This window comes from Oncorhynchus kisutch, linkage group LG26 (assembly GCF_002021735.2).
Source record: "Oncorhynchus kisutch isolate 150728-3 linkage group LG26, Okis_V2, whole genome shotgun sequence".
NCBI classification, from domain to species: domain Eukaryota; kingdom Metazoa; phylum Chordata; class Actinopteri; order Salmoniformes; family Salmonidae; genus Oncorhynchus; species Oncorhynchus kisutch.
The window spans coordinates 24,473,749-24,617,927 of record NC_034199.2 but is presented as its reverse complement, the minus strand read 5'-3'; the positions used below and the strand labels follow the sequence as shown (position 1 = coordinate 24,617,927).

General features: G+C 41.7%; 4 protein-coding genes and 1 long non-coding RNA gene across 8 annotated transcripts; 3 read left to right on the top strand and 2 right to left on the bottom strand.

The window, feature by feature from the left end:
* Positions 1–6,119: 6,119 nt before the first annotated feature.
* LOC109870705 (uncharacterized) lies at positions 6,120–12,087 on the top strand. The gene is made up of 3 exons (XR_002252204.2): positions 6,120–8,172; positions 10,770–10,813; positions 11,071–12,087. It is a non-coding gene; the product is annotated as an uncharacterized LOC109870705 (long non-coding RNA).
* A 9,945-nt stretch (positions 12,088–22,032) lies between these two features.
* Positions 22,033–52,426, bottom strand: LOC109871103 (OX-2 membrane glycoprotein). Of its 4 annotated transcripts, none has more exons than XM_020461934.2 (8): positions 52,014–52,426; positions 50,616–50,670; positions 50,401–50,476; positions 49,889–50,209; positions 47,744–48,097; positions 35,872–36,156; positions 32,202–32,306; positions 22,033–23,580 (listed from the first exon to the last, which is right to left on the bottom strand). In XM_020461934.2, the coding sequence occupies exons 3-8, from the start codon at positions 50,471–50,473 to the stop codon at positions 23,570–23,572; spliced, it is 1,149 nt and encodes a 382-aa protein (XP_020317523.1). In that variant the 5' UTR covers positions 50,474–50,476; positions 50,616–50,670; positions 52,014–52,426; the 3' UTR covers positions 22,033–23,569. The 4 variants fall into 4 exon arrangements, with proteins under 4 accessions (XP_020317523.1, XP_020317525.1, XP_031661869.1 ...); XM_020461936.2 differs by having other exon boundaries at positions 47,744–48,073; XM_031806009.1 differs by having other exon boundaries at positions 47,744–48,073; positions 50,401–50,479; positions 52,014–52,256.
* A 20,308-nt stretch (positions 52,427–72,734) lies between these two features.
* LOC109871202 (Golgi pH regulator-like) lies at positions 72,735–79,083 on the top strand. Its single transcript, XM_020462021.2, has 7 exons — positions 72,735–73,001; positions 73,140–73,199; positions 76,947–77,039; positions 77,367–77,462; positions 77,643–77,732; positions 77,815–77,880; positions 78,046–79,083. The coding sequence occupies exons 1-7, from the start codon at positions 72,960–72,962 to the stop codon at positions 78,250–78,252; spliced, it is 654 nt and encodes a 217-aa protein (XP_020317610.1). The 5' UTR covers positions 72,735–72,959; the 3' UTR covers positions 78,253–79,083.
* A 173-nt stretch (positions 79,084–79,256) lies between these two features.
* On the bottom strand, positions 79,257–87,151 carry LOC109870985 (Na(+)/H(+) exchange regulatory cofactor NHE-RF3-like). The gene is made up of 9 exons (XM_020461718.2): positions 87,022–87,151; positions 85,407–85,616; positions 84,869–85,091; positions 84,107–84,243; positions 82,829–83,024; positions 82,389–82,585; positions 81,548–81,751; positions 79,672–80,193; positions 79,257–79,495 (listed from the first exon to the last, which is right to left on the bottom strand). The coding sequence occupies exons 2-9, from the start codon at positions 85,611–85,613 to the stop codon at positions 79,439–79,441; spliced, it is 1,743 nt and encodes a 580-aa protein (XP_020317307.2). The 5' UTR covers positions 85,614–85,616; positions 87,022–87,151; the 3' UTR covers positions 79,257–79,438.
* A 5,419-nt stretch (positions 87,152–92,570) lies between these two features.
* LOC109871201 (cholecystokinin receptor) lies at positions 92,571–135,165 on the top strand. Its single transcript, XM_031805944.1, has 5 exons — positions 92,571–93,056; positions 121,157–121,405; positions 124,507–124,771; positions 131,104–131,231; positions 133,741–135,165. The coding sequence occupies exons 1-5, from the start codon at positions 92,894–92,896 to the stop codon at positions 134,295–134,297; spliced, it is 1,362 nt and encodes a 453-aa protein (XP_031661804.1). The 5' UTR covers positions 92,571–92,893; the 3' UTR covers positions 134,298–135,165.
* Positions 135,166–144,179: the final 9,014 nt, after the last annotated feature.

Here is a 144,179-nt window from a genome sequence, read left to right as displayed (position 1 = left end):
CAAACACCACATCTTCAAACACAAAACAAATAATAATCCAAAACTGATTTGACACGGACTTTAATTGAACGATGTGTGTGTACTATGTGCATGCACGTGTGTGCGTATGTGTGCATGGTTCTCTTGCTTTTTACAGTAAGTCAGGGAAAGAATCCACCTGGAAGTAATTCTACCTGAACCTCGTCTCTGAAGAGCCCTTTCCAGCAACATTCATTAATTAAATGAGAGAGTCGAAACAGCAGGTTCGGGACAAGGTAGCACGTCCTGTAAACAGGTCAGGGTTCCATAGCCACATGCAGAAAAGTTGAAACTGGAGCAGGAGCATGACCAGGTGGCCTGGGGGCAGCAAGGGATCATCAGGCCAGGCTGTCCTGAGGCATAGAGGGAGCATACTTAAATTCACAGAGGACACTGGATAAGACAGGAGAATTACACCAGATTTAACAGACTGATCCTAGCCCCCCAACACATAAACTATTGCAGCATAGAGGAGGCTGAGACAGAGGAGGGGTCGGGAGACACTGTGGGCCCGTCCGACAATAACCCCGGACAGGGCCAACCAGGCAGGTTATGACCCAACCCACTTTGCCAAAACACAGCCCTCACACCACTAGAGGGATATCCGCAAACCACCAACTTACTACCTTGAGACAAGGATGAGTATAGCCCACGAAGATCTCCCCCATGGCACGAACAAGAGGGGGCGCCAACCCGGACAGGAAGATCACGTCAGTGACTCAACCCACTCAAGTGACGCACCCGTCCTAGGGATGGCATGGAAGAGCACTAAGTAAGCCAGTGACTCAGCCCCCGTAATAGAGGCAGAGGCAGAGAATCCCAGTGGAGAGAGGGGAACCGGACAGGCAGAGACAGCAAGGGCGGTTCGTCGCTCCAGTGCCTTTTCATTCATCTTCGCACCACTGGGCCAGACTACACTCAATCATAGCACCTACTGAAAAGATGAGTCTTCAAAAAAGACTTAAAGGTCGAGAACATGTCTGCGTCTCTCACATGGATAGGCAGACCATTCCATAAGAATGGAGCTCTATAGAAGAAAGCCCTGCCTCCAGCTTTTTGTTTAGAAATTCTAGGGACAATAAGGAGGCCTGCATCTTGTGACTGCAGCATACGTGTAGGTATGTACGCCGTGGACCAAATCGGAGAGATAGGTAGGAGCAAGCCCATGTAATGTTTTGTAGGTTATTAGTAAAACCTTGAAACCAGCCCTAGCCTTAACAGAGAGAGGAGAGAGGCTAGCACTGGAGTAATATGATCAATTGTTTTGGTTCTAGTCAAGATTCTAGCAGAAGTGTTTAGCACTTTATTCAGTGCTTTATCCGGGTAGCCGGGAAAGTAGAGCATTGCAGTAGTCTAATCTAGAAGTGACTAAAGCATGGATTAGCTTTTATGCATAATGTTTGGACAAAAATTGTATTGATATGTTCGTCAAAAGAGAGATCAGGGTCCAGAGTAATGCAGAGGTCCTTCACAGTTTTATTTGAGACATTTTGGCAGTCTTGACACATAATTTTTAACAGAAATGCAATGGTTCATTGGATCAGTCTAAAACTTTGCATATACACTGCTGCCATCTAGTGGCCAAAATCAAAAATGTATCTGGGCTGGAATAATACATTATGGCCTTTCTCTTGCATTTCAAAGATGATGTTACAAAAAATACAAAATAACGTTTATTTTTATTTTTATATTATCTTTTACCAGATCTATTGTGTTATATTCTCCTACATTCCTTTCACATTTCCACACACCTTCAAAGTGTTTCCTTTCAAATAGTACCAAGATTATGCATATCCTTGCTTCAAGGCCTGAGTTACAGGCAGTTAGTTTTGGGTATTTCATTTTAGGCGAAAATGGAAAAAAAGGGTAGGATCCTTATTAAGAAACGTTTTGCAACAGAATCGGTGTAATGAATAGCCTACGACCCAGTGGACAGCCAGTGAAAAATGTGCTCTTGGAACAGCTGCATATTATGGATCCCAGCCTATGGAATAAAAGTTGGAATTCCTGCCTTCTAAACTCCATCGTGCTATTGTCCTCCATACTGTCAAAAACAAGTTTCATTTAACTAGGCAAGTCAGTTCAGAACAAATTCTTAAATACAATGACTGCTAAACCTGGACAGCACTGGGCCCATTGTGCACTGCCCTAAGGGACTCCCAATCATGGCCGGATGTGAAACAGCCTGGATTCAAACCAGGGACTGTAGTGACACCTCTTGCACCGAATTCCAGTGTCTTAGACCGTTGCGCCACTCAGGAGGAACTGTAATCCATGGTTCAGTTTTCTTTAAACAGTCATTACAAACTTGAATAGTGAACTACTCCTTTAACCTTTTAAGAACCAAATCGAAGAAAACAGAGCAAAACGAGAGTTTCTATTGGACACATTCAGGTAGGTCCCTCCACATTTAGTTGATTTGCTTCCCTTTAATTGTCATATCCAACAGACGATCTCTTTGTTTCTTGGGACCTAGAGCTAGCATCTCTGTTTTGTCCGATTTGAAAAGTAAAAATGTGCCGCCATCTACTTCCTAAAGTCTGAAAAACAGGCTTCCAGGGAGGGCAATTTTGGGGCTTCACCATGTGTCATCATAATGTACAGCTGTGTATCGTCCGCATAGCAGTGAAAGTTAACATTATGTTTCCAAATGATATCACCAAGAGGTAAAATATAAAGTGAAAACAATAGTGGTCCTAAAATGGAACTTTGAGGAACACTGAAACTTACAATTTATTCGTCAGAGAACAAACCATCCACAGAGACAAACTGATATCTTTCAGACAGATAAGATCTAAACCAGGCCAGAACTTGTCCGTGTAGACCAATTGTGTCAAAAGCAGCCCTAAGGTCTAGGAGCACGAGGACAGATGCAGAGCCTTGGTCTGACACCACTTAAAGGTAATTTACCATCTTCACAAGTGCAGTCTCAGTGCTAGGATGGGGTCTAAAACCAGACTGATGTGTTTCGTATACATTGTGTGTCTTCAGGAAGGCAGTGAGTTGCTGTGCAACAGCTTTTTCAAAAACGTTTGAGAGGAATGGGAGATTCGATATAGGCCGATAGATTTTTACATTTTCTGGGTCAAGGTTTGGCGTTTTCAAGAGAGGCTTTATTACTGCCACTTTTAATGAGTTTGTTACACATCCGGTGGATAGAGAGCCATTTATTATGTTCAACATAGGAGGGCCAAGCACAGGAAGCAGCTCTTTCAGTAGTTTAGTTGGAATAGGGTCCAACTGCAGCTTGAAGGTTTAGAGGCCATTACTATTTTCATGAATGTGTCAAGAGATATACTGTAGGATTAAAAAAGTTGAATGTCTCCATTGATCATAGGTCCTGGCAGGGTTGTGCAGACTCAGGACAACTGAGCTTTGGAGAAGGAGGGGGAGTCCATCATTTGCTTTCTAATGATCATGATCTTTTCATCAAAGAAATTCATGAATTAAATCACTGCTGAAGCGAAAGCCACCTTCTCTTGGGGAATGCTTCTTTTTAATTAGCTTTGCAACAGTATCAAAAATTAATTTGGGATTGTTCTTATTCTCCTCAATTAAGTTGGAAAAATAGGACGATCGAGCAACAGTGAGGGCTCTTCGGTATTGCACGGTACTGTCTTTCCAAGCTAGTCAGAAGACTTCCAGTTTGGTGGAGCGCCATTTCCGTTCCAATTTTCTGGAAGCTTGCTTCAAGGCTCTGGTATTTTCTGTATACCAGGGATCTAGTTTCTTGTGACAAATGTTTTTGTTTTTAGGGGTGCGACTGCATCCAGGGTTTTGTACTCTGACATCCTTGCGTGGGTGCAGGGAGTCTGGAAGGGTATCTAGGAATCTTTGGTTGTCCGAGAATGCATAGCACGGCTTTGATGCTCCTTGGTTGGTGTCAAAGCAGATTATTTGTTGTGATTGCAAACGTAATAAAATGATGGTCCGATAGTACAGGATTATGGAGGAAAACATTAAGATCCACAATATTTATTACACAGGATAAAACTAGGTCCAGAGCATGACTGTGGCAGTGAATAGGTCCAGAGACATGTTGGACAAATCCCACTGAGTCCATGATGGCTGCGAAAGCCTTTTTGAGTGGGTCTGTGGACTTTTTCATGTGAATATTAAAGTCACCAAAAATGTGAACATTATCTGCCATGACTACAAGGTCCGATAGAAATTCAGGGAACTTAGTGAGCAACGCTGTATACGGCACAGGAGGCCTATAAACCGTAGCTATAAAAAGTGTTTGAGTAGGCTGTATATATTTCATTATTAGAAGCTCAAAATCAAAATACAAAAATGCAGTAATTTTTTTGGTAGATTGAAATTTGCTATCATAAATGCTAGCAACACTTCCGCCTTTGCGGGATGCGCGGTGTTAACTGGTGTAACCAGGAGGAGAGGCCTCATTTAACACAGTAAATTCATCAGGCTTAAGCCATGTCAGGCCAATCACATCAAGATTATGATCAGTGATTAGTGCATTGACAATAACTATCTTGTAAGTGATGGATCTAACATTAGGTAGCCCTATTTTGAGATGTGAGATATCACAATCTCTTTCAATAATGACAGGAATGGAGGAGGTCTTTTTTCCCTGTGAGATTGCTAATTAGCTTTGCCAAACCTACATTTAGGCACAGATATGGTCTCAATGGGGTTAGCTGAGCTGACTACACTGACTATGCTAGTGGCAGACTCCACTAAAATGGCAGGCTGTATGACAATGTAATGAGACAGATACTCTTTACATCATGCAGGTTTCTCCGATCAAATAGCCTAACCTAAATGGTGTTCAGTCAAATAAAAAATGAGCTGTCATTTTAACAGACAACATGTCCTAAAAACAGGACAGGTCAAAGTAAAATGGACAATTTGGAATGGACAATCACAACTTGTCCAGGAGCTTCACCCCATTGTCACGATCAGTAGTTTCAAGTTTATGTCCATCAATTTTTGACTTGATGATCACAGTGAAAACTAGAATACTTCTGCATTTCCCGCTGTGTAAAAATATTGTAAATAGGATCAGAATAACTCCTGATGAAGTTGGGTAGCTGATATTCAGAGCTTAAATAGACACATTGATTACTCACAGGAATCAGGACTAATAAAAAATAATGCAACAGCCTGTTTTACAAACGGTGGGCCTAACACATAGATGGGCATTCATAAAATTAAATTGTGGGCTGAGATGGTAGTCTACACCCCAGTAAGCAGAGCCGACAGCTATTGGGTGTATTTTTTTTATTATTTTTTTTTACAAATGGTTGGCTTACGACACAGATGGGCATTCATAAAATTACATTTCAGACAACACTGTAGGCTACACCTCAGTAAGCACCGACCGACGCCAATGCCTTTTGGGCAACTTTTTTAGTGGCCTTTTGTCCCAGTCTGGACCAAATCTGCACAATCATAGATTTCTATAAATGACTTATTTTCAACTTTCATTCAGAACCAAAAACGAGCCTGATTTCAACATTCGGAAAATACATATTTTCAACATCAGGAAAATAAGCATTTTCAACTTTAATTCAGATCCAAAAATGAACCTTATTTCAAGGTCCGGAAAATACATATTTTTCAAGGTCTGGAAAATATGCTTTTTCAATGTCATGGAAAGTATTTATTTTAAACATACGGAAAATACCTTTCACCTTTCATTTTTTATTTTTATTTTTATTTTACCTTTATTTAACCAGGCAAGTCAGTTAAGAACAAATTCTTATTTTCAATGACGGCCTGGGAACAATTCAAAACCTACATTAAACCTAACTTCAACGTCTGGAAGTTTATGCGTCTTATCAACAAACTTTTGTTTACTGGGACTATTGTAGTTTTGTGGGGGGCAGCCATTTTTGGTCTTGCCTAAGGCGGCAGAAAGGCAAAGGCCGGCCCTGGTCTTCGTCATCCCCTTTTTTAAGCTTTAGTGTATTTTTTAGCTTCATTCTGTTTGTGCCTATGCTTATATCTTTTCTGTGACATATTCCTTCATAATTCAATTGTAATATTCAGTGGCCCTGATTCGTACTTCCCCCAAGTGTGCACCCCCACCCAGTGTGTCTGTCTGGCTGCAGTTGGAGGGGAGTAGGAGGGTGGCTGTGTGTTTAGCTGAAGGGGGGAAACCATCTGCCTCCATCTCCTGAAAGAACACATTAAACTCTGCTTCACCCCTGGTCAGCATCATAGAGACAGTACAGAACCATGATAGCTCCTACCAAGAAGCAGTCTGGTAATTTGGGGATGAACATCGCTCATATCCTGACGATTGCAGGCATCTGTACCATTCCTATCCTCCTGACCATCACATGTGTAGTGAGGGGAGTGTAGTGAGAGGAGGAATCAGGGCCACAGAATATTACAATTGCATTGAGAAGGAATATGTCTTGGGGGATGTTCCTGTTCTCGATCCTAACAACCAGTCATGGAGATAGGGGCCTCCTTGGCAAAGGTAAGCCCGGACCAGACACAGACGAGAAACAGCTTCACTGCCTTGAATACAGAGGTTCTGGCATCTTCTTCCCCGGGGGCTTCCAATTCGAGATCTGATCCAGAGGTACCTGAGCCTACGTCCTCTGTTCTGTCTCCTTTTCCGGTGGCTTCTACCTCAGGTTCAGATCCTCAGAGCTCCCCCTCATCGGACAGTGAGGCTGTCTAAGACTCTGGCCCATTCATCATCCACGATGGATACTACAGCTGGCTCCGGTCCATCGGACACCACCACCCTTTGTTCCTCGAGGGGTCTGTGAAACCACTCAAGGCTAAAGAACGGCCAGACTACCTCAGCCATTGCACCAGCTTTTATCATTGGCAGCTCTATGGTAAGAAACATCTTGGTCCCGTGGCAAGAACCCTGTGCTATCCTGGAGCACGAGTACAGGTCATTACAAGGCTGCTTCCGACCATTCTACGACAGCTGACGGGAGCTGACGCTGTCATAGTCCATGTGGGGTCAAACGACATTAGGAGGGCTAGCTTGGAACTGCTAAAAATGGATTTGATTCTAGCTTGTTGGGCCGAGGGTATAAAAGATTCAGCAGGCTAATGGCGTTACACACCTGGCTAAACGTTTACTGTAGCTCTGTTGGAATAACCTTTATATTTAACTTTGACACTTTATGGAAACAGAAGATGCTCTACGGTGTCATGACTGTCCTGTGAGGATCAGAATGGGTCAGATCAGACTGCTGGGGGAGGGGACAGTAACCAGTCCTTTCTCTCTCCCACAAAGGGGAGAGGGGGAGCTGCTGAATGGTCGACCGTTCACTCTCAGTCATTAATTAAGCAGAAGAGAACTCTCTCTTTACTCTTTAGTTAAAGGGATGTCTTTGTTTACAGACACTTTTGCCCGCCCAAAACTCTTGATGTCCAAAAGTGGAAAATGGAACAATAATTCTAACATGGGGATTGTGGGAAATGGTCAGGGGGGAGATGTAGAGAACTAACGTCATATTGTTTTTCATTTTGGGATGATATTAAAAACTGTATGGACCAAATACTGTAACTTGGAAAGGATAACCTGTTAATCTGTTAAGTTTCCATCCAATACATTGTGCACATAATAATAAAAATGTATTTTTTGTTATGATAGGAATGTGATTTAGGAGTCATAAGAGATAACTTCTAATCATATCCTTTGCACATTAAGTAGCCACGCCTCGAGTGAGGTCAGAGAGCTTGTCAGCATGACGGAACGCTCCTTTTGGCCAGAGTGCATAAAAAGCCTTGGTAACAAAATTAACATTAGACCAGGAAATGTGAGGCGAGAGCCACATATTTTAAATTGTTGAAACTCTGAACCTCAACACAAATAAAATAAACTCACTTTATTTTAGACCAGAGAGACAAAGAGCTGCAGCTCATGTCCATCGTGGTCTGAATCCTGAATACCAACGCGAGGAGGAAGAGGCGAGAAGCTCACCTCAGACAATATCTGATACAGCTGATTAGCTGTCTTAAATCAGATATTGAGAAAGCGAATCTAAGTCAGACTATCCTACTACGCTCATCACAAATGGGAACCGTCGACATGGCTGGTTATCTTCCAGAGTGAACAAAAGTAGAAGACGGGAAAGGGGAAACTCCTATTTCAGACAATCAGAGCCATACACCTGGAAGGCCCACAACCTTCCGAAGGAGGGCTGTTCACAACAACACGTAAATACATTCACGATTTCTTACTCCAAATGGGTGGCGGTTTGTGAGCCAACTATATGATTAACGCTACTGTGAGAATCATTCTGAAATGTCTTGACGATAAGTGTGCCTTCCCCCCCCCCTATCTATGTTGTAACAAGCTGTCATATCTTGTCAGTCCACTGGGGACCATTGTCTCATGTAAGGGAATACCCCCCTGAAATGGACAAAAATGAATGGGAACTTTTTGGCACCGTACGAAACATACACGATGTACAATACCACTCAAATGGAAGCCTTTTCACTCAAAACTTATTGCAAATGTCATATGGCAAATGCCAAGTGTCAAACGGCAAAAATCCAATAGATGACGAGCGCGGTCCACAGTACATTTTCATATTGCAAATGCACATCAAGTCAAGTACCCAAGGGTCAAATTTTGAAAATGTGCATTTTCTTTCAAAAACTTACCACCCCCTTAAAAGATTGTGGGAGCTGTTTTGTTAATGTTTTGACATTATTGATCATAGTCTGCTGCTGTAAATATGTATGTGTTATGGCTTCACACCCCCTGCTATGTGTTTTCAGGAAACTAGGAATATGTCGCGGGCCACAAAGGAGAGCCATTTGAACGTAAACTTTTTTTCCAATTAAACTGTGTTTTTTTTTTTTGGCAGACATGCCTTCTGGAACATGTGAACTTTCATGTGCCTTAATAACAAATTGTATGCCATCTAAATATAAATAAAATGGTTAAATTACAAGCTTAGTTGTTTTAGCCACAGAAAAAGACAGCTAGCCTTGATTGGCTGAGATAATGAGTGGGCTAGACATGCTGAGAGATGAGTTCGGATTGGTCTGCCATATAGCACGCTTCTGTCTATTTGATCTGGTCAGTATCTGTAGGTAATCCTGTCTAACAGGGCTTGTTTTGAAATATATCACGTAATACAACTGCATACGTGTTGCTCTAGACTTTCTGGAGGACCGAGTTTTGAAATCAGTGGAATAAGAGTATGAGAGCTAAGGAGATGGAGAAAACAACTCCAGATTACATCTTCAAACTAAGGGCAACCATGGCATCTGTGACAGGGAGAAGCATCCATCCATGATGTATACGGGTAAGATAGTCTAGCTACATTTTCAGATATTATACATTTCTAATTCTGACAGAAAGTTTGACAGAATAACTGACAGATCAACCCTTAAAGAGATGGGTGGGGCTTAAGAGGGTGTGAACGATGCTGAATGGGTGTAGACAAAGATGGGCTCTCCAGTAGGTACCAAACATATTAAATGGCCATTTTCTCAAAAGTGAGGTTACAAGTTTATCAACCTTTTAAAGCAGAATGACTTTCCCATTGTTCCTCAAATGCAGTGTATAATATATCATTATGTAGCTCTGTGTCTCTGCTTTCATCCAATGTTAAAAAAAACACACAATTAAAAATGTTGCTACTTAAGACCGAATCAAGGCGGTCGGTCACATATTGTGGATAAAGAGTTACCAGTCTAACACAGAGGGTGTTCTTTAATTGAAGCCTCTTAACCAAAATACAGGTAGAATCAGGAATTCCCCAGGCAGCTGTCTAGGACCCTTGCTTTTTTCATTCTTTACTAATGACATGCAACTTGCTTTGAGTAAAGCCAGTGAGTCTATGTTTGCGGATGACTCAATGCTATATGTGTCAGCTGCTACAGCGAGTGAAATTACTGCAACAGTTAACAAAGAGCTGCAGTCAGTTTCAGAATGGGTGGCAAGGAATAAGTTAGTCCTAAATATTTCAAAAACTGAAATCATTGTATTTGGGACAAATCATTCACTAATCCCTAAACCTCAACTAAATCTTGTAATGAATAATGTAGAAATTGAGCAAGTTGAGATGACTAAACTGCTTGGAGTAACACTGGATTGTAAAGTGTCATGGTCAAAACATGTTAATGCAACAGTAATTAAGATGGTGAGAAGTCTATCCATAATAAAGTGTTGCTATGGTTTCTTAAAAACACTACAAAAAAGCAAGTCCTATAGGCCCTATTTTTGTCGCACCTGGACTACTTCCTAATCATGTGTTCAGGTGTCACAAAGAGGGATATAGGACAATTACAATTGGCTCAGAACAGTCAGAACGGCTGGCCTTAAAATGTACAGGGATAGCTAACATTAATAATATGCATGTCATTCTCTCATGGCTCAAAGTAGCAGAGATATTGACTTCATCACTAGTTGATTTTGTAGAGATGATTATGCTATTATGCTGAATGAACCGAGCTGTCTGTTTAAACTACAAGCAAGTCCAGAAATGACTCTGGGAGGTACACAGTACTACATAGAGCCATGGATACATGGAACTCTATTCACAATCAGGTAACTGATACAAGCAGTAGAATCAGATTTAAGAAACCGATAAAAATACACATAATGGAACAGTTGGGACTGTAAAGAGACACACACATACACTCTACACACACATATATTTTGAATAGTAGATATGTGGTAGTAGAGTAGTGGCCTGAGGGCACCAACTTAATGTGTTGTGAAAAGTGTTATGAAATATAATGTCATGTAATATTTTTAATTTTATATAACTGCCTTAATGTTGTTTTACCCCATGAAGAAAGGTAGCAGCTTATGGGGATCCTTAACAAATACAAATACAAGGTGAGTTACAGTAATACGCACGCATGCACACACACACACACACACACACACACACACACACACACACACACACACACACACACACACACACACACACACACACACACACACACACACACACACACACACACACACGTGTTCATAGTGCAGACCTTTGTTATTTAAATTTTGGGGTAATTCTACCCCTTTTCACCCCAATTTCGTGATATTTAGAGAACCAATTACGATCTTGTCTCATCGCTGTAACTCCCCAACAGGCTCCCCAACAGGCCCCACCCGCTCGCTTAACCCAGAAGCCAGCTGCACCAATGTGTTGGACGAAACATCGTTCATCCACAACAAGCCACAAACATCGCCCGGCCAGCCACAAGGTGTCGCTAGAGCGCAATGAGCCAAGTGAAGCCCCCCAACCGCCAAACCCGCCCCTAACCCGGAAGACGCTGGGCCAATTGTGCACCACCCTATAGGACTCCCGGTCACGGCCAGTAGTGACAAAGCCTGGGTTCGAACCACAGGCTGTAGTGATACCGCAACACTGCGATGCAGTGTCTTAGACGGCTATGTCACTCGGGAGGCCCAACACAGACCTTTTTTTATTTGCCTGTGCTACAAATGCCTATATCGGTCTGCTAATAAAGGACTAGTAAAGGTCCAGTGCACTACTTTTGCGGAAAAAAATAATGTAAAAAATCTTTGTTATTATTAAGAATTTGTGATTTTTCAGGGGGTGCTGCATCACCCTCCGCACACCTACTTCCCACGGCTGTGATGTGTTGTGTCATCTGCAGGATGTTTATACTTATGACTGCCTCTGTTTGCAGAAACATCTCAGGATACAGAAGTGGAACTGAGTGAGCTGAGAATACAGGAAGCTGATGTAGATCAACAAAGCAGTATTTGTGACTCTATGACCTGATGATGTGATCAAATTGACAAAATCATATCAGCTGTGTAACATCTCTTTGTCTGCCCTTGAATAATATCTATTGAGGCAGAACGTTTAATGTGAAATGTATATCAACTGTAGCTGTTGAACACAACTTTGTTGCTTGCGTAAATGAATACAGTCAAGAATGGAGAACTGCTTCAGTAATTTATTGATCAGAAGATGGCAGTATTGTAACACACTGAAAGTGAAAGTAGCTAAAGAAAATGGTTGCAACTGTTAATGAACTCTAATAGTGAAAGACTGAAAAGCATCAGTCATCAGGTGAATGTTTCTTACCACAGGTGGTGCTGTACTAAGTTAGTCCACGTCCATGTTATATTAAAGACATCCTCCAAAGTTTTTAAAAACTTTTGCTGTTGAAAAGCAACATTCCAAGTATAAATATAGTAAAGTACACACACCAAAGGGTAAAGAAGTGTTTTTTAGACACATCTGTAAACTTCAAGAAGTAGGGATTCAAGGAGCTGTTCTGATGGTCAGGTTCCCTCTTGCTTGACGCACAAAAGAGGAGCAATAGAGAACCAAAGAGGAGACAAGATTGAAAATGTATGCACGGGATAAGAGTGTCTGCTAAATGACTAACATGTAAAAGTGTGTAAAGTTTCATTTTTAACTGAGCATAAGTTTAAAGATCATTGCCCATTAAATTACCTACAATAATATACTGTAACCCACTAAAAAGACATATACGTGTTGGCCTACGATGTGTGAGGGAGAGGAAACAGACCTCTAAAGTAGAAGCAATAGACAAGAGAGCTATGGTAGGTAGGCTCATATGTAGGAGGACAGGAAGTGGAAAAACCCTGTAGATGCAGAGGAGAGAGAGAGAGAGAAATATTCAGAACATATCGTCAGTGTCTCCACTCAACTCACAGAGAGGGTTTGCTCTAACTGAGTAACACAAGCATGACCTGTCTTGAGATCTCAAAAGACATTGCATCTTTGCCCTGATGGACCCACCGTGGTCTGACCACATCCTGCTGGTCCTCTGTCTCCTCTTCCTGGTGCATCAATGGCAATGCTCATGGCAAGATGTTTCCATCTTGTCACACATACTTTTTGTGTTACATTTGAAAGGGATTGATATTTGCTAATTTTGGCAATTTACTTAACATTTCCTTTAACAGTATGCTACGTACAGTGCATTCGGAAGTATTCAGCCCATTTGACTTTTTCCACATTTTGTTACATTACAGCCTTATTCTAAAATGGATTAGTTAAAAAATGTTCCTCATCAATCTACACACAAAATAATAAAATTTATAAAAAAATACCTTATTTAAAGATTACGATCGTTTGCTATGAGATTCAAAAATTGAGCTCAGGTGCATCCTGTTTCCATTGATCATCCTTCAGATATTTCTACAACTTGATTGGACTCCATCTGTGGTACATTAAATTGATTGGACATGATTTGGAAAGGCACACACCAGTCTATATAATGTCCCACAGTTGACAGTGCATGTCAGGAAAAAAAACAAGCCATGAGGTCGAAGGAATTGTCCGTAGAGCTCCGAGACAGGATTGTGTCGAGGCACAGATCTGGGGAAGGGTACCAAAACATGTTTTCAGCATTGAAAGTCCCCAAGAACACAATCACCTCCACTATTCTTAAATTGTCGACGTTTGGAACCAACAAGACCCTTCCTAAAGCTAGCCGCCCGAACAAACTGAGCAATCGGGGGAGAAGGGCCTTGGTCAGGGGGTGACCAAGAACCCAATGGTCACTCTGACAGAGCTCCAGAGTTCCTCTGTGGATATGGGTTTGCCAAAAGGCACCTAAAGGACTCTCAGACCATAAGAAACAAGATTCTCTGGTCTGATGAAACCAATATTGAACTCTTTGTCCTTAATGCCAAGCGTCACATCTAGAGGAACCTGGCACCATCCCTACGGTTAAGTTTGGTGGCAGCATCATGCTGTGGGGATGTTTTTCAGCGGCAGGGACTAGGAGACTAGTCAGGATTGAGGGAAAGATGAACAGAGCCAAGAACCGAGATATTTGATTAAAACCTGTTCCAAAGCACTCACGAACTCAGACGGGGGCAAAGTTTCATCTTCCAACAGGACAACGACCCTAAGCACACAGCCAAGACAAGGAAGGAGTGGCTTCAGGACAAGTCTCTGAATGTCCTTGAGTGGCCCAACCAGAGCCCGGACTTGAACCCAATCTAACATATCTGGGGAGACCTGAAAATAGCTGGCAGCGACGCTCCCCATCCACCCTGACAGAGCTTGAGAAGATCTGCAGAGAAGAATGGGAGAAACTCCACAAATACAGGTGCCAAGCTTGTAGCATCATATCCAAGAAGACACGAGGCTGTAATCGCTGCCAAAGGTGATTCAACATCGTACTGAGTAAAGGGTCTGAATACTTAAGTGAATGTGATATTTCAGTTTTTTGGGGGGGAAATCTGTTTTTGCTTTGTCATTATGGGGTATTGTGTGTAGAATTATGGGGGGGAAATAATGTAATCTATTTTAGAATGAGGCTGTACCACAACAGAATGTGGAAAAAGTCAAGGGGTCTGAATACTTTCTGAATGTACTTATTGATCAACCACAGTCAGTCAGAGATGGGTATTGGACACTGTCAAAGCGTAACTTCTCAACCGCAATTTGAATATGACAGGTCTTCATGTTCATTTGTTAATGCTGTTACCCATTTGATACTATAAAAACAAAGAGAGTCGCAGACTCCATATGTATAACCTCCCAGTAATCAGGGTGAAGAAGGCACAGTGATGAAGAAGTGGTGAAGAAGGTACAGTGAAACATTGGTGGTTTTTAACCAATACATTACTGGAAGGTTATGCATGTGGAGTGTGTGACTCTCTTTGTTTTATAACTTTATTCACCGTTAGTCAGCACCTCTACACTAAATCATATTCTCTTGGTGTGCGCCAGCTCATGTTATTTATTAGACCCATTTAATACTGAAAACTTTTATTGTGTACAAGGTTGAAATACAGCAAACATGTCACTTTAACTTTCTAAATTATACTCATTATTCAGGACCAACAAGGTCAACAAATAACGGCATAAAGGAGCAGGTAAGGAAATCTTATAGCATCTTACTATTAACCACTGGGTCATTTACTATCATGACAAAACTGGTCCTCAATACACTAAATTTGTACAAAATGGAGGCCTTGCTGTCCTGACTTTGTCTAATTGTTTTTCTCTGTGTTTAATGGAAATGTCCACACAGGCAGCACCATGTCCAGACCTCTCCTCCTGCTCTAAGGGAACCTTTGCATCATCACCATTCACACCAAACCCTGCCCACTCTGACAATCTCTACAACAATGGTCCCTATGCCAAACACATCAACAGGGCATCGGCACACAACCTCCTGATGACAAACGGAACTCTGCCTTCCTCTGACATCACAGCTGGAGGTCAAGGGTCAAACCACCTTGTGTACGCTAGCCTGAACCACCAGACCCCTAGAGGGTCCCCGAAACCCCCCCATATTCCAACCCCCCATGATGAATGCTCAGAGTATGCAGCCATCCGAGTCCACTGAGCCCATAGGCTCTGAAAGAGACCTCATCCAGACCATAACGGCAGAGTGCTGCTTACTGTTTTACTGTTTAAATTGTCTTCTTTGTTTGATCTTCTCAGTGAAAAAGAGGAAAGCTGAACATATTTTGTGGATGAAAATGTCACTCCTTGGGGAGATTCATGTTTTTTTATACATATATAAAACTAACACACACTCTTCCTGGTGTCATGGAAATGTTGAGCAGTGTGTAAACCGCAGTGCAGCAGTATTTCAGAGAATAAAATGTGATTTAAAGATGGGGGGGTAGGAGGATCGGGGTGAGACAGGTGGGCAAGGGTTAGAACTAGAGAATATGTGCTTCTGAGTGTGAACCCTCCTTCACGTCACACCTCAGAGTTAGAGGAGCAAAAATAACACCCGTTAGCAGTGTGTATCACAAAGGTTATCTCACACATAATGATGATAAACCATCATTTGTTATTGACTATCAAAATATATATTTTAATGAAGAAACCACTGAGCCACCTTGGTGATTATTAGTGATGATTTGGGGATATAACGGAAAAATAACTCATACCGAACATTTTATGTCCCTGTGTGTAACTAAGTGTGTGTGCCTGTGTCTATATGTCTGTATATGACTTACTCAGTATGAGTGAGTGAGTGAGTGAGTGAGTGAGTGAGTGAGTGTATGTATATGCACAGATACACGTGTTAGTATGCTTGTGCTGGCTACAGGTTGGGGGCTTTCCATGGTTTATGTCAAATGTTGAGCCCTATATGTTGACCATATAGCCGAAACAGTGAGTCCCTGTAAATAGATGTTCTCCCTCTTGAGACAGGATGGAAATTCAATTTGAATGTAATATGAATGTAATGTGAGTGCATATGACTGTCTCTATGGTCATAGGAAGACAGAGGTAATAGTTTGCATAACTGCAAAATGATGTGGGCGTGGCATGATTGTAATAGCGACATTTTTTTCAGTGACAAATTCCAGTCTCAGTTATTGTCAATTAATTTGAAACATGCTCGTTTAACACCTCAAAATAAACAATTCTGCAAGTTAAGGCTACATGATTACTATGCAACAACTCAATTACAATACAGTGTCCTTCAACAGAGAATGGTGCCAGAGAAATGTCCCTAATTTTATTATGAAATTGCGACATAGACCATTATTACCACTTGAAGCAAGAGTGGCTAGTTTTTGAGAATGTGAAATAAAGCTTGGGTCTAATGTCTTTGGTTCTACATTGCATCACTGCCTGGTACGGCAACTGCTCGGCCTCCAACCACAAGGCACTACAGAGGGTAGTGCGTACGGCCCAGTACATCACTGGGGCTAAGCTGCCTGCTATCCAGAACCTCTACACTAGGCGGTGTCAGATGAAGGCCCTAAAAATTGTCAAAGACCCCAGACACCCCAGTCATAGACTGTTCTCTCTACTACCGCATGGCAAGTGGTACCGGAGCGCCAAGTCTAGGACCAAAAGGCTTCTCAACAGCTTCTACCCCCAAGCCATAAGAATCCTGAACAGGTAATCAAATGGCTACCCGGACTATTTGTATTGTGTCCCCCAAACCCTCGTATACACTGCTGCTACTCTCTGTTTATCATATATGCATAGTCACTTTAACTATACATTCATGTAGATACTACCTCGTTTAGCCCGACTAACCGGTGCCTCCGCACATTGGCTACCCAGACTATCTACATTGTGTCAGCCACCCACCACCCGCCAACCCCTCTTTTACGCTACTGCTACTCTCTGTTTATCATATATGCATAGTCACTTTAACCATACCTACATGTACATACTACCTCAATTAGCCCGACTAACCAATGCCTGTATATAGCCTCGCTACTGTTGTAGCCTCGCTCGTGTATATAGCCTCGCTACTGTTATTTTTCACTGTCTTTTTACTGTTGTTTTTATTTCTTTACTTATCTATTGTAATACCAATTTTTTACTTAAAAATTGCACTTTTGGTTAGGGCCTGTAAGTAAGCATTTCACTGTAAGGTCTACCTACACCTGTTGTATTCAGCATTTCACTGTAAGGTCTACCTACACCTGTTGTATTCAGCATTTCACTGTAAGGTCTACCTACACCTGTTGTATTCAGCATTTCACTGTAAGGTCTACACCTGTTGTATTCGGCACGCGTGACAAATACACTTTGATTTGATTTATTCATGTTGTTGTTCAGCCACAACTCGGTGAGACATAAGATATTACAGTTTTTATTGTCCTGTTGGTAGGATATACGTGATCGTAGTTCGTCTATTTTATTTTCCATTGATTATACGTTGGTTAATAGGACCGATGGTACAGGTAGATTACCGGATCCTAACAAGACACCCAGATCTTCGTCCAAAATGCCACCTTCTTGTCGGGCGTCTCCTTGTCGGGCATCTCAAGTAAATCCTTACCGTCTGACTCATTGATGGAAAAGTATTCCTCCAGTGTGGGGTGAGTAATCGCTGTCCTGGAATCTAGGTCTTTACGGTCATAAGACACGGTGGCAGAAACATTATGTACAAAATAACTTACAAATAACACGAAAAAAACATACAGAATAGGTTACGGGATCGTAAAACGACAGGCTTCTCATTCGGTGTCACTGACTAAACCATTGCCTGTGCCATGTGGACGTATTGGTTATTACAGCATAAGGCTCCACAATCATAATTTATTTAGATAAAAACAAGGACATTAGGACCTGCTGAGACATAAGGACATACATTATAAATTAAGGGGGTTTATATTATAGTGTAATTAAAAAGGCCATCATCAAAGCGTTAATGAATCTCCCTTTATGTTGGGCTGAATGGAATTCATCCTCCTAATATGAGCATATGTCAGTCACTGCCTCTGACCTTCTCCCTTGGAACGAACACATACATAAAATTGGCCCATGCTCTAATATCTGCCTGTTGGTCTTATCTGCAGGCCTGGACACACTAGTGGCTGTGTGTGTTTTATTTAGTGGACAAAGCCCTCTTTCAGCCACCAGAAGGATGGAGAGAATGCACAATCGAGGGAGGGGTGGTAGATGGGGACAACTGGAGAGACATGGCAGACTGGAACCGGACTGAAGTCATTCTTTATGACAGAGCAGAAAAGGTGTGTGGGAGGCATATTACTGTGGGTTTCGTACATAATCAATCCAAGCAGCACATTAGAATAAATCTCTTAGTATAAGGGAAGCTGTTTGCGTCAATGGAGGCCAGTGCAGCATAATAGAAAACATGAGAATCTTGGCATATTCCAAACCTTATACTGGTGGAGAAATTTTCCAATCTTCTTATGTCTACAATGAGCCTGTGAAAACTGTTACAGCTGATTATTACTAGTTTGATTATTATTATTATGTTTGATTTAGTTCTGAAGACACACAATCATATCCCCAGCCTTGCTAGAGGCTCTATTACAAACATTGGAAAAAAAGGGTGCAGAACTAAAACACTCCAACCCACCTTCACTATAGAACTGGCCTTGCAGATTGATGCTGGACGATTTGCAGCTGTGAGTGTGTTCTCCAAAGCTCCGTACCCCTCTCGAACCCCTGGCTCAGGATAAAACAGACTTGGAACAAAGTGCATATGGAAGCCAGATCTGAACAAACAGCAGCCAAGAGAATACCTCCACCTTTTTCTCTTTCTCTAAGGTTAATACAGGTGTACAGAGACTGCACCCAGAATTCCATTCGAGGCACATAATCAAAAACCTCCAGAAAATATTTCAACTTGACATTTTCTGTGTAAATTGCAAATGTATTCAATAAGCAATAACACACTACGCCTATTTCTAATTTCTTTATTTTACATTTCATGACATCATACATTTTCAAGCAACAGCATCTTCCTTCATACAGGGGGAGCTGTGTTAACCTTTAATGTGGTTAGTTGCATTTCTGCATGTGAAGTGACTGACATTATGAAAAGCATGTTACCTGGTAAGACAGCCCTCCACACACATATTCAATGCTTACATCCCGGATCACAGCAGTCAATGTATGGAGTAGAAATAAACATCTGAACAAGTAGTGATGTGTATGACGATTCAGAGAAATACCAGACGATGCAATATGATAGCAAACCATGACAGTTTTCTCCTAAAAAGCAAATCAACCTTGACTGCTTCATGTCCTACGCTTATACAAGTTAATAAAATAAGGTCAGTATTTCATGAAGCTTGAATCTGCAGAGACCTAATAATACTGATGACCTGGCCACTTTAAAATGTGTTGATGCCTGGGATTCAGAAGGAAAGCCCCCCCCCTCCACACACACATTTTATTTTTAAACACCCCCTAGCAGTACTGGCAGCCAACCAGCCATAATGAATTCCTCAGAAGGCACCCACAGAATCTCACCATTGCGTATTCTACTAAAAATCACATCAAAACATCTGACCATTGAATCTGAAAACAGATTGCTGTCCCCAGGCCACCTGGCTGTGGGTGTCCCCAGGTCAACTGTTTTGCCTGCGGCTATGGAACCCTGACCTGTTCACCAGACGTGCTACCTTGTCCCTGACCTTCTGTTTTCGACTCTCTCTCTAACCCTGAATGATCGGCTATGAAAAGCCAACTGACATTAACTCCTGGAGGTGCTGACCTGTTGCTCATTCTACAACCGCTGTGATTATTATTATTTGACCCTGCTGGTCATCTATGAACATTTGAACATCTTGGCAATGTACTGTTATAATCTCCACCCGGCGCAGCCAGAAAAGGACTGGCCACCCCTCAGAGCCTGGTTCCTCTCTTGGATTCTTCCTACAGTTGAAGTCGAAAGTTTACATACACTGAGGTTGGAGTCATTAAAACTCATTTTTCAACCAGTCCACACATTTCTTGTTAACAAACTATAATTCTGGCAAGTCAGTTAGGACATCTACTTTGTGCATGACAAGTCATTTTTACAACAATTGTTTACAGATTATTTCACTTACAATTCACTGTATCACAATTCCAGTGCTTCAGGAGTTTACATACACTAAGTTGACTGTGCCTTTAAACAGCTTGGAAAATTCCAGAAAACTATGTCATGGCTTTAGAAGCTTCTGATAGGCTAATTGACATCATTTGAGTCAATTAGAGGTGTACACGTGGATGCATTTCAAGGCCTACCTTCAAACTCAGTTCCTCTTTGCTTGACATCATGGGAAAATCAAAAGAAGTCAGGCAAGACCTCAGAAAAATAACTGTAGACCTCCACAAGTCTCGTTCATTTTTGGGAGCAATTTCCAAAAGCATGTGGGCAACACGTTCATCTGTACAAACAATAGTACGCAAGTATAAACACCATGGGAACACTCAGCCGTCATACCGCACAGGAAGGAGACGCGTTCTGTCTCCTAGAGATTAATGTACTTTGGTGCGAAAAGTGCAAATCAATCCCAGAACAACAGCAAAGGACCCTGTGAAAATGCTGGAGCAAACAGGTACAAAAGTATCTATATCCACAGTAAAACGAGTCCTATAAATCGACATAACCTGAAAGGCTACTCAGCAAGGAAGAAGCCACTGCTCCAAAACCGCCATAAAAAAAACCAGACTACAGATTGCAACTGCACATGGGGAAAAATATCAAACTTTTTAGAGAAATGTCCTCTGGTCTGATGAAACAAAAATATAACTGTTAGCCATAATGACCATAGTTATGTTTGGGGGAAAAAGGGGAGGCTTGCAACCCGGAGAACACCATCCCAACCGTGAAGCATGGGGGAGGCAGCATCATGTTGTTGGGGTGCTTTGCTGCAGGAGGGTCTGGTGTACTTCACAAAATAGATGGCATCACGAGGAAAGAAAATTATGTGGATATATTGAAGCAACATCTCAAGAAATCAGTCAGGAAGTTAAAGCTTGGTCGCAAATGGGTCTTCAAAATGGACAGTGATCCCAAGCATACTTCCAAGTTGTGGCAAAATGTCTTAAGGACAACAAAGTAAAGGTATTGGAGTGGCCATCACAATGCCCTGACCTCAATCCTACAGAAAATGTGTGGGTGCAACAGTATAGACTTTACGCCCGTCCCCTCGCCCCGACCTGGGCGCGAACAAGGGACGCTCTGCACACGTCAACAGTCACCGTCGAAGCATCGTTGCCCATCGCTCAACAAAAGCTGCGGCTCTTGCAGAGCAAGGGGAACCACTACTTCAAGGTCTCAGAGCAAGTGACGTCACCGATTGAAATGCCACTAGCGCGCACCACCGCTAACTAGCTAGCAATTTCACATTGGCTACATGGGCAGAACTGAAAAAGCATGTGCGAGCAAGGAGGCCTACAAACCTGACTCAGTTACACCAGCTTGGTCATGAGGAATGGGTCAAAATTCTCCCTACTTATTGTGGGAAGCTTGTGGAAGGCTACCCTAAATGTTTGACCCAAGTTAAAGGCAATGCTACCAAATACTAATTGAATGTAAACTTCTGATCCACTGGGAATGTGATGAAACAAATTAAAAGCTGAAATAAATCTCTTTACAATTATTCTGACATTTCACATTCTTAAAATAAAAGTGGTGATCCTAACTGACCTAAAACAGGGAATTTTTACTAGGATTAAATGTCAGGAATTGTGAAAAACTGAGTTTAAATGTATTTGGCTAAGATGTCTGTAAACTTCTGACTTCAACTGTAGATTACTGCCTTTCTAGGGAGTTTTTCCAATCTACAGTACTTGTACATCGACATTGCTTGCAGTTTCGGGTTTTAGGCTGAGTTTCTGTATAGCACTTTGTGACATCGGCTGATGTGAAAAGGGCTTTATAAATACATTTGATTGATTGATCTGAAAACACACACATGCTGACATTCTTACTTATAACCACATTTAATCATCCTCAAATGGCTATAAAATAATGTTATCTGACCATAGTCTACCACACACTCTCCAACCCTGCTACAGTTCTGAGTAAGAGTTCTACAGTTGGTCTGAGATTTGGGCCCAGATTCACAAAACAATCTTTAAAAGAAATGTATTCTTAAGTGCAATTTTTTCTTCACTTTATACTGAAAAAAAATACAAAAAGTTACTATTCCTTAATAAAGTTATTGAAAATGTTCTTAAGTTTCTTCCTAAGGAAATTGTTAAGAAATGTGATTCTTGTCAGTGGATTTCTTCTTGGAAATGTTCTTAATTCCGAGATAGCTAAAGCCTGCTCTTAAATGGATGGAAATGAGAAAATAAGATAATGAAAGCAATTGAACATGTTTACTTGACTCAAACTTCATCTGAAAGTTCCAGTATTGATTGTTTTTAAATCCCCCACACCCAATTTTCTCTCCAGTTATCGCAGTAAGAAATATGCTAATAAAATTGCCCTTGCCGGCAAGATAGCGAGCTAGTTCAGTTGCTTAGCCACAATCATCTTAAAAAGATGTGAGACGTTCGTAAGAAAAGCATGAATCTTAAGAAATATTTGAGGATTTGTACTAACAAACCTGTTTTTTTTCTTAAGAAGCTTCTTAAGTTTAGCTTTTGAAGTGTTTTGTGAATCTGGGCCCTGGGGTTGAAAGATTACAGATAGCCTATGAGGCTATGATAAATTAAGAGTACAAGTAGAGTAGAATCAAGAGTAGAATCAATATAATGTATTCTGGGGGATTCAAACAGGGTAGGTCTTCCACAGGAGCTGCGTTGCAGTGGTCTAAAGTGGGACATTAAAGTGTAAAATCCAACACAATAACTATCCTCATCTGCATTCAGTGTATCGTAAGACATTAGGATCACTGAATACTAAAATGTATTTTCACTTCATTCAGCGTTTTCCCACAACCTCGGTCCATTAGGTCGTGAAAACCACATTCATCTTGGGAACATACTTTAAAATGGCACAATGAAACCAAGGCAGTTACAAGAACAAAATACTTCATGATATATATGGATAACAATTAGGGTTGCCAGAGGACACGGTTAGGTTCAGATCTGTTCTGTTAGGATCTGTGGTGATCATACTGTCCAGTATTCACAAAATAGTCTGAGTGGGTGTGCAGATCTAGAATCAGGTCTCCTCAGTCAAAATTATCTAATTCATTACGATCTAAAAGGGAAATCTGAATGCATATCAGCACTTCTATTCTGAAACACTTCAAACTCGTGTATACGAACCATTGTTACTAAACAAAAGATGTTGTGTTGATGGATTCAGTTTCTCAGTGACCCTGTGATGTTGGTCACGACAGATTGTATTCTGTGCCGCCTTGAGGTGGGCCTTGCTTCACTTCTGAAAGTGCAGTAGAATGTTGAGGAACAGTCGCTGAGTGGCTGAGTTTCACTTCCTCCTTTTAGACTCCATCTGTGCAGAGGAGAGAGCGAGGGTGAGAGAGGAAAGAGAGAGATACGATACACTAAAGGAAGTAGACCAAAATTACCACTAGGCTACCCTGGGGCGGCAGGGTAGCCTAGTGGTTACAGCGTTGGCCTAGTAACCGGAAGGTTGTGAGTCCAAACCCCCGAGCTGACATGGTACAAATCTGTCGTTCTGCCCCTGAACAGGCAGTTAACCCACTGTTCCTAGGCCGTCATTGAAAATAAGAATGTGTTCTTAACTGACTTGCCTGGTTAAATAAAAGTAAAATAAAAAATAAAATAAAAAACATTATATAATAACTGTAAATGAAATGAACAAGGTCAGATAGAAGTCAGTGCTGGGTCATTGGGTTCAGATGGTCAATGTGTGATAGAGGCGCCATAACGCAGTGAGACCAACCAAGCATTTAAATCAAGTTTGCACTTCAGGCCTATAACTGCCTCTGAAAGTGTGTTAACCAGTATCAAGGAAACACACAGACAATCAACACATAACTCAAATTCTCCCCTCTAATTTACTGACACTGTGTGAGGACTCTGGGAAGGTTCCGGAGACCTATTCTGTCTCATTTTAAAATCAGAATATTGTACTCAATTAAACGTGTTATACAGTGTTAAACCCATCTAAACCTGGCTGGCAGTCTGACCATGGATCTCCACCACAAATGTCTGTCTTATACTTGTACCCACAGTTATTTGTTATTGTCCCCATACGATCCTTTGTGTATAATATCTCCATTCTCCATAGAGCCATAAAGTGGCAATGCTAAAACCAGCGATGAAACAGAGGTTCATTTAGTTTACCCCACAGAAAGAGGCCAAAGGTAGGGCAGCAAGTACACTACAGGGACTTTATTACTTTATTTTGCAAAAGCAGCAGCTGCTCCTCCTGGGGTCCACAAAAAACATGACATAATACAGAACATTGATTAACAAGAACAGCTCAAGGACAGACCTACATGAATACAATTTTAAAAAACAGCACAGCCTACATAACAGAGACAAACTATCAAGGTGAAATAGGGGAGAGACGTTGTGCCGTGAGTTGTTGGTTCATCTTTTTTTTTAACCAGGTCTGCTGTTCATTTGAGCAATATGAGATGGGAGTTCCATGAGATAATGCCTGTACATAATAATGAATACTTTCTTGAATTTATTCTGGATTTGGGGACTGTGAAAAGACCCATGGTGGGGTAAGTGTGTGTGTCAGAAATGTGTGTAAGTTTGGAATTTTCAACACATGAATGTTTCTTATAAAAATAGGTGATGCAGTCAGTCTTTCCTCAACTCTTAGTCAAAGAGAGACTGGCATGCATAGTATTTATATTAGCCCTCTGATTACAATGAAGAGCAAGACATCTCACTCTGTTCTGGGCCAGCTGCAGCTTAACTAGGTCTTTCTTTGCAGCACTTGACCACACGACAGGACAATAATCAAGGTAAGTCAAAACTAGAGCCTGTAGGACTTGCTTTTTGAAGTGTTGTGTCAAAAAGGTAGAGTATTTCTATTATGGACATAGTGCATTTGTTAAGTATTCAGACCCCTTGACATTTTCCAAAATTTCTTACATTACAGCATTACTCTAAAATGTATAGAATTTTTACCCCCTCATCAAATCTACACACACAATAACCCATAATGACAAAGCAAAAACAGATGTTTAGAAATGTATAAAAAATCTAAAACAGAAATACCTTATATCTATAAGTATTCAGAACCTTAATATGAGACTCGATATTGAGCCCAGGTGCATCCTGTTTCCATGAATCATCCTTGAGATGTTTCCACAACTTGATTAGAGTGCACCTATGGTACATTCAATTGATTTGGATAGTAACACACCTGTCTATATAAAGGTCCCACAGTTGACAGTGCATGTAAGAGCCAAAACCAAGCCATGAGATCGAAGGAATTGTGCGTAGAGCTCCGAGACAGGATTGTGCCGGGGAAATGATCTTGGGAAGAGTACCGAAACATTTCTGCAGCACTGAAGGTCCCCAAGAACAGTCGTCTCCATCACTCTTAAATGGAAGAAGCTTGGAACCACCAAGACTTCCTAGAGCTGGCCACCCAGCCAAACTAATCACCATCCCTACGGTGAAGCATGGTGGAGGCAGCATCATGCTGTGGGGATGTTTTTCAGTGGCAGGGACTGGGAGACTAGTCAGGATTGAGGGAAAGATAAACAGAGCAAAGTAAAGAGAGATCCTTGATGAAAACCTGCTCCAGAGCGCTCAGGAACCCAGACTGGGGCGAAGGTTCACCTTCCAACAGTACAACGACCCTAAGCACACAGCCAAGACAACACAGGAGTGGCTATGGGATAAGTCTCTAAATGTCCTTGAGTGGCCCAGCCAGAGGCCGGATTTGAACCCGATCGAACATCTCTGGAGAGACCTGAAAATAGCTGTGCAGCAACGCTCCCCATCCAACCTGACAGAGCTTGAAAGGCTCTGCTGAGAAGAATGGGAAAAACTCCAAATACAGGTGTTGTGACGTGACTAAACATTAATCTGATTACTTTTATGTATCGAATCAACAATCTAAACTCAGCAAACAAAAAAACATCCTTGCACTGTCAACTGTGTAAATATTTGTATGAAAATAAGATTCAACAACAGACAAACTGAACAAGTTCCACAGACATGTGACGAACAGAAATGGAATAATGTGTCCATGAACAAAGTTGGGTTCAAAATCAAAAAGCAACAGTCAGTATCTGGTGTGGCCACCAGCTGCATTAAGTACTGGAGTGCATCTCCTCCTCATGTACTGCACAAGATTTGCCAGTTCTTGCTGTGAGATGTTACCCCACTCTTCCACCAAGGCACCTGCAAGTTGCCGGACATTTCTGGGGGGAATGGCCCTAGCCCTCCCCCTCCAATCCAACAGGTCCCAGACGTGCTCAATGGGATTGAGATCCGGGCTCTTCGCTGGCCATGGCAGACCACTGACATTCCGGTCTTTCAGGAAATCACACACAGAACGAGCAGTATGGCTGGTGGCATTGTCATGCTGGAGGGTCGTGTCAGGATGAGCCTGCAGGAAGGGTACCACATAAGGGAGGAGGATGTCTACCCTGTAACGCACAGCGTTGAGATTGCCTGCAATGACAACAAGGTCAGTCCAATGATTGCTGTGACACACTGCCCCTGACCATGACAGACCCTCCACCTCCAAATCGATCCCACTCCAGAGTACAGGCCTCGGTGTAATGCTCATTCCTTCGACGATAAACGCAAATCACCCCATGTGAGACAGTGAAGAGCACTTTTTCCCAATTCTGTCTGGTCCAGCGACAGTGGGTTTGTGCCCATAGGCGACGTTGTTACCGGTGATGTCTGGTGAGGACTTGCCTTACACAGGCCTACAAGCCCTCAGTCCAGCCTCTCTCAGCCTATTGTGGACAGTCTGAGCACTGATGGAGGGATTGTGCATTCCTGGTGTAACTTGGGCAATTATTGTTGGCATCCTGTACCTGTCCCGCAGGTGTGATGTTCGGATGTACCGATCCTGTGCAGGTGTTGTTACACGTGGTCTGCCACCGTGAAGACGATCAGCTGTCCGTCCTGTCTCCCTGTAGCACTGTCTTAGGCGTCTCACAGTACAGACATTGCAATTTATTGCCCTGGCCACATCTGCAGTCCTCATGCCTCCTTGCAGCATGCCTAAGGCACGTTCAGGCAGATCAGCAGGGACCCGTGGCATCTTTCTTTTGGTGTTTTTCAGAGTCAGGACACTAAAGAGGCCTTTCTACTAAGTGTTCATAACTGTGACCTTAATTGCCTACTGTCTCTAAGCTGTTAGTGTCTTAATGACCGTTCCACAGGTGCATGTTCATTAATTGTTTATGGTTCATTGAACAAGAATGGGAAACGGTGTCTAAACCGTTTACAATGAAGATCTGTGAAGTTATTTGTATGTTCTTTAGTTTTTTATACACTTGGAACTACACTCACAGTAATCATAATACTTTGCCCGAAACGCCGCCCATTTTGGGTAAGAAGTAATTCATGTATTTGTGTGTTTGGATGTCCTCCTTCACCGTTTATCTCTATTGAACCCAGGCCTTCGTGGAAATGGTTCCGTTGTCCTTCTCCTGAGCTCTTAAGTGTAAGGGTCTGATTGTCCACAAGAGGTCACAATGTCCTTGTCCTGACGTCTGAAGCAGACTAACAGGGTGGTGTTCACTTTCACTCCCAGGAAGAGGCGCCCTCTGAAGACAGCTAATCAGCAATGTCGATGATCCCCAGGGGACTGATGAGAGCAGTGTAGTTGACGATGATTTGAAGAGAGGAACAGGATGGTTCTACTTATTCACTTTCTTAGAAAGTAGCTGTTCTAAGTACTCAGCCGTAACATTGATTGTTAGAGATGCTACTTTGTCATCTTCACCTCGTGTTGGTTTTCAGGGTCACGACCAATGGAGACCTAACCTGCAGCTTGAGTCCTTCTGGTCCCATATGTTAATTCTCAACTAATCCTTTCTACACTCTGGTAAAAAAAGGGGAGTTTCCGTCACGCTGATACACTCTGACCTCCCTCGAGCATGGCTACTTACTGGGATGAAGTATCATGAAAATCTGATTTCATTAGAAAAACTAAAATCACATTCCTACCTTAACAAAACATTATCATAATCTTTGAAATTTCCGACACAGCGTAAAGGATGAAACCCTGACATTTACAGTGTGCATACGGTTCAAGTTACAATATTTTCGTTATAACATTTTTTATGACATTACAAAATCGACATTTGTATTCCATAGACCACCTCTCATCATTCCCCACATTCAGATGTTAGGAATATTGTTCCGGTGTCCACTTTTGGACGTTATAGTTTTTGGGCAGCAAAAAGTCTTTGTAACAAAAGGACGTTCCAATCACCAACTAACATTCCAAAACTAAAAGCTAAAAAGGGTCCTCTGCTGCATAAGTTTACGACCGGGTGTGAGGGACCTCTGCGGGTGAGAGGGATCTGGTAGAAGTTGATCCATGGTAACCTGATATTTGGATCCTCATAGGAGAGTCATGACACAGGTGTGCCAAGCTTGTAGCATCATACCCAATGAAACTCAAAACCGTAATCGCTGCCAAAGGTGCTTCAGCAAAGTACTGAGTAAAAGGTCAGAATTCTTATGTAAATGTGATTTCAGATTATTATTTTTTATAAATGAGCAAAAATGTATAAAAACCTGTTTTGCTTTGTCATGTATTTTAGAACAAGGCAGTAACCTAACAAAATGTGGAAAAAGTGAAGGGGTCTGAATACTTTCTGAATGCACTGTACCTCTCCCCATTTGTACAACCATAGAATCTATGTTTTGACCATGACAGATTATAATCTAAAGTAATACCAAGTAATTGAGTTTCCAAAACTTGTTTAACAGCTTTGGCTAAGAAAAAATCTGAAAATGCAGTCTCTACAACGCCAAACTTTTTACCAAATTAACTCCAAAATATCGACAGAAACATGGCAAACGTTGTTTAGAATCAATCCTCAAGGTGTTTTTCACATATCTATTCGATGATAAATCATTCGTGGCAGCTGTGTTTCTCGAAGCAAACGAAAAATACACGCAGCTGGAGATTATGCAATAATTGCAACGGAGGACACCAAGCGGTATTTGCCTACAAATACGTCACAATGCTGTCGACACCTTGGGGAAACGACAGAAAGTCTAAGCTCATTCGTGACCCATACACAGCCATATAAGGAGACATTGGAACACAGCGCATTCAAAATCTGGGGCACTTCCTGTATGAAATTTCATCTTGGTTTCGCCTGTAGCATTAGTTCTGGAGCACTCACAGACAATATCTTTGCAGTTTTGGAAATGTCAGAGTATTTTCTTTCCAAAGCTGTCAATTATATGCATAGTCAAGCATCTTTTCGTGACAAAATATCTTGTTTAAAATGGGAACGTTTTTTTTATCCATAAATTCAAAGAGCGCCCCCTATATCCAAGAAGTTAATTACCAGATTCAGCTGAGGTCCAGAGCTTACGGAATGATTTGTACCAAATATAATTCTTAGTTTTAGAGATGTCCAGGATAGGTTTATTACTGGCCAACCATTCCAGAATTTAATGCAACCTCTTGTTAACCTCTGTAGGGTATGTGGGATGCTAGCGTCCCATCTGGCCAACATCCCCTGAGATTGGAGAGCGCCAAATTCAAATACAAAAATGCTCATTACAAAATTTCAGAAAACAAAACATATGTTACATAGGTTTAAAGATTAATTTCTTGTTAATCCAACCACGGTGTCAGATTTATAAAATGCTTTTCGGCAAAAGCATACATACCTCGCCCAGAACATAGCCCAGTTGACAAATTATTACAAACAGTAACCAGACAAAAAGCGTTACAAAACTCAGAAATAGAGATAAAATGTATCCCTTACCTTTGATGATCTTCATATGGTGGCAATCAGAAGACATTCATTTACTCAATAAATGTTCCTTTTGTTCGATAAAAAGTATCTTTATATCCAGAAACCTCCGTTTTGTTCACGCGTTTTCTTCAGTAATCCACAGGCTCAAACGCAGTCAAAACAGGCAGACAAATAAAATCCGTATAAATTGTATCCGTAAAGTTCATAGAAACATATCAAACGATGTTTATATTCAATCCTCAGGTTGTTTATAGCCTAAATTATCTATAATATTTCAACCGGACAATAACTTTGTCAATATAAAAGGTAAACAAGAAATGCACTCTCTCGAGATTGCACATGAAAAAGCTCTGCGACATGGTATGGTCCACTCATTCAGACTGGTCTTACTCCCTCATTTATAAGAATACAAGCCTGAAACAATTTCTAAAGACTGTTGACATCTAGTTGAAGGCATAGGAACTGCAAATTGAGTCCTAAGTCAATGGATACTGTAATGGCATTGAATAGAGAAAAAAAAATTGCCTGCCAAATCAGTTCTCTTATACTCAGACACCATTTTAACAGTTTGGAAACTTTAGAGTGTTTTCTATCCAAATCTACCAGGTATATGCATATCATATATTCTGGGCCCGAGTAGAAGGCCATTTAATTTGGGCATGCTTCTCATCCAAAATTCTGAATGCTGCCCCCTACCCTAGAGAAGTTAAGGGTTTCAGTGACTTCATTAGGTGTGGTTGCTGACAGGTATATGGTTGAGTCATCAGCATACATGAACACACAGGCTTTGTTTAATGCCAGGTCATTGAAAAAAATATTAAAAAGAGTGAAGGGCCTTGAGTGCTGCCCTGCGACACCACACCTTACATGTTTGACAGAGAGTCTTGCATGAAAGAAAACCTGAGTTCTTAGATAGATTGCCATATCGTGGATTCAGAGCAGAGGTTGAAAAGCCATAAAACATGTTCTCTCAAAAACAGGTAATGGTCATTAATATCAAAGGCTGCACTGAAATCTAACAGTACAGCTCCCACAATTGTCGTAATTGTAAATGAGAACTTGTTCTCAACTTGCCTACCTGGTTAAATAAAGGTGAAATAAAAACAATCTTCTTATTATCAATTTCTTTGAACCAATCATCAGTCATTTGTGTTAGGGCAGTACATATTGAGTGCCCTTCTATATAAGCATGCCAAAAGTCTGTAGTACATTTTTTTACAGAGTAATGTCATTGTATTTGGTCAAACACCATTTTTTCCAAAAGTTTGCTAAGTGCAGGCAACGAGCTGATAGGTCTGCTGTTAGAATCAGTAAGGGCCGCTTTACACCTCTTGTGTAGCGGAATGACTTTGGCTTCCCTCAAGGCCTGAGGACAAACACCTTCCTCTAGACTCAGATTAAAGATACAGTATGGCACATAGCTGACTCTATGGACACTCCTACCATCCTCGGTAGCTTTTCAGGTTGAGTGCAGGTAACTGGCAAGCAGACTCAATTCCCCCCCATGTGGAGTTAGGATGGTAGCTTCTTGTATTGGTTCTCTGTACCATTTAGAAGAACTATAGCATCTAAAACAGCTATATCTGGCCAGCTGCAATGTTTCATATTTGTATTTACTCTAGTGACTGGAAACAGCTGTCAGCATAGGGACATGGACAGAGTTCAATTCCTCCAACTCACAAGTCATGCCTGGCAATTTTAAGAGCCAGGAATGGATACACCTTTGTCCCCGTTTCTGGTTATATTTAGCAAACAATGGTCCTCTTTACCAGGTCATTCAAGATGAACTTCCTCTGAAATGAATGTCAAGGTGGTGAGGCAGTCAGGAAAACTTCCAACACATGCAAGAACATACCAGGAAACTGAAGGACCCGGAACAATATACTGTAGTACTCACACAAGAGAAACACACAGGACAAACACACTGTAGTTACACAATTCCCACAATACGCACAGAAACACACCCTGATTGATTCCTGGAGAAAAACCATATCGCAGCTGCATGGAATCATGGTGGTGACAACTATTAGCCTGAGCGCTCAAAAATAGCCAGCAAGGTCAATGAGGTCAGAACATTTCTCATACAGAAACCGAGGAGGACCTTTCTCCCGTTTTCCTCTGGGACAGAGTTAAAAAGTATTGTTCTTGGATAAGGACTCTTATGGCTGTCCATTGAGATCGGTCGATGGAGGGGGATACACACACTCACCGTCTTCTTTCCGCAAGAAACACTTCCAGAGGCAGAAGCAGAGACTTATGACCAGCAGAGCAGCTACAGTGGTCACCGAGATCAGGATGGTCAAAGCTGTCCCAACTAGACAGGGAGGGAGGGAGAAAGAGTGAAACAAGTGAGACAGAGGATCGAGAGACAGGATCGAGAGACAGAGGATCGAGAAACAGATTCAGTGAGCGAGAGAGAATTGAGAGAGGAAAAAAATCTGGCAACAAATCAAACTTCATAAAAGTATCAAGAATGTTAATTGGTTTAAACAGCTTCAGATTAACATAGTTTTCATTTCATTATGTACAGTCTCCTCCCAAATTATTGGTACAATTGATAAAGATGGAGCAAAAAGTACAAATACTGAGCTACGGTATATTGTATGCAACAACAAAAGAATGGGAAATTATATTATTTTACATTAATACAATTACTTTGAGAGAGATTTTGTTGAACAAGTAATACAACTACTTAACAATAATAGCGGGGCTATATACAGGGGGTACTGGTACAGAGTCAATGTGGGGGCACCGGTGGAGAGGTAATTGAAGTAATTATGTACAATGTAGGTAGAATTATTAAAGTGGCTATTCATAGATAATACGAGAGTAGCAGCAGTGTAGGGGGGTGCAAATTGTCGATGTAGCCATTTGATTAGATGTTCAGGAGTCTTATGGCTTGGGGGTAGAAGCTGTTTAGAAGCCTCTTGGACCTAGATTTGGCGCTCCGGTACCGCAGAGAGAACAGTCTATGACAAATGTGGCTGGAGTCCTTGACAATTGTTAGGTCCTTCCTCTGACACCGCCTGGAATATATAGGCCCTGGATGGCAGGAAGCTTGACCCCGGTTATGTACTGGACCGTACACACTACCCTCTGTAGTGCCTTGCAGTCAGAGGCCGAGCAGTTGCCATACCAGGCAGGGATGCAACCAGTCAGGATGCTCTCGATGGTGCAGCTGTAAAACATTTTGATGATTTGAGGACCCATGCCAAATCTTTTCAGTCTTTAGGAAGAATAGGTTTAGTCATGCCCTCTTCACGACTGTCTTGGTGTGCTTGGACCATGTTAGTTTGTTGGTGATGTGGACGCCAAGGACGCCAAAGCCCCGTCGATGAGAATGGGGGCGTGCTCAGTCCTCCTTTTCCTGTAGTCCACAATCATCTCCTTATACTTGATCACATTGAGTGAGAGGTTGTGGTCCTTGCACCACACGGTCAGGTCTCTGACCTCCTCCCTATAGGCTGTCTCGTCGTTGCCGGTGATCAGGCCTACCACTGTTGTGTCATCGGCAAACTTAATGGGGGTGTTGGAGTCGTGCCTTGCCGGACAGTCATGAGTGAACAGGGAGTACAGGAGGGGACTGAGCATGCACCCCTGAGGGTCCCCCGTGTTGAGGATCAGCGTGGCAGATGTTGTTACCTACCCTTACCACCTGGGGGGCGGCCCGTCAGGAAGTCTAGGATCCAGTTGCAGAGGGAAGTGTTTAGTCCCAGGATCCTTAGCTTAGTGATGAGCTTTGAGTGCACTATGGTGTTGAATGCTAAGCTGTATTCAATGAATAGCATTCTCATATAGGTGTTCCTTTTGTCCAGGTGGGAAAGGGCAGTGTGGAGAGCAATAGGGATTGCATCATCTGTGGATCTGTTGGTGCAGTATTCAAATTGGAATGGGTCTATGCTTTCTGGGATAATGGTGTTGGTGTGAACCATAGAACTGCCTTTCAAAGCATTTCATGGCTACAGACGTGAGTGCTACGGGTTGGTAGACATTTAGGCAGATTACCTTAGTGTTCTTGGGCACAGGGACTATGGTGGTCTGCTTGAAACATGTTGGTATTACAGACAGACGAGGAGAGGCTGAAAATGTCAGTGAAGACACCTGCCAGTTGGTCAGCGCATGCACGGCGTACACGTCCTGGTAATCTATAAGGCCCAGCGGCCTTGTGAACGTTGACCTGTTTGAATGTCTTATTCACATCGGCTGCGGAGAGTGTGATCACATAGTCATGTGGAACAGCTGATGCTCTCAAGCATGTTTCAGTGTTACTTGCCTTGACGCGAGCAAAGAAGTTATTTAGCTCGTCTGGTTGGCTCGTGTCACTGGGCAGCTCTCGGCTGTGCTTCCCTTTGTAGTCTGTAATAGTTTGCAAGCCCTGCCACATCCGACGAGTGTCGGAGCCAGTGTAGTACGATTCGATCTTAGTCCTGTATTGAAGCTTGCCTGTTTGACGGTTCATCGGAGGGCATAGCGGGATTTCTTATAAGCTTCCGGGTTAGAGTCCCACTCCTTGAAAGCGGCAGCTCTGTGAGAATGTTGCCTGTAATCCATGGCTTCTGGTTGGGGTATGTATTTATAGTCACTGTGGGGACGAAGTCATCGATGAACTTCTTGATAAAGCCAGTGACTGATGTGGTGTACTCCTCAATGACATCGGAAGAATCCCGGAACATATTCCAGTCTGTGCTAGCAAAACAGTCCTGTAGTTTAGCATCTTCATCTAACCACTTTTTTATAGACTGAGTAACTGGTGCTTCCTGCTTTAATTGTAAGCAGGAATCAGGAGGAGAATTGTAGTCAGATTTGCCAAATGAAGGGAAAGCTTTGAGAACTACAGAACTTGTCGCATATTGGGGTCTCCAAATCTACAATTAGACGCAACCTGCACACCAATAGGTTTTCTGGAAGGGTTGTCAGACAAAAAAGGCTTAATTGGGAGCAACCAAGAATGTAAAATGCTTTGAGTTTGCTAAACGGCACTTGCACTAGGATGGGAACTCGGTGCACTGGTCAGATAAGTCGAAAATATAGTTTTTGGTCACGTACACCAGCAGTGGGTTTGGCATCGACAAGGATGCCTGTGCAGAAAATAACCTAATATCTACAATAAAATATGGTGATGATTTTTTTATCTTATTGGGCTGGTTGCCTCTGAAAGGAAGCTGAAACTTGCAAGACAACGACCCCAAGCACAAGTCAGAATCCCCAAATAAATTGTAATTTCACCACAAAATATAAATTTCGCAGTGGCCAAATCAGTTTCCAGACTTCAATCCCATTGAAAACATGGGGTTTGAATTGAAAAGGGCAGTCCACAAGCGCAGACCAAAGAATTTAAAGGGTTTGTAAAGATTTTGTATGGAGGAATGGTCTAAGATCCCTCCCAATGTGTTCTCCAATCTCATAAAACTGTAGAAAAAGGCTCAGTGCCGTTATCCTCACAAGGGAAGTTGCATAAAGTACTGAAACAGGGGTGCCAATCATTTTGACCCTTATCTTTTTGAGAGAAAAAAAATGACTTGTTAAACAAAATAGCAATACAGCTCAGTATTTGTATTATTTATTTCATAGTCTTTTTTGCTCATCTTTATCAAGGGAGACAATAATTTTGGAGGAGACCCTTTGGGTGTGTAAACTAAACCTGCTTGGCAATGACTTCAACAGAACAAATCTAAACTCTTACACACTGTTTACGATAAGTAATTATTGTTTGCCAGACAATGTTCATCCATCCCTCAGGGATCAGTATTCTTGGCTTTGGTCTGGTTTGGTCAGGCTACATTTTCCAAAAGTAGCTAACTTAAAAACAAGTGTAAGCTCGGAGCAAATAAAAATTGAGATATTTGCATCCTTCCAGTGTGTGTGCGTGTCTCACTCACTCTTGGTGTTCATCGAAACAGCGATGGGTGACTCCAGACCCTTATGGTGGACGAGACATTTGACGGACACATCCTTCAGCAGCCCTGATTGGACAGTGAGGGTGCTGATGACCAGGGTGGTCCCATCCCCCTGCTGGAGCTGTGATGTCACAGGGGGTCCCATAGTTCGGTTGTCCCTCTCCACGTTCCACACTATCTCCGCCGGGGGCCGGGACACAGCTGTACAGTTGGCCTCAATAACCCCTGGAGATGTGCTCTTGTAGCTCACCTGGGGTTTGGGCAGTACTGGGGAAGACACAGATGCAACCAAAAATCAATATTGGGTTTACTGGATCAATGTTTTTCAGGTGGGTGATCTACTGTTATTATGACTAGGTCCTGGATAGAGACTCTTTTTGATTACCTGGAAGAAAATCTAAAAGCTTTAGTTGGGTTACACCAAGTTAACCACTGAGATGTGTCTAGTTTTGTGATTCTGATGTCAATAACGGAGTACACTTAAGAAAGATAAAGAGGATATCCAAACTTATTTGGGCAGAGAATCAATGTCACAGATGATATCAATGTGTGAATACATTAAGCTTGTGAATACAGTGCATTCGTAAAGTATTTAGACCCCTTGACTTTTCCACATTCTGTTACATTACAGCCTCATTCTAAAACGGATAAAATTGTTTCCCCCCCCTCAATCTACACACAATACCCCATAATGACAAAAGCAAAAACAGGTTTAGACATTTTTGAAAATGTATTAAAAATAAATGGAAATATCACATTTACATAAGTATTCAGACCCTTTAGTCAGTACTTTGTTTAAGCAGCTTTGGCAGCGATTACAGCCTTGAGTCTTCTTGGGAATGACGCTACAAGCTTGGCACACCTGCATTTGGGGAGTTTCTCACATTCTCCTCTGCAATTTGGAAGGTGAACCTTTGCTACAGGCTGAGGTTCTGAGCGCTTTCATGAAGGATCTCTAGATTTTGCATTCCCTCGATCCTGTCTAGTCTCCCAGTCTCTGCCGGTGAAAAACATCCCAACAGCATGATGCTACCACCATCATGCTTCACCATCCGCCAGGTGTCCTCCAGACAAAGCTAGGCATTCAGGCCAAAGAGTTCAATCTTGTTTCTCATGGTCTGGGAGTCCTTTAGGTGCCTTTTGGCAAACTGCAAGTGGGTTGTCATGTGCCTTTTACAGAGGAGTGGCCTCCGTCTAGCCAGTCTACCATAAAGGCCTGATTGATGGAGTGCTGCAGAGATGGGAGAACCTTCCAGAAAGACAACCATCTCCACAGAGGAACTCTGGAGCTCCATCAGAGTGTCCATTGGGTTCTTGGTCACCTCCCTGATCAAGGCCCTTCTCCCCCGATTGCTCAGCTTGGCGTTCAGCTCCAGGAAGAGTCTATGTGGTTCCAAACGTCTTCCATTTAAGGAGGCGACTGTGTTCTTTGGGACCTTCAATGCTGCTTAATATACAACGTCATCTGAGCGCAACGTATGTTGTTGAACGCTGAACGAAAGCTGAACGAGAGACCTTGGTTTATTGATTTCCATTCCCATTTGAGATCGGATCTGTAGGTACCTGCGTCTTCGTCCTCTGTTCTGTCTCTTTTTCCTGTAGCTTCTACCTCGGGTTCAGATCCTCAGAGCTCCCACCCTCGTCAGACCGTGAGGCCCTTTCAACATCACCAGCAGCTCTAAGGTGAGAAACATCTCAGTTCCCAATGCAAAAACCCTGTGCTTACTCAGGAGCACAGTCCGTCTGTTCTACGACATATGCTGGGAGTGGACGCTGTCGTAGTCCATGTGGGTTCAAACAACATCAGGAGGGCTAGCATGGAACATCTGAAAATGAATTTTAAAGAACTGATTTTTGCATTAAAAGACTTAAAAAACGGCCAATAATTTCAGGTCCAGTACCGTCATTGGGCCGTTGATGTGAAAGATGCAGCAGGCTACTGGCATTACACATCTGTCTAAAAGATTACTGTAGGAAACAGAAGATACTCTACAGCAGGTATTCCCAAACTTGGGAACGAGCAATGCCGTCAGGGGTATGCCAAATAAGAATGTGATTCATAAAAAAATATATATCATCTTTTGTGCAACTGGGTCCTGGACTTCCTGACGGGCTGCCGCCAGGTGGTGAAGGTAGAAAACAACATCTCCACCCTACTGATCCGCAATACTGGGGGACCTGCAAGGGTGCGTTCTCAGCCATCTCCTGTACTCCCTGTTCACCCATGACTGTGTGGTCATGCAATCTTCCAACTCCATCATCAAGTTTGCAGACGACACTACAGTGGTAGGTCTGATTACCAACAACGACGAGATAGCCTACAGGGAAGAGGTGAGGGCCCTCGGAGTGTAGTGTCAGGAAAATAACCTCTCGCTCAATGTCAACAAAACAAAGGAGATGATCATGGACTTCAGGAAACAGTAGAGGGAGCACCCCCCCATCAACGGGACAGTAGTGGAGAAGGTGGAAAGTTTTAAGTTCCTCGGCGTATACAGTGAGGGAAAAAAGTATTTGATCCCCTGCTGATTTTGTACGTTTGCCCACGGACAGAGAAATGATCAGTCTATAATTTTAATGGTAGGTTTACTTGAACAGTGAGAGACAGAATAACAACAAAAAAATCCAGAAAAACACGTCAAAAATGTTACATTGATTTGCATTTTAATGAGGGAAATAAGTATTTGACCCCTCTGCAAAACATGACTTAGTACTTGATGGCAAAACCCTTGTTGGCAATCACAGAGGTCAGACGTTTCTTGTAGTTGGCCACCAGGTCTGCACACATCTCAGGAGGGATTTTGTCCCACTCCTCTTTGCAGATCTTCTCCAAGTCATTGAGGTTTTGAGGCTGACGTTTAGCAACCTGAACCTTCAGCTCCCTCCACAGATTTTCTATGGGATTAAGGTCTGGAGACTGGCTAGGCCACTCCAGGACCTTAATGTGCTTCTTCTTGAGCCACTCCTTTGTTGCCTTAGCCGTGTGTTTTTGGTCATTGTCATGCTGGAATACCCATCCACGACTCATTTTCAATGCCCTGGCTGAGGGAAGGAGTTTCTCACCCAAGATTTGACGATACATGGCCCCGTCCATCGTCCCTTTGATGCGGTCTAGTTGTCCTGTCCCCTTAGCAGAAAAACACCCCCAAAGCATAATGTTTCCACCTCCATTTTTGATGGTGGGGATGATGTTCTTGGGGTCATAGGCTGCATTCATCCTCTTCCAAACACGGCGAGTTGAGTTGATGCCAAAGAGCTCCATTTTGGTCTCATCTAACCACAACACTTTCACCCAGTTGTCCTCTGAATCATTCAGACGTTCATTGGCAAATGTATATGTGCTTTCTTGAGCAGGGGGACCTTGCAGGCGCTGCAGGATTTCAGTCATTCACAGAGTAGTGTGTTACCAATTGTTTTATTGGTGACTATGGTCCCAGCTGCCTTGAGATCATTGACAAGATCCTCCTGTGTAGGTCTGGGCTGATTCCTGACTGTTCTCATGATCATTGCAACTCCACGAGGTGAGACCTTGCATGGAGCCCCAGGCCGAGGGAGATTGACAGTTCTTTTGTGCGAATAATCGCACCAAATGTTGTCACCTTCTCACCAAGCTGCTTGGCGATGGTCTTGTAGCCCATTCCAGCCTTGTGTAGGTCTACAATCTTGTCCTTGACATCCTTGGAGAGCTCTTTGGCCTTGGCCATGGTGGAGAGTTTGGAATCTGATTGATTGATTGCTTCTGTGGACAGGTGTATTTTATTCAGGTAACAAACTGAGATTAGGAGCACTCCCTTTAAGAGTGTGCTCCTAATCTCAGCTCGTTACCTGTATAAAAGACACCTGGGAAACAGAAATCTTTCTGATTGAGAGGGGTCAAATACTTATTTCCCTCATTAAAATGCAAATCAATTTCTAACATTTTTGACATGTTTTTCTGAATATTTTGTTGTTGTTATTCTGTCTCTCACTGTTCAAATAAACCTACCACTAAAATTATAGACTGACCATTTCTTTGTCAGTGTGCAAACATACAAAATCAGCAGGGGATCACATACTATTTTCCCTCACTGTACATCACAGATCAACTGAAAAGGTCCACCCACACAGACACTGTGGTGAAGAAGGCGCAATAGCGCCTCTTCAACCTCAGGAGGCTGAAGAAATTTGGCTTGTCACGTAAAACTTTTACAGATGCACAATCGAGAGCAACATGTCGGGCTGTATCACCGCATGGTACGGCAATTGCACAGCCCTCAACCGCAAGGCTCTCCAGAGGGTAGTGCGGTCTGCACAACGCATCACTGGGGATAAACTACCTGCCCTCCAGGACACCTACAGCACCCGATGTCACAGGAAGGCCAAAACGATCATCAAGGACAACAACCACCTGAGCCACTGCCTGTTCACCCCACTCTCATCAAGAAGGCAAAGTCAGTACAGGTGCATCAAAGCTGGGACCGAGAGACTGACAAAAAAGCTTCTATCTCAAGGCCTTCAGACTGTTAAACAGCCATCATCAACAGAGGCTGCTGCCAACATATAGACTCCAATCTCTGGTCACATTAATAAATGGACTTAATAAAGGTATCACTAGTCAATTTAAATAACGTCACTTTAATAATGTTTACATAGAGGTATCACTAGCCACTATAAATAACGTAACTTGAATAATGTTTACATATCCTACATTACCCATATGTATATACTGTATTCTACACCATCTACTGCATCTTGCCTATGCCACACACCATCGCTCATCCATATATTTATATGTACATATTCATTCCTTTAAATTTGTGTATATAAGGTAGTTGTTGTGAATTTGTTAGTTTACTTGTTAGATTTTACACCATAGTCGGAACTAGAAGCACAAGCATTTCGCTACACTCGCATTAACATCTGCTAAACATCTGTATGTGATCAATAAAATTAGATTTGGATTTGATACCTCTGTTGATCCTACAGCTATTGTATGCAGTAATCATGAGCCTATGAACAAGAGTTACACTGATAGCACTGAGGCAGTGTGCCCTAGTAGGAAGGCGACTGTGTGCAGCTCACCTAGCACTATCAGCTCCAATATAAATAACATGAGAAAGTCTACTTCTGATAAGCTTCCCAGTAAGGCATTACAAATAATCAAGCAACCCAGAAGTGCTAAAAATAGCCCATATTAACATATGTAGCCTGAGATCAAGGTCCATGAAGTCAATAACTTGCTTGTAACAGATGACATTCATATTCTGACTCTCACTTAGATAATACCTTTGATGATACACTGGTAGCAATAAATGGTTATAACATCTACCGAAATGAGAGAAACGCCAACAGGGGCGGTGTTGCGGTCTATATTCAGAACCACATTCCTGTGAAGTTGAGAGACGATCTCATGTTAAATACTGTTGAAGTAATATGGCTACAGGTTCATCTGCCTCACTTAAAGCCCATTCTTGTGGGAAGCTGCTATAGACCTCCAAGTTCTAACAGTCAGTATCTGGATAATGTGTGTGAAATGCTTGATAATGTATGTGATACTAACAGAGAAGTATATTTGTATTTGAATAAAGCCAGTATGTCTATGTATGCGGATGACTCAACACTATACACGTCAGCTACTACAGCAACTGAAATGACTGCAAAACTTAAAAGTGCTGCAGTTAGTTTCGGAATGGGTAGCAAGGAATAAGTTAGTCCTAAATATTTCCAAAACTAAAAGCATTGTATTTGGGACAAATCATTCACTAAACCCTAAACCTCAACTACATCTCATAATGAATAATGTAGACATTTTGCAAGTTGAGGTGACTAAACTTCTTGGAGTAACCATGGATTGTAAACTATCATGGTCATAACATAGATACAACAGTAGCTAAAATGGGGAGAAGTCTGTCCATAATAAAGCGCTGCCCTGCCTTCTTAACAATACTATCAACAAGGCAAATCCTACAAGCCCTAGTTTTGTCACACCTAGACTACTGTTCAGTAGTTTGGTCAGGTGCCACAAAGTGGGACTTAGGAAAAATGCAGTTGGCTCAGAACAGTGCAGCACTGCTGGCCCTTAACCTCTTGAAACTAGGGGGCACTATTTTTATGTTTGGAAAAATAACGTTCCCAAAGTAAACAGCCTATTTCTCAGGACCAGATGCTAGAATATGCATATAATTTACATGTTAGGATAGAAAACACTCTAAAGTTTCCAAACTGTCAAAATATTGTCTGTGAGTATAATAGAACTGATATTGCAGGCGAACCCTGAGGAGAATCCAATCAGGAAGTGCCTCTTATTTTGAAACCCTTCTGTTCCTATGCATGTCTATCGTCCATTAAAGGGATATCAACCAGATTCCTTTTTCTCTGGCTTCCCTAAGGTATCAACGGTCTTTAGACATAGTTTCAGGCTTTTATTTTGTAGAATGAGCATGAAAGATCACATTGCGTAAGTGAATAGGTGGGGGCTCTCAGAGTGAGTTTTTGCACTACAGAGTAAAGCCTCCATTGTTCCTCCCGCTGTTATTGAAAAACCTACACACTCGATTGATATATTATCGAATATATATTAAAAAAACTACCTGAGAATTGATTATAAAAAACGTTTGACATGTTTCTGTGGACATTATGAAGACTATTTGGAATTTCCATCTGCGTCGTCGTGACCGCTCTTTCCTGTGGATTTCTGAACATAACGCGACAAACTAACTTCGGTACTTTGGGTATAAAAATAACCTTTATGGAACAAAAGGAACATTTGTTGTGTAACTGGGAGTCTCGTGAGTGAAAACATCCGAAGATCACAGGTAAACGGTTAATTTGATTGCTTTTCTGATTTTCGTGACCAAGCTTCCTGATGCTAAGTGTACATAATGCTATGCTAGGCTATCGATAAACTTACGCAAACGCTTGGATTGCTTTCGCTGTAAAGCATAATTTCAAAATCTGAGACGACAGGTGGATTAACAAAAGGCTAAGCTGTGTTTTGCAATATTGCACTTGTGATTTGGTGAAGCCCCAAAATTGCCCTTGCTAGAAGCATGTGTTTCAGACATACGGAAGTGGATGGCTGCAAACTTTCTACTTTTAAACTCGGACAAAACAGAGATGCTTGTTCTAGGTCCCAAGAAACAAAGAGATCTTCTGTTGAATCTGACAATTAATCTTAATGGTTGTACAGTCATCACAAATAAAACTGTGAAGGACCTCGGCGTTACTCTGGACCCTGATCTCTCTTTTGAAGAACATATCAAGACAATTTCAAGGACAGCTTTTTTCCATCTACGTAACATTGCAAAAATCAGAAACTTTCTGTCCAAAAATTATGCAGAAAAATTAATCCATGCGTTTGTCACTTCTAGGTTAGACTACTGCAATGCTCTACTTTCCGGCTACCCGGATAAAGCACTAAATAAACTTCAGTTGGTGCTAAATACGGCTGCTACAATCCTGACTAGAACCAAAAAATTTGATCATATTACTCCAGTGCTAGCCTCTCTACACTGGTTTCCTGTCAAAGCAAGGGCTGATTTCAAGGTTTTACTGCTAACCTACAAAGCATTACATGGGCTTGCTCCTACCTATCTCTCTGATTTGGTCCTGCCGTACATACCTACATGTACGCTACGGTCACAAGACGCAGGCCTCCTAATTGTCCCTAGAATTTCTAAGCAAACAGCTGGAGGCAGGGCTTTCTCCTATAGAGCTCCATTTTAATGGAACGGTCTGCCTACCCATGTCAGAGACGCAAACTCGGGCTCAACCTTTAAGTCTTTACTGAAGACTAATCTCTTCAGTGGGTCATATGATTGAGTGTAGTCTGGCCCAGGAGTGGGAAGGTGAACGGAAAGGCTCTGGAGCAACGAACCGCCCTTGCTGTCTCTGCCTGGCCGGTTCCCCTCTTTCCACTGGGATTCCTTGCCTCTAACCCTATTACAGGGGCTGAGTCACTGGCTTACTGGGGCTCTCTCATGCCGTCCCTGGAAGGGGTGCATCACCTGAGTGGGTTGATTCACTGATGTGGTCATCCTGTCTGGGTTGGCGCCCCCCCTTGGGTTGTACCATGGCGGAAATCTTTGTGGGCTATAGTCGGCCTTGTCTCAGGATGGTAAGTTGGTGGTTGAAGATATCCCTCTAGTGGTGTGGGGGCTGTGCTTTGGCAGAGTGGGTGTGGTTATATCCTTCCTGTTTGGCACTGTCCGGGGGTGTCCTCGGATGGGGCCACATGGTCTCCTGACCCCTCCTGTGTCAGCCTCCAGTCTTTATGCTGCAGTAGTTTATGTGTCGGGGAGCTAGGGTCAGTTTGTTATATCTGGAGTACCTCTCCTGTCCTATTCGGTGTCCTGTGTGAATCTAAGTGTGCGTTCTCTAATTCTCTCTTTCTCTCTCTCTCTCAGAGGACCTAAGCCCGAGGACCATGCCCCAGGACTACCTGACATGATGACTCCTTGCTGTCCCCAGTCCATCTGGCCGTGCTGCTGCTCCAGTTTCAACTGTTCTGCCTTATTATTATTCGACCATGCTGGTCATTTATGAACATTTGAACATCTTGGCCATGTTCTGTTATAATCTCCACCCGGCACAGCTAGAAGAGGACTGGCCACCCCACATATGCTCTCTCTAATTCTCTCTTTCTTTCTCTCTCTCGGATGACCTGAGCCCTAGGACCATGCCCCAGGACTACCTGACATGATGACTCCTTGCTGTCCCCAGTCCACCTGGCCGTGCTGCTGCCCCAGTTTCAATTGTTCTGCCTTATTATTATACGACCATGCCTTATTATTATACGACCACATTTGAACATCTTGGCCATGTTCTGTTATAATCTCCACCCGGCACAGCCAGAAGAGGACTGGCCACCCCACATAGCCTGGTTCCTCTTTAGGTTTCTTCCTATGTTTTGGCCTTTCTAGGGAGTTTTTCCTAGCCACCGTGCTTCTACACCTGCATTGCTTGCTGTTTGGGGTTTTAGGCTGGGTTTCTGTACAGCACTTTGAAATATCAGCTGATGTACGAAGGGCTATATAAATAAATTTGATTTGATTTGATTTCATGAATATGAATATTTTTTAGTAATATTATTTGACTGTTGCGCTATGCTATTCAGCGGTTGCTGACGAAAATGATCCCGTGACGGGGATGGGTAGCGTCAAGAAGTTAAAAGTACACAGAGAGTGAACATTAATGACATGCATGTCAATCTCTCATGGCTCAAAGTGGAAGAGAGATTGACTTCATCACTACTTGTTTTTGTAAGAGCTGTTGACAAGCTGAATGAACTCTATTCCACATCAGGTAAGTGATGCAAGCAGTAGAATCATTAAAAAAACAGGTAAAAATACACCTTGTGGATCAAAGGGGATTGTGAGGAGACACATTGTGAAATTGTTGTATGGTGGTATTAAACATTTTGTATTGTATAGATATGTAGTGGTGTAATAATGTTATAATGTACTGTTGTATCTTTTGTTTTATATGTAATGTAAGTGCTTTAATGCGTTTGGACCCCAGGAAGAGCAGTAGCTAATGGGGATCCCTAATGAATGCAAATGCTGCAGAAATGTTTTGTTACGCTTTCCCAGATCTGTGCCTCGACACATTCCTGTCTAGGAGCTCTATGGACAATTCCTTCAACCTCATGGCGTGGTTTTTGCTCTGACAAGCACGGTCAACAGTGGGACCTTTTACAGACAGGTGTGTGACTTTCCAATCAATAGAATTTACCACAGGTGGACTCCAATCAAGTTGTAGAAACATCAAGGATGATCAATGGAAACAGGATGAACCTGAGCTCAATTTCGAGTCTCATAGCAAAGGCTCTGAATACTTATGGAAACAAGGTTATTTCTGAGGGAATTTGAGGGATTTTTAAAATAAATTTTAGAATAAGGCTGTAACGTAACAAAATGTGGAAAAAGCGAGGGGGTCTAAATACTTTCCAAATGCACTGTACGTGTGTACTTGAGCTCCATAAGCAACACATCGCCTCTGTTTAAAATGTTGTGTCCTCAGAGCTGTGGAAGGAATGCTATTCAATGGAATTGGCCACAGATATTTGGCCCTGACAGCAGCAGTGTCTTCACAGGCGTTTCTACACTTAATCATATGAACCAACAACCTGGAGAAGATCTGTGGTAGAGGTGGGGCAAACCCTGGAGGAATTCAAACAACGGAACTTTGCACTGTGATATCATACAGTACATTAATATGAGAGAGAGAGAGAGAGAGAGAGAGAAAGTGAGATTAGAGAGTGTGAGAGAGAAAGTGAGATAGAAGTAGAGAGTGTGAGCGATAAAGTGAGATAGAAGTAGAGAGTGAGAGAGAGAAAGTGAGATAGAAGTAGAGAGTGAGAGAGAGAAAGTGAGATAGAAGTAGAGAGTGAGAGAGAAAGTGAGATAGAAGTAGAGAGTGTGAGAGAGAAAGTGAGATAGAAGTAGAGAGTGTGAGAGAGAAAGTGAGATAGAAGTAGAGAGTGAGAGAGAAAGTGAGATAGAAGTAGAGAGTGTGAGAAAGTGAGATAGAAGTAGAGAGTGTGAGAGAGAAAGTGAGATGGCAGTGGTGAAGAAAGTGCAAGACAATTGTTATCTCTGGCATCTCTCACGCTTTTCTGCTAGAATCGTTGGCAGTTACATTTGAGACAAAAGCCTTGCTGTTTGACTGGGCTGAAAGATGGAGAGAGTGTGAGAGAAAAAGGGAGCGATAGAAAGGTGAAAGCCACGAAAGAGGGAGAGTTGATGAGACAGTAGGGATCACTGTCTGCGTGAAACAGTAATACAGTCATGACTTTGGGTGTCACAATTTACTCCCCCCTCTCCCTTTAATAGATCCATTCTTCAGTGCTAATGTACACTCTGGCAGTGCTCCCTCAGGCAGACACACCACCAGCCTGGGTTTCTGTTTCACTTAATCACACAAACACCACTTCAAACAGACAGAAACCTAATGATAATCAAACACTGATTTGACACGGAAATGAACAATATGTGTGTGTGTGTGTGTGTGTACTGTATGTGCATGCATGCGTACGTGTGCATGGGTCTCATGCTTTTTACAGTAAATCAGGGAAATAATCCACCTGGATGTAAATCCAATCTGAACCTCATCACTGAAGAGTCATTACCAGCAACATCCATTAATTACACAGCCCTACAGACTGTACCTCTCCATCTCAGCCATAACCATGTCAGGAAAAGCAGTGTCTAGAGACACTCCTTTCTACCTCGATCCCTTCAGAGCTGACTGCAGGTGCAGTACTCCTGACCTACCCAGTCCCAGCCCACATATATAATATATGGCTGTTCAGGGAGCACCTCGGTGCTATAGCATACTGTAGCAGCAGTAATCAAACTAGGAGGAGCTGCATATTGTTATACTGCCTCTTTCACTACTATAGTTTCTATCATTTAAGACTGAATGCTGTCAGTGAACACAGAGGTCAGAGCCCATACAAGCACATACATTCACACCCACATCAAAGTATCTCCCCCTCTTCACTAGGTGAAACTATGCAAAAGCAAACAAAAACATCCCACTGCTGTAATCTAATATTTCAGAATACATTGACCACCATCAGCCAAACACAATAGCAGCATATCATATTATTCCTCACGTTAGGGTCTGTACTCTATGGAGTGAAAGAGCATTCACCAGTCTGGTTCGTTCAGCACAGTCAGGTCTGTATCATATTAACTATCATGCTGGGGATTCAAACATCATGCACTACTCAGGCTCACACTGAGTTACACCCATACAGCACAGTGTAAAACACAAGCACCTGAAGGTAGGTATGCTGGCATTATAATCTAGTATCATTACTATAGCTTAATCTCATTACTATAGACAGTGAGGAGGATGTTTAATTTAACCCTACCAAAGACAGTGAGGCAGACGGTAGCACTCTTGGTGCCCTCTGGGTAGGTGTGGTACTCGCAGGTGTAGCAGCCCTCATCCTGGATGATGACTGGTCTGATGGACAGCTGGCTGTGGGAGAGGGAGGGGGTCAGCCAGGCCCTCTCCTGGTAGGGTGGCTCGATCATGGGGTCGCTGTATTTGGCATAGGAGGCTACTCTGCTCGAGTCCCTCTGCTTTGCTGTATGTCTCCACAGCACTTGCTGTACCTTCTCTGGCAGGCCATAGGAGCAAGACAGGGCTGCCGCCTTACCACTCACCGCTGTCTTGTTACCCTCTGCAGTCACACGGGCTGGAGGAGGGGGGAAAGAACATGCTAACACAGGATTAAAAGGGCAGACACAGACAGAGAGACGGGCAGACAGACAAGTACACACACACGCACTATGGTATGCTATTGGTACCTCTAACTTTCTGTCTGGAACAGCTGTTTCTGATTGTCAGTATGTGCATCCCCTCCCCTCCTCAGTCAGTGGTCAGTAACCACACAGGACCCATCAATAACACATGAGTATGCTCCCACAGCTTCTACTTAAAATGCTGATATGGGAACATAAAACAAAACACATGGGGATGGGAGTCTTGACATCTCTATAGTATAGAATAGGGATCATAAACTACACTGAACAAAAATATAAATTCAGCATTTGAAGTGTTGATCCTATGTTTCATGAGCTGAAATAAAAGATTACAGAAATGTACCATACGCATCTAAAGCTTACTTCGCCCAAATGTTGTTGTTTTTTACACCCCTGTTAGTGAGCATTTATTATACATGTATAGTCACTTTACCCCTACCTACATGTACAAATGACCTCGACTAACCTGTACACCTGCACATTGACTCTGTACCGGTACCCCCTTTATATAGCCTCATTATTGTTATTTTATTGGTTACTTTTTATTTAGTAAATATTTTCTTAACTCTATTTCTTGAACTGCATTTTTGGTTAAGGGCTCTTAAGTAAGGATTTCACGGTAAAGTCTAAAGCTGTTTAACTCGGCGCATGTGACAAATATAATTTTATTTCTCCTTTGTCAAAATAATCCATTCACCTAACAGGTGTGGCATATCAAGATGCTGATTAAACAGCACGATCATTACACAGGTGCACCTTGTGCCAGGGACAATAAAAGGCCACTAAAATGTGCAGACTTGTCACACAACAGAATGCCACAGATGTCTCAAGTTTTGAAGGAGCGTGCAATTGGCATGCTGACTGCAGGAATGTCCACCAGAGCCTTTAAATGTTCATTTCTCTAACATAAGCTGCCTCCAACCTTGTTTTAGAGAATTTAACAGTACATACAACCGGCCTCCCAACCGCAGACCACATGTAACCAGGCCAGGACCTCCACATCCAGCTTCTACACCTGCGTGATTGTCTGAGACTAGCCACCCAGACAGCTGATGAAATGGTGGGTGTGCAACACCAAATCATTTCTGCACAAACTGTCAGAAACTGGCTCAGGGAAGCTGATCTGCGTGCTCGTCGTCCTCACAAGGGTCTTGACCTGACTGCAGTTTGGCATTGTAACAGACTTCAGTGGGAAAATGCTCACCTTCGATGGCCACTGGCACGCTGGAGAAAATGTTGCATGTTGGTGTTTTCAGTCTTTTATGTCCAACAATTAAATAAAAATCACCAGCCAGTTTGGGAACCCTGGTACAGAGGTTTATCAAAAGAGGAGTGAATAGGGAAAGACGTGTGATTTGTTTTTGTAATCTGCAGATAAGTAGCATGCACTGAGAGTTCACTGAGAACAATGTAGGGCACCAAAAAAAAAAAAAGGATGTGCAGAAAATAAAGTCTACATTTTATTCAGAAACAATAACAAGCTCCTCTTAAACTTTATCAGAGTGCCCAAGCTGCTGACCAGAACATTCAGTCCTTTCTTTCTGTTCCTCTCAGTCATATTAACTCCTCTAAGATCACCAATTCAGAAGGAGGGAGGGAAGGAGGGCAGGAAAGAGGCACACAGGAAAGGGAAAATGATGAAACAATGATTGGCACATGCTCATGTACTCAGGTGTAACCCTTAGACTACTATCAAAGAGTGACACCGCAATGGCACAGAGTCAATCTGAATGGTCTCCTCTACTTACATGTGACGGTGAGGCATATGTGTCCCTCCTGTGATCCCGCCGGGTACAGGTCAAAAATGCATGTGTAGCAGCCCTCGTCTCTGAAGCCCACCCTGCGGATGGTGATGGCTGAGGTGTCCTTGGGGGAGGGGGCCAGCTCGACATGCTGCTGGCCGCTCACGCTGTCCTTCTGGCTGGGCTCGTAGGTCAACAGAGTCTTGTTCTGGACATCCAGCCAGCGCACCTGTTTAAGGGTGTCCCCACGCCCCTTGGATACCATGCAGGACAGAGTGAAGGGGAGCTGCACTGGGGCCTCCACGCGCTCAGGAGCCGTTACCTTGCCTGGGACACGGATAGGGGTGGGGACAACAGGGTTTACAGATCAGTCAAACAACTCATGCACTTGTGGCATGTAAAATGTCTAGCACTGTATACAACATATTGGTTGGTGGAAACGTGCATTGCCACAATATATGTGAACTTCCTAATAAAAATTAAAATGTGTCAATATTTCGTGTGCTATGTCCACTCACAATGCAGTCTGACCACCATCAGTAGGGACACACACAGCTGCAGGCATCGCATCAGGGAGGACTCACACATCATAGTCTGCTTTGGGCAGAGTAGAGAGGCATTGGACTGGGGGACTGGGGTCAAAGTTCAAAGCTCCAAGACCAGGGTAAGTCACTAACTAAAATCGTTCCAAATAACCTCTGTCTGTGCCATCATCCAAAAAAATTGAACTTACGGTCTGAACACGATTCTTGAGTGGTTTATAGGAGTCTCATCTTACGCCCTGTCTCCTAGGAAAGATGACACACATGAATTTGGGTTAAGCCAGTATTGAAATCTGCCTTTGAAGTGCAGATATAGGATCAGTTAACTAAATTAGACATTTTAAGGCAAAATGCAGGGCATCATTCCATCATCAATGGATCAGCCACGCCCATTACACACAAGCCTTTCCTTTGATTCAATGGTTGCCATGCTCTACCAGACCGAGGCTACAATTGAGTCCATTGAGGACAAATGATCATGAACCCAGCATTTGCTTTTGAAATATCCAATTGAATAAAGCCCACCTCAAAAGAAAAACAAAGGCTGTTTTGAGTTTTTCCTAAAATGGAAAGGGGTGTGTTGTAAAATGCAATCACTTCACTTTCTTGAATAAGATTAGGCCACTTGCCAGCTTTGAAATAGTTATTGTGAAAAATAACCTGTTATCCTATGAACACTTAGACCAGTGCTTTCAAAACTTTGGGCTGCGCCCCCACTATCAGATTCGGCAGGAAGGGGTTCAGAGGTACAGGGAGATGACCATTAATTCATAAAAATAAGTTCCCATCTCAAGAGGTCAAATAAAGAACAACACTATGTGCCTATTAAGTGCGAGGCCAATTCCAAGGTAACAAAGTGATGCTGAGACTCAGATTTTTCACTTTTCACTTAAAATGTATGCCAAACAAACACCAATGATTCAAGTTAAACAAACCATGCAACTCTATCCACAAGGACGACTTTTAACAAATTACAGACACTTTACAAAAACTTGAAAAACAGTGCAGATGCAAAGTCTGGTTATCATGTCTAGCCTGTCTATGCATAACATCGTTGACATGTTATGCTAGAATCAATTAGTTTCCCCATCACAAAACACCAGAAAATGGCCACAAAGAGACACCAGCAAATGACCACAAAGAGTAGAACCAGCTCACCTGCTTTTACACTATGATTTGACTATTATATCTTCAATGTTTCTTTTGAAACGAATATTTAAAAAAGGAATAGTTTCACCATATTAAGATGAGTTCAGTTCACAAAACAGGGTTTACCTTAAAATGAGAGACACAAGTAAATGAATCACATTAAATCATCTTCAGAAATTAATTTGTCAAAGCAACAAAATAACTAGCTTTACAATGATGGTAACTTTGTGGTTAAAATTTTCCTAGATGTCACAGAGGGTGCACCAAGGGACATGTCAAAATGCAGAATCCTTATTCACATAAAAAAACGACTCTCCGTGTGGTCTATATTAAAGTGCACTTCATTTAATAAAAGCTTTTAAAATTCAATATTGGATTGACTGCATCATCCTGAAACGTTCTCTTATACAATACATTTAACAATAAATTTAATAGTTTACCTCTGTGTGTGGTGTAGTCTGCGGGCGTTACTTTGATAGCAAGATTGCACACTTTACTCTCACGGTCCGTGTATTTCATTGGGTGTCTATTACGGGTGTATTTAGAGCTGGTCCGGGTAAAATCCCGCCTACCTGTGAGAGTCTACTCAAATCAGGACCGAGTGAATGGACGGGTTAGTTGTTACAAAACTAAACCGACGCGTGCGCAAGCAACTATGTTTCTTCTTATGGACAGAAAAGAGCAGAGGCTCTGAGCTGTCCGATCAGGTCCATTGTCTACTTGCGCAACTATGGGGCAAAACAAATTGGTTTAAATTGTTGACAACATGTAAACTATATTTCGTCTCCAATATCTTTTTTTAAACAAACTCATTTGAACAATTACATGACATCTGTCAAAACAAGCTATAGTAGATGAAAGGAGCTACATACAATTCCCCACATGGGAGTTTTGTCAATCTTGCTTGTAATCTGGCCATCCAGAATCACAGAAACATGCTGTCCCATGGAAACGCAGACATTGTTTTCGTGACGTTGTCCGCTAACCCATCTATATGAAAGGGCATTAGGCAACAGAGGAAAAGGCCGGTTTTGTCGTAATGCATGAAATTGTAGGTTTATGTCATGGTGCCAACACTGGTCATGCTTCGGGTCAAATAATTGCATGTCCTTTTACCGCACTTGTGTGCATAAAATTGGTGCTGACAAAAAGGCACAGCTATCACTCAACAGCTTGTGGAGTGGGCAGGCTGCCCTTTAGTGCTGCGTATTGAAAGTTCAAAGGCATATACAGTAGTTTCGGTTTAATCCTAGTAGTCCAGCTGATAATTGTTCAATTTTATGACAACTATCAAACTTGTTACACTAATACTAGATACCTTACAATGAGACATTTTAAAATATTAGAGGCAGTCTGGGTAGCCTGTCAGTCAACCATTAAAATGTCTGCCATCCTGATTTCCTGTTAGTAGAAAGTAGGGTAAAATCAGTCCAAACAATATAAGGTTGATTTTGCAAATATGGACACTTTTGTACGTAAAATGTTTTTGAAAATAAAACCCATTGAAACGTATTTTCTTCACTCTGTATGGAAACAAGATCTAAGTAACTGAGACCATACTTTTAAGAATATAATGATTTTTAAAAATCGGTTTTTCAAAGGGGAAATAAAATGTGCTATTTTAGTTGAAAAGGTCATTACAGAAATTGTACCTAAGGTATTTTGTATAACATTTCACATTATATATATATAAATTTTTTTTAAACTATTTTGAAGTTTTAATTATATGTATTCATCATGTCTACATATGCCTTGATGATACTCAGAAACATATATTTACCAAATCAAAATGTTAAGATTATTCCTAAAATATAAAATATTAAGAACATGCATACAGTATAAAGGTTAACATATGGGAAAAATAATCAATATCAGTTGTAATTGACTTAGTATTGTGGTAATGACAGAGTGTGGGGGAAATTACATATCATATACAACTGATGAAAAATACCATTAAATATTTTGTCACAGTAATTTTATTGAACATATTGACCATAAAAAAACTCAAAAAACTAAAAGGCCACATGCATATTTTATAACAATTTGGGATTCAATGCATTAGGCATAAATACAAGGTTGGAAACACTGGTTGACATTAAACTAATTATTGGTCACTGGCTGCAGTCTATTGATTTAGAGACATGAGACAGGTGTGTGCTCACTTAAGATGAGGTTTTGCCCTTAACCCCCTCCGGACATAGACATAACTGATATGGGCAGAATGCTTAAATTCTTGTCAATCTAACAGCACTGTCCAATATACAGTAGCTATTACAGTGAAATACCATGCTATTGTTTGAGGAGAGTGCACAGTTATGAACTTGAAAATGTATTAATAAACCAATTAGGTACATTTGGGCAGTCTTGATACAACATTTTGAACAGAAATGCAATAGTTCATTGGATCACTCTAAAACTTTGCACATACACTGCTGCCATGTAGTGGCCAAAATCTAAATTGTGCCCAAACTTTTTCTTTGTATTATCTTTTACCAGATCTAATGTGTTATATTCTCCTACATTCATTTCACATTTCCACAAACTTCAACAAATTTTTCCTTTCAAATTCTATGCATACATCTATCCTTGCTTCAGGTCCTGAGCTACAGGCAGTTAGATTTGGGTATGTCATTTTAGGCAAAAAAATGCAAAAAGGGGTCTGATCACTCTATTGCTTAACGAGAGACCAAATTTCCTCCCAGACGTCGCCATCAAGCATCACATGCCATTTTGTCACTGGATGAGGCTCAGAGACAAGCCCAAGCGCATTTTCTGGTTGGTACTGTACCATACAATGTCCTCTCTCATTGGCCAAAATAATCGGTTGGCTCCCTCACGACTCATGGTTTTTCAATATCTTGTATAATAACAGGGTAAAGGGTCAATATCATATTTCACAACACATCACTTTCCAATCAGTCTCTCAACACACCAATTTATTTTCTCTTGAGGTATCTTTTTTTTGTTTCTTAAGATACTCTTGGTATCTTATAGGATCTTGTTTGATTTCGTTTAAATACACACTACATTACCAAAAGTATGTGGACACCTGCTCATCGAACATCTCATTCCAAAATCATGGGCATTAATATGGAGTTGGTCCCTCCTTTGCTGCTATAACAGCCTCCACTTTTCTGAGAAGACTTTCCACTAGATATTGGAACATTGCTATGGAGATTTGCTTCCATTCAGCCACAAGAGCATTTGTGAGGTCCGGCACTGATGTTGGGCAATTAGGCCTGGCTCGCAGTCAGCGTTCCAATTCATCCCAAAGGTGTTCGATGGGGTTGGGGTCAGGGCTCTGTGCAGGCCAGTCATATTCACCCACAACAATCTCAACAAACCATTTCTGTATAGACCTCGCTTTGTGCACAGGGGAATTGCAATGCTGAAAGAAATGGTCTGAAACAGGAAGGGGCCTTCCCCAAACTGTTGCCACAAAGTTGGAACCACAGAATTACCTAGAATGTCATTGTATGCTGTAGTGTTAAAATGTCCCTTCACTGGAACAAAGGGGCCTAGCCTGAACCATAAAAAACAGCTCCAGCCCATTATTCCTCCTACACCAAACTTATCAGTTGGCACAATGCATTGGGTTGGGTAGCGTTCTCATGGCATCCGCCAAACACAGATTTGTCCATTGGACTGCCAGATGGTGAAGCGTGATTCAACACTCCAGAGAACACGTTTCCACTGCTCCAGAGTCCAATGGTAGCTAGCTTTACACCACTCCAGCCGACGCTTGGCATTGAGCATGGTGATCTTATGCTTGTGTGCTTCTGCTCGGCCATGGAAACCCATTTCATGAAGCTCCCGACGAACAGTTCTTGTAATGACATAGCTTCCAGAGCCCGTTTGGAACTCGGTATTGTGTTGCAACCCGAGGACAGACCATTTTACGTACTTCAGCACTCCGTGGTCCCGTTCTGGGAGCTTGTGTGGCCTACCACTTCACAGCTGAGTCGTTGTTGCTCCTAGACGTTTCCACTTCACAATAACAGGGCAGCTCTATTAGGGCAGACATTTGCCACATTAAAAGTCACTGAGCTCTTAAGTACCAGCCATCCTACTGCCAAAGTTTGTCTATGGAGACTGCATGGCTGTTTTCTAAATTTTAAACACCTTTCAGCAACCGATGTGGCTGAAATAGCAATGTCCGTACTGTGAGACGCCTAAGACAGCGCTACAGGGAGACAGGATGGATAGCTGATCGTCCTCGCAGGATCGGAACATCAAATCAAAGTTCATTTGTAACGTGCGCCGAATACAACAGTGAAATGCTAACTTACAGGATCTAACCAAAAGTGCAAAAAAGGTGTTAGGTGAACAATACGTAACTAAAGAAATAAAACAACAGTAAAAATACAGGCTATATACCGTAGCGAAGCTATAAAAGTAGCGAGGCTACATACAGACACCGATTAGTCAGGCTGATTGAGGTAGCATGTAGATATGGTTAAAGTGACTATGCATATATGATGAACAGAGAGTAGCAGTAGTGTAAAAGAGGGGTTGGCGGTGGTGGGTGACGGGACACAATGCAGATAGCCCGGTTAGCCAATGTGCGGGACCACTGGTTGGTCGGCCCAATTGAGGTAGAATGTACATGAATGTATAGTTAAAGTGACTATGCAAATACGATAAACAGAGAATAGCAGCAGCGGAAAAAGAGACAATGCAAGTAGTCCGGGTAGCCATTTGATTACCTGTTCAGGAGTCTTATGGCTTGGGGGTAAAAACTGTTGAGAAGCCTTTTTGTCCTAGACTTGGCGCTCCGGTACCGCTTGCCATGCGATGGTAGAGAGAACAGTCTCTGACTGGGGTGGTTGGAATCTTTGACAATTTTTAAAGCCTTCCTCTGACACCGCCTGGTGTAGAAGTCCTGGATGGCAGGCAGCTTAGCCCCAGTGATGTACTGGGCCGTACGCACTACCCTCTGTAGTGCCTTGCGGTCAGAGGCCGAGCAATTGCCATACCAGGCAGTGATGCAACCAGGATGCTCTCGATGTTGCAGCTGTAGAAACTTTTGAGGATCTCAGGTCCCATGCCAAATCTTTTTAGTTTCCTGAGGGGGAATAGGCTTTGTCGTGCCCACTTCACGACTGTCTTGGTGTGTTTGGACCATTCTAGTTTGTTGTTGATGTGGACACCAAGGAACTTGAATCTCTCAACCTGCTCCACTACAGCCCCGTTGATAAGAATGGGGGCTTGCTCGGTCCTCCTTTTCCTGGCCCCACCCGGCCAGGTCTCTGATCTCCTCACTATAGGCTGTCTCATCGTTGTTGGTGATCAGGCCTACCACTGTTGTGTCGTCTGCAAACTTAATGATGGTGTTGGAGTTGTGCCTGGCCATGCAGTTGTGGGTGAACAAGGAGTACAGCAGGGGACTGAGCATGCACCCCTGTGGAGCTCCAGTGTTGACGATCGGCGTGGCAGATGTGTTGCTACCCACCCTCACCACCTGGGGGCGACCCGTCAGGAAGTCCAGGATCCAGTTGCAGAGGGAGGTGTTTAGTCCCAGGATCCTTAGCTTAGTGATGAGCTTTGTGGGTACTATGGTGTTGAACACTGAGCTGTAGTCAATGAATAGCATTCTCACATAAGTGTTCCTTTTGTCCAGGTGGGAAAGGGCAGTGTGGAGTGCAATAGAGATAGCATCGTCTGTGGTACAGTTTGGGCGGTAAGAAAATTGGAGTGGGTCTAGGGTTTCTGGGAAAATGGTGTTGATGTGAGTCCTTACCAACCTTTCAAAGCACTAAATGGCTACGGACGTGAGTGCTACGGGTCTGTAGTCATTTAGGCAGGTTGCCTTTGTGTTCTTGGGCACAGGGACTATGGTGGTCTGCTTGAAACATGTTGGTATTACAGTCTCAATCAGGGACATGTTGAATATGTCAGTGAAGACACCTGCCAGTTGGTCAGCACATGCCCGGAGCACACGTCCTGGTAATCCGTCTGGCCCCGCAGCCTTGTGTATGTTGACCTCTTAAACTTTTTTGGGATGAGTGCAGCATTTGGAATTTTGGATGAAAAGCATGCCCAAGGTAAACTGCCTGCTACTCAGGCCCAGAAGCTAGGATATGCATATAATTGGTAGATTTGGATAGAAAACACTAAAGTTTCCAAAACTGTTAAAATATTGTATGTGAGTATAACAAAACTGAAATGGTAGGCGAAAACCTGAGGGAAATCCATCCAGGAAGTGCTATTATTTAGTTTGGTGCGCAATCTTTGCAATCTTGTTTTATATTGAAGACGCTATTGTCCGGTTATTTAGGCTAAAAATCGGAGGATTGATTATAAACATCGTTTGACATGTTTCTACGAACTTTACGGATACTATTTGGAATTTTCGTCTGCCTCGTGACTGCATTTGAGCCATTGGATTACTGAACAAAACGCGCCAAACACGCGTTTTTGGATATAAAGAGGGACTTTATCAAACAAAAAAACATTTATTGTGTAACTGGGAGTCTTCTGAGTGCAACCATACGAAGATCATCAAAGGTAAGTTATTAATTTTATTGCTATTTCTGACTTTTGTGACTAATCTACTTGGCTGCTAACTGTTTGTAATGTTTTGTGTGCTGAGCGCTGTCCTCAGATAATTGCATGGTTTTCTATCGCCGCAAAGCCTTTTTGAAATCTGACACGGTGGTTGGATTAACAACAAGTTAAGCTTTATTTTGATGTATTGCACTTGTGATTTCATGAAAGTTAAATATTTATTGTAATTTAATTTGAATTTGACGCTCTGCAATTTCACCGGAAGTTGTCGAGGTGGGACACGACCATAAGAAGTTAAATGTCTTCCTCACATCGGCGTGAGAGAGCGTGATTACACTGTCGTCCGGAACAGCTGATGTTCTCATGTATGCCCCAGTGTTGCTTGCCTCGAAGCGAGCATAGAAGTGATTTAGCTTGTCTGGTAGGCTTGTGTCACTGGGCAGCTCGCGGCTGTGCTTCCCTTTGTAGTCTGCAATAGTTTGCAAGCCCTGCCACATAAGACGAGCATCAGAGCCGGTGTAGTATGATTCAATCTTAGCCCTGTATTGATGCTTTGCCTGTTTGATGGCACAGCAGGATTTCTTGTAAGCTTCTGGGTTAGAGTCCTGCACCTTGAAAGCGGCAGTCACTGTGGGGACGACGTCCTCAATGCACTTATTGATAAAGCCAGTGACTGATGTGGTGTACTCCTCAATGCCATCAGAAGAATCCCGGAACATGTTCCAGTCTGTGATAGCAAAACAGTCCTGTAATTTAGCATCTGCCTCATCTGACCACTTTTTTATTGACCGTGTCACTGGTGCTTCCTGCTTTAATTTTAGCTTGTAAGCAGGAATCAGGAGACAGGAGTTGTGGTCAGATTTACCAAACATCACACCTGCGGGACAGGTACAGGTTGGCAACAACACACTGGAGGAGGTTGTGTTTTATGGGCATATGAGAAGACAGTGGAGGAAATAGAGATAAAACTGATACAACAGCCACTATTGATATTATTACAGGTTAGATAATAGGTAGGAAAGGCTAACATAGGACACCTACACCATTATCATTACACGGCTGACTGTCAAATAAACCAAACAGATGCTCACCATGTCTGCAAAGGCCTGTAAAGTTGTTTTATTATTAGGTATTGGCCCAATGGTGGAATAAAAATTTAGGAGTAGGACAGAAGTTATTTGAATAAAATGTTTAACATATTTGTTAGTGACACTTTCCTACCATAGGATAGTTTAGGAAATGTACAACCCTTAGTATACCAGTAAACTTATTACAAGGAAGATGAGTTCTGTAGAGATTTCAATAGAAAATGACTTTGTGACGCTATCACCAGGGGACACTGGTGAATAATATATTACTGTTACTCTACACCCTTAAGATAATATTAGGAATTGAAGTCTAGCATGTAGTTGTCTATGTGAGGCTCGTGTGTGAAATATATTTGAGTTTCGTAGAACCATTTACTATAGCCTGGAGTAAGTGAGAGTAGAATTAGGATTTCAGTGTCACCCACTGTTGTTTAAACCACACTGAAAGGAGATAGAGAAGAATTTATGTAGGCATATTCATACATATTACACCCAGTTTAGGATTACCCTATAGAAATTGCTAAATACATTACACGCAGACTAAATAAAAAGCCGGAGCACCATGGCACAGTCAAACCATAATGAGGAGATAGGCACAATGAAGCCTGTCACGCCTATTGAATATATGCAAAATAAGTTTCCTGCTGTGGAATTTACATTCACTTTTAAGAAATGGCATGTCTGGACAGAGATGGCAGGAGAGAACATAGATATCCAATGGCTGGTTCGTTCAACAAGACTAGGTTGGATTTAGTCAAGGAGATAATTCAGACAGGAAGAATGGATAAGGAGATGAAGAGAAGTGCCCTTGTATGAGAAACTGTGATGGGAATGATGATGCTGGAAGAAAAAGGAGGCACAGTTCAATCCACACAAAGGAGTGGAAGACCCTAGACATATAGAAGCCTGTAGAAAACAAACTAACTACTGAAGAAGTAAAAGAAAAGTACATTGTGTCACCATCCATGGGTGACCTATTCAGAGACCAGAGAGAAAGGGAAGAAAGAAAGAGAAGAAAGAAGACTGGAAAATGATAAGTTGTATACACTATGAAAAGAGAAGAGGAAGTTGATAGAAGATCTGCAAGTGCTAATTGCTGATAAGATTTAAGAGACAATGGACACAGATGATGTGGATGAAAGTAAAAAGCTAAAAGAGGAGGTCAGACAAGCCACGGATATGGTAAAGACAATACCAGAGGGAGATTGAAGAGTGTGACATGAGGACAACTAGACACTGCACTGGAGAAGGCCCAGCTTGCACAGATCGAGAAAGGAAGTGGTGATTTTACTCCCAATATGATGGCTGCTAAAGTTGTTTCTACAGGCTCACCACAATCCCAGCCTGCAGCTCCCCCACATTCACATCAGTCACACCTGTGAACCTGGTGCCTGCAGGGTATGTGCTTTTCACCACCTCACAATATGGTGACCCACAAACATGGACTGGGAGAGGAGGTGGGCCCCCCAGAGCCCTTTGTGAATGGAACAACACTCAATGCTGGACCTGTGGGCAGTTGGGGCATGTGAGTTTGCAGTGTGGGGGAAATGGAAGAGGTTACAACAGGGGCAGAGGAGACTTTGGGTCTGGCAGAGGAAGAGGAAACTCAGCCGTAGTTCCACTCACCCGGAGCTGGAAACGCCCACAGGGGCTACCTATGGACAAGGAGGACAAGTTAATGATAGAGGACAACCATGGCCAATGGGAAATCAGAACACCAACAGTTCATATTTCCCTCAGAATCAACAATGAAGGCGCCCGACTTCCCTGCTCCAGTGTCCCCAGTATGGATTCAATGATGGAAGAGAAGAGCCAATAGTTACTCTTAATGTTAATGGATATGACCTACCATTTCTAACAGACATTAGAGCTCACTGTTCCTGTTTAGGCAAACCTGGACAAGTTGTTTGGACTTCTCTGAGCAAATCATCAGTAATAATAACAGGGACATCGGGACAGCCTAGGAATGTGTTCTGGACAAAGACTTGTATGATGAACCTTTGCTTGACTGACATGGTGCTGTTCGTTGATGGTTCTGCTTATATAGATCAAAGCACAGGGAAGAAACATGTAGGATTAGATGTTGTAGATGTGGAGGGTGATTTTGAGGTTATACGGCCCCTACCAGACCATTTTTCAGCGCAATAGGCAGATTTATTAGCTCCGACCACAGCTTGTGAATTGGGGGAAGGGAAGGCCCTTACTTTCTACCTAGATTTATCATATGCTAGTGGGATTTGGAAAGCAAGAGGGTTTACCAATACCACAGGCACACCTATTAAAAAGAGACCTTATGTTGAACAGTTGATTGAAGCTATTTGAAAATCTAACACATTGGATATTGTTAAGGTTAAGGCACACACGTGTTGGTGTGATTATGCTGGAATTGGTAACATCATAGCTGATGAGACAGCCAGATTGGCTGCTTCCTGTTGTCACACACATGCATTCTATTTATAGTCGTGTGTGTCATCTGAAACTACTGATCTTGAGAAACAGCAGCAGGCTGATATTCTCAATCACTCAAAGTGTGGAGGGAGAGAGGGTGTGCTCTCTGTCCTAGGTCTGGCTTATGGCTACATCTTTTGTCTGGCATGCCCTGTTTACCATCAACCATGATCTTTAATATTTGCCGATTGGCTCATGGATTGCTATGGATTTCATAGACATCGTAGAGCGAAAAGAAAGAAAGAGATACTGCCTGGTGATAATTGACAGGTTTACCAGGTGGGTGGAACCATCTCACTACCAACTGTTATTGCCGAACAGTTGCACAATTGCTAGTTAGGGAAATTATACTCAGGTTCGGAGTGCCTGAGGTTTGTCTGCAGACAATGGGACCCATGTCATAGGAGATGTGGTTACCCAAGTGGCCAAAATGATGGGTGTTGACCAGAAGTTTGTGTCAAGCTATCAACTGCGGCATAACGGGAGTTACTGAGAGGGCTAATCAGACCCCGAAAGGCTCCCTTGCCAAACTAAGCCATTCCACAGGAATGACATGGGTAGAGGGATTACCTCTTGTCCTTATGAAAATCTGCAGCAGCCTTAACAAAGGTATTGGGTGTACACCTTATGAAATGTTAATAAGACGACCAATGAACACCCCAGGGGTGAGACCTATGGCTGACCGACAGATAGACATAACTAAGACATAGTGTGACCATTTTGAGTAAATGAAGGAACTAGCTTCTGTTGTAAGTGTTCTCCACTCTCACACTAGGAAAGCAGCAGAACCAATCCAAGAGGTCCGGATGGCACCACCTCTCCCATTCCAGGCTTCTCCCAGGTTGGCAACCATCCTGCTTGGAGGACACAGAGGTGGAAAGAGGCTGAGATCCACTGATGAGAAGGGCCGGAGGAGAAAAAGGGGAAGACCACAACCAGAGGGCTGAGACCAAAGGCCATAAGAACCAACAGAGGGTTCAGCCACAGAACCTGAAGAGTTATGTATCTGCATCTCAGGGAATGTGGATGTAGGAAAAACCACTAATTGCCTGTCTTACACAGGCCTAAAAACAGATACCAATAATTTTGATGTACTTGTTGGGAAACAATTTATATCTAGGGTAAATATGTCAAACATAGGCAAATGTATGGGGACACCTCCGGATCATCTCTGGATCTGTGGGTGTAATGGCTACATTTCCCTCCCCATGGGATGGAAAGGATGTTATCTGGAGAAAACTGAACTGACAGCAGCATCAGTACCTGCTTCTGAGCTGCTGAACAGTTCTTTGCAGATTAGTTTCAGATCGAATGGCAGAGCTAAAAGAGCAGTGGCTCAAATTAATTAGGCTTATGGACACGTGCTGTCTCAGACAGAGATGGCAGCCCTAGTAATCTTTCCAGGTGCAGGAGTTGTAGTAAAGGGTAAGGGGATTAACAATTTGACATACTCCATACAGGCCCTTACTAATATGACTGTACAGGGTTTTACCCAGTTGTCACGAAATGTGCAGAAATAGAAGGCAGTAGTGACCAGAGACAAAATGGCACTCAAGTATATATTGGTTGCAGGGCCCTTGGAATAGACGATGAGGATTACTGTGTCATGTTGCTTACTGACTCCTCTGACAACACTATTATTGATGACCTGGCTAAATTAAGTTGTACTCTGGGAAAAGCTGACAACTGTCACGGCTGGCTGAAGGACTGGACCAAAGTGCAGCATGGTAAGCGTACATTTTCTCTTTATTAAAAAAAGCCGCAGACAAAACGAAGAACAAAAAACAAACCGTGAAGCTTTGGTCTATGTGCCCTGAACAAAGACAAAGTTAACTTCCCACAAAACAGGTGGGGGAAAAGGGTACCTAAGTATGGTTATCAATCCACTTCTGGTAGGACTACTGTGTTTTGCTGTTGCTTTCTATATAATAAAGTACTTGGCTAAAAAGACTATTGAACATTTGGGGATGTCAGAAGAAGGGAGCAAATGTACCTAATGCGGTAAAGGGAAGTAGGTAGATCGTGTATATATGGGTCAACTGAGAGAAGAGTATAGTGATAGGATAAACTATACTAAAGGGGATTTTAATGTGACTTACAGTGACAGGTGTAAACCTTTCCAGGATAGAGGAAGGCATGAGAGCACCTTTTGGATGGATGTGGGTATGCAGCGATAAGGGGTATCTCACTTTACCTCCGGGATGAGGGGGATGTTATTATTTGGGTAGAACAGAAATGTACATGTTAAGAATTCTTTCCAATGAGACAGGTAAAACCAACTCTGGGGAACTGAAGCATGCCAAATGACTCATCCCAGACAATCAGGAATCCTATGGTCATGTCCTACACCCGAGTGAGATTTCTGGTATGCTCGTCATACCCTCCTGTGGTGTGGCTGTCCAGGAAAAGTGGGTAAACAATTTTACCTACTCTCTACAGGCTCATATGAATTGAATGATCCGAGGGTTTAGCGAACTCTCATTAGATGTTCAAAATCTGAAAAATCTGTTTTTGACAAAATTGGTGACTGGTTTAATGCTACATTTGGAAATGTAATGGGGGAAGTTATGTTGACTTTTTTCATTGCTTACTCCTATACTTGTAGGAGGTTTTCATGATTTTGGCAACAGTTTATGTTTGTAAGAACATGACTGTAACTGCTCTTGAACATGCTGGAGTAATGGTGTTGGTGCATTCAACTCGTGCTGGTGCTGTTATGGTTTCTCTTAATCCCATTGTTTATTCAACTCGTGTGGTTCTTCCCAGGACTCAGGAGGAAATGGGAGTATAGACAGACACACCCCACCCCCACCAGCATTCCAGAAACCTCATGAGTTGTTTCTACCTTTAGCAGGCCATCCCTGGGATCAAATGGATCTGGAGGATTGCCAAATCTGTTTGATTTGAATAATATGATGGAAGGTGTAGGGAGAAATGGGGGAATGATGGGGTCATGATAGGGGCTGCACCAAATGTTTGATGTATTATAATAATTGATTATGCTTATGTTATATTAATAGTAGGGGAGGGGCTATCGGACCACTCCTCCACATTTATAGGGTCATTTATAGTGTTCTGCCATGGCCAGCGAAGAGCCCGGATCTCAATCCCATTGAGCATGTCTAGGACCTGTTGGATTGGAGGGGGAGGGCTAGGGCCATTCCCCCCAGAAATGTCCAGGAACTTGCAGGTGCCTTGTTGGAAGAGTGGGGTAACATCTCACAGCAAGAACTGGCAAATCTGTCCATGAGGAGGAGATGCACTGCAGTACTTAATGCAACTGGTGGCCACACCAGATACTTACTGTTACTTTTGATTTTGACCCACCTTTTGTTCAGGGACACATTATTCAATTTCTGTTAGTCACATGTCTGTGGCACTTGTTCAGTTTGTGTCTCAGTTGTTGAATCTTATGTTCATACAAATATTTACATATGTTAAGTTTGCTGAAAATAAACGCAGTTGACAGTGAGAGGACGTTTCTTTTTTTGACGAGTTTACATAGGGCAAAGCAGTCTCTAAAGTGCAGGGTAGAGTATCGGGTGGTAGCCAACTAATTACAGTGAAATAAGGTTCAAGGCAGGGTACTGGGCAAAGGCCGGTTAATGGTGAACAGGCCATAGCTTGGGTGGCTGACGTCTTGATCTCTGGGCCTTTCTGTGACACTGGGTGCTGTAGATGTCCTGGAGGGCAGGCAGTGTGCCCCCGAGGATGTGTTGGGCTGACAGCACCACACTCTGGAGAGCCCGGAGGTTGCGGATGATACAATTGCTGTACCAGGCCATAATATAGCCTGACAGCATGCTCTCAATGGTGCATCTGTAGAATTTGAGGTTCTCAGGGGCCAAGACAAATTTCTTCAACCTCCTTCGCCACACTGTCTGTGTGAAGGGACCATTTCAGGGAGTCAGTGATGTGCACACCGAGGAACTTGAAGCTTTTGACCCTCTCCACTGCGGCCCGTCAATGTAGATGGGGGCGTGCGTGGCCACGCCATCATGAGTGAACAAGGAGTACAGGAGGGGATTTAGCACACACCCCTGTTGGGCACCCATGTTGAGGATCAGCGTGGTGGAAGGGTTATTGCCGACCATCACCAGTTGGGGTGAGCCCGTAAGGAAGTCCAGGACCCAGTTGCACAGGGAGGGGTTCAAACCTGGGGCCCTGAGCTTAGTCATGAGCTAGGAGGGCTCTATGATTTTGAAGGCTGAGCTGTAGCCGATGAACAGCATTCTTACATATGCTCTTGTCCAGGTGGGATAGAGCAGTGTGCAGTGCAATCAGAATTGCGTTGTCCGTGGATCTGTTGGGGCGGTATTGTAGTGCATCTAGGTTGTCAGGTAAGGTGGAGGTGATATGGTACTATTAACTAGCCTCTCAAAGCACTTCATCGTGACAGAAGCGAGTGCTTCCGGGTTGATGGTCATGTTATGAAAAAAGTGCCTTTGTTTGTTTTGGTGTTCGCCAGCGTTCAGAGTTAGGTGGCTGAAGTCTACGCCCCTTCATTGGGGATTGGTCAACAGTAGGGATCCTTCAATGAAGTGTTTGTTGTCATTCAATAAGAGATGACCATTTTCATGCTAATTTATTTCACTTGAAATATACTACACAAAACATCTTAGATGTAAAAGGGTGTGACTAAGACCTCTGCAAACATCACAATTAATTACAGATTTATTGAGTTATCTTAGATTCATTCAGACTATTTTGAGGAATTGTACTTGCTGATTTGGCTACAGCGTCTCAAGACGGACAAACAGTAATATTAACTCTTTTCTTTCTAGTTTTTCAAGCCAAGTTATTTTAAGGGAGTATGCGAGCGCAGATGTTCACTTCACCTAGCTGCATTCTACACACTGAGGCATATTGATGAGACACTAAGAAGACGTTGCAGTTCAGTTCAATTGTTTATTGAAACTCGACATTTAATTAAGTTCCTCTCATGCATCTCCGATCTCACCCTATCACCTGGTCTTGCTCTCTACCATCAAGCTGGAATTGCATCCCTCTCTTATTTTCTCTACATCTTTTTCTCTCCTTTCCCTCTCATCCTTATCACTCAAGACATTTCTCCTATCATCCCCCTTCCTGTGCTAGAACCTGTCATTGCTCTGGTAACTCCCGGAGTGTTAACATGATTGGCAGGCGTCCCTGGCATGACTGTGCCGGTGTCTGATGTAGGCGGTGTTACTGTAGACCGGTTCATCTGTGGAAGGGATCATCTCACATCAGATCAGTTACTCTCACTCCAAATCAGTTACATTACATTAAATACTTTCAATTCTAGGGTCCAGAGTTTTTTTTTGGTCAGGTTACAAGGTCGTGTGAAGCTCTAGGACGTAATCATTATGCAACATACATGACTTAAAATAACATTGTAAATTGAGATTCAATTTTCTCCCCAAAAAGATTGTCAAAATAGTTTACCTGTGCTGTATCTTTGCCTCTTTCTCCACTGAAATGCAACCACAGCCAGCACACTAGTAAGAAACACCGCTGAGCATCCACCCGCTGTGATGACAATCCACAGTGCTACCCCTGTATCCCCACCAACTGGCACATCTGGGGTGCTAGATGAAGTGTTGGTTGCAGTCATGTTCTGTGAATCTGAAAATCTAAGAATAAATATCCAGGCCACTAAAACATGCTGGGTTAAAAACAACTAAATTTGGATTATTTGGTAACCCAGCGCTGGGTAAATATTGGACAGAACACACACTGGTAAATTTAGACCCAGACAGTTGGGTTGTTGGGATTACCCAAACATGGGTTAATTTAACAATCAATTGGGTATTTTTTAACTCTCATAGTGGGTTGGTTTAGCAGCTGGCTCTTTTTAGAGTAATCCTTAGGTTATTTTCAGGATGTGTGGCTAGTTAGGAGTTTGGCTTTTAGGTAGATCATATTGTAGATCATACTGTTCATCATGTAAAGTTTACATACAAATTTCCCCTTATTTTGTGTGCATTTTCCACATTCGTCTAGAATAGTAAGATTACCTTATTAGAATATGTAATAAACATACTACCTTATTGTATCCCAACAGTGAGATTTACATAGGCTTTTAGGGGAATTCATACACTTCTGTAAGGCTCATTGAAGCTACAAAAATGCTAATGTTAGATAACTATAGAACAGAATAGATGAACATGAATGAATGACATTTACTCTCATGGGTGAATAAAAAGCCACACCCCTACTAAACTATGCCTCCAGTCTTCTGATCTGACACACTGGGTCACATCTTTAATGCAAACTACCTAACTAAGTGACCCAATGCCTGCAACACAGCAGTTGGGTCAACCAAACCACCCAGTATTTTTTGTATAATCTCAAACACAATGAAATTAAATGTTTTACCCTAAATTGGCAATAAAGCCTTTGAACTTAAATAATTTATAAAGTGCTCAAGGGGTAGACAGCATCCAGAACACACTGAAGATTGGGGTCTGAAGGAAATTAGGACTCAGATTCTGAGCTTCTGTCTGTTCCTACAAATAACTCGAAGCTAAAAATAGCCTCAGAAAATACAAATAAACTGCTCTTACCTGAGATGACACTGACAGTTGGGTGTGATTCCCTGTCCACCCGCACATTCAATGTAACAATATATGTCTGGATGGTTCTGCCTGTGGAGACCACACTGCAGGTGTAATCCCCTGAATCTCCCTGACGGAGACCCTGGATACTCAGAGATCCATTATTCTGGATCTGCATCCGGTTGTTAAAGATGGTTGTCTTGTGGTCACCATCTTTGAAAAATTGTACTATAGACAGCAGCTTATTTTTTCCAGGTTGGCTATATCTCCATTCAACCTGACTTTGAGGTTCAATCTGCTTACTAGGTAATGTCAAAATGATGGACTGACCCTCAAAGGCTGTCCTTGTCTCAGCCACAGCCAACACCTCTGGGACCTCTGTTTGGAGGAAGGAGGAGATGTTTATGTTAGTGGAAATTTAAAGTAAATAGGTCATCGTAAGACAATCAATAAATGTTTCTTACCTATGGAGAGAAGCTGGAGAGTGAGGAAGACGATGATATGATGGGGCTTCATTTGTCCCAGAAGCTGATCCTATGAAATCTGTGTCAGGTAGGACTGTTTGACGATGCACTAACTGACTAGGTATCCCTCTTTCCGTTGTATCTCTCTTGCTCTTCTCTCACACCTCAGTGCTACCATGGGTTTTTTAAAATGACATCGCTGAACCACAAAATGGTTTCTCTAATGCCATGGCTACAGAGAGCAACACAGTCTCCAATTGCAGAGCCTCTAGAGCATAAATTGCATACTCGTGCCTCTACTTCCTGTGTACAAGGATGTGGTTACTGAAGTTAGAACCCTACACAGTATAGGGCTGAAGGCCATTGCCAGCATGGGTCAGAGGAGATGGTTAGGTTGTGGTTGGAGGTGTGTTGATCTATTGAGTAGGCTCTATGACCTGGACACAATCGTGATCCCTACAGATAAGCATCATTTATTACATCCAAGTCCATTCTGACTGACATACAGCCCCCAGTGGTTTCATGTTTTGCAAGTTCCTGCCATATGTGTCTGCTAGATTGCATTTCTCTCTCTGACATATTAAAGTGAAAAACGTATGACGCCTGTCATACATCACCGAAGCACCGACATACACAAATAATATTAATTTATGTCAGAACATGTTTGTAATAATTACCTGTATATTGTTAGCACTGCTCACATAATCCATACATTTATGGGCTTTATTCCATGATCATAGAGCCCCACAGTGGAGGTGTCATAATACCCATAAAACCTAGCAGTCAAACAGGACAACGGTTCCAATCATTTTTCCCATAGTGGATTTTTCAAAACACTTAAAATAAGGGCAGTGTTTCGTGTAGGCTTACCCTGGCATGATGTTTTGATAACCATGTAAATCTCTCAGACAAGGTGACTTGTATCAATATATTGGGCTCTGTTTACTCTCTCATACGAAAATGTTAATTAGAGGTATCAAAGTAGAGATCATGCAAAACTACAAATCCCTGCAAGCTCCTGCATATCATCTCTAGCTGTCACCTTTGCTAACAGGTATTGTGCCAATTAAAAACTTGCACAAGACAGTTCACAGAATAAACCATTTAAAGAAATTTAGCAAATGTATTCATTACTACATTTAGCTAACAGTTGATAGTAAATCCAGAGATTCTTACCTTTGCCTCGATTCGGCAGTCTCGTCCAGATCACCATGGCATTTGTAGTTCTTTATGATAGCCACATTAGCAGCTAATTAGCATTTCATTGTTGTGGGGTAAATACAGGCAAATATATTAATAGTCACCTTGTCCTAGAGAGATTTACACAGTTATCAAAACCATACCGCAGGGTAAGCCTACACAAAACATAGCCCTTATTTTAAGTCTTTCTAAAATCCCATTTGGGAAAAACGAACAGTGGAAAAACGATTGGAACCACTTCCCTATTTGACAGCTAGGTTTTGGAAGCATTTGTTTGAAGCCCAGTCAGAAGAGGCCCAACCTAGCATCTACCGCCCTCCTTGTGCATATCATTATGCATATAGTCTATCAATCTTATTGTTAGTCATTATCATTAGGCCTAACCATATTTTTTATAAACTATTGCAAATCATGTAGGCTAATCTTTACACTAAATTACAGGTGTAATTATTAGTCCAAAGAGTTGCAAGAGTTTCTATTAGACAAATTCGTGAAGAAAAGTTTTGCAACAGAATCAGCATAATGAATACACCCCTGGTGTCAAAGTCATTCCATGGAGGGCCGAGTGCCTGCGGGTTTTTGCTCCTCCCCTGTACTTGATTGATGAATTAAGGTCACAGATTAGTAAGGAACTCCCCTCACCTGGTTTTCTAGGTCCTCCATGGAATGTTTGACCCCCCTGCTCTAAATCATTGAAATAATAATTGTTTGTAGCCATTGAACACTTGTCTGTTTCCCATCACAAAAGTATAGTGGCAAACCTGGGCTATGTGCAGTACGAAAAAACATAATAGAACATTAAATTAAACAGAAATGGTACTGTACTAAACAACCAGTTGAAAAATGGGCAGGGGTTGGGTTAAATACATCACTCATTGCTTCAAGCGACACCCCATAACACCCATCAAATTGAGAACACGTACCTCAAAGTCTGTTCAAGAACGTTTTGGGAAACAAAACATTCCACAACATAGCAAACGTTCAATTGAACTGAACTCAATCCTGGTTTGGAAGATTTTAAGGTCTTTTAGTGGAGGGTAGAGCTTTAGGTAGATCCTCCCACCAAACTTCCCGGGGGGAATTTATAAAAAGTTTGGAATGTAGGTCTATGCAATTGTATGGCTACCCATGTCATGGTCATGTCCAAATCATCCGAAAGTATCTACAATTGATTGTGAAGCTGAACAGAGTCACTAATAGATGCTATGAACATGATGTGTGAAAAATGCTCATATCGGTCCTGTGACTTGAATGGGATTTGTGCCACAAATGCTAAAATGTTAGCATGTGGGAACAGTGCCAGTGAAACTAAACCAAAGCATGAATTGCTGTCAAACCTTGTCCATCAACCTGGACTCAGGGATAGACGTAACATAGTCAGGATAAATCCGGGACACTCATTTGTCTGATATGTTATGTTTCGTATGGTAGGTATTAATTTGTGGATGTCCATCATCCATTTCATATGATATGCTACGAATTACAATTTGTATGGTATGCTGCGAATTGCAATATGTACAATATGGTATGATTTGCAATTCATACGGATTTGCAAAACTTCTATGTAATGAATTACAATTTGTTGTGGCTAATGTTAGCTAGGTGGCTAACATTAGCTAGGCTAGGGTTAAGGTTAGGACTTAAGTTAAAGGGTTGGGGTTAGCTAACATGCTAAGCAGTGCACAGTAGCTAAAATGTAGTAAGTAGTTGCTAATGCTAAAGTTGTCTGTGATGAGATGTTCGAGCTACACAACCAACCTCCCTACCTTTGTTTTTGCCTTAAGTAACCTTCTGTAACCATACCAAATGTAGCATGTCGTACTAATTTGAGTGTCCTGGATTTACATTTAGCATGTTAATGTCTAGTCTGACTATGAGACCAGACTGTATCCATAGACTGCTTAAATGGTAAGGAAATCAATGGGTGGGTTTGAGCAGTAAGCCTAATGAAGCCTACTGTAGACGAAAGTTGAGTAAAGTCGGGGGAGGTGCATCTGCGATAGCTGAAAGTCGGACACTAGTGGTTTTCCAACAGCAAGGCTCAGCTCAACTTGTCAGTATCAACAAAGCTGATATTGTTGATATAAGTTTTTCTGGATAAATGTCCAAATAAACTTTTTATTTAACTAGGAAAGTCAGTTAAGAACCAATTCTTATTTAAAATGATGGTTTCGGAACAGTGGGTTATCTGCCTTGTTCAGGGGCAGAACGACAGATTTTTACCTCGATCTAGCAACCTTTCGGTTACTGTCCCAACGCTCTAACCACTAGGCTACCTGCTGCCCCTACAGTATATATACACCATACAGTGTAACACAATGAAAACACAAGGTGTATAATGAATTAATGAGAGTGATGTCTCAAATATGACTTTCATTTGTAACCCCTGTTGCTTTAGAATAAAATATAAGTTGGTTCCTGATTCAGTCACATCTTTAGCCACGTTTGTGTAGGTCAAACAAAAACACCCTCGTGTGGTTGACCAATAGTGCCACCCACAATGCAGGTGATGGCTGCATGGTGCAGTTGGCGCCTTAATCAAAAACCTCATGACCTTTGATCACATAATTTTTAATAAGTTCATGTAGTCAATATTTAGTTCCAAGTCTGATCATTTTTATAACCATATTACAACACACTTTGAAAGCCTTGACCAACGATGGTCAGCAACTTAATAAAAGTGATTCGTTCGGACACGCCCGAGATGTCATTTGGGTCAACTATCCCTTTAAACTTAATAAACCATTCAAGCAGAGATCTGTTTATAATTATGAAATGCTCATGTCTCCGCCCTAGCAATGGGAGTTGTTGTCCTAAAATAAACCCATAGAAACAAATTTGCCTTATTTTGGACAGATTTTAGCAAGAGTGAAACCTCTCGCCTGGCCTCTTCCTCTCTGTCCAAACGCATTTTGGACGTCACGTTATTGCGACGGAATGGACTTTTCCAATTTATTCTGATGACGTAGTCCTCAATTCAGCAAGGTGACAGGTGAACGACGCGTTTCCACAATGCAAATAATAACAAAATAACCACGTTGTTACGTGTTCATTGCCATTTGTATTGCAGTCAGACATGAATTTAGAAACTTTGAACTGAAAGTATTCTACAGATTTTAGGCCGTGGTTTCCTGATCAAAATGTTGTTTCTTATGGATTCAGTGATCATGTTCACCTCACAGGTAAGAACTAACGTTAGCTAGATAACGCATCACACCATTTTGGGATCTTATTGCTTAGCCAGCTAACGTTAGGATGTTTGCACATACACTGTCTGGTGCAAGTTAACTAACGTGGAAATCTTCGAACTCTCTTCCCAGCTGCTGTTCTTTGGCTTTGGGTGGCTGTTCTTCATGCGGCAGCTGTTCAAAGACTATGAGGTATGTTATATTAGTTACTAGCTACACAAGTAACGTTATTGCTACAGTGCCTTCAGAAAGTATTCATACCCCTTGACTTATTCCCCATTTTGTTTTGCATTACAGCCTGAATTTAAAATGGATTAAATATATTTTTCTCTCACCCTTCTACACATAATACCCCATATTGACAAAGTTGTGAAAATATGTTTTTAGACATTTTTGCAAATCGACAAGTAAATTATACTAATTTACATAAGTATTCACACCCCTGAGTCAATACTTTGTTGAAGCACCTTTGGCAGCGATTACAGCTGTGACTCTTTCTGTGTAAGTCTCTAAGAGCTTTCCACACCTGGATTGTGCAAAATTCTACAAACTCTGACAAATTGGTTATTGATCACTGCTAGACAACCATTTTCAGGTCTTTCCATAGATTTTCAAGTAGATTTAAGTCAAAACTGTAACTTGGCCACTCAGGAACATTCACTGTCTTCAGGGTAAGTAACTCCAGTGTAGATGTGGCCTTGTGTTTTTGGTTACTGTCCTGCTGAAAGTTGAATTAATCTCCCAGTTTCAGACAGAGACTAGTTTTGGTCTAGGGGTTAGCCTGTGCTTAGCTGTTTCTTTTTTGTCCTGAAAAACTCCCCAGTCCTTTAACTATTACAAGTATACCTACATCATGATGCAGCCACCACTATGCTTGAAAATATGGGGGGTGCTACTCAGTATTTGCCCCAAACATAACACTTTGTATTCAGGACAAAAGGGATATTCAGTGCCTGTTTTTTTTTTTTTTTTACCCATCTACCAATAGGTGCCCTTTGCGAGGCATTGGAAAACCTCCCTGTCCATGCAACGTATGTGACTTGTTAAGCTACATTTTACTCCTGAACTTATTTAGGCTTGCACAAAAATAAATAAGGTTGAATGCTTATTGATTCAAGACATTTCAGCTTTTCATTTTTTATTAATTTGTGAACATTTCAATAAATAGAATTCCACTTTGACATTATGGGGTGTGTAGGCCAGTGACAAAAACATTTGGAAATGGATATTTAGCTAGTCTACTGGCCGTGCCTTTATTTCTGTAGCTAGATGGCTTACTATAAGACCAGTTGTGAGAACCAGCATGAAACAGAAAGTGACTGATACATCAGACTGATACATCAAAATACTAATACCAAAGCAAAAACAAACAATAATGCATAATAAATTCACACAACTCAATGGTAAAATCAACTAAGTTTGATAAGGTGATGCAAGGGTAGTGTTATTGGAGATCTTCTAGAGGACAATGCCTATGCACAATAGTGAAGGTATTCAAAGTATTTGGAGCAAAAGCCAGTGGGGGAGACACAGGTATTGTTCAGCCGGAAAAATAGCTGTAATTCACAATAACTTGTCTTTCAATCCAATGGCTAAATAGAATTTGAGGATTGTCAATGCCTGCGGATGAAATGAGAGAGGTGCAGGCTACTTAACTTGGGGAAGGGTGAACACGTTTCACCCTGCCAGTACCCCAAATGGCCACCTCTCTGCTTTGATCCGGTTCACACTAGTTTGTTGCATTGAGGTCTGTGTTGTGTGCGGGGCTCATTGTCCTCCGGTCAGGTCCACGCAACTAGAAATTCAACCCACAGGTGTGCTGTACAATATTTCTTAACATTGTTGATGGAATCTGACGGTTTTGCCAGAAGATATTGATCTCCATTTGCCATAAGTGCTACGGACTGGATAGTCTTGGAAAAGCAGAAACAAGTTGCACATCTAGTCTTGGGGTTGTTGCCACCAAAACTGAGTCCCAAATCATTGAGTTCCTCTTAAGTACTTAAGTAAACAGTATTTCAGTTCAAAGCATACTCTGTTTTCTGTGTTACCATATTCTAAAAAGAATTGAGTGCCCCAAAAATGTGTGTAAATATTATTCATTCAGAGGAGTTCAAGATGCAGTACCTGAAGAATTTCCCCCCATATTATGTTCTTTGTCACACATAAAGTCATGCAGGTTTTACACACACACACACACACACACACACACACACACACACACACACACACACACACACACACACACACACACACACACACACACACACACACACACACACACACACACACATATATATATATGCATTCCAGGTGACTACCTCATGAAGCTGGTTGAGAGAATGCCAAGTGTGTGCAAAGCTGTCATCAAGGCAAAGGATGGCTATTTTGAAGAATCTAAAATATATTTTGACTTGTCTAATACTTTTTTTGATTTCATAGTTTTGATGTCTTCACTATTATTCTACAATTTAGAAAATAGTAACTATGAAATAACAGATATGGAATCATGTATTAACCGAAAAAGTGTTCATGGGGGTAGTCACCTGGAATGCATTTCAATGAACAGGTGTGCCTTGTTAAAAGTTCATTTGTGGAATTTCTTTCCTTAAATGCACTTCAGCCAATCAGTTGTGTTGTGACAAGATAGGGGTGGCATACAGAAGATAGCCCTATTTGGTAAAATACTAAGTCCATATTATGGCAAGAACAGCTCAAATAAGAAAAGAGAAACGACAGTCCATCATTACTTTAAGACATGAAGGTCAGTCAATCAGGAGAATTTCAAGAACTTTTAAAGTTTCTTGAAGTGCAGTCGCAAAAACCATCAAGCGCTATGATGAAACTGGCTCTCATGAGGACCGCCGCAGGAAAGGAAGACCCAGAGTTACCTCTGCTGCAGAGGATAAGTTCATTAAAGTTACCAGCTTCATAAATTGCAGCCCAAAACAGACACATCTCAATATCAACGGTTCAGAGGAGACTGTGTGAACCAGGCCTTCATGGTCGAATTGCTGCAAAGAAACCACTACTAAAGGAGACCAATAAGAGACTTGCTTGGGCCAAGAAACACAGGCAATGGACATAAGACCAGTGGAAGTCTGTCCTTTGGTGAGTCTAAATTTGAGATTTTTGGTTCCAACCACTTGTCTTTGTGAGATGCAGAGTGGTGGACGGATGATCTCCGCATGTGTGGTTCCCACCGTGAAGCATGGAGGAGGTGTGATGGTGTCGGGGTGCTTTGCTGGTGAAACTTAGAATTCAAGGAACACTTAACCAGGATGACTACTACAGCATTCTGCAGAGATATGCCTTCCCATCTGGTTTGGGCTTAGTGGGACTATCATTTGTTTTTCAACAGGACAATGACCCATAACATCTCCAGGCTGTCGAAGGGCTATTTGACCAAGAAGGAGAGTGATGGAGTGCTGCATCACATGACCTGGCCTCCACAATCACCCAACCACAACCCAATTGAGATGGTTTGGGATGAGTTGACCGCAGAGTGAAGGAAAAACAGCCAAGAAGTGCTCAGCATATGTGGGGACTCCTTCAAGACTTTTGGAAAAGCATTCCAGGTGAAGCTGGTTGAGAGAATGTCAAGAGTATGCAAGCTATCATCAAGGAAAAGGGTGGCTACTTTGAAGAACCTAAAATATAGATTATATTTTGATTTGTTGAACACGTTTTTTGGCTACTACATGATTCCATATATGCTATTTCATAGTGTTGATGTCTTCACTATTATTCTATAATGTAGAACATCGTAAAAATAAAGAAAAACCCTTGAATGAGTAGGTGTCCAAACTTTTGACTGGTAGTGTATGTAGTGTTGTGTTGTGTTTTGTGTTTTGTGTTAAGCCTATTGTTATGTACGTTTGGTTGATTGTAATAATGTGTCTTTGTCCCTCTCTTCACTCTTTCTTTCCTGGACTGTAGGAGCGGATTGAATACTCCAAGACATTCCAGGGGAAATACTTCAACTTCCTGGGTTATTTCTTCTCCTTCTACTGTGTGTGGAAAATCTTTATGGTAAGAGTTACAGACATAGTCTGACTGAGACCTAGATTCACCTCTGCCCGACTAGCCACTGGTTAGCTTGCTTGACAGCCTTAGAAACAGAGGAATCTGAGAAAATCAAGTTTGAGTTTGGTATCTGTCAGTTTAGAGAATATTCAGTGTCTTTTGATCTCTATTTAGTAACATGTATTGTGTCTAAGTTAAAACATTTGTTCTTCTACCCATATTGTTTTTGCTTTCAAATAGAATGACATTATACTTCACATACAGTCAGTTTATCATATCCACATCAGGCCCCAAAACTATATCTGTAGTAACCCTGTTTTTTGTCCCTCTAAGGCCACCATTAACATTGTGTTTGACTGTGTTGGGAAGACTGATCCAGTGATTAGAGGGATTGAGATCACTGTTAACTACCTAGGCATTCAGTTTGATGTGAGTTCTGCTGCTCATGCACACACACACCTCAAGTAATGTTAATGGTTGTCATTTTATTAAAATGTCCTTCTGTACTCAGTCTTCACTTTTATGGGATAATTCCAAATGGAAATAGTAAGTTGTATTGGTGTGTTCTATTGTTGCTCTAGTTTTCCTTACATATCCTCTCCTCGGCAGGTAAAGATCTGGTCTCAGCATATCTCCTTCATCCTGGTGGGCATCATCATCGTCACCTCTATTAGAGGCCTTCTCATCACACTCACCAAGGTAAGCCAACTACAGACAGGAAGTAGTCAGTCTACCGAGGCATGTTATGATGTATCCTAACACTGATCTGGTTTCTCTCTAGTTCTTCTATGCCATCTCCAGCAGCAAGTCCTCCAATGTTATAGTGCTGGTTCTAGCTCAAATCATGGTCCGTATGTGTTTTGTTATATGCAAGATTTGTCACAAAGAGCAGAGGCCATATATTTCAGTTCAAATGCTTTTTTGTGATCAGTTGTCTATTCAATCTTTAGATACTGTAAGTTAGTGCAAAAGACAACTGACATCCTGCGTGTCTCTCTCTTGTTTCTCTCAGGGGATGTACTTTGTCTCGTCCGTTCTCCTCATGAGGATGAGCATGCCTCTAGAGTATCGCTCTATCGTGACCAAGGTGCTGGGCGAGTTGCAGTTCAACTTCTACCACCGATGGTTCGACGTCATCTTCCTCGTCAGTGCCCTCTCCAGCATCCTTTTCCTCTACCTCGCCCACAAACAGGCTCCCGAGAAGCACATGACCCCCTGACCCCACTTTGAACTTGACCCTTTACCTGGAAGCTCAGCTGGCGTCCAGAACTGAACTTTGAGTCTGTGGGATTTAGATTTTCTCTTTTTTAAATCTCTGGTCCGTTTGTGTGGTGGCGAGAAGAAGACGTTTTGCCTGTGTTTCCTGAATCAGGAAGGGCCGACGCTTGGCCATGTGGACCATTGGTGTCGGGGGGATTCAATGGAGGGGAATTGGTGCCATGGAACGCTGGACTAATGTTGGGGTGAACGTGGGGGGGATGACTAAAACAATGTGGATGTGTCATCGTGCTGTTGAGCCGTTGGACAGGTTCTGTCTAGCCTTAAATGAATCTGACCACAGGAGAACTGCATAGTATACAGCACAGCCCAGCTTCACTGCAAACACTAGCTTTGTTTTATGAATGGTTTGTAAAGACCATCACTATCTGAAGTTTACACTCTATTTTTGATAAACAGAATACTCAAAATTAAAGAAGAAATGTATCCCCAATGCCCATGATGCTATTTGCTAGCATCATTCATGGTGTCCAGTCTGTACATGTACCTAGGTTTGTTTGTTGGTGAATGTGTGCAAATATCTACTGTACTCTACTGTGCTTTCACACAGGTGGGAAAGCTACAGAATAAACCAATTTATGTGGTTATTAGTTACTCCGTTCCCTTTCTTTTAAGTACTGCAATGCCACTATAAATGTACCAGTTAAGCAAAGAATAAGTGAATAGTGACTTATACACAGATCTGGGACTGGATACTTTGTCTCTATGAGAGCGGTATTTGGCATCTGCTAAAATAAATGACCATTTAAATGCTATCTAAAAGACAGCTTTATGATTAAGGTGCAGGCCGATGTCGCTATATGGTTTTTGTTATAGTATAACACATTGAACTGGTATTACTAGTGTTATTTTTCTACATTGCAGGTGTTTGTAATAAGATCATATGAATCCATACGGTTGTTGGGTAACAGTGGCATCTAACTGATCAATGCAATTATACATCAATAAATACATAACAATTTATTACTTTTTTAAACCAATTGTATTCATACCTTTAAACAGACTGTCATTGGAATGTATTTAGTTTGATCAGAGTTTTTATGCCAAGATATCCACATTATCCTGCATGGTACAAAGGTTGACGGGAGACAGAAAAAGTCAGGAAGTTGTTTCTAATTGGTGACTTCTCAGAGTCTCTCATCAACACTCGAGCAAGATGATGCTGCTGAAGACACAGATGGAGTCTAAGGGAGAGAAAGTATCAAATAATTGTCTGCAATAGAATTGTGGGCAAATACAATTGATACTAACTTGCTTCTGAATACTTTGGTTCTAGTCTATACATTCAGAGTAATGAGTAATTTGAATCTAGTTCAGAAGGTACCAAGGCACTCGAGCACATTTATGTTATGTCACTCACTCTCTCTCGTGTCTGGGGCAGTGGGATGTATGGCTTAGCTTCCTCCTCCTCCTCCTCCACCTCCTCTCGGACTTCCTCCAGAGTGGCTGGCGTGTCTATCTGGGCTGGTGTGTGTCTTTGGGCTGGGGAGGGGGGTGGGGATGGGGATGGGGACCTGGCTGTGGGGGAGGGGGGTGGGGATGGGGACCTGGCTGTGGGGGAGGGGGGTGGAGATGGGGACCTGGCTGTGGGGGAGAGGGGTGGGGATGGGGATGGGGACCTGGCTGTGGGGGAGGGGGGTGGGGATGGGGACCTGGCTGTGGGTGCGGGGGTGAGGAGCTGGGGTGTGATGGCCACCCCTTTGGCTTTGAAGTGGTCATAGGCCTGCTTCCCAGCCACTAGGAGCACCAGTGAGCTGCCGCTGTTACGGATCAACCCCACCACTTGCTGGTGACTGCTCTGCTCCACGTTTACACCGTCCACTTCCACCACAATGTCATCGTCCTCCATACCCACCCTGTCTGCAGCTCCGCCCTTCACCACCTGAGGGAGAGAACACCGCAAGGGGTGAGCTGAGTTTGGAATGGTTTGAAATGTAGACAGTTGACAGTTGCTGAATGACCGGAGTGTTTCAGAGGTACACAATATATACAAAGTATGTGGACACCCCTTCAAATTAGTGGAATTGGCTATTTCAGCCACGCCCGTTGCTGACAAGTGTATAAAATCGAGCACACAGCCATGCAATCTTCATAGACAAACATTGGCAGTAGAATGGCCTTACTGAAGAGCTCCGTGACTTTCAACGTGGTACCTTCACACGGTGCCAACTTTCCAACACGTCCGTTCGTCAAATTTCTGTAAGTGCTGTTATTGTGAAGTGGAACGACTAGGAGCAACAACGGCTTAGCCGCGAAGTGGTAGGCCACACAAGCTCACAAAACGGGACAGCCGAGTGCCTCTGGAAACAACGTCAGCACAAGAACTGTTCGTCGAGAGCTTCATGAAATTGGTTTCCATGGCTGAGCAGCCGCACACAAGCCTAAGATCACCATGCGCAATGCCAAGCGTCGGCTGGAGTGGTGTAAAGCTCGCCGCCATTGGACTCTGGAGCAGTTGAAACGCGTTCTCTGGAGTGATGTCTCATGCTTCACATTCTGGCAGTCTGACGGACCAATCTGAGTTTGGCGGATGCCAGGAGAACGCTACCTGTCCGAATGCATAGTGCCAACTGTAAAGTTTGGGAGAGGAGGAATAATGGTCTGGGCCTGTTTTTTATGGTTCGGGCTAGGCCCCATAGTTACATTGAAGGGAAACTTTAACACTACAGCATACAATGACATTCTAGACAATTCTGTGCTTCCAACTTTGTGGCAATAGTATGTTTCAGCATGACAATTTGTCTGGAATTGTTTCGCTTTGTGCACGGGGGGTCCATACAGAAATGGTTTGTCGACATCGGTGTAGAAGAACTTGACTGGCTTGCACAGCGCCCTGACCTCAACCCCATCGAACACATTCAGGATGAGTTGGAACGCAGACTGTGAACCAGGACTATTCACCCAACATCAGTGCCCGACCTCACTAATGGAAGCAAGTCCCCGCAACATTCCAACATCTAGTGGAAAGCCTTCCCAGAAGAGTAGAAGCTGTTATAGCAGCAAAAGGGGGACCAACTCCATATTAATGCCCACGATTTTGTAATGAGATGTTTCGACGAGCAGCTGTCCACATACTTTTGGTCATGTTGTGTATAAATTGAGGTTATTATGTGCTTTGTTCCACTGATCTTTCCCATATCTGATTAACAGTCTTGTTAAGTTCATGTATTTGGGATGCAGTATCTTATCCGTTCGGCTACCCATTGGGTATAGTAGGTGCTCTACATTGTACTTACCTCATTGATGTACAGGCCACAGACCCCCTGGATACTGTTGAGGTGGAAGCCGTACCCAGCGGAGGTCTTCTCCATCTTACACAGCTTGAGGAGCGCTGTGGTGGCTGGGGCAAGGGCCGGGATGCACTCTGGGTAGCTGGGTGGAGGGCTCGCTGGAAGGAGGAATCCCATCTCTTCCAAGTAGAAAAGAGGAGACACGCCTCCCTGTGGAATATCACAATTAATCTCAGACATACATCTCAATCCCCACTATAGTCTTCTTTACTGCCCTGTCTCTCTGGCCACTTCCTGAGCCTGTAATATATGCTATGATAGTTACCAGGAAATGACTGCCCCTCAGCCTTTCATTTAAAAAACAATTCTGTAGGCTTTTTGAATGGTCTTCAAAGGGCAAAAGTGTAGCACAATGGACTTGTGCAAAATGTTTATAATATGCATCTGGCAGAAGTAAATAACACATACTTTTACATATATATAAAATTATATAATTGTGAAGCCTGTTCGAAATAGCTTGATTGAAAATGAAAAGCACTCAACAAATGTAATTTAATGTTATTATCATTATTATTAAAGATTAAGTGACATGATCTGGAAGTAAAGTGGAAAAGGAGGTTACTTTCACTGAGTATTCAAAAAGTTTGAGTGCTCATCAGGATCAGCTCCCCCGTCTCATTTAATATAATCCAAAAGGAAAAACTGATGCTAGATCAGCACTCCTGCTCTGAGACACTTAAACTGCCCCAGATTTGTAGGCCTATGTGCTGTAGCCAACTCCTTTGACTGACGTTTCATTCATTTATTTCCTAAATCCAACAGGAAAGATTTCTCCCTGACTACTCACCATCTTGTAGAGCGTGTCCGTGTCTTCATCGACCACCAGGAGGCAGCACTTGTTGCCACATTGCCTGATCCTGTCCACCACCTGCTCATGGCTGCAGCTGTCCACTTCCTCTCCCTCCACGGCAACCAGCCTGTCCATCTCCTTTAGTCCCGCCCTATCAGCTGGGCTGCCCCTGTCAATGTCCTTGATGAAATGGCCTGCAGGTGGGACGATATTTACAGTGCATGTCCTTATTGTGTAAAATGACGCAGACTGATGACTGCTGTTGATGAATAGTCTAATATTAATAATCCTATGTGGCTATTAGTAGATGTGTTGTTATAAGGGATTCATACATTCTGAAAAGTCATTATAACCGCATCTTAATGCATTATACTGGTTGGCTTTAAGTAAAGTGTAACCAAGTTGTCAAAATTCACACACCACACAAGCACACATACCTGTCTTGTTAGGCTCAGCCTTTAGGAAGTATCCATAGCCGTCTGATCCTTTGAACAAGTCTACAATGCGTGGCTTCAGTGGGAGGAACTTCACTGTGGCTAGCCCCGCACCAAGCTTGATGCGTTTGTTCTTGTAGAACTTGTCTGTGTCCTCGTCCACCAATAGAAACATGATTCTGCTGCCTGATGCCTTGACCTGACAGAGAGGACACAACAGGGGCTCTTTAAGGATGGTGGAATGTCAAATAATTATCAGATTGAAATGAATTGTGAAGAATAGACTCATGTAGAATAAAGACTTATGACATATCTTTCCTTAACCTGACCAATCACATTTGTTTCTGCTCTCAAGGCAAAGCTGCTCTTAGAACAAAGATGGAATCAGGAAAACTGATTTGCCGAATTATCATTGTCCCAACTCTTGCATTCTGAGTGAGTCCACATCACTAAGGTGTTGCCATGGTCCACACACCACCAACACAGTCATGAAGAGGGCAATGCAATGCCTCTTCCCTGTCAGGAGGCTGAAAAGATTTGGTATGGGCTACAGCTAAACCACTGAGAGCATCTTGACTGGCTGCATCACTTCTTGGCATGGCAACTGCTTGGCATTCGACCGCAAGGTGCTACGGATGGTAGTGCGTATGGCATAGTACATCGCTGTGGCCGAGCTCCCTGCCATCCAAGACCAGGCGGTAACAGAAGGTCCTAAAAAGATTCCAGCCACCCAAGTCAGACTGTTCTCTCTGCTACCGCACGGCAAGCTGTACTTATACACCAAGACTGGAACCAGCAGGACCCTGAACAGCTTCTATTCCCAAGCTGCTAAATAGTTAGTCCAGGTAGCTATTGGTTAACCATTTAACTATCTGCATTGACCCTTTTGCACTAGCTCTTTTGACTCATCACATACGCTGTTGTTACTCTTTATTATATATCCTGTTGCCTAGTCACGTTGTCCCTACCTGTATGTACATATCTACCTCAATTACCCCTGCACATCGACTCGGTCCCTGTCCCCCATGTATATAGCCACGTTAATGTTACTCATTGTGTATTTTTTTCCATGTGTTATTATTTTTCTATTTCTCTTTTTTTCCCTGTGTATTGGTAAGGGCCCATAAGAATTTAACTGTTCATCTACACCTGTTGTTTACCAAGCATGTGTCAAATAAAATTTGATTTGAACATGATGTGTTGACAGACTGTAGAATAACATGACAGATATTGAACTTAAAGTTCGCCACAGAGTAGTGTAAATATGGGGTGAATCCTAACCTTCTCTACTATCTGGTCATGAGTGGCGTTCTCCATATTCTCCCCGTTGACCTCTATCAGACGATCGTTGGCCTTGACCCCTGCCCTCTCGGCCACACCCCCTGGGTTCACCTCTGCCATGAACATGCCCACCTCACCTGGATCAGGAAATGGAGGAAAGAAAATTGAGTTTAAAACAGAATCATAAAATCATTATCATTGGATATGCAAAAGACGAACAGTATAACACCCCTACTCTTACGATAAGTGCCATGGGATTTTTAGTGACCAAGGAGAGTCAGAACACCGATCCGAAAGATGGCACCCTACATAGGGCAATGTCCCCCATCACTGCTCTGGGGAATTTATTTTTTAGACCAAAGGAAATAGTACCTCCTACTGGCCCTCCAAAACAACTTCCAGCAGCATCTGGTCTCTCATCCAGGGAATGACCAGGACCAACCCTGCTTAGGTTCATAGGGAAGCTAGCAGTGGGATGGAGAGTGGTATGCTTCTGGCTATGCGAGACAATGATAATGTGTTTATTTCTTGCTCTGTTTATTTCAAGCAAAACAGAGATGACAAGACTTGCTATGTGTCCTATCAGCTGTATCACACACAATCAAAAAAATAACCAAAGAGATTACATCTGTGTGTGTGTGTGTGTGTGTGTGTGTGTGTGTGTGTGTGTGTGTGTGTGTGTGTGTGTGTGTGTGTGTGTGTGTGTGTGTGTGTGTGTGTGTGTGTGTGTGTGTGTGTGTGTGTGTGCCCCACCCCTCTCACCTTTGACAGAGCGCAAAGAGAAGCCGTAACCCCCGCTGGACTTGGCCAGGTAGCAGAGTTTAGGTTTGGGTGCCTCTCCTGCCACTCCGTTCATGGTGGGCTGGGTGGGTTTGGGGTGAGGGTCAGAAAGATCCACCCCCTCAGTCTTGGCCTGCTTGTAGGATGCCACATCCAGAACATGGAAGGTGACGGATGCACCACTCTCCTTCACCAGGTCCACCACCTAACCCAGGGCACACAGCACAAAGAGATGGGACAAAGCATGGTATGTTGCTACAGCAGTACCTATGGCTCTAGAGTTATCTAGTAATTCCACATTTACCAAACCCAAAATGGTACCTACTCAAGGCACTTTACAAGATTTGATAGGTGTGAACAATACCAGAGGATAAGGTTATAACCATACTATTATCTTACTATTACCTTACTATTACTTGCTTACACCTGAAGAATTTCAATACAATAACAGTGGGAGAAGCTAGTGGTTCATGTGTAATTGGACAACTATTAGCCCTGTCAGCTCCCCTCCCCTCCTCACCCGTGAGTGGTCCATTTCATCCACATAGGTTCCGTTGACCCGGAGAATGCGGTCTCCATCCTTCAAACCCGCCAGCTCGGACGGCCCGCCCATCTCAAGGTTCCTGATCAGGTGACCATCCTCGCCTTTCTCCACCCTCAGGAAGAAGCCAAAGCTATGACCTGGCTTCTTACTCAGAACTATCACCCTGGGCTTGTACCCAGCCATGTCCTACAACAGACACCACAGGGTAAGAACACAACACGCCACACCACATACTGATGCACACAGTGACCCTCTATTTTTACCCAGCCATATCATGCAATGCAGACAAGAGTGTGAGAATGCTAACACACACAAACTTCCCTTCTACTCCCAACAAAACATTTCCTCCCGTGTGTAGCAGTGGTAAAGCCGATTAGATCTAATCTCAATGTCCTAAACTCCCACATTGTCAGACTTGCCAAATTACCTCAATAACGCACTGTGCTGTAAAACGTAGCTATTCTGTAGCAGCTCACAGGTACATACTGTACGGTAACTACACCCTCAGATAAATGGAAGTCAATTGGGTGTGGAGTGGAACAATTGCACAACAAAAATCTGATTGGTCATATAGAAACAGAGATATGAACAGAGAGACAAAAAATTATAGATTTTACACAGAGATGTAACAGTGTGGGGTTGTGCTGAAGACCGTGGTCATTGATTACACAGATTGATACTTTACTGACAGACCTCTGGGGTGTATTCTGACAATCATTACGGGCGAGTCCCTAACTCACGCGCACACACACCAAGATCTACACTCTTGAAGACCTTTGTTTTGGATAGTTTAGCCAACTGCTGACATCTCCAGAAGAAGGTTAACCTGCTATGCCAACTTTTCCGTGGCCGCGAGCAGGGTGTTAATGGTTAACAGCAGCCAGGGCCAGCTGAAGGTGCGAAGGGCTCTTTTAACTAGAATGTGTGAACTTTGACCCCCAGATAAAGAATGTCAACGTAGGAATCCTTATAATGTATAATACACTGTTATCACAGGGAGAAAGAAAGATGTGACGGACGTGTCTGTGTTCAGGTGTAAGTGTAGTGTAAGTCTGGGTGTGGTTCTGTGCTGATATTTATCTGTCCTACAGTTTGCTCATCTATTTCCAACTGTTAGATTATGGTGAACACTGTAATATGCCAAGTCGTATCATTTAATCCATTACATAGTCACTGTAGATTGCAGTGTCTGCTGGAAGAAGATGGAGTCCTCAACTCCTTTAAGCTAGCCCAAGATGACAATTGCAAGGAAACTCCATCTACATTTGGGAAGAAACCTTGAGTGGAACCATGATGCTATTTAGAGGGATGATATCCCAGGAGTTTGAATCCTCACTTAAGTGTGGGGGTACATGTCACATATTAACCCTAAAGTCTCACCGCTAGAGCGTTATATGGAACCCCTCTATCCACTGCTCCTATATCTCTGATCTTTCTCTATGTCAATTACACTCTTACAGAAAACACCTGCCAACACCTGCCACAAATAAGATAACCAGTACATGCAATATAAAAATAATGAGCAAATTGTAGAATTGACCATGTTAATAAATACAGCATTAATTAGAGAAACAGTAGAACATTCACTCACCTCCTCCTGTCTCTACTGCCAGTCCGAAGGAGGAGCTCACCTAATGCTCAGGTGTTATCTCTATCTGAGTCTTCTCTCTCTCCCTCTTTCCCCCTCTCTCTCTCTCTCTCTCTGAAGGACTTTGACAGTCCAAAGGTTGACCTAAATGCTGAGCTATTTAACAGTGTCTCATGGCAGGAGTGGAGATGCATGTCCGACAAGGTAAAAATCTGTCGATCTGCCCCTGAACAAGGCAGTTGACCCACTGTTCCTAGGCCGTCATTGAAAATAAGAATTTGTTCTTAACTGGTTTGCCTAGTAAAATAAAGGTTAAAAAAATAAAAAATAAAATGTCTGAACAGCCCAGTCCAGGTAAACCTTTAAAAAAAACACTGTCCCAATCACAACCCAGTCATCTGTTCAGATGGTCAAAGGTGACAGAAAATGGTGGAGAAAGCTACTTTCAATGTCAAGGATCAAGGCTTGGCAACATAATGCAGGGTTAATGGGAGCTAGGACTGGCTGACAGTGGGCATATTGCCAGGATGGAAGAATTGCCTGTTTTATTATGGAAATGGACTTTATCTGTGGTATAGTCCTCCTTATAGTACGATTTCTCTCCATGGATGATGGAAGTAAATGAAGATAAGGTGTATCAGAACAAACCAAGCCACCAATATGAGGGGAGTCACACCCATCTTATGAATGGCTGAGGCCAAATGTAATATCTTTGAAAATATTTTGTGTGAATAGGAAACTTGAAAATGTAGTTTGTACTGCATATTTATACTGAATATAAATGCAACATGTAAAGTGTTGGTCCTGTGTTTCATGAGCTGAAATAAAAGATACCAGAAATGTTCCACAAAAAGCATATTTCTCTCAAATGTTGTGCCCACATTTGTTTACATTCCTGTTAGTTAGCATTTCTCTTTTGCCAAGATAATCTATCTACCTGACAGGTGTGGCATATCAAGATGATGATTAAACAGCATGATAAAAGGCCACTCTAAAATGTGCAGTTTTGTCACACAACACAATGCCACAGATGTCTCAAGTTATGAAGGAGCGTGCAATTGGCATGCTGACTGCAGGAAGGTCCCGGAGCTGTTGCCAGACAATGGAATGTTAATTTCTCCACCATAGTTCTCCTCCAACTTATTTTCTGAGAATTTGGCAGTGTCCAACCAGCCTCACAACCACAGACTACGTGTAACCATGCCAGTCCAGGACCTCCACATCCGGCTTCTTCACCTGCGGGATCATCTGAGACCAGACACCTGGACAGCTGATGAAACTGAGGAGTATTTCTGTCTGTAATAAAGCACTTTTGTGGGGAAAAATACTTTTGACTGGCTGAGCCTGGCTCCCCAGTGGGTGGGCCTTTGCCCTCCCAGGTCGAGCCACGGCTGTGCCCCTGCCCAGTCATGTGAAATCCATAGATCAAGGCCTAATGCATTTATTTCAATTGACTGACTTCCTTATATGAACTGTAACTCAGTAAAATCGTTGAAATTATTACATGTTGTGTTTACGTTTGTTCAATATATATCCGCAATTGAATAAAGAGAGGCACGTTCCTTTTCAGTTTCAATAGGCATATCATGATGCTTCTGTAGCCAATGGGTGTATCCGAATACCGTACTAGCTTACTACATTCTTAAACTGCATACTCACTTCGGTGTTTGATCTAGTACAATTCACTCATCTTTTCTGACTCGTGTCAACAGCTGATAATCAGATTATATTGACACACTACCAAAATGAATGAATGGCGGGGCTACAATAAACTTGCACTGTCTCATGTCAGAATTAGATATTCATTAAAATGTCAAATTTCAAAGTTGTCCCAAATGTCAAATTCTGAATTGTTTAAGGTTAAGATTAGGCAATAATGTTTAAGGTTAGGGTTAATTTTAGGCATTAACTCTGAAATCTTAAGATTAGGCATTAACTCCAAATGGTTAAGGTAATGGTTAGGGTTTTGGATAGGCTTTGAAACAAAAATCTCAAAAACAACTTTCAATCGATGGATTCAAACATGCAACCATTGGCACCAGAAGTTGTTCCAAAGGTCAAATTTCAAAGTGATTTCAAAGAATATGGACTTGTATCATGGGTGACTTTGCTGGGGAGTCAACGTAATCATGCATTAGATGACTCATTCGGAGTACTGTTTCCGAAATTTCACATACTTAAAATGTACGATAGTATGAGTATTCGTACAGCGCCAGTGTTCGATGTAATGGTTGATTGATCTATGAAGAATGTTTTATTGTCAGGGGAGCCAGTTTGGTACTACTACTAGGGTGTCACATAGCCTAGCCATTAAGAGCGTTGGGCCAGTAACCGAAAGGTCCCTTGGTATGAATCCCCGAGGCGACTAGGTGAGAAATCTGCTCTGGATACAAGTGTCTGCTAAAATCGAAATGGTGTGATCTGGTTGGATGAAACTCTTCCAGTTTCTGTGAACAGCTTAGAACAGTTTAAAAGTAATGAATCTACTCATATCTGTGTGTCTTTTACTCACTGATGGTCACTATAAAGCCAGACACACAGCTTGTCCAATGATATCTAGACGCATCTCAACTTAGTTATCAGTATGACAAAGTACAATCTTTGACAACTGAGTTTAGGGTTAAAGATTGAAATGTGAATTTGCTGGGACTGTTACAATCTGATCTGGACCAATACATACCTTGATGCTGGTAATCTGGGTCCATTTAACAGAGGTTTGAGAGGGTTCCCCCAGCTGATCTCTGCCTCCTGCTGTCAGGACAGAAGAGAAAATAAATAAATATTCACTCAAGGGGAAACCCATTTTGTACGACAACTGCAAGCCAGATTTATGAACTGGTTGTAGTTGTATGGGATTGAAGACAATGAGACAGTGAGATGAGAGAGGGAGAGAATCAAGAAGTGTGTGCATGTGTGTTTGTGTGTGTCATACACAGATAGGTGTGTTATTGTGTGTGTTTGTTGTCAATTAGGTCAGAGACAGAGAGTCTGATGGGCAAGGGCTGCCCGAGGTCAGCATTCACTCAACCATTAGTCAAATCTGAAGTGATTTGGTGTCTGCACACACACACACACACACACACACACACACACACACACAATGCTGGGTGAGAGATGAGGCCCCATACGCAGGTGTGTGTCCCTGGGGTAAACAGTAGAGGCAAGATGGAGCGTTGTTCAGCCAGGGAGAGAGATAGAGAGATGACCCTCGATCCAGGCAGGTACTCACCAGGGGCCTGGAGCTGTGTTTGAACAGATTGATGTGAGGGGCATCGGATAGGACAGGAGCCATGCAGGGCCATGAGACTTAGTGTGTGAGAGAGAGACAGAGATCCTCTTCAGCTTGAGAAAACACTACTGTCTGACTCATTTCTGTTTGTGCGTGTGCGTGCGCGCGTGCGTGTGCGCGTGCGTGTGCGCATGTGCTCGTAAATAGGTACGTATGTGGATTGGACCTGTATGGTTCAAATACTATTTTAAATATCTCAATTACTTTCACATTCATTTTTAAATAACTATTCAGATATGTTTTATTTGAAAAGACAAGTAATTGAATATTGGAATACATTTGGAAATATACTTTAAATGTATTGGCATGTACTGTATTTGAAAATACTCAAATACACTCCCAGGCATTTAACAAAGGTATTTGAAAATCATTGTTTTAATACGTATTTGAAAACACGTTCAAATAGTAGGCTATTTATAGGAAATAATGTGAAAATACTATCAAATACTTCCAATTAAAGTAGATTCCGGCCACATTATCTGAAAATACTCAAATATGGATGTAGGAAGAAGATCCTAGCTTTATCACCCTGTTGCAGGAGAACGTTCTTGCAATGCAGGACATTTTAAACTGTTTAAATGTTTAAAAAGACATCCAAAGTTTTTTCATAAGGCTGAAATTTGAAAGTGGAGATTACAATGTATCAACCCCTACAAAAATATCCATTAATTTACAATCCACATAATAAATCACATTTCCTGTTGCTGCAGGATTATTTCCCTGATGAACCAAACTGGATCCAATTAAGATCCTATATCTGTACACAGAAAATAAGTATTTCAATAACAAACCATTTGAACCCAGGTCTGGTGTGGATACCGACATCAGTGTTAAACCATTTGGAGTCATTACTGTTATACCGTCCGGGTGTAATCAACATGTCATCCCAGAGAGAGACCATGATGAATAACACTCCTTCCAGCGGGTAGCAGTCGTCTCTCTATCTCTCGCTCTCTCTGTCTCTCTCCCTTTCTCTCTCTCCCTCCTTTGATTGGCACTTTGATTGGCTTGTTTAGGTGGGTAATTGGATCTGCAGATTGAAGTACCAGGCTAATTCAAGCTGTGGATAGTTTGGGTTATGGGGCCTGGAGAAGTAGCGGACAGTCATCTCTATCTCTGAGTGAGAGCAGTTTGCATTCTCATCACTCAACCACGGGCCTGTGTGATAGTCCCTTCTCTTCACAGCAATACCACGCCTCAGCAGGCAGCTAGCTGCTACAGTACAACAGGTCCTTTGATTAACCAACTTCAAACATCAGCTATCTGAGCAGCTAACCGATCGCTGCAGCTGTACATAGTCTATTGGTAAATAGCCCACCCTTTTTCACCTACCTCATCCCCATACTGTTTTTATTTATTTACTTTTCTGCTCTTTTGCACACCAATATCTCTACCTGTACATGACCATCTGATCATTCATCACCCCAGTGTTAATCTGCAAAATTGTAATTATTTGCCTACCTCCTCATGCCTTCTGCACACATTGTATATAGACTCTACCTATATACTGTGTTATTGACTTGTTAATTGTTTACTCCATGTGTAACTCTTTGTTGTCTGCTCACACTGCTATGCTTTATCTTGGCCAGGTCGCAGTTGCAAATGAGAACTTGTTCTCAACTAGCCTACCTGGTTAAATAAAGGTTAAATAAAAAATAAATAATAATAAAATATAGTAAATCTGGTGTTACAGCCAATCCAGTGGCCCATTCATCTCTGCCTGCTTACTTCAATGTGGAAAATATGTAAGTGATGGAATAATATGGTTTAGCATATACAAAAATGGCTTGGTTTTGTCATTCTAATCTATGGAATAAAAAACACCTGTGCGTTTTGTTGATGTATGTATTTTCAGTAATTTATGTAATTCAGGGCTCATCTGTAAAAAATACATAAAAAAAGACATGATTAGATACGTCAATAATAATAGACTATAGATCTCCTGAAGTCATAAAGTAGAAGTCTATCGTAATAAATGAGTCCCTGCAACAATGAGCGTTCCTAACTGCTTTCTCATTTTGAAGGCCTACTCCAATTGTTATTATACTAATCTTATAAAAATCAATGTGGGTTATTTGCGCACCACTTGAGGGCGCCATTGGAGCACTCAGTTGGCCATTCATAACTTTCTACCCCAGAGGACCAGTGCCCCACACTCCCAACAGCGTACCCGCAAACAGAACCAACGACCAATCCCGCGCTCCCCCCACCCCCCATGCACTCAGCCTTTCCCCATATTACCCGCCCGCTGCACTCTGCGCTCAGTCCGAGCCGCAGTAACTCCAACGGGCGAGGCGCAGCGGCACGGCGGGGTCCCCAGCCTTCCTGCAGTGCAGAGATCCACTCAACTCAACTCATGAACCCATACTGGCAACTGACAACTTCAAGGATACCGTGAATGTGTTTATTAGGAAACCAAATAGGAAAATCTACAGACAAACATTTAATTTGGTTGGAGTATTTTTTGACAGATTTAGGCTACTTACCCATGTTTTTAGGGTTTCTATGGACAGTCATATGACCACAGCAAATGCCCACGAGCAATAATATAATGAGTACTTTTGACATTTCTCTTTAACCCTCAAGATGGATTTACAAACCCTGAACGAGACCTCTGTGTTCTTGGAGTGTGTGGAAGCGCAAGGCGCAGCGTCAAATGGAACGCCGAACTCCAGCCTGGAACTCACAAACATCACCACCTGTGGAAACGCTTACGTGGTCCTCAAACCGAAACATGTCAAACAGAAAGGTGAGGAGCCGGCCACCTATATTTATTTTTATTCAAAAACCTAAATGAAATGACCAAATACGCCAAGCCAATGCATTTTCACGAAGCTGACACAAAACTCAATTCACCATAGCCTACATTTCAACAGCAATAGGCGCTCAAACTACCGATTCGTTCATATTTCGCTCATTATCCAAATACCAGAGACAAGAAAAACTATTTTAAGCAAAGTTAATCTCAACTGGTAAATGCGAAGTGCAAATTGTCTAAACATTTTACCATGATTATATTCTATAATTTAATTGAATAACAAATCAAATGATTGATATAATAATAATTGGTTCCCAATTAATATAATTTTTAAGGGCTGGAACATCATGTTTTGATTGTAGTAATCAGTGTCCCATTTATTTCTAAGAATTGTATGACAACCGAGTCAACCCTAGCGCAGATGCGTAGGTATATCACAAATTAATTACAATAACTTGTCATACAGTGTGTGTACAAGTGGTGTGGGTGTGCCCGCGCGCGTATGTGTGTATACAGTGATGTAGATTATTAATATGGGGACAGCAGAGAAAGCAACAGCGCATTCATGTATCCAGTCTAGCTACAATCCAACCCAATGCCAGAAACCATACCAATTCACACTTATTCAGAAATTCTCGCGCTTGGGAATACACCCCCCCCCCCCTTTAAAACCATGACTACCACCCATCGTTTGACAGACATCAATACTGCATTCTCGACCATAAATGAAGCTAGTTCCCATTGATCCAGTGTAGTCAGAAGACTGAGGCTTTTATACCAAAAGGTCAGCATTGCACTTTGACTCTATGTTTCAGCTGAAGACCTATTTGTCCACTTCTAACAAAGTGTCTCCTTCCCACGCTGTTGTTCACAGCTAGATCTGTGTGTATGTGTGTGTGTGTGTGTGTGTGTGTTTGCGTTCGTGCGTGCGTGTGCGTGTGTGTGTGGTGCGTGCGTGAGTGTGCGCGCGTGTGTGTGTATGTGAGAGACCCTCTCTCAGATCAATCATGGACTGATGTGGAGAGACATTTGATATCCAGTGAAATGTGGCAAAGACAGAAAGACATTCCCTTACGTTAATTTGCTTCTGTCAGTGATTGATTTTGACATGCTCACACCATAATAAAAATCTACTCTGACTGCCAATGAGAAATGGGCTGGTGTCAGAAAATGTAATCAAATAAATTATACTAACCTGGAAATAGCGAGGGGTGATACAGAACAAGTATTATTACAAACCAATTTTCGTCATGACATGACTGAGGTTTCTTGTCATACAGGAGCGGGAGTGAATCGTGCATCGCGCCAACCCGTATGGAATAGAGTCACATCCTAAGGGGGGATGGGAGAACCATACAAAAATGCCCACGTACAAAAATATTGAGACATAACTTAGCGCACGCATGTTTCCCGTTATAAATCGGATTTGTAAAACTGTGCTCGCGTGAACGAGCCTCCATTCACCTGTATAATTTGAATTCGTGGAATTATTAGGACAGGGAATGCAAAATACGAATTGTTCTTCAATATTTAGTTTACCAATAGATTATTGGGTTTATATGACCTGCCTTGATATAGTCTATGAGATTAAATAGGCAATAGGCACGCACCGCGAAACTGTAGGCTACACATAATGTCAAATATTTGACATAAGCTACCGGTCTCTTTACTGTATTAGCAATACTTTATGCTCTATCTGGAAAATGACTGTCTCCGAACGAGTAAACAATGGCAAATTGTTGTGGACCTGTCAGCAGAACGTTTGAATTCAACAATGTTGTATATGAACTTTCCCCCCAAACTAAATATGAGGGACTGCCCGCGAATTCTGAAACATTCTAGGGGAGGCTACAAAACAAATGCAATTGCAGTATTACTGTTTTTGTTCTACTTTACTTTTTTTGAAGTATTATTGATATTCATTACTGCATTGTTGGGAAAGAGCAAGTAATAAATGCACATGGTTATTTGTTCTATGGCTCATTCGGGAATATTAACTCATCAAGGCCAAAAAATGTGAGGAACATACTGCATTCTGCAATGGTTATGGAAATAAATAGGAATAATATTTGTGTCTTATTTCTATATCGATTTATTTTGGACTTCACTTTTTTCACTAATGGCAAATGGTGGCATTCTTGTTAGTATGTTTTCCTGATTTTAGTTTTTTTTATGAATAAGCTTTTCACCATTTGCACAAAACATTTACTTGCCAGCTTTCAACACAATATTTCAACCACTAGCAGATGTGCATACACATAGTCTAAAGTTTGCCAGGAAGTGAACACATTCTCACATAAATTACTTAAAAGGAAAAAGGAATGCCAACTTTTGCGTGAAAACTGGTGGACACACATTTTGGGGTATATTTTGTACATATGCACGGTTTATAAATGACGCTCCATGACTGGTTTTGAATGGCCCTGCTTTCAGGGGTTTAGTGGTGGTTTGCAAAGAGTGTAATTCCTATTGGAATCCAGCCAGAGTGGGCATATCTGACATTTTGAATTTGATTCTGAATGACTGCTGGGGTTTGGAAGACTAAGATCTGATACTACCTTAAATATCTAAACTGGAACAACCATTTCAGTAATGGGTGCAATAAGAACCCCACACTTACCTCAACGGTTCTTTATCGGCCAAGAGTTCTCAGAGGAACCTTAAGAGCTGAGGAATTTCTCTGTCAACAACAGCATTTGGTTCAAACTGAGGCTGCAGAGGGAAAGGGGAGAGTTTTGTGCTCTTCACTGTCCTGTATGTAACAAACACTAAATTTCAACAAGCTCTCACAGTCTCACTGCAGCATCCAACGTTTGTCCATAAAAGTCAAATGTTGAAGGTTAATTATAGGCAATCATTCTGAATGGTTAAGGGTTAAGGATTGTGATAGGGTTAAAACAAAAACAACTCAACGGTTAAGTTTAGGCATGAATTCCGAATGGTGAAGTTAAGAGTTAACAAACAAGTGCTCCTTGAACACGCAACCCTCAGAGCCGGAACTCGTGGCTTACGCCCATCCGCCATCCCTATCCACTAATCTGGACCGACGTGAAATTTTGCAGTAGATCTTGAGTGACCTGGCTATATATTTAGCATACCCCTCGGGATCTGCCACAAGTTCCAATTGGACCACACAGACATTATCAGACTCGCATGCACGTATACACACGCACACGCGCACACACACACACACACACACACACACACACACACACACACACACACACACACACACGCACACACATACACATGCGATGACTGTGATCGCAGCTGCTGCCATCATCTTTAGTCACTCAGTCACCTTAACAATTTCTCAGTCTGTCCCTCTGTTTCTATCACTGTCTCTCTGTCCCTATGTGTTTTGCTCCATGCAAAGTATTTATAAAGCAGTAGACTGATGCAGACAGACATACAGTGCAGCTGGTTGAATCACATAGAGGGTTGAGTGATTTCATGGCAAGCCTCCGTGACCAGAGGACTATCGGATCAGCTCTAACGGATTCAGACTACCCACACCAGCTTCACTGTCAACGCTCTACTCATTGTAAAATAGACGGCCATTCCTGATTTAAACTATTTTTCACAGGACTGGGATCGTTTCCATTTAAATTCCATCACTTCAACATCAATTGACTTCGGATGCCAAGCAATTACATTTAAATTCATCATGTGAATCGATGGAGTTGAAATGTAGTTGACCCTGGTTTGTGTTAAGGTAAAGCCTGCCATCATGCATGACTGTAGACTGCATGGGCTATCATATCAAGAGACGTGACCCCCGACAAGTCATCTAACACGGCAATGAAACACACAGCAAATCTACATGTCTTCTGGCAATCTCTCTCACTAGCCACAGTACATCACTACATACAATATCACAGTGTTATAGCTGCTCATAATGGATATTATCTTTTATGAAAGTACTTGACAGTTGACACCTGTCGTATCATGCTTATGACATCGTAAAGTAGGTTGGTCAAAAGTAGTGTATTGTGTAAGAATAGGCTGGCATTTGAGACTCAGGCTTTGTATCTGTAAGATATTGGCACACTACCTCAAGGTTTCTTTCTCATTATTTTTCTCTTGCACATACTCCATCATTCTCTTTCATACTTTCTTGCTCTCATCCATTTTCTGTCCCATTCTCCCCTTTTCCCCCTCTCTCTCACACACTTGCACAACGATTCTCTCTCTCTCTCTCTCTCTCTCCCTCTTTAGCTCTATCTCTCTCTAGCTCTCCCTCTCTTTTTCTTTCTCTCTCTAGCTCTCTCTCTCTCACACTTGCTCAACCCCCTCTCTTTCACACACATTGCTCAAGTTCTGTTGTATTCCTCTAATGGAGGTGGTCTATCACATCACTGTGAATTTGTAGCGTTATGCTGTGAATTTGACAGTCATTTATAGGCAGCTAATTCGCAAGTAAGTTACTGTATTTCATATTACAGTATATCTACTGTAATCGTAATACAGTATCAAAGCAAGTACTGTGTAGTGACACAGAGTACAATTCCATACAATTGACTGTATTATATAATAGAGTATTTTACTGATATTACAGGGGATAGGTGCAAGCAGGTTGGCTTCTAGTTAATGTGTTTACACAGTACAGCATATCAAGGAATATTTTGTGTTTTATATCACTTGCACTTCAAGAGGCCTTAAAATAGGCCTCCAAACTAGCATAGACTACAGGGGAAAAACAGACCTAAAGGACATGGCAAAATGCTCAACCATTAAAGCTTTAAGGCTTGCTGCAACTCCTGTGTTCCCCTATACATTTTAAATCGATGGGGCACTATAACCACAAAATAGCAATTAGTTCCCCGCCCACAATATTCTCCCACAATATGCACAATAATTTACACTATCATCGCTTCACAGTATTTTACTGTTGATAAAACAAAGAATGACAGTTTTCCGTTACAGTGTACCCTGCTTATACAGTAGATATACAGTGGCAAGAAAAGTATGTGAACCTTTGGAATTACCTGGATTTCTGCATAAATTGGTCATCAAATTTGATCTGATCTTCATCTAAGTCACAACAATAGACAAACATAGTATGCTTAAACTAATAACACACGGTGTCATGTCTTTACTGAACACACCAAAGGGTTCACTCCATCTCCCTCACTGGCTGACCGGGTCTATTTAAGTAGCATTTTGGGTTAGAAGAGACAGATATGACATTTACTGTGGTAGATTAGCCATTAGCTATAACATGTACGAGAACCAACCTATCATAAGTGCTTTATATAGGCCTATTTTGCATTTTGTAGAAACAAATAGAATATTCTATAATTGTGGTACAACAAAGGTCAACTATTCTGTATTCTCAATACATTTTTCATAAAAAGAATCTGACAGGATTCAAGAGACAACAAACCCAACGGAGTAAAGAAAAAAAATTAAAATGAAGTACTCTGTATCTTACTCTCTGAGGAGAACCTTTCTTCAGCTAAGCCCAACTACGAATCTGGGTCACGGCACCACTGTTACGGATGTCACGTTGCTTGCTTAGCGAGTACCACATCCCCTCCGATTTGACTTATACCTGGCTCGAACTCGGAACCTCTGCTTTGCTAACACATGTGACCGCCCTCCTTGACAACGTTCCAACAGTTTGAGACATCCAAAAGGTACTAATTGGATGGCTCCATCCACTACATTTCAAGATAGCTGTGGAGTGAGCTTAGAGTATGCTCTTAACTCCGTTACATTTGCACAGTGTGATGAAGGTGAAAAGAGCTAATTGGGAACTAAACAAAGGAACTCACAGCCTTACAGCCTTTATATCCTTAGTAGCTGCAGTATAGTGACATTATCAGGTGTTCATGAAAGACATCTCACATAAAACACAGAAAAAAGCTGTAATACAGTATAATTTATGTTAGGCGAGAAACAGCCCATTTAAAATAGTGTTGTTGTGTTGTTGAAATTCATAATATATTCAACCACATGTTTCATAGTAATGCTAATGTTATTTGAACCATGCAGATGTTCTGGGTGTGTGTGTGTGTGTTCTGTATGTGTGTGTAAGTTACAGTGGTGTAAAGTACTTACGTATCTGTGCTTTACTTTACTATTTATATTTATAGATGTACTTTTGCTTCACTACATTCCTAAAGAATATGATGTACTTTTTACTCCATACATTTTCCCTGAGACCCAAAAGGACTCCCAAAAGGACAATAAAATGGTGTAATTCACACACTTTTTAAAAGAATATCCCTGGTCATCCCTACAGCCTCTTATCTGGTGGACTCACTAAACACATGCTTCTTCAAAGAACTCCTTTTAATGGTTCCGCAATGAACCGTTGAAGAACCCTTTGGGGCAAATTTTTGAACTACCCCCTCTCCCCTAGTATTATTGTTATTGTTATTACTACAAATAATACCAATAATCTGCAAAACAATAACCCAATATTTTAGTTGTCAGTGTTTATTATGATTTTAGTGGCAAAGCAGTATTCAAAAATCCAAATATGGATTCACAAATTTCACCCTCCCTCCACCTCTGATGAATTTAACAGGAAACCTGTTTGATCTCCATGCACTGCAAAATCATTCTGGCTATGGATACAGAGAACATCAACACATTAACATCCACATGCCAGAGGATAAACCCATTGGACTTGAGGCTCTGCTGGGAGTTATAGTAATTATACAGATGATTAACAAAACATGCACATGACAGAATTCATACCCTGGTTTATGTAGGTAAATGTGAATTTAAAAAAACTATTTTGATAATGGTTTTCATAATAATACCTTGTCCATAATGTCCTTGCCCATGGGATATTCATTAAAGAGGTAAGGGAGGAGGATGGTAAATGTGATCTGCATAACATAACATACCAATGCCAATAGACATACCTTTGTATGCCTAATCATCTATATACTGGAAGGCACAGATACAAAAGTGAGCAGTTCAGTCATCTGATCCCAATACAGCTGGCCTTCAATATATTCTTATAGCCTACACATTCTTAGCTATTTGTTGATTGATATCCATTGACTTGTGTCCATTTTCTGTTTGAGAAAGATTTGAACAAATTAGAAAAGATAGATGGTGTCATCATAAAACATCCTTACCTTAAATTAAGATCTTTACATTTTTCAGTTAAGTGCCTGCACCTGCTGTCCCTTCAAATTCAAATCCAAATGTTTCAGTTGGGCAGTTCTTAGAAGAACCCTTTGGGGGCAGTTTTCAGTGCCAAGAACCTTAAGGTTCTTCTAAGATCTTTGAGGATCTTAGAAGAACCCTTGTTGAACCCCTCATTTTTAGAGTGTAGTATTTTACTGGGTAACTTTCACTTTTACTTGAGTCATTTTCTATTAAGGTATCTTTAATTTTACTCAAGTATGACAATTGGGTACTTTTTCCACCACTGGTAAGAATCGTATGATTCCAACGAAGCAGACTCAGTTGGTGTCATGTTTATCTGCTACCCTGTTCCCTGCTGACTGTTTAAGCTAAGCACACTGTGAAAGATATCTGTGCAGTGCGGTTCTGCATGATCAACCTGAAATCTGCAGTGGCCATGCAGCATTTACTGTGATATGGCCTCTGCAGAAGTCAGTGCATTCATACTTCTTGCGCTTCGCGGAGCACGAACACGATGGTGTTCTCCATTTTGCTCTACAACCCCCACAAGTGTCACAGGACTGGTTTGAAGGTAGCCTATACAAACAAATGGAAGCATTTGTGGCAACAAAAATAAGGGGTTAAATATGTGTCCAAAAAAAACCAAAAATATTTCTCCTAGATATAGGACAGACACTTCAAAACCTTATTACTTAGGATTTATTCTTTGATTGTCTTTTTTTGCCATTTATGAATGTGTTAATCAATGCGTTTCTATGAGCTAGTAGTAAAGGCCAAATTCAATATTTTATCAAATATATCTCTATATTTTTTTAATTGGACACCTAAAGGAGTCCTAAAATTCAACAACTTAGACTTTTAGATGTTAAAAGATAGTTTGGGAGCAGCAAAACAGTGAGCGGACATCCACTTTTTATCTATGTATTGTACATTATTTTAGCCAGCTCCTGTTTCATTTTTTCTGAAGCCAGAAGCAGGCTAGTATCAGCTACATTTATGCCTTTACTAGACTATGGGGATATTTTATATATGAATGCTTCCACTAAGTAATTGAGATCAATTGACACCGTTTACCATGGCGCATCGAGATTTTATTTAAACTGCAAAACCCTTACACATCACTGCACTTTATATACCAGGGTTGGCTGGCCTTCTCTAGTCACTCGTAGGCTCAGTCACTGGTATACTTTTATTTACAAAGCCATTTTGGGTTCACTACCATCTTATTTGGGCATTTTATTGTTCAGAAATGTGGTGGGTACTCTCTTCGTTTGCAGGACTTCATCCTGCTAACTGTTCCAAATGTCCGAACTGAATTTGGTAAAAGGGCTTTTATGTACTCTGCGCCATCGGCTTGGAACGCCTTACAAAATACTTCTAAACTGGAAGAACTTATCCGAATTTGTGTTTTTAAATCACTGTTGAAGGATTTTGAGGCTGATTCCCTGACCTGTCAATGTTTTTAATTAGCTGTTTTATGATTTTGTTATACTCTTGTGAATTCTATGGTTTTAACTAGATTACTTGTAGTTTTTCATGTTGTCTGTCTATAATTGTGTAATGACTTGGTGCTGCCTATCTTGGCCAGGACGCTCTTGATAAAAAGAGACTTCAAATCTCAATAAGCCCTTCCTGGTTAAATAAAGGTAAAATGAAATGTAGGCTACATGTCCATATGACGATCATGGAATGAGAGGTGAGCCAAGTGCATTAGCCAAGTATCCTCATCACCATTTCCAAAGAGCGCCTCTTGTAGGCAGCAGGTAGTTGGCAGGTAGCATATCGGTTAGAGAGGTGAGCCAGCATAAAGTTCAAATCCCGAATCAGACGTTAAAAGAAATCTGTTGGGAAGTGGAGGGTTGCTGGTATCAGAGGGTTGCTGGTATCAAATCCTATTGCCTGCCGTTGTGCCCTTGAGCAAGGCATTTAACCCCACACAACAACAGTTTGCCCAGTGTGGCAGTCCCCGCACCTCTCCAAAAAAATGTAATGTGTCTTTTGGAGGGGTTAAAAGTGGAAGTCAAATGTTTGTTGGACCTTGTGTGCAATTGACCAATACAGTGATCATAATCGGAATCTTGTCTGGTAACCAAAGACGCGCTCCTCCAAACATATTCAAATGATTCAGTCCTAGGCTAAACTATATGGCTTATTGAGAATGTGCCTCACAAATACAATTTATGGGAGCCTAGTATTTTTTATTTGAGGAGGTGCGACACATGCAGTATTAAGCCATGAAATGTGTTGATTGGCCAGTGAGTGGCCAGGCCTTCGCCACACCTACAATTTTCTTTATTCATCGATCCCAGCCCTTTCATGCCAACACCACCTATTGAGCTCCTAATTCCTAAAAACATTCTGATACTCCCCCGGACCTATAGCACCACCGCCAACGGTAAGATTTACCATTGTGTCAAAACAAAGCCCTCTGTCTCAGTGACATAAGGATGAGTTTGTAATGGGCTGTATTGATTTTTATTTTCTACCTATGTCTCTGTTTCCCTCCACCCCCCCAAGTTGTATACCAGGGGTGATTAAGGAGAGAGGTTTCTCCTCTCCTCTCCTGGTACAAACAGCAGGATGACAGAAGTAAATGTGGTCAGGGAGTTATGGTTGTTCCCTGCACAGCCACTGAGCAAACAGGAAAGTAATTGGCTTCGATTAGGCTGAAACCTGTGTAACATATTTCATTAGTGAGACAGAAAGAAAAAACGAGGGAGAGTGAGAGAGAGGAGAGGCTGGGTGTATTTGAGTTGTCTTCCCTCTCCATTACCTGATTGTGGTGTGCATGTAGGCACAGACATAAATACACGCACGCACACATAAACACCACAAACCCAAACGCATAAACACACACACCCTACTTAGGCTCAACTTATTCATGAGAATGTGTTTAATTGCAGGTGCCTCCAAACACATTCTGAGCCAACACTGAGGTGCTTCCAAGTTAGAGCTGATACAGCATCAGTGTAATGTGAGAGAGAAAGTGTGTGTGTATGTGTATTTTTGTTATTGCATATTGTCATCTTTTAGGACATGTGTTGTGTAATAGGAGTGTGTGGGTGGATTCAAACTTCCTCAGCACCACATAAGCTCCTGAAGTTACTTTCACCGTCATCAAAGAAAGTAGGTGGAATACTTCCTCTTAAAACCTCAGTGTGTGATATCAGGGGCACACAGCTGTTCTGATGAAACAGAGGGAGACCTCCTCCTGGAGTTCTTCCTGAAATTCCTGTTGGGTTTTCAGTATCAGGTAAAGTTATGTCTTTAGCCAGGAACAGTAGGGTAGGAAAGAACAGGTCTGAAGACAGTGGATAAGAATGCCTCAAGATGAAAACATAATATTCAATATCTGTAAATCTGAGTAAATATTAGCACTTCAATCCACATACTCGTACATTCGTGGGAAATAACCTTCAATCTGGATAACAAGAAAAAACAAATTATAAGGCTAGAGAATTTGTTCGACCAATAATACCAATGCAGTCAACACCAAAACATGTCAGAGAGTAAGCATGGAGAACCAATTCCCGAAAGAAAACTCCTCGACTGACACTGACGATTTGTGCTTTTCACCACCTGGAATGGTAAGTGTAGAAACCGACTTGTTAAAGATGATAAATAATGCATTGTGAATACTTGAACAAGTCAGTAACGATATAAAGGAGTTGAAGGCGAGCCTCGAGATGAGTGACAAAAAAGCTGCGACAACGGAGAAAGAAACAAACAAGCTAAAAGGTACAGTCAATACTACTGAAATGGACGTTACTTGAAATACAGACTAGATCTATGCGAGAAAATCTGGTACTTACCGGTATTACAGAGAAGCCGGGTGAAGATCCAGAGTGTGGTGAAAGATATCCTGGTTAAAGCGCTACAGATACCATCAAAATAAATCAATCTCCAAGGTGTACACCATTTTGGAAAGAAAGGATATCGATACGAACGCCCAATCGTTGCCATATTTGCATTTGCATAAAATAATGGTTAAAAGCCTGGGCAAAAGACTCGCTGGCACGAAAATAGGCATGGATGATCAGTTCGCGAAGGAAATAGCGGAACCCACTCTTCAAAGTGAATAGACTAAAAGGGAAACATGTAGCTCTTGTAGTCAACAAACTGTACATTGATAACCAACTGTTCTGAGACACCAAGACTACTCCAAGGCCATTCTAAATAATACAAAGTTCCCATAGAGGAGACAAATAATGGAACACCCAATACTATCCATGGAAGAGAATACAACAATTGATGAAGAAATAAACTAGATACACTATACCATTCAAGATAGGTAATGTTATAAAATAATTAGTGTTCAACTTTATATTTACATAATTTATAGAGTGCATTCGGAAAGTATTCAGACCCCTTGATTTTTTCAAATTTTTTCACCCTCATCAATCTAGACACACCCCATAATGAGAAAGCAAAAATCTATTAAAACAAAAAAACAGAAATAATACATTTACATAAGTATTCAGACCCTTTCCTCACTACTTAGTTTTTTATTTTAATTTTATAGGCAAGTCAGTTAAGAACAAATTCTTATTTACAATGACATCCTAGGAACACTGGGTTAACTGCCTTGTTCAAGGGCAGAACAATAGATTTTTACCTTGTCAGCTCAGAGATTCGATCTAGCAACTTTCTGGTTACTAGTCCAACACTCTAACCACTAGGCTACCTGTGGTCACCTTGAGTCTTGAGTATGACGCTAGAGGCTTGGTACATCTGTATTTGGGGAGTTTCTCCCATTCTTCTCTGCAGATCCTCTCAAGCTCTGTGAGGTTGGATGGGGAGATTCCCTGCTCAGCTATTTTCAGGTCTCTCCAGAGATGTTCGATCGGGTTCAATTCCGGGCTCTGGCTGGGCCACTCAAAGACATTCAGAGACTTGTCCCGAAGCCACTCATGCGTTGTCTTGGCTGTGTGGTTAGGGTGGCTGTCCTGTTGGAAAGTGAACCTTTGCCCCAGTCTAAGGTGCTGAGCACTCTGGAGCAGGTTTTCATCAAGGATTTCTCTGTACTTTGCTTTGTTCATTTTCACTCGACCCTGACTAGTCTTCCAGTCCCTGTCGCTGAAAAACATCCCCACAGCATGATGCTGCCACCACCGTGCTTCACTGTAGGGATGGTGCCAGGTTTTATCCAGACGCGACGCTTGGCATTCAGGCCAAAGAGTTCAATCTTGGTTTCATCATACCAGAGAATCTTGTTTCTCATGGTCTGAGTCCTTTAGGTGCCTTTTGGAAAACTCCAAGCAGGCTGTCATGTGCCTTTTACTGAGGAGTGGCTTCCGTCTGGCCACTTTACCATAAAGGCCTGATTGGTTAAGTGCTGCAGAAATGGTTGTCCTTCTGGAATGTTATCTCATCTCCACAGAGGAACTCTTGGAGCACTGTAAGAGTGACCATCAGGTTCTAGAGCACCTCCCTGACCAAGGTCCTTCTCCCCCGATTGCTCAGTTTGGCCGGGCAGCTAGCTCTAGGAAGAGTCTTGGTGTTTCCAAACTTCTTCCATTTAAGAATGATGGAGGCCACCGTGTTCTTGGGGACCTTCAATGCTGCAGAAATGTTTTTGCACCCTTCCCCAGATCTGTGCCTCGACACAATCCTGTCTCGGAGCTATGCAGAGTCCTTTGACCTCATAGCTTGGTTTTTGCTCTGACATGCACTGTCAACTGTGGGATCTTATGTGACCGAATGCTTTGATTTGGTCTGTAGCAAACTTTGAAATTGTGTTTTTTTACATTGGATAAAAGTAGAGACTCAGAGCTAGAAAATAGTGTATCATACACTGCAATGAGGAACAATAGAAAATTAATTCTGCTTTGAAAGTTGATGAATTTGTAACCCCACTTTTGAGAAAATGACCCTTGAATGATTTGGTATACCTACAGGAGAGCTCTTCTTTGTCTACACCTATTTAACATCAGTCACACCCTCTTAAGCCTTAGCCACACCCATCTCTTTAACCTCTACTGACTCCCCATCCCGCATGCGGGAGCGTAATCATCGCCTGACACTAATTAACATAATGCAACGGACATAAATATCCCTAGAAAATATTCCTATTCATGAAAATCACAAATAAAATATATTGAGACACAGCTTAGCCTTTTGTTAATCAAAATATGCTTTACAGCCAAAGCTAGACAAGCATTTGTGTAAGTTTATAGCCTAGCATAGCATTATGCCTTGCAAATCACAAATCACAAATCAGAAAAGCAATCAAATTAAATCGTTTACCTTTGATGAACTTCGGATGTTTTCACTCACGAGACTCCCAGGTAGATAGCCAAAGTTCATTTTTACCCAAAATATTATTTTTGTAGGCGAAATAGCTCCGTTTGTTCTTCACGAAAAATATTCAAAATTAGCTCCATAATATCGACAGAAACATGGGAAACGTTGTTTATAATCCATCCTCAAAGTGTTTTTCAAATATCTATTCGAAAATATATCCGTTGGGACAATTCGTTTTTCAGTAGGACCGATTGGAGTAATGGCTACCTCTGTATTTTACGCAAGAGTCACCCTGGGAGCCATCAGGTGACTACTTACACAATGTAGCCGCCTACGGCTATTCTTCAACATAAATGCGTAAAACTACGTCACAATGCTGTAGACACCTTGGGGAATACGTAGAAAGCGTAAGCTGGTTGATAGCACATTCACAGCTCAATAGGGACTCATTGGAACGCAGCGCTTTCAAAATATGGGGCACTTCCGGATTGGATTTTTCTCAGGCTTTCGCCTGCAACATCAGTTCTGTTATACTCACAGACAATATCTTTACAGTTTTGGAAACGTTAGAGTGTTTTCGATCGAAAGCTGTCAATTATATGCATATTCTAGCATCTTGACCTGACAAAATATCCAGTTTAAAATGGGAACGCTTTTTTTCTCCAAAAATGAAAATACTGCCCCTAGAGTCGCAACAGGTTTTAAGGATTCACATGTGAGGCCTTGTGGCAAACAAAATTGTCTAGATATACCATATTTACTGAATATTCTTTACTTATTAGATGATGCTTACCCGACACCCTTGTCTAAATTGATGGGTCATTTGACGGAAATGCTATAACCACCCCCCAGCCACATCTAGCTAAGTGGATGGCTCACTATTGTCTAGACATGTACACATGTTTATGAAATACAATAGATGGCCGTGTTCACCCCCAGACACACCTGGCTAACTTGATGGGTCATGTAATAATCCGACCGAAGTGGAGTCTTTTGATTAGACGTAGCTAGCTAGCTACTGTAGCTAGCTAAACAATGAACTGGCATAATCCCAAATCATACTAATACCAATACAAACATTGTCATAGCTGTAGTATGCATCTGCAGGTAGCTAAAGCTAACAAACTAGGTTCAATGTTAGCTAACTAGCATTATTCTATAACTAACAATGCAAATGATTTTCTGATTAGAATATTACTTCACAGATCATAGACGTAACATTAGTTAACGAGCCAGCATGCAAACATTTTCTCACTAACTAACAGTACGCTTTACCTTGCAATGAAAACACCTATCTGACAAAATTTGAAATGTGTATTTGAAAATGTAGCTAGACTCTCCAGTATACATGGATGAACACTTCACAGCAGACTGGAACGGTTTAACTCTGTTATGTTTGTCGCTACATCTTGTTTGGCCAGCAGTGTGTCAAGTCATTCCAGTTCACACTGACCGTGACGTGTGCATTAAGTATCCCATCACTTTTTCCAGCTGATCTGTTGATAGCGCCTGATAAATTCAGGGCATCAATGTTTTTGAGAAAAGTAGCAAAACTTTTTTTGTTCACAATGTCTGATGTTATATCTTTCAAAAACGGCACAGTAGAAAGGACTATCAACACATACTGAACAGCTCACATTATAGACAGAAGCATGTCCAGTCCATCCATTATCTCAGCCAATCATGGCTAGCGGGAAGGTTCCTGCATTTTCTGTGTCTAAACCAACTTGGCTCCTAAGTTAACAATCGTATTCATATTTACAGATGAAATACACGTTTGTTAATTAATAAGGCACATGAAAGTTTGTATGTTCCAAAAGGCATTTCTGCCCAAAAAACACATTTTGATAAAAAATGAATGTTTACATTCAAATGCCTCTCCTGTGAAGTAGTGAAGTGTGACATTTGCCTTGTTGAGTCACATATAGACCGGTATGTGCCTTTCCAAATCGCGTCCAATCAATTGAATTAACACAGTTGGACTCCAATCAAGTTGTAGAAACATTTGATGGATGATCAATGAAAACAGGATGCACCTGCGCTAAATTTCGAGTCTCATAGCAAAGGGGTCTGAATACTTACAGTATGTAAAAAAAGGTATATTTGTTTTTCATTTTTAATACATTAGTACTCAAAAGCCCGCAATTGGGTAGGAATCAACATGGTAGAAATAAAAACACAGCAAACAGAGGACATTGAAGGCACAGTACTGTATGTGGGTATGTGCGGGTGTATATGTGGGGGGAGTGTGGTTGTGATTGAAGATGGGGTGTGTGTTTTTGTGATTGGAAAAGTATGGTGAGCTAAGTGAGTGGAAAAGGAAAATAGTCCATGTGTGTCTGCGAGCATGGGTTGTGACAGAGAGAGTTTTACATTTTGTGCAGATATGGGACATACATTTTCAAATAAATTGCAAACATAGTCTATTTATTGTCTTATGATGATGGAGCGGTCCCCAAGCCTGTACCCTAGACACCCACCTGAGCGACACACACACTAAGGAGAAGTCCTTATCTGTTTTATAAGCCTACTGGAAGTAGCCTATATGCAGCCAAGACAAAAAGATAAACACGGTCAGAGACCCACTAAGCAACTAAGAGTCTGAGCCTGCCTGGCAGGGCTGGTCCAACAAAGCCAAAGCCCCTGGGTGGGAATTTTTCAAAGATGTTGATGAGAACCTTGACGACCTTATACCTAGCCGGTGGGAATTCCGGTGGAGACCCACACCCAGTTCTGGCAACACTAGCTGCAGTAGCCCATGGGGGGGGGGGGGGGGGGGGGGGGGGGGGGTGTAACATTATTGTGGCCTGGCGGCACAAAATATTCAACAGGTCTGACTGCTCAGAGATGCTTGGGAAAATGGTCACAACGGGGGACCAGCGTGTGTATGTGTTTTAGGGGAAGGGGTGTATCTGAGCTCCGTAAGCTAGGATTTGACTTTGGTTAAGCAAATGTCCCCATTCTTACATGCCTTCTCTAACAGCTATATCTGTAAACACATGTTTTATTTTTGTAATGTCAGACCTGGTTATGGTTATAATTCTTCGTATTAACTGCATACATTATTACGCATATTATTAGTTAATTGTGGAAATCAATTTAGATATAAATATCTTTTAAATAACAGTATACAATACAATAGAAGTGAGGGCGTTGGAAATGCTTTTTGCTTTTAATCTCCAATCTCTCAAAGGTCCTAGGATCCAGGTGGACAGGGGTGGCTTACCAGTCACTGGGACGACAATCCAATATGGGGATGGGGGTAGGTTTCAGTGGGTGGAATTGTGGATAACTATTGGAGGTTTACTCAGTAGCAGGTCAAATATAATGGTACAGCTATATGTATACTCAATCATAATGGTACTTTTTAATGGTAAGTTTACAAACATATATTATGATACATAGAATTGAAACTTGTATCAGCTATAATTGTAATGGCTTAGCAGATAATAAGAAAATACGATCATGTTTACTTGACTAAAATAGAAGGAATATAATGTATATTGTTTACAGGAAACTCATTCAACAATTTTAATATACTCCTCCCATGGGCAAAGAAACTCAAAAGGGGTGATGATATTAATTTACAATAATTTTGATCCGGATTTGTACATTCCCCAATCAAATCCGCAAGGTAGATGGATTATTTTAAATGTGTTATTGGACCATAAACACATTTGGCTCATGAGACTATGTGGTCCAAATAATGATGATCCACACTCCTGTGAAAATACACCCATTCAATACTCTATTATTTTGGTTGGAGACTATAATATGGTTTTGAAGACCTAAATAGATCATAAAGGAACTCACATTACAAACTATCACCCTCATGCACTTAATAATATCATGTATGTATTGGAACTAGTGGATATATGGAGGCTTAAATATCCTGACCGAGTGATATGGTGGAGGCTCAATTGAGCTAGTCGTCTTGACTACTTTCTTATGTCATTCTCGCTGGCACAAAAAGTTTAAAACATTTTAATAGGGTACAGAATGCGATCGGACCATCAAATAATTGGCATATACCTTACTCTTACAGAATTTCCACGTGGGCGAGGATATTGGAAATTGAATTAGCCTATTGGATGACAACTTGTTTTTAACCAGGACAGAAGGATTTATAACTGACTTTTCCAGCAGGTCCCCTTATTGTACGGGACACTTTTAAAAATGCCCTTGGAGGCAGTGCATTTCAATACTCAACTTTAAATCAAAAGCAATTTAGGTTAAAAAAAGAGTTCATATTAACAAATGAAATAGAGGGATTAACATTACAGATAGAAAGCTGTATGACAGAGACATCGAAAAAGTTAGAGACAAAATCTAAAAGAACTGGAGGAACCTATTCAAGAAATATCAAGGGTAGTATATTATAAAAAATAAAGCGAACTGGATGGAAATTGGGGACAAATGCAATCAGTTTTTTTCTTCAACATAGAAATGCATAGAAGTGCTACCAGAAATAATGTACTGAAACTTGTTACAAATGAGTCACCCATGTCTCACCAAAATATATTTTGAAAGAGGAAGCAAAGTACTTTAATAATGTGTTTTTTTGTTTCTGTTTCCTCCATCTCCACCAATTGAAGTTAATTGTAAGGATGGCATACCAGTTGAGGTATATCAAACCTTTTTTTATGTACTCAGAGGACAGTTATTAGCATGTTTTAACCACTCCTATAAAATGGTAGATTGTCAGATACTCAACAAGAAGGTCAGATTTCACTATTACTGAAACAGGACCCAGGTGGTAAATATAAAGATCCAGTTCATTTAAAAAAAAAATGAGGTCACTTACACTTCAGTGTTGTATGCAAAACTCTAGCAAAATGCATAGCGCATAGAATTAAAAAAGGTATTCTCTGATATTATTCATCCTAATCAGAAAGTTTTTTTTACATGAACAATACATTGGAGATAATATAAGTCTAGTACTGGAAACAATAGTACACTATGAAAAATCTGGTAAACCAGACCTGGTATTCATAGCTGACTTTGAAAAGGCTTTTGATAAAGTACGACTGGAATTTATATTTAAATGCCTGGAATATTTCAATTTTGGAGAATCTCTTATAAAATGGGTTAAAGTTATGTATAGTAACTCCAGGTGTAAAATAGTAAATAATGGCTACTTCTCAGAAAGTATTAAACTGTCAAGAGGAGTTAAACAAGGTTGTCCACTATCGGCATATCTATTTATTTACTAATAAACCTTCTTGCCTTTTTAAAGTAATTAAAGTAATTACAATTTTGGAGTCCATTAAATATTAGCAAAAACAACCCATTTCCAGAGCTTTCTATTTAAAGGGGGCTGTTTTTTGTTGGTGCGATTTAAAAAGCTTGTGATTGTCTTTTGTGTAGTGAAGCCGAACCCTAACCCTATATCTTGGAACTCAAAAGGTGTGATGATATTAATTAAGAAAAATGTCATTCTGAATGTGGAAATAGTCAGGAATGATTTGCAAGGAAGGTGGATCTTTTTGAAAATGAAATTGGACTAAAAAGAGATTTGGCTCATTAATCTATATGATCCAAATCAGGATGATCCATACTTCTTTGAAAACATTTTTCTAAATTATTGAATTTACAGGCAACAAATGATCAAATCATTACGGTAGGACACTATAAGACAGAGTTAAGTGTCTCAATGGACCGTAAAGGTAATTACTCTACAAACTATCATCACCGTGCCCTTAAGGAAATCACAAATATTATGGACACATTAGAAATAGTGGATATTTGGAGACTAAAAAACCTGACCTAGTGAGATATACATGGAGGAGACTTAATCAAGCTAGTCGTCTTGACAACTTTCTTGTCTCTTTCTCTCTTGCATCAAAGGTTAAAATAGTTTTATTAATAGTAGACAGAATGCGATCAGATCCTCATCTAATTGGCATTCACAAAACTCTTACAGGTTTTCCACGTGGATGAGGATATTGGAAATGTAATCAAAGTTTACTGGAGGACAACTTATTTTTAAAACCCTAGACATACCAAAAAACCTAGACAATACAAAAAGTAACGTATCCACCCTAGTCACACCCTGACCTAACCAAAATATAAAGAAAACAGAGATATCTAAGGTCAGGGCGTGACACAGATGTTCTCTTTTCTGTCTCATCCTCTCCCACTGAATGAAGATTACAGTAAGGAATTCTTTCCAAATAATAGAAAAAATTGAAAATTAACAAATGTACAGAGAGATCAGTGCAAAGGTGAAATTACAGAGGAATAACTTTTAGAGGCTGTAAAATCATTTTAGCCTGCATAAACCCCAGGGCTTGATGGCATACCTGTCACACCCTGACCTTAGTATTCTTTGTTTTCCTTGTTATTTTGGTTAGGTCAGGGTGTGACATGGGTGATGTATGTGGTTTTTTTCTTGTCTAGGGGTTTTGTATGTTTATGGGGATGTATCCTTTCTAGGTATATTGTATGTCTATGGTTGCCTAGATTGGTTCTCAATTAGAGGCAGCTGTCTATCGTTGTCTCTGATTGGGAACCATATTTAGGCAGCCATATTCTGTGGGTACTTTGTGGGTCATTGTTTCCTGTCTTTGTGTTCTCTGCACCAGATAGGACTGTTTCGGTTTTGCCACGTTTGTTATTTTGTATTTGTGTAGTGTTCACGTTATCGTCTTTCAATAAACATGTTGAACACGAACTACGCTGCATTTTGGTCCTCCTCTCCTTCGACGGAAGAAAACCGTGACAATACCTGTAGAGGTATATCAAGCCTTTTTGATATACGAAAAGCTCCATTGTTAGATTGTTTTAACTACTCCTATAGAAATGGTAGTCTGTAAGGGACTCAACAGGAAGGTCTGATTTGTCTATTATTAAAACAAGACCCAGATGGCAAATATAAAGACCCAGTCTATCTAAAAAACTGGTAGCCCCTTAACAATGTTGTTATGCAAAAATATTAGCGAAATGCATAGCACTCAGAATTAAAAGGGTTTTATCAGGTATTGTTCATCCTGATATGACAGGTTTTTTTATATGGGCAATACATCAGAGATAATATATGAGAACTACTAGAAATAATAGAACATCATGAAACATTTAAGAAGCCAGGCCTGGTATTTATAGCGGTTTTGAAAAGGCATTTGATAAAGTAAGTCTGGATATTATTTATAAATGCCTGGATATTTTCAATTTCGGTGATTCTCTTATAAAATAATGTCACCATATCTATTCGGCATGGCCATCGAAATGCTAGCTATTAAAATCAGATCCAATAACAACATTAGAAGATTAGAAATCCAAGGCTTAAAAACAAAGTTGTCCATGTATGCGGATGACTCAAGTTTTATATTAAATATGAAAGCTAGATCCCTGCCATGTCTCTAGATAACTTTTCTGTACTCTCTGGACTAAAACCTAATTATGATGAGTGTACAATCTTACATATTGCATCTTCAAAAAATACAACTTTTACATTACCCTGCAGTTAACCTATAAAATGGGCTGATGGTGAAGTAGACATACTCGGTATTCAAATCACAAAATATATAAATATGCTCCCCACAATGAATTTCAATAGAAAACTTGTAAAAATAGACAAGATCCTGCAACCATGGAGAGGTAAATACCTGTCTATTTATGGAGAAATTGCCCTGATTAACTCCTTAGTCATATCTCAGTTTACTCACTTATGCCTACTCCTGATGATTTGTTTTTCAAATCATATGAGCAAAAAATATTTAGCTTAATCTGGGTAGCTAAACCAGACAAAATAAAGCGTGCCTATTTAGAAAATGTATATTAATTGGGTGGGTTGAGATGATTAAATATAAAAGCACTAAACCTCTCTCTAAAAGCTACACATTCAAAAGGGCGCTAAATGGTTCTCAAGTAGATTACTAAGAAAAGCTTATCTATTGTTTAAAAATGGCCTTTTTGCCTTTGTGCAGATTGCCGTGTCTCATTTTTGATTAATTGAAAATGATACCTTTTTCAAAGTATCTCTCTTTTTCAAACAAGCATTGCAGAGCTGGCTACAATTTCAATTTCATCCCCCTGAAAAGAACAAATATTACAACAAATATTCTGGCTGAACTCAAATGTGCTGGTTGATAAAATACCTGTACTTTTGGGAAAGATCTTTGAAATGGGTATTTTGTTCTTAAATTATATTGTACATTGGAATGGTAGAGTTATGTCCTTCATGGTGTTATCAGAATTGTACGGGAAGGTCTGCATAATCCAAGAGTACAACCAATTGATTATAGCGTTACCCAAAAAATGGAGGAGGCAGGTGGTAATGGGAGGAGTTAGGGAACTAGTCTGTCTGCCCAATATAAAGGATCAAAACTGTCGGAGGAAAAAAAATATCATAAACAGGAAAGCATACCAGTTTCATTTGAGGACCAGGATGTTGACAACTGTGCCATACAGATTGCAAAATAGTTGGGAAGAGATTTTTGATGTACCGACTCCATGGTACAGGATGTATGAGTTGATATATAAAACAACGCAAGATTAAAGACGTCGTCCTTTTCAGATTTTTTTTAATGGCGGTTCTGGAGCAGTGGCTTATTCCTTGATGAGCGCCGATTCGGGTTATGTTGATATAGGACTCGTTTTACTGTGGATAAATACTTTTGTACCTGTTTCCTCCAGCATCTTCACAAGGTCCTTTGCTGTTGTTCTGGGATTGATTTGTACTTTTCGCAACAAAGTACATTACATCTAGGAGACAGAACGTGTCTCCTTCCTGAGCGATATGAAGGCTGCCTGGTCCCATGCTGTTTATGCTTGCATACTATTGTTTGTACAGATGAACTTAGTACCTTCAGGCGTTTGGAAATTGCTCCCAAGGATGAATCAGACTTGTCAACAACAAACAATTCTGAGGTCTTGGCTGATTTCTTTTGATTTTCCCATGATGTCAAGCAAAGAGGCACTGAGTTTGAAGGTGGGCCTTGAAATACATCCACAGGTACACCTCCAATTGACTCAAATGATGTCAATTAGTCTATCAGAAGCTTCAACAGCCATGACATAATTTTCTGGAATTTTCCAGGCTGTTTAAAGTCACAGTCAACTTAGTGAATATAAACTTCTGACCCTTTTGAATTGTGATGCAGTGAATTATACTTGAAATAATCTGTCTGTAAACAATTGTTGGAATAATTACTTGTGTCATGCATAAAGTAGATGTCCTAACCGACATGCCAAAACTGTAGTTTGTTAACAAGTTTAAATGACTCCAACCGAAGTGTATGTAAACTTCCAACTTCAACTGTATGTTAAAAAAGCCAGACTACGGTTTGCAACTGCACATGGGGACAAAGATTGTACTTTTTAGAGAAATGTCCTCTGGTCTGATGAAACAAAAATAGAACTGTTTGACCATAATGACCATCGTAATGTTCGGAGGAAAAAGGGGAGGCTTGCAAGCCGAAGAACACCATCCCAACCGTGAAGCACGGGGGTGGCAGCATCATGTTGTGGGGGTGCTTTACTGCAGGAGGTAGTGGTGCACTTCACAAATAGATGCCATCATGGGGTAGGAAAATTATGTGGATATATTGAAGTAACATCTCAAGACATCAGTCAGGAATTTAAAGCTTGGTTGCAAATGGGTCTTCCAAATGGACAATGACCCCAAGCATACTTCCAAAGTTGTGGTAAAAATGGCTTAAGGACCACAAAAAGGTATTGGAGTGGCCATCACAAAACCCTGACCTCAATCCCATTGAATATTTGTGGGCAGAACTGAAAAAGCGTGTGCGAGCAAGGAGGCCTACAAACCTGACTCAGTTACACCAGCTCTGTCAGGAGGAATGAGCGAAAATTCACCCAACTTATTTTGGGAAGCTTGTGGAAGGCTTCCCGAAACGTTTGACCCAAGTTAACCAATTTAAAGGCAATGCGACCAATTTTTTAAATGTTTTATTTAGGTAGGCTAGTTGAGAACAAGTTCTCATTTACAACTGCGACCTTGCCATGATAAAGCAAAGCAGTTCGACTCAACACAGAGTTACACATGTAATAAACAAACATACAGTCAATAATACAGTAGAAACAGTCAATATACAGTGTGTGCAAATGAGGTTAGATAAGGGAGGTAAGGCAATAAATAGACATGGTGGCGAAGTAATTACAATACACCAATTAAATACTGGAGTGATAGATGTGCAGAAGATGAATGTGCAAGTAGAGATACTGGGGTGCAAAGGAGCTAGATAAATAAATAAATACAGTATGGGGATGAGGTAGTTGGATGGGATATTAACAGATAGGCTATGTACAGGTGCAGTGATCTGGGAGCTGCTCTGACAGCTGGTGCTTAAAGCTAGTGAGGGAGATATGAGTCTCCAGCTTCAGTGATTTTTGCAGTTCGTTCATTGGCAGCAGAGAACTGGAAGGAAAGTCAGCAAAAGGAGGAATTGGCTTTGGGGGTGAGCACGTGCTACGGGTGGGTGAGCTGAGATAAGGCGGGGCTTTACCCAGCAAAGTCTTGTAGATGACCTGGAGCCAGTGGGTTTGGCGATGAGTTTGAAGCGAGGGCCAGCCAACGAGAGTGTACAGGTCGCAGTGGTGGGTAGTATATGGGGCTTTGCTGACAAAATGGATGGCACTGTGATGGACTGCATCCAATTTGTTGAGTAGAGTGTTGGAGGGTATTTTGTAAATGATATCGCCGAAGTCGAGGATCGGTAGGATGGTCAGTTTTATGAGGGTGTGTTTGGCAGCATGAGTGAAGGATGCTTTGTTGGAGATGCTTAATGTGAGTCTGGAAGGAGAGTTTACAGTCTAGCCAGACAGACAAAATACTAATTGATTGTATGTAAACTTCTAATTGAGGATATGTAAACTTCTGACCCACTGGGAATGTGATCAAAGAATTGAAAGCTGAAATAAATCATTCTCTCTACTATTATTCTGACATTTCACATTCTTAAACCTCTAGTGACTCCCCATCCCGCATGAGGGAGCGTAATCATCGACTGACACTAATTAGCATAACGCAACAGACATAAATATTCCTAGAAAATATTCCTATTCATGAAAATCACAAGTGAAATATATTGAGACACAGCTTAGCCTTTGGTTAATCACCCTGTCATCTCAGATTTTCCAAATATGCTTTACAGCCAAAGCTAGACAAGCATTTGTGTAAGTTTATCGATAGCCTAGCATAGCATTTTGTCCAACTAGCAGCAGGTAATTTGGTCACGGAAATCAGAAAAGCAATCAAATTAAATCGTTTACCTTTGATGAGCTTTGGATGTTTTCACTCACGAGACTCCCAGTTAGATAGCCAATGTTCCTTTTTTCCCAAAATATTATTTTTGTAGGCGAAATAGCTCCGTTCAGTTCTGTTATACTTACAGACAATATTTTTACAGTTTTGGAAACGTTAGAGTTTTTTCTATCCTAAGCTGTCAATTATATGCATATTCTATATATATATATATATATATATATATATATATATATATATGATTTTTTTTAACATACTCTTTTAGAAAGAGTGTTTATAAACAGTATAATCTTTGAAAATTATATCAGAAATACCACTGGTGGGGTTATGTCACGCATGCAGCTAACAAAAATATGTGGAAATGTCTGCTCGATCCAAAATTACAACCAACTATTTGCAGCATTACATCAAACATGGAAGAGGCAAGCGGAAGGGGGAGAAAGTAAGGAACTTGTCTGTCCACCCTGCATTAAATACCAAAATAGGTTGAAGAAAAATTTGGAGAAATTAAAAAGAATACAAGTTTCATTGAAGGACCAAAAATGGGACAGTTGTGCCATACAGATTTTTAAATAGTTGGGAAAAGATTTTCAACGTACCGATTCCATGGCATATGGTATATGAACTGAGACACACAACGACGCCTGATTCAAAACAGAGTTTTTCTATTTAAATTATTATACAAAATTCTTGCAACCAGAAGAATAATATATGTATGGGGAATACAACCATCCCAGCTTTGCAGATTTAGCTGTGAAGGGACAGAATCATTAGATCACTTGTTTTGCACTGTCCATATGTAGCTTGTTTTTGCTTGTGGGTTCAGGAAAGGCTGAAGAATTGCAACATTTACCTTCTGTTCACTCTGCAAATGGCACTGCTGGGTGATCTAAAAAGGCATAATCAATTGATCAATATTATAATAATACTCCGTGTTTATATTTGATTTACAATCTATAGGAACTATGAGAATAGAAAGGTCCAGAACTTTTGTGAAACATCACAGCACAGTTGAATATGGCAAATAGAAACAAAACAAATCAAAATTGGATAGTGTTCAGAGATAGATGGGAGGGGTTGAGGGGATCTGAAGGGTGAAAAATATACAATAAAAAAAACAAAAAAAACTAATGTAAGATGTTTTTTTATGTCCGTAAAATTTCTATGGGTTTAGAACTTTTGTGAAACATCACAGAACGATCGAAAAATATGTGGCAAAAACAAACAAAAGATAACTCATGTAAAATATACTATGTGCGTAAATGTATATAGTACTGTATGTATAAGCTGAGGGTAGACCCTCAGAGAGAGAGAGAGAGAGAGAGAGAGAGAGAGAGAGAGAGAGAGAGAGAGAGAGAGAGAGAGAGAGAGAGAGAGAGAGAGAGAGAGAGAGAGAGAGAGAGAGAGAGAGAGAGAGAGAGAGAGAGAGAGAGAGAGAGAGAGAGAGAGAGAGAGAGAGAGAGAGAGAGAGAGAGAGAGAGCTGTGATATAATAGCATGCAGAGAATGAGAGCTAGAGTGTACTGTATGTGTGAAAGACAATCAGAGTGAGCAGCAGAGACAGTTTGTTGATTGGGGTGCAGTCTTGCATAAGAGTAAATCCAAACCCTATCTGCAATACCAGTGTGTCAGCTCACTAGTACCACAAACAACAAACACACACATGCCACGTTTACGCAAACATGCACACACGAGCACTCACCCACCCACACACACATGAACAAACACGCAGGCCTGAGGCTGTCAGGCCCGGAGGGTGAGTGTTTGTAGTTGAACATACAGAGCGGCTCTTATCCCTTGGGCATGGTTGCCTTGAGCGTGCTTAGATGGTCTATGTGTCAGCGGGGGATGGGTGGGCTGGCAGGCTGAGATTTGAGTGACAGGCAGAGAGATGGGACTTCAACAGGATATGACCCGCTGGAGCCCAAAATACCCTGGGGCTGCTGTCGCTGCATCTTCTAAAACCTGACGAACCAAACACCTCTTTCTCTTTCTCTTTCTCTCTTTCTCTTCTAAACCTGAGCTGCATTTCATTTCAAACAGTTGCACCCCCAGCTTTGATCTATTCCCTCCCTCATTGACTCCCCTTCACTGGTCTGATAATTTTGCAGGTGAAAGCAACATGGTGGAACGGACTGGAGGTTTTTTATACAGAGGAAGATGGGGCACTAACAGGATACAACCCACTGGGGATCCTAATCCTCAGAGCTCATGCTGGCTCTCCTATAATTTGACCACCCAAATACTAAGAGGAGAGAACATGGACTCTTTGCCAGAGTCAGTGGAGGGGAGGGAGATACCCACTGGGCACAGATGTCAAATTCAACATCTATTCCACATTGGTTCAACTTAATTTCATTAAAATGATGTGGAAACAACGTTGATTCAACCAGTGTGTGCCCAGTGGGTAGTATGTCAGTGGAATGTATGTGGAACAGAAAGGTAGAGAAAGCATTGATACAGTAGGTAGGACATTTGTTTGAAAAAGGAGGTTGCATAAACTCTACATAGATATGTAAGTATGTTATAATCCCATTAATATTTGAGTTGTGCTGACCTAGATCTGATCTGGCCCACAGTGAGTTTGTGTCAGAGACATACATGATAACATACTCTGTGACATTCAAATAGTGTTTTACTGTACACTATCAGCACTTCTCTCCAATTAACATTCCTTATCCCTTTTAATGAATCATTATGAGAAACGTTCTTCTCTTCACAATTACTTTCTCATCACTAACCGACCCCGTTGGAAATGTAATTGTGTAATTCATTGCGTGCATTAGGCCATGGTCTGTAAGTGAATGGTGTCCCATGGAGATAAAGTAGAAGTTGCTTTCCAGACCAGAAGAAGTACCTTTAAGGTAGTCAATAAGGACTGGAATTATTTCTCTTTTTCATTTACCTTCCTTCCTCACACACACACACACACACACACACACACACACACACACACACACACACACACACACACACACACACACACACACACACACACACACACACACACACACACACACACACACACATGCACACACACACTCCCTCCCACCACTATCACTATGGTACACCCAGAAGCCAGTTAGATCTAGAAATCAATAGAAACACAGTGAAACAGGGTGATTGTATTGAGCTGTATGTTCAACAGTGCTGATTAATCTGTTAAACTGGACCAGGGCTCCTGTCCTCACTCACTTTCTCGCTCGATGGGCTTCTATAAAGAATTTACCTGACCTCCTCCAGGCTTGGCAGGGGGAAGAGTAGTGTTCTGGTGACATGACATAATAACCATGTATCTAACCACCTGTGGCTGAAGAACACAACACAAATACTGTGATGGATTGTGAACTGTGGGATTTTATTGCTTCGATCAGGTTTTGAATCTAACATGTTTTTTTATCTCCACCTCTGTTTGTCAACCCCTCTCTCTCATGCTCCCCCCTCTTTCTTTTATACCCCCTCTCTATCTCTCTCTTTTTTATCCTCCTCTCTCCTCCATCTCCACCTCCCTCCAGAGGTGGACTCGCTGCGTATCCTGCTCTACTCGGTAATCTTCCTCCTCAGTGTGTTTGGCAACCTGCTAATCATTGTGGTCCTGACGGTCAACAAGCGCATGAGGACGGTCACCAACTCCTTCCTGCTGTCCCTGGCGGTCAGCGACCTGATGATGGCCATCTTCTGCATGCCCTTCACCCTCATACCCAACCTCCTGGAGGACTTCATCTTTGGGCCCACCATGTGCAAGATAGTGGCTTACCTCATGGGTAAGAATGGGGGACTGGTTTGAAAAGTTTGAACTTTAAGACTTAAACAATTGCTGAAAAAATGACTTGTGTCATCCACGAAGTAGATGTCCTAACCGACTTGCGAGAGCTATAGTTTATTAACAAGAAATTTGTGGAGTGATTGAAATATGAGTTTAAATGGCTCCAACCGAAGTGTATGTAAACTTCCGACTTGAACTGTATATACATACACTTACATACAGCTGAAGTCAGAAGTTTACATACACTTAGGTTGGAGTTATTAAAACTCATTTTTCCACCACTCCACAAATTTCTTGGTAATGAACTTTAGTTTTGGCAAGTCAGTTAGCACTGTATCACAATTCCAGTGGGTCAGAAGTTTACATACACTAATTTGACTGTGCCTTGAAACAGCTTGGAAAATTCCAGAAAATGATGACATGGCTTTAGAAGCTTCTGATAGGCTAATTGACATAATTTAAGTCAATTGGAGGTGTACCTGTGGATGTATTTCAAGGCCTACCTTCAAACTCAGTGCTACTTTGCTTGACATCATGGGAAAGTCAAAAGAAGTCAGGGAAGATCTCAGAAAAATAATTGTAGACCTCCTCTGGTTCATCCTTGGGAGCAATTTCCAAACACCTGAAGGTACCACATTCATCTGTACAAACAATAGTATGCAAGTATAAACACCATGGGACCACGCAGCCGTCATACCGCTCAGGAAGGAGACGCATTCTGTCTCCTAGAGATGAATGTACTTTGGTGCGAAAAGTGCAAATGTCACGTTCGTCGTATGAAGGAGACCAATGTGCAGCGTCGTATGTGTACATTCTCTTTATTAAAAGAATGATCACCGAACAAAATAGCAAACGAAACGTGAAACTATACAATAGAGTGCTGACAGGCAACTACACATAGTCAAGATCCCACACCAGAAAGTGGGAAAAAGGCCTGCCTGAAATATGATCCCCAATCAGAGACAACGATAAACAGCTGTCTCTGATTGGGAACCATATCAGGCCAACATAGACATACAAAACCCCTAGACATACAAAACCCTAGACATACAAAAACCTAGAGTACCCACCCTAGTCACACCCTGACCTAACCAAAATATATAGAAAACAGAGATATCTAAGGTCAGGGCATGACAGTACCCCCGCCCCCAAAAGTGCGGACTCCCGGCCACAAACCTGAACCTATAGGGGAGGGTTCAGGTGGGCATCTACCCTCGGTGGTGGCTCCGGTACAGGACGCAGTCCCCGCTCCCTACACTGATCCCTCCGCTTCTGTGTAACCGGACCGTGGATCATCGCCGGAGGCTCAGAACTGGGAACCACCACGGGAGGATCTGGACTGCAGCTCTTCGCTGAAGACTCTGGACTGCAGCTCGTCAATGGAGGTCCCAGACTGGGGACCATCGATGGAGACCCAAGACTGGGGACCGTCGCTGGAGGTCCCGAACTAGGGACCGTCGCTGGAGGCCCCGGACTGGGGACCGTCGCTGGAGGTTCCGGACTGTGGACCATCGCAGGAGTTTCCAGACTGTGGACCGACGTTGGAGGTTCCGGATTGTGGACCGTCGTTGGAATCTCTGGACTGGAATCTGTCACCGGAAGCTCTGGACTGGGAACTGTCGCCGGAAGCTCTGGACTGGGAACTGTCGCCGGAAGCTCTGGACTGTGGAGGCGCACTGGAGGTCTGATGCTTGGGACCGGTACAGGTGGCACTGGGCTGATGACACGCATCTCAGGGCGAGTCCGGGGAAGAGGCACAGGACGTACTGGACTGTGGAGGCGCACTGGAGATCTGATGCGTGGGACCGGTACAGGTGGCACTGGGCTGATGACATGCACCTCAGCACGCCCGCTCTGCAGCGCTCTCAAAGCTAGCACCTCTCCCCGGAATCTTGTGTCGAGCTCCTCATCCGACTCCCTGACTTGCTCTGGTTCGCTCCTCGGCTCCGCCGACTGCTCTCCCCCCTAAATTTTGCCTCTCATGCTTGCTCCGTTGAGCTATCTCCTCGTATCGTCGCCGTTCCGCTTTTGCTGCCTCTTATCTCCTCCTTAGGTTGGCGATACTCTCCGGCCTGCGTCCAGGGTCCTTTTCCCTCCAGAATCTCCTCCTAGGTCCATTCCTCCTGAACACGCTGCTTGGTCCATTTTTGGTGGGATCTTCTGTCACGTTCGTCGTATGAAGGAGACCAAGGCGCAGTGTTGTATGCGTACATTCTCTTTATTAAAAGAATGAACACCAAACAAACTGACAAAATAAGAAACTAAACGTGAAGCTATACAATAGAGTGCTGACAGGCAACTACACATAGTCAAGATCCCACACCAGAAAGTGGGAAAAAGGCCTGCCTGAAATATGATCCCCAATCAGAGACAACGATAAACAGCTGTCTCTGATTGAAAACCATATCAGGCCAACATAGACATACATAATCCCTAGACATTCAAAACCCATAGACATATGAAAAACCTAGACATACAAAAACCTAGGGTACCCACCCTAGTCACACCCTGACCTAACCAAAATATATAGAAAACAGAGATATCGAAGGTCAGGGCATGACAGCAAATCAATCCCAGAACAACAGTAAAGGACCTTGTGAAGATGCTGGAGGAAACAAGTACAAACTATCTATATCGAAAGTAAAACGAGTCCTATATCGACAGAACCTGAAAGGCCATTCAGCAAGGAAGAAGCCACTGCTCCAAAACCGCCATAAATTCACCCAATTTATTGTGGGAAGCTTGTGGAAGGCTTCCCGATACGTTTGACCCAAGTTAATCAATTTAAAGGCAATTCTACCAAATACTAATTGAGTGTATGTGAACTTCTGACCCACTGGGAATGTGATGAAAGAAATAAAAGCTGAAATAAATCCCTCTCTACTATTATTCTGACGTTTCACATTCTTAAAATAAAGTGGTCATCCTAACTGACCTAAAACAGGGAATTTTTACTAGGATTAAATGTCAGGAATTGTGAAAAACTGAGTTTAAAAGTAGTTGGCTAAGGTGTATGTAAACATCCGACTTCAACTGTGTATAATCTAAACTCTTAAATTTTGTTTGTTATCTAGTTTAATTTTCTTTATTTTCCAACAGGTGTTTCCGTGAGTATCTCCACCTTCAGCCTGGTTGCCATAGCAATTGAGCGCTACAGCGCCATCTGCAACCCGCTAAAGTCACGGGCGTGGCAGACCCGTTCCCATGCCTACCGGGTGATTACTGCCACCTGGCTGCTGTCCTTCATGATCATGAGTCCCTACCCGGTGTTCAGCCATCTGGTCCATGTCCCCCTGAAGGACAACATCACCATCGCACGCATGTGTCGCCATATCTGGCCCCACAGGGAGGTGGAGCAGACCTGGTGAGTGTGTGTGTCTGTGTATGTGTGTGTGTGTGTGTTTGGGTGGGGAGTGTGGGTGTGTGTGGATGGGTACATACTCATACTCATCTTACTTTTTGCTTACTACTGTTTTCCTAATACTTCATTTTATGGGGTTTGGGTGGAACTGTATTTACGAAGAAAGGAAAATCTTCCTACACATATGAATTGATGATACAGAAATATTGTGTTTGTATTCACAGTAGAATACAAAACGATCACTAAAATGCTCTCAACAGCAAAATAATTTTAATTTGTTCTCCAGCTGACCATTTCCCACCAGAGAAGCCATTAATTTGTCATTGTAGTAGAAGTGCATCCCAGGTCACCAGGTGCATTGTGGATGATTGTAGGGCTCCTCTGGGGGAGGTATTAGACACAGCCTGTGTACAGTACAAGACGTACTGCTGCTCTCTCATTATATTTTATATTGGTAGCCTACTGCCATAACCCATTATTGGTGGAGTGGAGTCCTGTGAGAAAAAGACACTTGAGGCTTTCCAGTCTACAGAAAATAACAACTATAGTCCAGTGGATGCTCCTCCTCAGTGAATTTCATAAAAATAAAAATAGTGAAACATTTAAAAGTTATGCTTTTTACATAAAACTATACAAAAAAATATTCACGTCACCAAATAATTGATTAAATCACACTGTTTTGCAATGCAGGTCTATGTTAGCCTCAGCAGCACTCTGTAGGGTAGCACTATGGTGTAACCAGAGGACAGCTAGCTTCCGTCCTCCTCTGGGTACATTGACTTCAATACAAAATCTAAGAGGCTCATGGTTCTCACCCCATTCCATAGACTTACAAAGTAATTCTGCCAATTTCCGGAGGTCATCCTCCAACCTATCAGACCTCTTGCAGCATGAACTGACATGTTGTCCACCCAATCAAAGGATCATATAATTAATCTAGTAATGAAAGCATACACTACAGCTAGCTAGCACTGCAGTGCATAAACTGTGGTAAGTAGTAGACTCAAAGGGAGAGAAAGACAATAGTTGAACAGTTTTGAACAAATTAATGTATTCAAAAATGAATGAGGAGCGAGAGAGAGAGAACTAATGTTAACTAACTCACTTTTGTACATTGCGCTGGTCTGTATAATTGACCTTATTTTAAAGCCCAAAAAACATAATTCTTCCAGATCAACTGTAATATCAAGACCATTGTAAAGCACAATATCTCCCCTTTCCAACAAAATCAATGACGAGGCCTTCATGATGCCCATCTCTGCATGATTCAAGAAGGCAATGAGCTCCGGCGGGCCTTTTTAAAAACGGTGGGTGGGGAAGCGAACTCTATTGCGTGATAGTGAAAGTGAGACCCAATCTGTCCAATTTATCACATTATCACCTCTAAAATGTAAATAAAACACTATAACTATATACTGTTTTTTAGGGCGGTGCTAAAGTTATCTTCAGAAGTAAATAGCGGCTGTCGCTGCTTTTTGAGAGTCATGATGGCTTGCAGTGATGACGCAAAAAATGACTAGGTATCCTCCTTACCCTGTCCCTTTCTTATTTTTAAACAGTGAGAGAAGCACTACACCTGGTGGAGAGAGGCTGTAAGACACAGAATTAGTTGCTTTATGCGTTCTGTACGTTACGCCATGACACGTCACAATTTAATGTACAGCGTTGGAGGGGTCAGTTTTTTAAACTTTTCTCCAATACTATTGAGCCATTACCATGTCAATCAATGCTTGAATAGAAACGTAGTTCACACCCCAGATGTTGATGTTAACACAGTCGCTACAGTCCCATTAGTTGTCATTGCAGCCTTTGTACGGAATGGGGTTAGTCACCTTTTTTGTCCTTTTTTTCACTTTCACTTACTTAGCTAGCAAATGCAGCTAGCCAGTTTTGCCAACTCAAACACCCAGCTCATCCAGATGGATGCTATGTTAGCAAGCTGGCTATGACTATTCAACACTGGAACTCTTCCAGGTAAGCTTTTGGTTTGACTAAATTATTGCCCGCCGTGTAACTGCTAAACTACGTACTGTCTGTACACTGTACTGCATGATTGTAGCGGGTTTACTAATGCATTAGTTCTATCAGCTATGTTATTTTAGCCAATGTGGTGACAACAATGTAGGCTGTCTGTAGCGGTTATGATATGAAGTTTTGATTTTGGAAAGTTTTTTTTTGCCTGGTCACAGACAGCTGATGTGTTGTGCATTGAAGTCCACGGGCAAAGGGAAAGGTGAGAGGAGGAGACCACGTAGATGTGAGAAGGAATACAACTGGCTGTTTCTGTGGCTATGAAAGTGAACTATTTGCGTTTGATCAGGGGTGTATTCATTCCATAGATTCTGTTGAAAAACGTTTCTTAAATGGAAGCAAACGTAACGAAACGGGGATAAACATACCTGAATTTTTTCAATAGAAATTCTCATTTGCAACTGTTGGACTAATGATTACAGCCTAGGTCAGCTAGATGCAGGCAAGTGTGTGCAAGGCAGTATAGAATGTGTCACTGTCTGTCCATCTGTCAATGTCTGTCACCTCAAATCTTTCTCTCGACCTGTGTGCACCTATGCTGTAAACTTTCATTCCTAGGCTAGGTTCTAGTAACCTCATGATGGGTATATGGGAAAGTTGAGTATCAATGATGTTACATTGAACTAGGTGAATGGAATATGAATAACAGTCATCCAATATGCTGTAATAGAAATAAGGCCATGCTCATTAAAAAAATGAAAATCCTTCCTCATCTTAAATGGCACCGACTGCCATTGTTATAGTCAGTAAGAGAGCCTTAAGAGAGAAACACACCTCAACAGTTTTGTTTTGTTTGGGTCTTTCCCTCCAAAGCAGGCTCAGGGGTAGCCTAGTGTCTCACGGTTTATGCATCGCCCTCTAGTATCTCCACCAGTACTAACTCCGCTCTCGGCCTCGCTAACCTCTCAACCCCTTACTCTCTTTCACATCTTACGATCTCTCTAACCCTCTAATTCTTCTTCTCCCTCTTCTTCATAGCCCTCTTTCTATTGCCTCCTCATCCCTTCTCCATCTGTTTGTCTGTCCGTCTGTCTCTCTCAACCTTTCCTTCCTCATCTCCTCATCCTTCATCCCTCATCCCCGCTCTCTGAGGAACTCTGACCTAAATCAACCATACATTTAAATGTTAACTTGTTAAGTGTGTTCTGTCTTCCACTGTGTGTTAACATCCAGTGCTGTCATTCACAGGGCTCTCTGGGGTTCCTCTCCAACCTCTCGGTTGTCAGACATCCATTTGAAACCACTATTGAGAGGAATCAAATGCACAAAACGTTCTCTTTACCTTTTCTTCCACTCAGGGTTTAATTGTGAGTTACAAAGTCTAGAACACTACGAACCAAAAATAAGAACAATTATTGCAACGGAAAATGCATGCAAATCAAATGATTCTAAACTGCTACCGGCTCTCTTATGATTGAGGAATATAATTATAATGGCCGTGGTAACTCTTCAAAGGAAAACCCAACATTTTTTCAATGAGCTATTAAGGCTATCATTCATGTGACTTTCCCCAGAGCGGTAGTTAAATTCGAACAATTCCCATTCTCAATTCACCAGATCAATGTTTCTAGGAAGATGTAGCCTTGGTTTTGGCACTATTACTTGTATTCTGAAATTGTATTTAGTCACTAGTATTGATTGTACCCGTTTAAGGCTTTTAGTGTGAAGCACTTAATTATTCCCAGAAGCCACCTGCTTGTGTCAGAGTCAAGGAGAAGGAGCTATTATGTCGATGTGAGATTCTTGGCTGTTCTTGTGAAGGAGAACTAATACAAGACAAAATAGTTTATCTGTTGTAACCTGTGAGTTATTTTATTCTAAGTCCCACGTGTCCTCTGGAGAAGAGAGTATAATATATAGAATATTCACAATCAAGACATTACGCTTACAAATGTATTTAGAGTTCCTCTTTCCAGATATTTTGTCCTTCATGATGACAACTGGTTGGAATGGATAGTATAAGAAACAACATCGTGGTGTCTTCTATAGTGTTAGAGTAGTAACCAATATTCCTTGTAATTTTTTTCAGCACCCAGCAAATTTCAGATCTACTGAGCATAAACTCGAACATTGTGAACATTCTGTGCAACTTCTGGCATGCGTTTATTGTGAACACTGAGGCTGTACCTGCTTTAAGTTACCAATAACAATGGCGAAGTAGGCTACTGTGGTTATTTGATAACAATGTAGGCCTATCAGAGTGGCCTACCATCAAAAACAATGGTGAAAATGCATCCCACAACATTTATGGAAACAGCTGTTCTATAATTCAGCCTACAGCAGCAGCCAATGTGTGGTTGGCCTACATTCTATGAAACTTTAGGAAAAGATATGTAGGGCTTGACAATAACCTGTTTTTTTTTATTTTTTTTTATTTCATCTTTATTTAACCAGGTAGGCTAGTTGAGAACAAGTTCTCATTTGCAACTGCGACCTGGCCAAGATAAAGCATAGCAGTGTGAGCATACAACAAAGAGTTACACATGGAGTAAACAATTAACAAGTCAATAACACAGTAGAAAACGAAGGGGGGGTCTATATACAATGTGTGCAAAAGGCATGAGGAGGTAGGCAAATAATTACAATGTTGCAGATTAACACTGGAGTGATAAAAGATCAGATGGTCATGTACAGGTAGAGATATTGGTGTGCAGAAGAGCAGAAAAGTAAATAAATAAAAACAGTATGGGGATGAGGTAGGTGAAAAGGGTGGGCTATTTACCAATAGACTATGTACAGCTGCAGCGATCGGTTAGCTGCTCAGATAGCTGATGTTTGAAGTTGGTGAGGGAGATAAAAGTCTCCAACTTCAGCGATTTTTGCAATTCGTTCCAGTCACAGGCAGCAGAGTACTGGAACGAAAGGCGGCCAAATGAGGTGTTGGCTTTTGGGATGATCAGTGAGATACACCTGCTGGAGCGCGTGCTACGGATGGGTGTTGCCATCGTGACCAGTGAGCAGTGAGCTGAGATAAGGCGGAGCTTTACCTAGTTTAGTCATGATGAAAATGTGTTGTTTGATGCAAGAAACCCCTTTACAAAATAAAGCTCATTATTATTCCCATACATTTATTACAGAGAATCAGACAAATTATGCTACCCTCTGTCTATTGGCTACTTAGTTTATTCAAGCCTGCCTCAAAATATAGCCCTGCCCCTTTTAGATAGAAAAAATGCTCTTTACCTGACTTTTCAAAGATGGCTAGAAATGCACACGTTTTGTGCTCTTGTAGGAAGCAACTACTCCCCATTGCTGACTAGAAATGAGCTATAACTCGGCTAATAACTCCCTTACTAGTAAAGAATATGAACAAATGTGCACACATGGCTACATGCAGCTCTCGCTTTCATCTCACAACAAGTGCATCTACTCACGACCACTCATGCTGTAAACACAGTCCAGTTCAAAGTGAATGGCACAGACCATATATAGCAATGGTCTATTTGCATATAGGGGTACTGCAGCTTTGATTGGTTATACTGCACCGGTCTGTAGAGTACGGGCTGAGTTGTGCCTGTCAATGCAATAGAATACTACTCTGGTGCATTCTCCCTACAATAAAATCTCTTGCATAGATAGATTTGCATACTCTTGCTAAGTTCGTTTTGTTTTGGTATGTTGCATTGAAAGTGGCTAATATTGGCAATTCCCACCGTAGAGGGAAACATTGATAGTCTTAACTAAAGGGGAAAACTAGAAAGATGAGGAGTTCAATCTAATGCTTCTCAGCACGGGCTGATGTTTCTTCTGCATGGCAGTCCAAGGGGAGCTGCAAGCCCGCACACTCGCACAGCTTAGAGGAAACATTGGTAGTAACCATTATGTCATGTCTCCACCGGTTGTATCCCAGCATAGATATTCAAGAACTTCCTCTACCTAACCTCTTTCTGGAAGTCTCCCGTGAGCAAGCCCTTTTATGCATCTATCATGGGCTCCCGAGTGGCACAGTGGTCTAAGGCATTGCATCTTACTGCTAGAGGCATCACTACAGAACCTGGTTAGATTCCAAGCTGTATCACAACCTGGCTGTGATTGGGTGTCCCATGGGGCAGTGCACAATTGGCCCAGCATTGTCCAGGTTAGGGTTTGGCCGGGTAGGCCGTCATTGTAAATAATAATTTGTTCTTTACTGACTTGCCTAGTTAAATAAAGGTCAAATAAAAAATAAAATATCAGTACTCCTTGTGGAAGCTGTCCTCAGGCACAGATCTAGGATCAGCTTATCCTCCAAAAATCCTAACCTTAATTATTAGAGGGGTAAGGTACAACTGACTTGTTAATCCCAGTTCCTGTGTGTGTCCCAGGAATATGATGTTGCTGCTTACGCTCTTTGTTGTTCCGGGTGTGGTGATGATCGTAGCCTATGGACTGATCTCCAGAGAGCTGTACCGGGGAATCCAGTTTGAGCTGGGTCAGAAGACATCATCCCCCAGTGAGTCCTTTATTACGGCTATTTAATTATTCACACATGTATTCACTTCTTTCAGCAGCTGGGTAAGTGAGAAGACAGAATGCGGAATTGGCATGAACAACAAATGTCAGAATTGTAGTACTGAACATATTCTGTATCTTCTAGTTTCTGCCCATTACTGCTTCCCAGATGTTTTAATTATGATCCAGATTATCTTGGATTTGAGTGCACTCTCTCTCTCTCTCTCTCTCTCTCTGTTTTATCAGCATGATAATCCTAATTATGGTCACACAGAATAAACATTTTATTAGCAGTACAATCATGGTAATGTGTTGCAGGTGTGAGCAAAATACTCTTTAGTCAGTATGAAAGGGCTCAATTCATATTTACAAAATCAAATCCTTTTTTACACGTTTTGATTTAAGCACTTCTTAGATGTTGGTATTCAAACTTACTATATGCAGGTGCGTAACAGGCTTTGCAGGTGGGGCTCCATGGCACGCACTGAATTCATTGAATTCAACTGCTGAAAACTCTCCCACTTTCTGTCCAACTGATTTTCTCAAGGAGTTTTCATTCAATAGGGTTTTCAGTACATTTACTGTATCTAAAGCCATTCCTTTAAATATGGTGTTCCATTAACTTCAATTCTCATGTTAGAATTTTCTAGAAAGACAAACTAGAATATATATTGAGAAAACGGGTTCAGAATAGGGATCAATGAAAGAAACCATCTAAACATGCACATTTGTCTCCTTTTCAGTACCAATTGGTAGATACTCTGATCTTGTATAATATTTAGGGTTAGGAAAGTATTTATGAATTTTCAAAAATGGTTTAGAGAGCCTTTACACACAAAATATGTTGATGAACATAATATATATCCTGAGGGTAGCTATATTCAATTGCTTCCTTCCATTAAATATTGTAAAGTGATTAAAGTGTACAATAGGCATTGACCAGTATTCCTATATATCTACCTTAATAATCCTCACTAACCATAGAACTGTGATGACAACTGTTCAGTCATAGGGAACTATAAACCAGGCTCCAGGGTTTAAACTGCTACGTGTGGACTACGTTCCAAAAGGATTCAAAAAGGTTACATGTTCCAAATGATTGCACAACTTGTAATCCGTTGTTAGAAATCCTCAGGAACAACCACACAAATGTGAGGAAAGAAAGGTAAACGAACAATGTAATGGGATGATGCAAAATGTAAGGAAACTAACACTAAAGTGACAGTTATTAATGTATGTTGGTATAACTGATGGTGGCTAATATTTAACATAATACAAAATGTAAAAAATACAGTGAAAGGTCTGGGAATATAATTATACAATATCATTAAAATATTCTAGAAATCATAAATCAACTTGGTAGGTTGGCATTATACTGGCATTTGCACATGGCTACAGAAGCCTATAGCTTGGGTTTCCACATTTCATATCTGCAAGTTATAAGGCCAGCATTTCATAAACTTCACTGTGGAAAAGGTGCTATGTTGATATGCTTCAGTCTGCTGCCATGTAGCTGGTTTCACATTTGTCTCCAGCGATCACAAGATAAAATAGATAAAAAAACAATTGCAATTTATATTTACAATCCCCTTATCCAAATGGCTTACTCATTTACCTAGCTCTTATCAATAGCTACTATCAATTTGTAAATTACACTGCATGGAGAACGGTGTTATTTTTATCGTAAAAAAAAAGTAGATGTTGTTCCACCTGGAACCAACAGGTTGCTTGACCTTATTCATCTTTTCACTGTGGGCAAAGGTGGTGGAATTATTAGGGAATTAAGTCAAGGTCAAAATATGGCGTATCTATAGACGCACCTCTGCCACACCTTAACTTCTTTAATCTAGTGGGTGAATAGTATGCTATTCTCGTACCTGTTCAAGGTCAGAATACGCGTAGAGGGAAAGGTGCATAAAAAGGAAATGATGTTCCATTTAAGCATGTTTAACTCAGGTTGTAATCGGCCCCTAAGTGAAATAGCTGGGATGATCAAATGTGCAGAGTGTATTTGCTGCTGATGCTTCATTAGAGGATGAAACTGGCTGATGGCAGTATGCGTCGCCTTCACCATCTGTCGGCCCAATATGAGAGAGTGAGGGACAAGGGGAGTTGTGATATAGAGAAAGAGAGAATGCACATTAGCCCTCAGATGTAAGATGACGCAGGTTTTTTGGTGATTCATCGCCGTGTCAATTAAGGTGAGCGATTGTTTTTAAGAGGCATGATTCACAGAAACAATTTCCACTGGGATCTTTAATTGTGCCAATTATCAGACACGGAAGAGAAGAAACCTGGTACAGGTGGAAAGTACAGATAAGCAGGGGATGTGTGTGTGTGTGTGTGTGTGTGTGTGTCTCGTTTTGCCTCAATTCAGATGTATGGGGTGTTAAATGGATCATAGACTTTTGTGAACTTCTGAAATGATTAGTTACGGAACGTAATTGATCTGACCCCTCACCACAGTTTTGGGCCTCTACTTAACCTCTTCTTTGCTCGCCCCTTCACAGGTCTAAAGAATGGCCTGACCGGCACCGTGTCTTGCGGCAGCGACGACGGCGATGGTTGCTACGTCCAGGTCTCCAAGCGTCCACACTCCATGGAGATGTCCACTCTGACATCATCTACAGCGAGCACATCCAAAGTGGAGCATGCCCGCAGCAACTCCTCAGAGGCCAAGCTCCTAGCCAAGAAGCGTGTGATCCGGATGCTGGTGGTGATCGTGGCTCTGTTCTTCCTGTGCTGGATGCCACTATACTGCGCCAACACCTGGAAGGCTTTCCACCCAGCCTCTGCCCGCCGTGCCCTCTCTGGTGCCCCCATCTCCTTCATCCACCTACTGTCCTACACCTCGGCCTGCGTTAACCCCATCATCTACTGCTTCATGAACACTCGCTTCCGCAAGTCTCTGCTTGCCACCTTTGCCTGCTGCTGTCGCCCTCCCTGCCGACGCCAAGGGCTGCGGGATGGAGAGGAGGACGCAATGGCTTTGGGGGTGTCCATGTCCAAGTTTAGTTACACCACAGTCAGCACTATGGGGCGTGCTGAGGGAGGGACCACTGACTGACTGGGGGACAGGGGAGACCAGAGAGATATGTGGTTATGTGATCGGTTTAGTCATTTCTATAGGGGAAACCATTAACCTGTGGTCATTAAGTATGGGGGAGATTAGGTTTGGGCGGTATCCAGATTTTCAAACCTTCCTACCATTCCTGTACCATACCGGGATACAAGTTATTACCGGCATTGCACACAAGGGGGGCTATTTATTTTCAAAAGCAAAAAACAACACCAACAAAACATTTAAACAATTCTTATTTTTTTACTCACAAAACAAATTTGGGCAGGATCCAGGAGGGGATTGACTTATTTAACATATAGTTATAAGCAGTGGCGTAGCATTTATATATTTACGGTATTCGAAATCATACCGTCGGAATTTCAAAATTCCCCCGGTATTACCGCCCAAGGCTAGGAGAGATGCACCCACAGTCAATAGGGAAGTCAACACAAGACCATGACTGTAATGCTAATGTCAAGTCCAATTGGCTCAGAGATGTATTATCTAGTTAAACTAACCTACTGTATGTTGATGGGTAGATCAAACCTGTAGGGAAAATACTCATGGCCTATGGAGAATGAATACCCAACATACCCAAAGGAAAATGACAGTTATACACTGTTCAATAGTTGAAAAACTAAAGAAAATAATGGAAATATAATAGCACTGTTTTTCATTAGCATTTTGTCCCAAGTGATGGAAAACAATGTTTCATTTAATGGTATGTAGCCTATGTAGTTATTTCGTTATCATCTGGGACTCATTAAAACAGCTTGCATTCATTTTTACTGTTGAACCCCTGATATAGGATGGGAACTAACATCAGGGTGGAATTAAAGGGTTATGTGTTGGTAGGGGGTGTATTCCTGAATGATACGCTATGGGGTTGCAGTGCAGTAGCTTGAGGAACAGGTATTAGTAATACCATTTGCAAAGTTTCTACTTATTTTCACGTTGCTTTGTTTTTTTTTTACAATGCCGATGATGTTCTTATTATTAGTGTTGTCAATGTCCTGATGATGAGAAACTCTGTTGTGGACTATAAGTGCGTGCCTGTAAATGCTGATCTTTCTTCGAGTATCATCTGTTTGCTGTGCTGTGGACTATGTATTTCATGACGGACATTGTAAATACGGTGTTGCTACATAATGGTCTTAGCCAGACTGGATTGGATGTGGATTGGAGGCCAGACTCAACTGCTACCAAACCAACCCAACCTTACCGAAGACAGCAGCGATAATGAAAGTAAGTAATGTGGGGTATTAGGGAGGTACTGTTACTGTATATTTAGGCTGTTAGTCTGGATCCAGCTCATTTGTAATCATGGTAGACTGCCTTTGTCTCTTTTAGAGGTGCATCCTTGCTTTTTCAAAAACAGCTCGGTCTCTGCAGAAAACTGACGACACAACAACTTGTGTTGCATATCATTGACCTGTTGTGTACAGTGTATGTGCTCTGTTGCCATCTAAAGTGCCATTTTGTCCATGTATCCACTGTACTGTTGGTGTGTGTGTTTGTGTTGCTGCTAACAGGGTGAGTAAAGTTACTCAGCTGAGCAGGGGAAAGATTCTACAGACATTACTGATTGGCTTCAGCATCATCTAAACTGTCAAAAATGTCCTGTAATTCATACAGTAAAATACTGACAGCACAAAAGCCTGTAGATTTACAGGACCTTTACTTAAATACCAATTTACAGCATATTACTGGAACACCTGACTACAGAAACATGCTGTATTTCTAGAATCTACAGTGTATATGTGACAATAAAACATATACACTGAGTGTACAAAACATTAATATGGAGTTGCACCCCCTTTTGCCCTAGGAACAGACTCAATTCGTCGGGGCATGGACTCTGCAAGGTGTCAAAAGCGTTCCACAGGGATGCAAGCCAATGTTGACTCCAATGCTTCCCACAGTTGTGCCAAGTTGGCTGGATGTCCTTTGGGTGGTGGACCATTCTTGATACACATGGGAAACTGTTGAGAGTGAAAAAACGAGCCACATTGCCGTTCTTAACACACACAAACAGGTGCACCTGACACTTAAAGGCACTTAAATCTTTTGTCGTACCCATTCACCCTCTGAATGGAACAGCTACACAATCCATGTCTCAATTGGCTCGCCTTTATCTACACTGATTGAAGTAGATTTAACAAGTGACATCAAGAAGGGATCATAACTTTCACCTGGTCAGTCTATGTCATGGAAAGAGCAGGTGTTCTTAATGCTTTGTACACTCGGTGTGTATGTTCTTGTTTATCTCGTTTTTACGCAAGTTTTTAGACAAAAAATATGGTAGGGTACTGTGCAGCTGTGTAAAAATGACATCATGTTGTAGATTATACTATTTGGAGGCTGACGTTTTCAAATTGACGTGTCCCTTTTTCAAATTCAAATCAGATGTTTTTGACTGAACATGACTGCTCCCTCGGAGTTACGAAACATACCCTTATTATGTCTTGTCTTTAATCTGGCTACAGAATGCGACACATTATTCTTCATATTAGATGGTCTCTTTTGAGCGTTTCTCTTGGTCAGGTTGGCGTTTTCCTTCATGCATGTGGTTGCGTCTGAAGTGGCATCTTATTCCCTACAATAATGCACTATGGCCAAAAGTAGTGCACTATTTAGGTGATAGGGTTCCATTTCAGACACACCCCTTAGTCTCTGCCTCATCCACTCTGCTTGTACTAATTGTGTTGTGTCCTCAGCCCGTAAGAGTGGAATGCTGTCAATTTCACAAAGAAAGATGTATGGTGTGCTTTTGTAAGGTAATATTTGACGAGCGCAGGTCCATAATGTATTTGAGCAGTACAGACAAGGGCCTGTTCTGTGTGGCTGCCCCAAATGCATGAATGGAATCTAAAATCTCTCATGATTTGTTTTAATCTCCATTGTTGATATTGTGTTGTGAGTAGACCATGTAGAAACAGAACTTTGCCTTAATCTAGGGGACTGGGTTAAGAGACAGTGATTAAATGGCATGGGGCCTTCATCCTTCATCTCTGAGGCTGAGTGTAGGGTATAGGACAGGTTTTCTTTGAAAAACAATTATTCAGTATCTCCTCTCCTTGTCTCAACATTATCGCTGCTGAATAACAACCATCTGCTGCTCTCGCTCCTCCTTCTCCAGCAAAAAAACAGAGTGTGTTGTGTTAAAAATCGTCCCCTCCAGGGAGAGAGGGGGAGAGGAGTCACACTCAAAGCCTTCCCCAAGCTTTACTCACATGGACACTGTTGACTAATTTACTACTCATCCTCAGCGCACCGGAGGCACTCAGATCTGCCCACTGACCTTCTCTGCCTCATCCGTTTCTCTCTGTTCCCCTTTCATCTGCTAACTGTGGCATAGATGTCAGAGTCGTGGGGAAGGCTTCAGCCTGGAGTGTGTATGCAGGGACAGAATGAGAGAGCAGAGAGCAGAGTAGTGAGCAGAGAGGGTTTTCAGGCAGACATATAGGCTGGAGAGAGAATGTACTTTAAGCAGATGTCCCCCAGATGTCAGAGCAGAGCCCGGGGAGCATGAGAGAGTGTGCGGGGGAGAGAGAGGAACATTCACCAGATTCAGGCAAAGGTGTAAAGTAACTTGGTGGGATGTGGCTCTGATTTATACACTGTGATTGTGATTTTGATTTCATTTTGTGAGTGCATCTTTGCATTACATCTTGTAGGAAGATAAAGCAATGCACTACTACAATGACCTCTCTAGCTCCTTCCATTATGGTTTTATGAGAACAAAGACAAATAACACAGACTTACTTACTCTCTATCCCAGTGGTAGCGTCATTCTGTGGAACAGATTGAAACAGAGGTAAATGAGTGGGATCTCTCTCTCACACACACACACTCACACACACCCACCCACACACACAAGAGACATGAGATATTAATGCCTCTGCTGGTGGCGTATGCCTACAGAATGCTTAATGCATTCGGGTGGTAGTCCAGGATCGGAAAGCCCTCCTCAACATCAGATAAGAGATGCTGATTTTCCAATGGTGGCAGAGAGAATGTTCAGTGTTATGACTTTGCTACACACACTCACACTGTCTCCTTTCTTTCTTTTTTTCTATATTATCCCCCGTCACAAAGATAGCAAAACAAAATACACTGCAGTACATAAAGTATGTGGACACCCCTTCAAACTAGTGCTATTTCAGCCACACCGTTGCTGACAGGTGTGTAGAATTGAGCACACAGCTATACAATCTCAATAGACAAACATTGGCAGTAAAATGGTCCGTACTGAAGAGCTCAGCGACTTTTAATGTGGCACAATCATTGGATGCCACCTTTCCAACAAGTCAGTTCATCAAATTTCTTCCCTGCTAGAGTTGCACAGTTCAACTGCAAGTGCTGTTATTGTGAAGTGGAAACGTCTAGGAGCAACAACGGCTCAGCCACGAAGTGGTAGGCCACACAAGCTCACAGATCAGGACCGCCATATTTTGAAGCGTGTAGCACGTAAAAATCGTCTGTCCTCGGTTGCAACACTCACTACCGAATTCCAAACTGCCTCTGGATGCAATTTCAGCACAATAACTTTTCGTCAGGAGCTTAATGAAATGGGTTTCCATGGCCACACACAAGCATAAGATCAAAATGCGCAACGCCAAGCGTCAGCTGGAGTGGTGTAAAGCTGGCCGCCATTGGACTCTGGAGCAGTGGAAATGCGTTCCTGGAGTGATGAATCATGCTTTACCATCTGGCAGTCCGATGGACAAACCTGGGTTTGGCGGATGCCTGGAGAATGCTACCTGCCCCAATGCATAGTGCCAACTGTAAAGTTTGGTGGAGGAGGAATAATGGTCTGGGGCTGTTTTTCATGGTTTGGGCTACGCCCCTTTGTTCCAGTGAGGGGAAATCTTAACGCTACAGCATAACCTTACATTCTAGACGATTCCATGCTTCCTACTTTGTGGCAACAGTTTGGGAAAGGCCCTTTCCTGTTTCAGCATGACAATACCACCGTGCACAAAGCGAGGTCCATACAGAAATGGTTTGTCGAGATCAGTGTGAAAAAACTTGACAGGCCTAAACAGAGCCCTGACCTCAACCCCATCAAACACCTTTGGGATGAATTGGAATGCCGACTGCAAGACAGGCCTAATCGCCCAACATCAACGCCCGACCTCTCTAATGCTCTCATGGCTGAATCGAAGCAAGTCCCTGCAGCAATGTTCCAACATCTAGTGGAAAGCCGTTCCAGAAGAGTGGAGGCTGTTATAGCAGCAAAGAGGGGACCAACTCCATATTAATGCCCATGATTTTGTAATGAGATGTTCGACGAGCAGCTGTCCACATACTCCGATCATTATACACATTATAAACTCTTCCAATGTGCTGTAGACTGAACAGCCTGAGGAAGCGAATAGGAAGAAAACACAGTAGAATTCCTCTAAAGGTTAGCGATAATGCAGGACTTCATTTCATATGGGAAAGCTATTAGAATAATATCCTTAGAAAAGGTCAGTGTCTGACACACACACAAAAAAAGACGCAATTCATTTGGTCCTCACAGTGGCATTTAACAAGTGCACCAAAAACACAGGATATGTCCGGTCAGACCCACTGTCACAGGGATTCGACAGATTCACAAACAATTTGCCCTTTATTATTTTCAGAAGTGAACAAAGGAAATGAAAATGACACCGAAAGTAATTTGCATGTACACACACACACACACACACAGCCTTGTTTTAATCTACAGATATTACATCTATTTTGTGTTTAATTTGTATAATTTTCTATGTCAGTATCAATGAGAGATAGAGATGCCACTGCTCCACTGCAGAATGTCATTCATCATCAGGGTTATTTTAAAGGATGAGTTCCCTCAGAGACATGTTAGGACACTTTACAGATTCTAATCTCAGTTGATCATTTGTATAATGGGGCAGATACACTAATTGCTGCTTTTACGGGATGATTCATTGGCTTTGTGAAGGATGAATCATTGTACCTCCCAATCAACGTATGCTGGCACAGAATGACAATGCAATTGCCTGTTTTCTGAATCCATGTTTGGATAGTTAATGGCCTTCTGAGAAAACAAAACATATTTGGATTGAAACTGGGGTGTGTGTAAATCTATGATGCCAACAGGACAGAAAACTGAACCCAGTGGAGTGTCAGTAATGTCTAGCCCACCTCGGTTGCAGTGGAGAAGCTTTAGTCACAATGGCTGTCAATGCACCATACTATATATATGTAATTGTAGATGTCCATGTGTGTGCATATGAGAATAGAATAGAATTTACAATCGTTCAAACACGTTTGGGGATATTCTATTTGGGAGGTGTCTGTCTAAAGTCTCAGTGATGTAGGGTGGAGTGTAACATTGTGGGTATGTCTAAGAGTCTGAGTGGACTGTTGTACTGCAGGCAAGGCTAAGAGGATGAAGTGTTGGAGGAGGAGAAGAAGGGGAGGAGATGAGGAGAAGAGGGGGAGAAATTGAGGAGAAGAGGGGGAGGAGATGAGGAGAAGAGGGGGAGGAGATGAGGAGAAGAGGGGGAGGAGGTGAGGAGAAGAGGGGGAGGAGATGAGGAGAAGGAAGAAGGGGGCATATTTAGATCTACTCTATTGGTCACAGTCTCAAGGCCACCATTGCCTTAAGTGTGTGGTGTGTGTGTGTGTGTGTGTGTGTGTGTGTGTGTGTGTGTGTGTGTGTGTGTGTGTGTGTGTGTGTGTGTGTGTGTGTGTGTGTGTGTGAGTGTGTGTGTGATTGTGTGTGTGTGTGTGCACGTGTGTGCGTGTGTGCGTGCGTGTGTGTGTGTGTGTTTGTGGGTGGAAGGGTGGATGGGTATGTGTGTCTTTGTGTGTTGGTAGGGGGCATGTGTGTGTGTGGGGGGGGGATGTGTGTGTTTCTGACTCATTCAGTTCGAGGGGAGTTTTTTTCTATAGCTTATTTTTTGTTGAGTTGCGAGGGGTAGATGGAGGCATGTGGGAACTCCACCATAGAATGTGTGGGGGCTGTTTGTGTGTGTTTGTGTGTGCATGCTTGTGTGTCTCTATGTGTGTATGACTGCTGTGTAAGTAGCCTGCTCTGTATGAGTGTGTTTCATACCAGTGAGACGCTGTGACTCTCACGGCCAGACATGTGGTCGAGGTTGTGTTTTTCTGCTGTTGTGCTGCAGTGCGTGTGTTTGTGTTGCTCTGCAGCGGTAAAGGGCCCTGGATGTTTACATGCGCTTCAGAGTGTCTCGTTTTCCGTTCTGGCTTAGGCTACACAGCTCTCTGTTGGGAGAGGCCCAACCTGCTCTGCGTCTCTCTCTCTCCTGTGCCAGCACTGATATATAGCTATTATGATTGTTGTTACAGCTACTGCCCGATGTTTCTGACTTGGCAGAGACACAGAAGATGTGCTATCGCTCCACTTGAGGTTTGTCTGGTTTGCATGTAGGCTTTTGCAGATGTTCTAAATGTATGTGTGTTTTTCTGTGTGCATGTGTGCGTGCAGGGCCGGCCTTAGTCGTAAGCAACATAAGCGATCGCTTAGGGTCCCCGGCCTCTAGGGGCCTCGACCTAAAACATTTTTAGGAAATCTGTCTGGATCTCAACTTACTGTCGTAGTAGAATAGTAATGTAGAATAGTAATAGTAGAGTATTAATGTAGAATAGTAATGGTGGAATAGTAATGTAGAACAGTAATAGTAGAATAGTAATAGTAGAATAATAATGTAGAATAGTAATAGTAGAATAGTAATAGTAGAATAGTAATAGTAGAATAGTAATGTAGAATAGTAATAGTAGAATAGTAATGTAGAATAGTAATGTAGAATAGTAATAGTAGAATAGTAATGTAGAATAGTAATGTGGAATAGTAATGTTAGAATAGTAATGTAGAATAGTAATATAGAATAGTAATAGTAGAATAGTAATGTAGAATAGTAATAGTAGAATAGTAATGTAGAATAGTAATAGTAGAATAGTAATAGTAGAATAGTAATGTAGAATAGCAATAGTAGAATAGTAATGTAGAATAGTAATGTAGAATAGTAATAGTAGAATAGTAATGTAGAATAGCAATGTAGAATAGTAATAGTAGAATAGTAATGTAGAATAGTAATAGTAGAATAGTAATAGTAGAATACAATTTCGAAACTTGGTTGTGCATCAGCAGTTTTTTTCTTGTTATGTCAGTCACTGACAGTCTAGTGACTATAAAAACATATTACATTTTTGTAGCCTGTCGGCCATCAGCTGACCTTTTTTAGATTGGTAAATCAGTCTAGCCAGCTATCTAAACTTGTAGACCTCCAGGGGGCCCCCATTGATTTTCCCTCTCACTCAGATATCATATTAATGGTATAGGTTATGGAAAAATGTGTAGAATTTCAGGACATTAGCTTTAAACTACAAACATTTCTCTCTACCCCATGGCAAAATGTGTAGAATTGCAGGGAATTAGCTGTACAATTTAAGAAAAATGTATTTCTCTCTCTCTATTGGTGTAAACAGTGTTAGTGACTGCAGAGACTGCTTCTGCTGCATTTACATTTTTAAATATGTATTTGAAACGGGTCACATCCAGCGGGAACTACTTTTGCTTTCACGTGTAATGTTATTAAATTAAAATAAAGCCTCTCTTTGCCAACTGTCTACTATACTTCCTTAGTCTACCATCTAACAACCCTTCATGCTATAGTACCATTGTCATATTGCATGCTGAGTGCGATGAGAAGTCACTGCACTACTTATGTCAAGTTATAGTAGCCTGTACTGTAACTAACGTTGCTGTTTGTACTCTCTGTGTGAAATGGTGTCTTTCAGAGGAATATAGAGGAGATCAACTGTATCAGTTAGCTGTAATACGGTGCTTTCAGAAAGTATTCATACCCTTGACTTATTCCACTTGATTATGTTACAGGCTGAATTCAAAATGCATTCATTCAATGTTTTCTCAATGATCTACTCACAGTACCCTATAATGACAAAGTGAAAACATGTTTTTTAGAAATGTTTCCAATTTGATTGAAAACAAACAATACTAAGGGAAAACATTGAGACATCACCAAAGTAATGCTTAGAAACTAAGAGCCCCTTTATAATGTATGCAGAACACAACGCAGGGTTCATTTAATACCACAAGCTGGGTCAACAACACAATGGATGGAAAATTAATTAGAGAGAGAGAGAGAGAAAGAGAGAGAGAGATCGCAAAATGAGTGAAGAGAGAGAGAGAGGAAACCCTCGACACATTCTGTCAACGCTTTATAGGTCTCATACCAGAGTATATCCTAAAGAACCAATGTAGCATTACCCTGTTACAACCTAGTAGGTGTACTGTTGTATTGCCTCATAGTTACCTTGGAGTAATGTCTATACAGTGTTCTTAATTTGGGTCTATAAAGATATAGTAATACAAGCATGTCTAGAGATAGTTAACCTTGTCCCCAGTCTGTTGTGAAGTAAGTGTATGTGAAAGAGATGATGAGAGCTAAATGTATCTTTCTGCCTCTAGACAGGAAAAAATAACCACTCAATTACAGACATTAATTTGGGCTCTCAAGCTCTCTTATGCAGACGATGAACATCACACAGGAACGTTCTGACAGTTATGGATTGGGTCTATCTACTGTTTTTCTACAGTGATAGATTGCGCTGTTCAGTAAGCAGGGACATATAAATGCGGTGCTTTCAGAAAGTATTCATACCCTTGACTTATTCCACTTTATTATGTTACAGGCTGAATTCAAAATGCATTTAACATGTATCAATCTTTCCAAAATGTCTGTGCTGTAAACATATTTTTTTATGTTACGCAGTCACTAATAGTTTTGTCTTCTCAGTGCATCCCAACATTAGTCAGAAATACTGTCTCCAAAGACAGTCAGAAAGAGAAATGTATTTTTCTCTCCCATTTGGAAAGCTCCAAATCAC

Excerpts from the sequence above, each read along its gene's own strand:
- LOC109871103 (XM_020461934.2), bottom strand. The coding sequence starts at position 50,473 with ATGATGTGTGAGTCCTCCCTGATGCGATGCCTGCAGCTGTGTGTGTCC. Across the intron at positions 48,098-49,888 it reads CATATGCCTCACCGTCACAT|CATGTTCTTTCCCCCCTCCT; the intron begins GTAAGTAGAGGA and ends ATCCTGTGTTAG. Across the intron at positions 32,307-35,871 it reads TGTTTCGATGAACACCAAGA|TTGGGACAGCTTTGACCATC; the intron begins GTGAGTGAGACA and ends CTCCCTGTCTAG.
- LOC109871202 (XM_020462021.2), top strand. The coding sequence starts at position 72,960 with ATGTTGTTTCTTATGGATTCAGTGATCATGTTCACCTCACAG. Across the intron at positions 73,002-73,139 it reads TGATCATGTTCACCTCACAG|CTGCTGTTCTTTGGCTTTGG; the intron begins GTAAGAACTAAC and ends CTCTCTTCCCAG. Across the intron at positions 77,040-77,366 it reads GTGTGTGGAAAATCTTTATG|GCCACCATTAACATTGTGTT; the intron begins GTAAGAGTTACA and ends TGTCCCTCTAAG.
- LOC109870985 (XM_020461718.2), bottom strand. The coding sequence starts at position 85,613 with ATGGCTGGGTACAAGCCCAGGGTGATAGTTCTGAGTAAGAAGCCAGGT. Across the intron at positions 82,586-82,828 it reads GGCTGAGCCTAACAAGACAG|GCCATTTCATCAAGGACATT; the intron begins GTATGTGTGCTT and ends TCCCACCTGCAG. Across the intron at positions 81,752-82,388 it reads CGGACACGCTCTACAAGATG|GGAGGCGTGTCTCCTCTTTT; the intron begins GTGAGTAGTCAG and ends GATATTCCACAG.
- LOC109871201 (XM_031805944.1), top strand. The coding sequence starts at position 92,894 with ATGGATTTACAAACCCTGAACGAGACCTCTGTGTTCTTGGAGTGTGTG. Across the intron at positions 93,057-121,156 it reads GAAACATGTCAAACAGAAAG|AGGTGGACTCGCTGCGTATC; the intron begins GTGAGGAGCCGG and ends ACCTCCCTCCAG. Across the intron at positions 121,406-124,506 it reads GATAGTGGCTTACCTCATGG|GTGTTTCCGTGAGTATCTCC; the intron begins GTAAGAATGGGG and ends ATTTTCCAACAG.